This window comes from Ranitomeya imitator, chromosome 5 (assembly GCF_032444005.1).
Source record: "Ranitomeya imitator isolate aRanImi1 chromosome 5, aRanImi1.pri, whole genome shotgun sequence".
Classification (NCBI taxonomy): domain Eukaryota; kingdom Metazoa; phylum Chordata; class Amphibia; order Anura; family Dendrobatidae; genus Ranitomeya; species Ranitomeya imitator.
In genome coordinates, this window is record NC_091286.1 from 21,491,217 (window position 1) to 21,630,484 (window position 139,268).

Sequence of the window (139,268 nt, forward strand, 5' to 3'; positions counted from 1 at the left end):
GCTCGGATTGCTTTACGATGAGCCTAATTCAGTGGATCAGGCTGAGAAAAATCTGCTGGCTTTATGCCAGGGTCAGGATGATGTAGAAGTATATTGTCAGAAATTTAGGAAATGGTCAGTACTCACTCTGTGGAATGAATCTGCACTAGCGGCTTTGTTCAGAAAGGGTCTCTCTGAAGCTCTTAAGGATGTAATGGTGGGATTTCCTATGCCTGCTGGTTTGAATGAGTCTATGTCCTTGGCCATTCAGATCGGTCGTCGCTTGCGCGAGCGTAAATCTGTGCACCATCTGGCGGTACTGCCTGAGAGTAAACCTGAGCCTATGCAGTGCGACAGGACTATGACTAAAGTAGAACGGCAAGAACACAGACGTCTGAACAGACTGTGTTTCTATTGTGGTGATTCTACTCATGCTATTTCTAATTGTCCTAAACGCACTAGGCGGTTCGATAGCTCTGCCGTTATTGGTACTGTACAGTCCAAATTCCTTTTGTCCATTACCTTAATGTGCTCTTTGTCATCGTATTCTGTCATGGCGTTTGTGGATTCAGGCGCTGCCCTGAATCTGATGGATTTGGATTATGCTAAACGTTGTGGATTTTTCTTGGAGCCTTTGCGGTGTCCTATTCCGTTGAGAGGAATTGATGCTACACCTTTGGCCAAGAATAAGCCTCAGTACTGGGCCCAGCTGACCATGTGCATGGCTCCTGCACATCAGGAAGTTATTCGCTTTCTGGTACTGCATAATTTGCATGATGTGGTCGTGTTGGGGTTGCCATGGCTACAAACCCATAATCCAGTATTGGATTGGAACTCTATGTCGGTAACCAGCTGGGGTTGTCAGGGAGTACATGGTGATGTTCCATTTTTGTCTATTTCGTCATCCATTCCTTCTGACATCCCAGAGTTCTTGTCGGACTTTCAGGATGTATTTGAAGAGTCCAAGTCTGATGCCCTACCTCCGCATAGGAATTGTGATTGTGCTATCGATTTGATTCCTGGTAGTAAATTCCCTAAGGGTCGTTTATTTAATTTGTCCGTACCTGAACACACCGCTATGCGCAGTTATGTGAAGGAGTCCCTGGAGAAGGGACATATTCGCCCATCGTCGTCACCATTGGGAGCAGGGTTCTTTTTTGTAGCCAAGAAGGATGGTTCGCTAAGACCGTGTATTGATTACCGCCTTCTTAATAAGATCACTGTTAAGTTTCAGTATCCCTTGCCATTGATTTCTGACTTGTTTGCTCGGATTAAGGGGGCTAGTTGGTTTACTAAGATTGATCTTCGTGGTGCGTATAATCTGGTGAGAATCAGGCAGGGAGATGAATGGAAAACGGCATTTAATACGCCCGAGGGTCATTTTGAGTATCTGGTGATGCCGTTCGGACTTGCCAATGCTCCATCTGTTTTTCAGTCTTTTATGCATGACATTTTCCGTGAGTATCTGGATAAATTCTTGATTGTTTACTTGGATGACATTTTGATCTTCTCAGATGATTGGGAGTCTCATGTGAAGCAAGTCAGAATGGTTTTCCAGGTACTGCGTGCTAATTCCTTGTTCGTGAAGGGATCAAAGTGTCTCTTCGGTGTGCAGAAAGTTTCATTTTTGGGGTTCATCTTTTCCCCTTCTACTATCGAGATGGATCCGGTTAAGGTTCAGGCCATCCAGGATTGGACTCAGCCGACATCTCTAAAAAGTCTGCAGAAATTCCTGGGCTTTGCTAATTTTTATCGTCGCTTCATCTGTAATTTTTCTAGCATTGCCAGACCATTGACCGATTTGACCAAGAAGGGTGCTGATTTGGTTAATTGGTCTTCTGCTGCCGTGGAAGCTTTTCAGGAGTTGAAGCGTCGTTTTTGCTGTGCCCCTGTGTTGTGTCAACCTGATGTTTCTCTTCCGTTCCAGGTCGAGGTTGATGCTTCTGAGATTGGTGCAGGGGCGGTTTTGTCACAGAGAGGTTCTGGTTGCTCAGTGTTCAAACCATGTGCTTTCTTTTCCAGGAAATTTTCTGCTGCTGAGCGTAATTATGATGTGGGCAACCGAGAGTTGCTGGCCATGAAGTGGGCATTCGAGGAGTGGCGTCATTGGCTTGAGGGTGCTAAGCATCGCGTGGTGGTATTGACTGATCATAAGAACTTGACTTATCTCGAGTCTGCCAAGCGCTTGAATCCTAGACAGGCCCGTTGGTCGTTATTTTTTGCTCGTTTTGATTTTGTGATTTCATACCTTCCGGGCTCTAAAAATGTGAAGGCGGATGCTCTGTCTAGGAGTTTTGTGCCCGACTCTCCGGGGTTATCTGAGCCGGCGAGTATCCTCAAGGAAGGAGTCATTGTGTCTGCCATCTCCCCTGATTTGCGGAGAGTGTTGCAGAAATTTCAGGCTAATAAACCTGATCGTTGTCCGGCCGAGAAACTGTTCGTCCCTGATAGGTGGACTAGTAAAGTTATTTCTGAACTTCATTGTTCGGTGCTGGCCGGTCATCCAGGAATCTTTGGTACCAGGGAGTTGGTTGCTAGATCCTTCTGGTGGCCATCTCTGTCACGGGATGTACGTACTTTTGTGCAGTCCTGTGGGATTTGTGCTAGGGCTAAGCCCTGCTGTTCACGTGCCAGTGGGTTGCTTTTGCCCTTGCCGGTCCCGAAGAGGCCTTGGACACATATTTCGATGGATTTCATTTCTGACCTTCCCGTTTCTCAAAAAATGTCGGTCATTTGGGTGGTCTGTGATCGCTTTTCTAAAATGGTCCATCTGGTGCCCTTGGTTAAATTGCCTTCCTCCTCTGATTTGGTGCCTTTGTTCTTCCAGCATGTGGTTCGTTTACATGGCATTCCTGAGAATATTGTTTCTGACAGAGGTTCCCAGTTTGTCTCGAGGTTCTGGCGAGCCTTTTGTGGTAGGATGGGCATTGACCTATCTTTCTCCTCGGCCTTCCATCCTCAGACTAATGGCCAGACCGAACGAACCAATCAGACCTTGGAAACATATCTGAGATGTTTTGTTTCCGCTGACCAGGATGATTGGGTGTCATTTTTGCCGTTGGCTGAGTTCGCCCTTAATAATCGGGCCAGCTCGGCTACCTTGGTCTCTCCATTTTTCTGCAATTCTGGGTTCCATCCTCGTTTCTCTTCAGGACAGGTTGAGTCTTCGGACTGTCCTGGTGTGGATTCTGTGGTGGACAGGTTGCAGCAGATCTGGACTCAGGTAGTGGACAATTTGACCTTGTCCCAGGAGAAGGCTCAGCTTTTCGCTAATCGCAGACGCCGTGTGGGACCCCGACTTCGTGTTGGGGATTTGGTTTGGTTATCTTCTCGTCATATTCCTATGAAGGTTTCCTCTCCTAAATTTAAACCTCGTTTTATTGGTCCGTATAGGATTTCTGAGATTCTCAATCCGGTGTCTTTTCGTCTGACCCTCCCAGACTCCTTTTCCATACATAATGTATTCCATAGGTCGTTGTTGAGGAGATACGTGGCACCTATGGTTCCATCTGTGGAGCCTCCTGCCCCTGTTTTGGTGGAGGGGGAATTGGAGTATATTGTGGAGAAGATTTTGGATTCTCGTGTCTCTAGACGGAAACTCCAGTATCTGGTCAAATGGAAGGGTTATGCTCAGGAAGATAATTCCTGGGTTTTTGCCTCTGATGTCCATGCCCCAGATCTTGTTCGTGCCTTTCATGTGGCTCATCCTGGTCGGCCTGGGGGTTCTGGTGAGGGTTCGGTGACCCCTCCTCAAGGGGGGGGTACTGTTGTGAATTCTGTGGCTGAGTTCACTTCTGTGGTCACAAGTGGTATTGCAGTCTCTGGGCTTCCTCCCTCAGGTGTTTTGGTGAGCTCGTTGGCTGCCTTGCTATTTAGCTCCACCTGAGTCTGTCTTCCTTGCTCCTTGTCAATGTTCCAGTGTTGGATCTGAGCTACTGCATCTTTCCTTGGGCCTGCTGCTCTGCTAGATAAGTGCTTCTAGTTTGTTTTCTGTTTTTTTCTGTCCAGCTTGCTATTGTCTTTTGCTGGAAGCTCTGAGAAGCAGAGGGGTGCACCGCCGTGCTGTTAGTTCGGCACGGTGGGTCTTTTTGCCCCTTTGCGTGGTTTTCGTTTTAGGGTTTTTTGTAGACTGCATAGTTCTCTTGCTATCCTCGCTCTGTCTAGAATATCGGGCCTCACTTTGCTGAATCTATTTCATTCCTACGTTTGTCTTTTCATCTTGCTAACAGTCATTATATGTGGGGGGCTGCCTATTCCTTTGGGGTATTTCTCTGAGGTAAGTCAGGCTTGTATTTCTATCTTCAGGCTAGTCAGCTCCTCAGGCAGTGCCGAGTTGCATAGGTAGTTGTTAGGCGCAATCCACTGCTGCTTATAGTTGTGTGAGGATAGATCAGGTTCTGCAGTCTACAGAGATTCCACGTCTCAGAGCTCGTCCTATTGTTTTTGGTTATTGCCAGATCTCTGTATGTGCGCTGATTACTGCACGCTGTGTTGCCTGATTGCCAGCCATAACAATGCTGGCTGCAATATTGGATTGAAGTTTATTCTCTGTCCTCCATAGTACACGCCTGCACAAGGCAAGATTGCTTTGCGCAGGCATGTACTACGGAGGACAGAGAATGAACTTCAATCCAATATTGCAGCCAGCATGCAGCCAGCGGGTAAGGAAAGGGTGAATCAAACACCCAAAAACTCCGCCCATATGACCCAAAACCAGTCCCGCCAAATTCAGGTGACAGAGTCCCTTTAAATCGATCTGAGCCTGTGTGTGTTCAGTTTCTGCTCTCTTGTTTGAGTGACAGCTGCAGCTTGTACTTATCAGTGTGAGATTTCAGCAGTAGCGAGGAGGAGGGACCCTGAGGAGCTGTCAGTTAGGTGAGAGGAGACTGAATACACTAGGACTATCATTTACCATCAAGGGCAGTTTTCGGTTTTGCCTTCTTTGGGATTATGACCTTCACCTGGATATAAGATAAACGGGTTCTGTTTTATTTTTCTCATGTCTTTAATGTGGGATTCTTGCAGGAAAGTTCTGGCAAAACGACAAAGGGATTTGTAAAACCCACGTCAGTGTCAGTGACCGGTAAGATCGGCTTATAAATCTTATTTCACTCATCGGAGGGTCACAAAAATGTCTTCTTTGTGATTATTTTTAGTAACGTTCCTTCTCTTTTCCAATAATATTAAGGTGAACAAGGGCCTTGTAGAGGGGTGTGATCTGTAAAACCGGGTGTACATGAAAAAGGGGCATAATTTACCCAAATCTCTACAAGGGATTATATCATGGGACCTTTCCGTGTGTTATTTTCTTCCACGTCCATTTTACTTTATCATCTCAATAAAGCTAGGGCTACACGGCGACCTTGGCTGCGACATATGTTGCGCAGCCAAATATTGCTATGTGTATATGCTACATCGCAGCACGATACAAATGGTCAGTATCCCGTTGGACCTCTGGGTACAATTATTGCAATAAGCAAGTCGTAAAAAAATCCACCTGTGTCTGATTTTTCATAATTTGCTTATCGCGGCCGCGGTACCTTACGGGGCACAGTTCAACCCCATTTTGTTTGTATTGTGCCGTGATGCATAACTATTGTTTGCTACAAGTCCAGTGTTAAGGCCAAAGTCGCGTGTAGCTGTAGCCTGTAATGTGATTGTTTTATTTAGTAAAATATACAAGGTTTTGTTTCTTTTTCCAGTTGAAGACGGGATAAGAGGCTCTCGGGGATATCCCCATCTATATCCCCATCTCTCCTCATGTTATGAAGTAGAAGATGACAATATCATACAAGTCCCATCAATAACGACTGATGCATCGGCAGATCTTCATTGCAAAGGTATATTCTCTGACATCACTGATCACTGGATGCCTTCATCTGATCAATCGCTGATTGGCAAACAAAGAACTGGAGAGAGATGGAAACATTTTAAAAAAGAAATCTAATCTTACCTTGCCTCAGCGAACAATGACAGATGAGCGACAATTCCCCTGTTCAGAATGTGGGAAATGTTTCATCAAGGAATTTCAACTTAACAAACATCAAAAAACTCACACGGGAGAGATGCCGTATTCATGTCCCGAATGTGGGAGGCGTTATAGTGAGAAATCCCGTGCCATAGACCATCTAAGAGTACACACAGGGGAGAAGCCATTTTCATGCTCGGAATGTGGGAAATGTTTTAGCCGGAAATCGTATCTTGTGACTCATCTAAAAATCCACATCGGAGAGAAGCCGTTTTTATGTACAGAGTGTGGGAAACGTTTTATTCACAAATCACATATTTTGGTCCATCTCAGAAGTCACACGGGGGAGAAACCGTTTTCATGTCCTGAATGTGGGAAATGTTTTAGTAGTAGATCACATATTTTGGGACATCTAAGAAGTCACACAGGGGAGAAGCCATTCACGTGTTCAGAATGTGGGAAATGTTTCGCCAACAAGTTTAATCTTGATAGACGTAAGAGAACTCACAAATTGGAGAAACCATCTTAACCTCTTAGTGGCCTTCATTAAGGGGCCTTATTCCTCAATGCTGATTTTTATGCTAGTAATTAGTGTCCCGAGATGGGAGAAAATGCAGCGGGCATGAGTTGTATATTATAGCCGACACCCTGCTGCACCATCCACCATCAGTTTTAGCACCAATCATGGCTGTTTAGTTCACCAGATTCTGTTGCAATGACGACAGTGATATCTAGATGGTTAACAGAGGAAGAGGCCTTTTCTCTTTAACCCTATCAGGGCCCCATGATTGCGGGTCCCAATGGTTGTAATGACAACCCAAGGTGGAGTACTGGGCTCTGGGTAAGGTGGCAGGGTGAGACAGGCTGTGTCATTGTGAAACGGATAGGTCTCATGCACTGCAATTCAGAAGTACTGCAAAGTATTAGACATTCAAGGTGAAAAATATTCAAGTCCTGAAGTGGTACTAAATAATAATGTAAAAACAAGTTTTAATAACATTTGAAAAATTCAAAAAATACAATTAGTAAAAGAAAACATTTAAAAAAAAAACTTTTGCCTCCAAAATTTCCAGTTTAATTATCAAAATTTGAAAAATAGTACTGTAAACACCATAAAAAAAAATTAAAAACTCTCCAAAAATGTAACTTTTTCACTATACCGACCCAGAAAAAATGGAACGAGAAGCTTTTGTATGTTAAAAAAAAATCTGTAAAATGCAGGCTTCCTGTGGCTCTTTCAGCAATAAAATAAAAAGTTACAGTTCTCAGAATATGGAGATTATAGTTTGCAAAATATTGTTATTCGCGTGCAAAAGTAACAAAGGAGAAAAAACCTACAGTTAGGGACAGAAATATTTGGACAGTGACACAATTTTCGCGAGTTGGGCTCTGCATGCCACCACATTGGATTTGAAATGAAACCTCTACAACAGAATTCAAGTGCAGATTGTAACGTTTAATTTGAAGGGTTGAACAAAAATATCTGATAGAAAATGTAGGAATTGTACACATTTCTTTACAAACACTCCACATTTTAGGAGGTCAAAAGTAATTGGACAAATAAACATAACCCAAACAAAATATTTTTATTTTCAATATTTTGTTGCAAATCCTTTGGAGGCAATCACTGCCTTAAGTCTGGAACCCATGGACATCACCAAACGCTGGGTTTCCTCCTTCTTAATGCTTTGCCAGGCCTTTACAGCCGCAGCCTTCAGGTCTTGCTTGTTTGTGGGTCTTTCCGTCTTAAGTCTGGATTTGAGCACGTGAAATGCATGCTCAATTGGGTTTAGATCTGGAGATTGACTTGGCCATTGCAGAATGTTCCACTTTTTGGCACTCATGAACTCCTGGGTAGCTTTGGCTGTATGCTTGGGGTCATTGTCCATCTGTACTATGAAGCGCCGTCCAATCAACTTTGCAGCATTTGGCTGAATCTGGGCTGAAAGTATATCCCGGTACACTTCAGAATTCATCCGGCTACTCTTGTCTGCTCTTATGTCATCAATAAACACAAGTGACCCAGTGCCATTGAAATCCATGCATGCCCATGCCATCACGTTGCCTCCACCATGTTTTACAGAGGATGTGGTGTGCCTTGGATCATGTGCCGTTCCCTTTCTTCTCCAAACTTTTTTCTTCCCATCATTCTGGTACAGGTTGATCTTTGTCTCATCTGTCCATAGAATACTTTTCCAGAACTGAGCTGGCTTCTTGAGGTGTTTTTCTGCAAATTTAACTCTGGCCTGTCTATTTTTGGTATTGATGAATGGTTTGCATCTAGATGTGAACCCTTTGTATTTACTGTCATGGAGTCTTCTCTTTACTGTTGACTTAGAGACAGATACACCTACTTCACTGAGAGTGTTCTGGACTTCAGTTGATGTTGTGAACGGGTTCTTCTTCACCAAATTAAGTATGCGGCGATCATCCACCACTGTTGTCATCCGTGGACACCCAGGCCTTTTTGAGTTCCCAAGCTCACCAGTCAATTCCTTTTTTCTCAGAATGTACCCAACTGTTGATTTTGCTACTCCAAGCATGTCTGCTATCTCTCTGATGGATTTTTTCTTTTTTTTCAGCCTCAGGATGTTCTGCTTCACCTCAATTGAGAGTTCCTTTGACCGCATGTTGTCTGCTCACAGCAACAGCTTCCAAATGCAAAACCACACACCTGGAATCCACCCCTGACCTTTTAACTACTTCATTGATTACAGGTTAACGAGGGAGACGCCTTCAGAGTTAATTGCAGCCCTTAGAGTCCATTGTCCAATTACTTTTGGTCCCTTGAAAAAGAGGACGCTATGCATTACAGTGCTATGATTCCTAAACCCTTTCTCCGATTTGGATGTGGAAACTATCATATTGCAGCTGGGAGTGTGCACTTTCAGCTCATATTATATATATAATTGTATTTCTGAACATGTTTTTGTAAACAGCTAAAATAACAAAACTTGTGTCACTGTCCAAATATTTTTGGCCCTAACTGTATATGTGTGATATCGGGGTAATCGTGCTGACCTGAATAATAAAGCTGTCTTATCACATTTACTGCACAATGACCGGCATAAAAAAATTCTGGACATCGTTTTGACTCCAAAAAATGAAAAATGTAAATATAATATTATGTCCCCCAAAATGGTATGGATAAAAACTTTATCTAGTCCTGCAAAAAAAAAACCCAAGCCCTTATTCAATTATGTCAGGCAAAAAAAAGTTACAGCTCTTAGAATAGGGCAACAAAAAAAAATAATTTTATTTTGATAAAATTTCGTTTAGTGTGCAAAGGTAGCTAAACATAAAATAAATCCTTATAGAAATCTGTCATCGCTGTAATGTCGCTGACCTGAAGAGTGAAGCCGTCATCAGTCACTTATACCACAGGGTGAATGGGGGTAAATAGTTTTTCCCCAAATATCAGAATAAGGCTCGGTTCACATTCTGAGCTCTTATCTTAAAGTTTCTGCCTAAAGCCCCAAAAAATGCAACTCAGATTCATTATAACGAGGCAACAGTGGAGTAACTGTGAACTCTGTCTACTCTCTGATTAATTGGGGTTCATCAACGCGACGGACACAAGTGCGACCAACCATTGTGTACATGACTAAGAGGAAGGGACATCACTGGAACAGAAGACAAACGGGAGTCCAAGTGATTCGTTCGTCCCTCATTATAGTGAATGGTTGCATCGGGGGTTTAGTTTAGATCACTTTTTTTGGGGACTTGGAATGAAACCTCCGACGTAAGGGCTCAGCATAGAGCACAGGATAAATGTGATTCTAAAGAGATTAAAACATGTTTTGTACCACAAAATACAATAGTATCAACTGAAACTTCAACTCATGCCACAAAAAAACAATCCTTCACTCAGGTGCTGCATCTTTCAAAAGTAAAGTGCGGATTTCCGCATTATTGGAATCATAAGAGCTCTGGAAATGTGACATGCTCCCCCCCCCAAAAAAAAGAAAAAAAAGAAATTGTGCTAGTGAATCCAGCTGTCCCCATCCTTCTGTAACCCACAGTGTGCCAAAACCACAGCTATCTTCCATGTTTGCCATTACTGTAGCAGGAAGCACTTTACTAACTGATGGGGTGCGAGTCTCTAGAAGCACAAAATGGCCACTAGGCTGAGATATTTACAATTTTCACTCTGCATCATCCACTGGGTACTATGACAAAGTCACTGGCAAAGTGCGTGAGGAGAGATATGTGTCACTGCGGTTGTTGACTTCAGTGATACAAACCTAGGAAAACGCTCCAGCATACTAAGTACTGAGAGGGGTTAATCTGCCATGTTTAGGGCTAGGTTGAATGAACAGCTGTAGAGTAAAGAGGATAAATACTCAGACTTCTGGCTCATTCAGTATTAGATGTGTCAGGAGGTGCAGGCTCCAGAGCTGGGTCTTCATGATAAGGAGAGCTGAATTTTTTTTTGTTTGTCCCTGAGCGGGTGATTCCCCGCAGCAACACGGACTGTGCCATACATTATGTTTTTGTTTACCTGTTAGCCCAGGAAAGCAGCACTGGTTTATGTAGTACCTTTATTAAACCAGTGGGAGATTTAAGACCTTAATGACCGAGCAAAAGTTTTTTAAATCTGACCAGTGTCACTTTATGTCGTAATAACTCTGGAACGCTTCAACCTATCTCATTGAGTTTTTTCGTGACGTATTGTACTTTACGATAATGGTAAATTGATGTTAATATTTTCTGCGTTTATTTATAAAAAAATATCAGAAATTTTACAAAAATTAAAAAAAAAAAATCAATTTTCAAACTTTGAATGATTGTCCCTTTTATCCAGATAGTCATACCACACAAAAACATTGGTAAATAGCATTTCTGTCGAGATCCATTTTTAGATTTGTGACAGCTCTGGCTCTGCTTTAATTTAAACGTTGTTTTTTTTTGCTTTCGTGCCAGCAAGGGTTAATGAAAGTTTCCTTGCTCGCAGTTGCTGTGGGTGGTGACCACTCCCATCATCCTTTAAATTGTCACATGATGCATCAGCTGACTATTGGTAATAGTTTACTATGTAGGACAGCCGTGGAGTTGCGCACTCTGGTGTCAGTCCTGAACCTGCTACTTCTGTTGGGTTTAGGGTCCTGTTTCCATGTCCCCTGTGGTGTGGAACTTGGCTGCGGAGCCTGGAGCTAAGTTGCTTGTTTATTTACCTTGTCTGTCTCGCTCTTGTCACAATCCTCTGTGTTGGTATTATCTGCAGTGGTGAGGCTAGCCTCCTTGCCTGCCAGTGCACTAGCCAGGGTATAAGTGAGGTGACAGCTAGGAATCGAGGTACATGGCGGGGGGAAGGACCCGCAGAGGGCACTAGGGGAGCTTAAAGATAGGCACAGGTTGAGTTAGGACGTGCCCCATCCCTCATTCCCTACTATTAGGGCCTTCCTCCCCCTTATCCCATCCCGTTCTTGGTGTTTGTTGTGCTATCCGCTCAACTGACCCTTGTACAATGGGTAATAATGTCATGACCACGATTCTTCCGGTGAACCTATGATGCAAGCAGAGGCTTTGGCTCGCCTGAGCAGACTGTCACAGATGAGTTAACGTAGCTGTGGTCTCAGGTGGTACAGCAGCTTCAGCAGGTATCTGGGTTCATGGTCTCAGCTCAACCGGAACCCAAGATATCTCTCCATGACAGGTTCTCTGGAGGGAGAGATACATTTTCGGTCTTCAAGAAAGCCTGTAAGTTATATTTCAGGCTTCACCCTCATTCCTCAGGGAGTGAGGAATAGCGTGTGGGGATTATAGTCTCCCTTCTCAAGGGTAATCCCCAATCCTGTGCCTTCTCCATGCCGACCGATTCACCATCTTTGCGTTCGGTGGACGACTTTTTGCGGCATTGGCGTTGGTGTATGGGGCTCCTGATGGCGTCTCCCTGGCTGAGTTTCAACTACATAAGATCAAGCAGGGGGGGTCAGCCAGCTGAGTAGTACTGCTCAAAGTTTACGAGGTGGGCCACTGACACTCAGTGGAATAACCCTGCTCTTAGGAGCCATTTCTGTCAGGGTCTGTCAGCTAGGCCTTAGGATACTCTGGTGCAGTACGCTACTCCTGGGTGGTTGGAAGCCGCCATGTCCCTTGCTATCCAGGTGGATGGGCGCCTTGTGGAGAGACATACACCATATCTACCCATGTTGTTCTTTCTAGGGAGGAGGACATACTGGTGCAGATGGACGAACCCATGCAGATGGGAGGAGTCTCTTCTGAAACTAGGTTGCCTGTGGAAGGGGGCATGTTTCTACTGTGATCTTATGGGTCATTACATTAATGTCTGCCCATCTCGTGCCAAAGTTGGTACTTCTCACCAAAGCCGCATTCCCCTGGTTGTATAGAGGGAGGGAGGTGACCAGGGTGTGTACATTTCCTCCACCTTCGCGTCTCAGTTTTTCATTTCTGCTGAAGTGGTGGTTGGTGGTTAGACTGAGACGGAATCGGTTCTTGTGGATAGTGGATGCCCAAGTGCATGGTTACCCTGCCAGGGGAGGAAGACAATTCCATTGCCCAACTGCAGGGCAACCATGCACTTGGTCACTTTCCAAGCAGACCAACCTTAAAGCCTCTTATCATTGGGCTCATTGTGCTATATCTACCGCTCTACCATTAGATAGGAGCCCTTTGCTGTTTCACTGCAATTACCACAACACATATGGGTTACCTTCAACATTTCTGAGGTTGTGTTTGCTTGACTTGCTGTTTTAGCATTCTATTTGTATTGTGCTTGCTCAGTGCTTACATGTTAACAAAGTTCTACGCTTATCCTGTTCTGCTGTTCTTTTATTTAATTTACTTACAGCAGATATTGCCTTATGGTTACTGTTGTGAATTCTGTTGTCGAACTCCCTCCTGTGGTCGTGAATGGTACTTCGACGCGTTCTGTCTATGGGCTCCCTCTGGTGGCTATGAGTGAAGCTGCTGCTTCTGAGGTTCCTTACACAGGTGACGTGGTTTATCCTTTGGTTGGCTGCTCTATTTAACTCCTCTCAGATCGTTACTCCAGGCCAGCTGTCAATGTTTTTGCATTGGTTCAGTTCGCTCCTGGATCTCTCTGGTGACCTGCCTTCTCCTGCAGAAGCTAAGTTCCTGATAGTCATTATTTGTTCACTGTTTTCTTGTCCAGCTGGTTTTCATGATTTTGTCTTGCTAGCTGGAAGCTCTGGGATGCAGAGTGGCCCCTCCGCACCGTGAGTCGGTGCGGAGGTCTTTTTTGCACACACTGCGTGGTCTTTTGTAGGTTTTTGTGCTGATCGCAAAGTTACCTTTCCTATCCTCTGTCTATTTAGTAAGTCTGGCCTCCCTTTGCTGAAACCTGTTTCATTTCTGCGTTTGTGACTTTCATCTTTACTCACAGTCAATATATGTGGGGGGCTTCCTTTACCTTTGGGGAATTTCTCTGAGGCAAGGTAGGCTTTATTTTCTATCTCTAGGGCTAGATAGTTCTTAGGCTGTGACGAGGCGCCTAGGTCTGGTCAGGAGCGCTCCACGGCTATTTCTAGTGTGTGTGATAGGATTAGGGCTTGCGGTCATCAGAGCTCCCACATCCCAGAGCTCGTCCTGTATAAGGTTTAACTATCAGGTCATTCCGGGTGCTCCTAACCACCAGGTCATAACAGTACAGCTGGCCCAAAGTATTAATGCATCTCAATAGAGGGATAAGAGAACTTCTGAGACCATTTTTTTTTCTTTGCACTGTGTTTTGTCTTTCTTTTCCCCTAGACCTTTGGGTGGTTCAGGACACAGGTGTAGATATGGACATTCAAGGTCTGTCCTTTTGTGTGGATAATCTCACTGCAAGGGTACAAAACATTCAAGATTTTGTGGTTCAGAATCCTATGTTAGAGCCTAGAATTATTATTCCTGACTTATTTTCTGGGGATAGATCTAAGTTCTTGAATTTCAAAAATAATTGTAAACTCTTTCTAGCTTTGAAACCCCGCTCCTCTGGTGACCCCGTTCAACAGGTAAAAATCATTATTTCTTTGTTGCGTGGTGACCCTCAAGCCTGGGCATTTTCCCTTGCGCCAGGAGATCCTGCATTGCGTGATGTTGATGCGTTTTTTCTGGCGCTTGGATTGCTTTATGATGAACCAAACTCAGTGGATCAGGCAGAGAAAATCTTGCTGGCTTTGTGTCAGGGTCAGGATGAAGCGGAGGTGTACTGTCAGAAGTTTAGAAAGTGGTCTGTGCTTACTCAGTGGAATGAATGTGCCCTGGCGGCAATTTTCAGAAAGGGTCTTTCTGAAGCCCTTAAGGATGTCATGGTGGGATTTCCCACGCCTGCTGGTCTGAATGAGTCTATGTCTTTGGCCATTCAGATCGATCGGCGCATGCGTGAGCGCAAAGCTGTGCACCATCTGGCGGTATTCTCTGAGCATAGGCCTGAGCCTATGCAGTGTGATAGGACTTTGACCAGAGTTGAACGGCAAGAACACAGACGTCGGAATGGGCTGTGTTTTTACTGTGGTGAATCCACTCATGCTATCTCCGATTGTCCTAAGCGCACTAAGCGGTTCGCTAGGTCTGCCACCATTGGTACGGTACAGTCTAAATTTATTTTGTCCGTTACTCTGATTTGCTCTCTGTCGTCCTATTCTGTAATGGCATTTGTGGATTCAGGCGCTGCCCTGAATTTGATGGACTTGGAGTTTGCCAGGCGCTGTGGTTTTTTCTTGGAGCCCTTGCAGTATCCTATTCCATTGAGAGGAATTGATGCTACGCCTTTGGCCAAGAATAAGCCTCAGTACTGGACTCAATTGACCATGTGCATGGCTCCTGCACATCAGGAGGATATTCGCTTTTTGGTGTTGCATAATCTGCATGATGTGGTCGTTTTGGGGTTGCCATGGCTACAGGTCCATAATCCAGTGTTGGATTGGAAATCTATGTCTGTGTCCAGCTGGGGTTGTCAGGGGGTGCATGGTGATGTTCCATTGCTGTCAATTTCGCCTTCCACTCCTTCTGAAGTCCCTTAGTTTTTATCAGATTACCGGGATGTATTTGAAGAGCCCAAATCCGGTGCCCTACCTCCTCATAGGGATTGCGACTGTGCTATTAATTTGATTCCTGGTAGTAAGTTTCCTAAGGGCCGTCTGTTTAATTTATCTGTGCCAGAGCACGCCGCTATGCGGAGTTATATAAAGGAATCCTTGGAGAAGGGTCATATTCATCCGTCGTCGTCACCATTGGGAGCAGGGTTCTTTTTTGTGGCCAAGAAGGATGGTTCTTTGAGACCTTGTATTGATTACCGCCTTCTTAATAAGATCACAGTCAAATTTCAGCATCCTTTGCCGCTGCTGTCTGATTTATTTGCTCGGATTAAGGGGGCTAGTTGGTTCACCAAGATAGATCTTCGTGGTGCGTATAATCTTGTGCGAATTAAACAGGGTGATGAATGGAAAATGGCATTTAATACGCCCGAGGGCCATTTTGAGTACCTGGTTATGCCATTCGGGCTTTCTAATGCTCCATCTGTGTTTCAGTCCTTTATGCATGACATCTTCCGAGAGTACCTGGATAGATTCATGATTGTATATTTGGATGATATTTTGGTCTTTTCGGATGATTGGGAGTCTCATGTGAAGCAGGTCAGAATGGTGTTCCAGGTCCTTCGTGCGAATTCCTTGTTTGTGAAGGGGTCAAAGTGTCTCTTTAGAGTTCAGAAGGTTTCATTTTTGGGTTTCATTTTTTCCCCTTCTACTATCGAGATGGACCCTGTTAAAGTTCAGGCCATTTACGATTGGACTCAGCCGACATCTGTGAAGAGCTTGCAGAAGTTCCTGGGCTTTGCTAATTTTTATCGTCGCTTCATCGCTAATTTTTCCAGTATTGCTAAACCGTTGACGGATTTGACCAAGAAAGGTGCTGATGTGGTCAATTGGTCCTCTGCGGCTGTAGAGGCTTTTCAGGAGTTGAAGCGTCGTTTTGCTTCTGCCCCTGTGTTGTGCCAGCCAGATGTTTCGCTCCCTTTTCAGGTTGAGGTTGATGCTTCTGAAATTGGAGCAGGGGCTGTTTTGTCACAAAGAAGTTCTGATGGCTCGGTGATGAAACCCTGTGCCTTCTTTTCTAGAAAATTCTCGCCTGCTGAGCGCAATTATGATGTGGGCAATCGGGAGTTGTTGGCCATGAAGTGGGCATTCGAGGAGTGGCGACATTGGCTTGAAGGAGCTAAACATCGCGTGGTGGTCTTGACGGATCACAAGAATTTGACTTATCTCGAGTCTGCCAAATGGTTGAATCCTAGACAGGCTCGATGGTCGCTCTATTTCTCCCGTTTTGATTTTGTGGTTTCATACCTTCCGGGATCTAAGAATGTGAAGGCTGACGCCCTGTCAAGGAGTTTTGTGCCTGACTCTCCGGGTGTTCCGGAGCCGGCGGGTATTCTTAGAGAAGGGGTAATTTTGTCTGCCATTTCCCCTGATTTACGGCGTGTGCTGCAAAAGTTTCAGGCTGATAGACCTGACCATTGTCCTACGGAGAAACTGTTTGTCCCTGATAGATGGACTAGTAGAGTTATCTCTGAGATTCATTGTTCAGTGCTGGCTGGTCATCCTGGAATCTTTGGTACCAGAGATTGGGTGGCTAGATCCTTTTGGTGGCCTTCTTTGTCACGGGATGTGCGTTCTTTTGTGCAGTCCTGTGGGACTTGTGCTCGGGCTAAGCCCTGCTGTTCTCGTGCCAGTGGGTTGCTTTTGCCCTTGCCGATCCCGAAGAGGCCATGGACGCACATTTCCATGGATTTTATTTCTGATCTCCCTGTTTCTCAAAAGATGTCGGTCATTTGGGTGGTTTGTGATCGCTTCTCTAAGATGGTCCATTTGGTACCCTTATCTAAATTGCCTTCCTCCTCTGATTTGGTGCCATTGTTTTTCCAGCATGTGGTTCGTTTGCATGGCATTCCAGAGAACATCGTCTCGGACAGAGGTTCCCAGTTTGTTTCGAGGTTTTGGCGGTCCTTTTGCGCTAAGATGGGCATTGATTTGTCTTTTTCTTCGGCTTTCCATCCTCAAACTAATGGCCAAACCGAACGAACTAATCAGATTTTGGAGACATATCTGAGATGCTTTGATTCTGCTGATCAGGATGATTGGGTGTCCTTCTTGCCTTTGGCTGAGTTCGCCCTTAATAATCGGGCCAGCTCGGCTACTTTAGTTTCTCCTTTTTTCTGTAATTCTGGTTTCCATCCTCGTTTCTCTTCAGGGCAGGTTGAGCCTTTGGACTGTCCTGGTGTGGATGCGGTGGTGGACAGGTTGCAGCAGATTTGGACTCATGTGGTGGACAATTTGACATTGTCCCAGGAAAAGGCTCAACGTTTCGCTAACCGCCGGCGTTGTGTTGGTCCCCGACTTCGTGTTGGGGATTTGGTTTGGTTGTCATCTCGTCACGTTCCTATGAAGGTTTCCTCTCCTAAGTTTAAGCCTCGTTTCATTGGGCCATATAAGATTTCTGAAGTTCTTAATCCTGTGTCATTTCGTTTGGACCTTCCAGCTTCTTTTGCCATCCATAATGTGTTCCATAGGTCGTTGTTGCGGAGATACTTGGCGCCTATGGTTCCCTCCGTTGATCCTCCTGCCCCGGTGTTGGTCGAGGGGGAGTTGGAGTATGTGGTGGAGGAGATTTTGGATTCTCGTGTTTCGAGACGGAAACTCCAGTACCTGGTCAAGTGGAAGGGTTATGGTCAGGAGGATAATTCCTGGGTTTTTGCCTCTGATGTTCATGCTGCCGATCTTGTTCGTGCCTTTCATTTGGCTCATCCTGATCAGCCTGGGGGCTCTGGTGAGGGTTCGGTGACCCCTCCTCAAGGGGGGGGTACTGTTGTGAATTCTGTTGTCGAACTCCCTCCTGTGGTCGTGAATGGTACTTCGGCGAGTTCTGTCTATGGGCTCCCTCTGGTGGCTATGAGTGAAGCTGCTGCTTCTGAGGTTCCTTACACAGGTGACGTGGTTTATCCTTTGGTTGGCTGCTCTATTTAACTCCTCTCAGATCGTTACTCCAGGCCAGCTGTCAATGTTTTTGCATTGGTTCAGTTCGCTCCTGGATCTCTCTGGTGACCTGCCTTCTCCTGCAGAAGCTAAGTTCCTGATAGTCATTATTTGTTCACTGTTTTCTTGTCCAGCTGGTTTTCATGATTTTGTCTTGCTAGCTGGAAGCTCTGGGATGCAGAGTGGCCCCTCCGCACCGTGAGTCGGTGCGGAGGTCTTTTTTGCACACTCTGCGTGGTCTTTTGTAGGTTTTTGTGCTGATCGCAAAGTTACCTTTCCTATCCTCTGTCTATTTAGTAAGTCTGGCCTTCCTTTGCTGAAACCTGTTTCATTTCTGCGTTTGTGACTTTCATCTTTACTCACAGTCAATATATGTGGGGGGCTTCCTTTACCTTTGGGGAATTTCTCTGAGGCAAGGTAGGCTTTATTTTCTATCTCTAGGGCTAGATAGTTCTTAGGCTGTGATGAGGCGCCTAGGTCTGGTCAGGAGCGCTGCACGGCTATTTCTAGCGTGTGTGATAGGATTAGGGCTTGCGGTCATCAGAGCTCCCACATCCCAGAGCTCGTCCTGTATGAGGTTTAACTATCAGGTCATTCCGGGTGCTCCTAACCACCAGGTCATAACAGGTTACTACTTTATATATGAATGTGGGGATGCCCACATATATATATATTAGGTGTTTGCAGCCAGCTAACGCTCTGCACGCCCATTGCTATCTAATTAACGCTGCTGGTGATTAAACTAAAGTAAATAATGACAACATTCAATAGCGCTTACGCAGGTGGTAAATTAACGTGTGGTAATGTGTGGGGACGGAGACTCGTGGGGTAATGTGTGGGGACGGAGCCTCATATGGTAATGTGTGGGGACGGAGCCTCGTGTGGCAATGTGTGGGGACAGAGCCTCAAGTGGTAATGTGAGGACGGAGCCTCGTGTGGTAATTTGTGGGGACGGAGCCTCGTGTGGTAATGTGTGGGGAAGGAGCCTTGTGTGGTAATGTGTGGGGATGGAGCCTCATGTGGTAATGTGAGGACGGAGCCTCGTGTGGTAATGTGTGGGGACGGAGCCTCATGTGGTAATGCGTGAGGACGGAGCCTTGTGTGGTAACGTGTGAGGATGGAGCCTCATGTGGTAATATGTGGGGACGGAGCCTCGTGTGGTAATGTGTGAGGATGGAGCCTTGTGTGGTAATGTGTGGGGACGGAGCCTCGTGTGGTAATGTGTGGGGAAGGAGCCTTGTGTGGTAATGTGGTGGGGGGGCGATATTGTGTGTGGTAATGTGGTGGGCGGGCGGGATTATGTGTGGTAATGTGGTGGGCGGGCGGTATTGTGTGTGGTAATGTGACGGGGGTCGGGATTGTGTGGTAATGGGGCAAGATTGTGTGTGATAATGTGTTGGGGGGCGGGATTGTGTGTGGTAATGTGGCGGGGGGCGGGATTGTGTGTGGTAATGTGGTGGGGGGCGGGATTGTGTGTAGTAATGTGGTAGGGGCGGGATTGTGTGTGGTAATGTGGTGGGGGGCGGGATTGTGTGTGGCAATGTGGCGGGATTGTGTGTGATAATGTGGCGGGGGCGGGATTTTGTGGTAATGGGGCGGGATTGTGTGTGGTAATGTGGTGGGGGGCGGGATTGTGTGTGATAATGTGGTGGGGGGCGGGATTGTGTGTGGCAATGTGGCGGGATTGTGTGTGATAATGTGGCGGGGGCGGGATTGTGTGGTAATGGGGCGGGATTGTGTGTGGTAATGTGGTGGGGGGCGGGATTGTGTGTGATAATGTGGCGGGGGGCGGGATTGTGTGTGGTAATGTGACGGGGGTCTGGATTGTGTGGTAATGGGGCGGGATTGTGTGTGATAATGTGGTGGGGGGCGGGATTGTGTGTGGTAATGTGGCGGGGGGCGGGATTGTGTGTGGTAATGTGGTGGGGGGCGGGATTGTGTGTAGTAATGTAGTAATGTGGTAGGGGCGGGATTGTGTGTGGTAATGTGGTGGGGGGCGGGATTGTGTGTGGCAATGTGGTGGGGGCGGGATTGTGTGTGATAATGTGGCGGGGGCGGGATTGTGTGGTAATGGGGCGGGATTGTGTGTAATGTGGTGGGGGGCGGGATTGTGTGATAATGTGGTGGGGGCGGAATTGTGTGTGGTAATGTGGTGGGGGCGGGATTGTGTGTGGTGATGTGGTGGGGGCGGAGCTACTGTGCAGGGGGTGGGATTAGCGAGTAATCACAATGCCTCTTATATATATAGATATATATATAAAGTGGTTTTAATGGTCTGTCATTAGGTGTAATAAAGTTATATATCTTTTATACTTATATTTTCCAGGTGTGCGTGCCATATTGCATGGTCTTTTTTCTTCCTATTCTTTGAAAGGGTGGTACAGTTACGATCCACTTTTGGATTTGTGACAGTTCCAGCTCTGCTTTAATTTAAACGGTGTTTTTTGCTTTCGTGCCAGCAAGGGTTAATGTCAGTTTCCTTGCTGGCAGCTGCTGTGTTACTAGGTCAACTGATATGGGTGGTGACCACTCCCACCATTTTTTAAATAGTCACATGATGCATCAGCTGACTGTTGGTGATAGTTTGCCATGGAGACCAGCCGTGGAGTTGCAGCTCTCTGGTGTCAGCGCTGAATCTGCTAATTCTGGAGTTTGGAGTCCTGTTTCCGTATCCTCTGCGGTATGGAGTTTGGCAGTGGAGCCTACAGCTAAGTTGCTTGTTTATTTACATATTTGTCTGTCTCATGCTTGTCACAATCCCATGTGTTTGTACTATCTGCAGTGGTGAGGCTAGCGCCCTTGCCAGCCAGTGCACCAGCCAGGGTTTAGTGAGGTGACAGCTAGGAATTGAGGTACATGGCGGCGGAGGGGGGTGGACCCGCATAGGGCATTAGGGGAGCTTAGGGATAGGCACAGGTTGTTAGGAGGTGCCCCATCCTCGAACCTTACTATTAGGGCCTTCCTCCCCCTTTTTCAAATCCCGTTGTTGGTGTTTGTTGTGCCGTCCACTGGACCGTGACAATTTCCCTCATGTCTGCTTTACACCAGCACCATTTGTAAAATATGGTCTAATAATGTAGCAGTCATTTTTCAATTTTTCAAGGAAATTTACAAAACTTATTTTTTTAGGGACCTATTAAGTTTTGAAGTGACTTGGGGGGTCCTATGTTTTGGAAACCCCCAAAAGCGATACCATTTTAAAAACGACGCCCCTCGACATATTCAAAACTGCTAACAGGTGGTTTAATAACCCTTCAGGTGCTTTTCAGGAATTGATGCAAGTTGGCGTGACAGGAATGAAGAAACAGATTTTTGCCAACTAAATGTTGATATCCTCAGAACAAGTCACTGTAGCCGGCAAACTTTAAGGCCATTATTTGGCCATGAATTGCAATGGCAAACATCAGGACCACACGATCAAGATCTCAGGGTGCTGGTGTGGTTGAAGAGGGAGCTCCCCACACTCTGTTAACCATCTAGATGCTGTAGTCATTACTGACTGCAGCATTTAAGGGGTTAAATAGCTATAGTCTGTACAAACACAAATCATGGCAGATGCAGCAAGTTGTCAGCTATAGTGTACAGCCGACAGCTGCTGGATTGTCACCCGTAGGAGGATGCTAGTCTCTTATAACAGAGGTCAGTAAAAAGACGTATTGGTGGTCACTAAGGGGTTAAAGGTCTCTAAGGGGTTAAAGAGACAGCGTTCCTGTGTCTACCTCTATGTGCACCCAAGTAAGCCAATCTACCTCGGTATTTTTTTTTTTTCTAAAAAGCATCAAGGAAAAAGTTTCCAAAAAGGGGTCACTTTTGGGAATTTCTGCTCTTCTGGTACCTTAGGAGTTTTGTAAAAATGGAGTCCATAAACTATTCCAGCAAAATCTGAAATCTAAATCTTAATGTCACTGCTTAACTTCCAAGCCTTGCATTGTGCCCAGTCGTTTCCGACGACATATGAGGTATCTCCGCATTACGGAGAAATGGAGTACAAATTTGGTGTCAGTATTTCTCTTAGTACCCTTTGTGAAAATGGAAAATTTGTAGCTAATAGAACATGCATCACTCACTACAACCTTACATAAATTCCTTTAGTACGGTAGCTTCCAAAATGGGGTTTTTGCTGCTCTTGTCCCTCTGGGGCTCTGGAAATGGTGTCCACAACCTATTGAAATAAAATCTGGATTCCAAAAGCCAAATCGTACTATTTTTATTTATCACCCATGATAGCAACCACCGAGAGGATCCGACCTTTAAGGACAGGAAACCTACAGAACATGACAGCAACCACCAAGAGAGAGGATCCGACCTTTCAAGACAGGAAACCTACAGAACATGACAGCAACCACCAAGAGAGAGGATCCGACCTTTAAGGACAGGAAACCTACAGAACAAAAGGGTGGAGCCTCTCCAACACATCAGTTGGTTTCCTGTGCTTGGAGGAGGACACTCCACCCCAGAGTTCACCCAGGGGAATGATCGTCATGGGACATTGAAAACTACTTATCCAGGCCCTGTCCTCGTCACCATGGGAAGCGGTCTGGTACTGCAGTAGCCGGAGAAAGTGGGACTTGGGGGAAATTGGCTGTAGTGCAGAGGAATGGCGGGCGTCATGGTTAATTGATGTGCCCACCAGAAGTGATGAATCAATTTCTGGGTATTGCTAGAGAGGCGCCTGATTTAAAAAAGAACTGCTACACATTAGTGGGGTGTCGTACCACTTAGTAATAGTGGTGGTCAACCCAACAGAAGAGCAACTAGCCAGCAACCTGTGTAAGCCGTCTTGAGCAGCAGCGCCAGAAGGTGGTGGTCAGATCGTGTCATCAGGATGGATGAAACCACAGCCTCCAGCGGACATCATTCAAGAGAAATGATTCCTCCTGCTAATACAGTACCTAAACCCTTCCTAAGTGGTGAGTGACCTCCGTGAATGTACCCCTTGTAATACGGTTTTTCTTGTCATATTTCTTGTTTAGGAAAAAAACTAGGAAATGTACAGGGAATGTGACCTATGCAAGGGGAGGTTACAAGTTCATGAGAGAAGAGATTCAGTCAGTCTTGCATAGAAAAGATCTATGAGGAATCCCCAAACTTTTCTTCTGATATAAGATCTTTAATTAAAGCAGAAGTAAAATGTTGATGAAAGCTATTAGGTGTACTGTAAATGTAGAAGAACCCAAGGCCTCAAAATCCATTCAGGATATAATGTTTGATGGGTTGGAGCAACGTAAACTTTGAACTTTTCCTGTTAATGACCATGTGAAAAATGCCTCAAAGGAAAGGGTTCTTGCCGTTAAACTCAAAATGCAAATGTCCCTTTGAAGAAGCCTCCTCGTCTATACGAGATAAAGCTTCAAAAATTGTTGTGGCCATTTCAAAAGCATCTGGACACAGATTTCATCAAACAGCTGGTTCTCAGCATTATAGAATCAGGCCTAAGGTTCAAGGTTCTGGCTGTTCTCCTGCAGAATTTTGTAGTAACAAAGACCCGGAATTAGCCGAGGAAACAGCTGGCTCTGGAGGAAGAAGCCCTGGAGTTGGTAAAGAAAAAAATCCATCCTCAGAGAGGACCCAGGATAAGAGAGAGAACAGGGGGTCTACTTGCCCCTCTTTTTAATGCAAAAAAACAAATTAGACTTTTAGGACAATAATAATCCTGAAGAGGCTAAACAGATTCTTAAGAATCAGATCATTTGGATTTATATCTGATATCTATCGATTATTACTTAACCCATATGTAGAAGATCACCCGAATCCCCCATATATGAGTAAGTGGGAGAGATTTCTGGGGGAATCCTTACCACCTGGTACCTGCCAAGGAGTCTGGAGGAGTGCAGCTAAATCCTCCACATGTTTCACATATAGGGAAAATTAATATAAACTACTCAGAATTTGGTATCATATCCCCTCTCTATTACATAAACTTTACCCAAATAGATGAGTCATAAAACTTCTATTTCCAGATTGCTATATGGTAGTCTTGGATTCAAACGACACATATTACCTCATTCCAATTAATGTAGAACACCAAAAATTCCCGTGGGCAGCTCTCGGCATAAAGGGAGACATCAAATATTTTCAGTTTTGGGCCCTTCCCTTTGGGTTGTCAATGGGCAACCCAAGTCTTTACGAAGATTGATGATTGCTCAGTTGCAAGAGAAAAATGCACTGGTGATACCTCACATCGACAATTTCATAATTGTGGGTAGATCTGTTGAGCACTGCAGAACTAAGATGGCAGAAATCGAGCTACCTTGACACATTTAGGTTGACTATTCAATTTAAACAGATAAAGGTTAGAACCCAAGAGAGTACAGGTTTTCCTTGGTCTTCTCTTAGATTCAGTGAATCAGAGTTATCTCCCAGAGGACAAGAAGAAGGTGTCCTGCCAAATGTCAAAATTGATAGCGCAATCCAGTCACAACTCTAAAGAAGGCAATGTCGTTGTTAAGAACACTAACCTCCTGCATTCCGGCAGTAGCGTGGGCTCAGGTACATAATCGTGTGTTGGGATGTCCAGTCGAACATGTGTGCATTGAAAGGAATGTTAGATATAAAACTAGTAATGAGCGAACGTCCTTGTATAAGGTGCTATCCAAGCATGGTTGCTCGAAGTGAAGTTGAAGTCTCCGCACCTGCATGTCACAGACACATATTTTTTGAGCATGCCGAAGACACTCAGCACATGAGCATGCTCAACTTATCCGAGCACTTACTCTCATCACTAAAAATGTATTATCTTCAACAACAAGTCAGTCCCTCTTCTGGTGGTTGGATATACAATATACAAAAAAAGGTTGCACTCTATCGTGCCAAAACATGTCTAATAGGAAATTCATGAAATATGAATAGCAAAATGGCTTTTGAACATTAGGAAAAATATTTGAGAGATGCTTTGCACAGAATTTGATCAAATAGTGTGAGCCCATCAACCATCGTCAAGGTGGTCTCACTAATCTGATGGGTCCCTGACCTCCCTGTCCAAATGTGAACACTTACCGAAGGCTAATGTCTGTATGCCTGTCTCTCAAATATTTTTCCTAATGTTCAAAAGCCATTTTGCTATTCATATTTCATGTATTTCCTATTAGACATGCTTTGGCACGACAGAGTGCAACCTTTTTTTGTATATTGTATATGGAGGTAGCTGCTCCTGGTATGCACCTATTCACACTAGTTTGGATGTGCCAGTCGTTTTTCTGTCATTTCTGGTGGTTAGAGACAGAAAACCTGTTCAGGGGAGTTCCCTGGACAAATCAAATATTTTGGGTTATTTCAACAGACGCAAGCCCTCAGGGATGGGGTACACATCTGGGAGATCTCCTGGTCAAGGGTCAATGAACTAGGAAAGAAAAAAACACCTAAAAGATGCTCTTGGCAGTCAGTCAGTTACTAAGAAAGCACCTTCCATCCATAGAAGGTCACTGTGACGACACAGCATTTTATCTTAATTAACTAGATGTCTATTTTCAGAAAATCAGGAGGAATAGACTATTATCTATATGTTGACTTTTGAATTTATGCATTTTTTCTTCAGTTGGTCGAGAGTCTGAAATGTTGACTCTTCTTGTAAATTAGAATTATATTATTGAATGGCTAATGTTTGCGTCTAATATTAGCTCCTACAACTAACTGTCATGCAGGGTCATTGAACAATGATGTTTGCTAATGACACATTGTCCAGGCAAGCTAGTTTGTTGAGTTGCAAAACAGAGGAGGAACAACAATGCAAATTTATTACAGAATCAAACAATGCTAGTTGCTCTCATCACCACTCTTCCCCTTTACCTCTGAATGCTGGCTTGAAGGACATGTGTTAATTATAAAAAGGATAGATACCTCCATTCAGATATACCTCCAGATAGCCAAGAGATCCAAAGAGCCAGAGATTCTCTACAGAACAACATCCAAGACATCATGGCTCCAGCACGAGGGACACAGATTTGTCATTCTACAGAATAGCAGCTTAGGGTACCACGGCCCCGGCTGGAAGAATACAGAACGGCTCTATTGAACATCACTGAACCCATGGATATATATGGGGTAGTCAGGATATGGACCCACTGGTTACTTGAGCCCCTTGGATATGTTTGGGAAAGACGGGAATGGGACCCACCTGTCACCTAGCTCCATGCAGAGGTTCGAAGAAGTCAGGATGTAACCCTCCGGTCAACTGGCCTTGTACCTCAATGGACTGTCGTCTTCCTAAGCTTGTCTTTACCTCTTCTCTGTACGTGCCACAGCTGGGGATGTTGGCTCATAGAAGCTCTGAAGTCACAGCTGTATCCAGTTGAGTCAGCAGAAGGGTGAGACTCAGTAATTGTTCACCATCTTGGGTATCATACTGGGACTGTTTCAAATGTTATTTGACTGTCTTTATGGTTCAATAAAGTACTGCCGCACTGCATTCCCCTCACTCTGTGTTATCTGAGTAGTATTACGCCCACGGTAAAATGAATGTGGGCGTTTGACTGGATGATCTTTGGTCCATGCGGTTTCAGCTAGCGGACAAGAGCATCCTCTGACCCCCATAGGTGTCTCCACAGTTACCATGTCAGAGTCCTGTCAGACAACAAGGTAACTGTCGCTTACATAAACCATCAAAGGGGAACAAGGTCCAGGTGGGTTGGGTGGACTCTATCACAGATTGTTCAATCAGATTCTGGTCCTGTGGTGGCTCATCCCAGGCATAGATCTTTTTGCAGGCAGGCATTGATCTAAAGAAGATCATTGAAGATCAAGCAAGGGTATTAATTATTTCCCCATTTTGGCTCAAGTGGTCTTGGTTTTCGTGGATGAGAATGATGTCAGTAACCGAGCCGTGGGTCTTGCCAGAGACATCAGATCTGCTGTCTCAATGTCCAATTCTACATCCTCAATTGTCCAACCAACATTTCACAGCATGAAATTTGAAAGTAAGCTACTGGAAGATAGAGGATTTTTTCTAAATTTGATGACACTACTGCATCGTAGGAAAGCAGTAACAACAAGAAGCTACAGCAAGACATGGCAAAAATGTTTTGGTTAGCTCAGGGGCAGGTTTAGAGGGTGTAATATCGACCAAAGCTATTTTGAATTCCTCCAAAATGGACTAGAACAAGGAATTTTCACAAGTACTCTTAAGGTCCAAGTATCTCTGGGCAATCTATACAACTATGATCTGACAGTCACTGATGGATCTCTCGGTTCATAAAGTCAAGCTTTAGGTTGAGGCTGGTTACCAATCCAAAAATGCTATGTTGGGATCTGAACCTGGTACTTGCTGCTCTAACTATACCCTATTTTGTACCCATAGAGTCAACATTTATTAATGTCTTAACGCTAAAACTATCATTATGGTGGCTCTGTCTTTGGAATGTAGAGTTAGTGACATTGAAGCCTTCTCTATTAAAGGGGTGTTCAGAAGGCGAAAGTAAATTTTGTCTAAATCCCTATCTATCTGATGCCATAATCTAAGCTATTTTCTAATAAACATGCTTTAAAAATTCCCTATTTTCCCTAACTACACTAACTGTCCAGATTCACCTCAACTAAAAGTCTAGATGCTTAGATCAGGAACAGAACAGACCTTTATAGTACATTTTTATAACTTTCCAAAATTCTTATGAAAAAATATTCAGCATATCCTGCATTGAATTACAGTACACAATTTATCATATAATTTAGGAGTTGGAGTCAGTTCATTTTATGCCGATTCTGACGGCGACTCCACCAAAATGGACTCTGATTCCGAATGGATCCACCACTTCGACTCCACAGCACTGGTGCACAGTGACAGCGCCCGGTCTCTTGTCAGCTCAGATCTGCAGTAATAACTCGGCAACACAGAGGTGTTACAAAACGGGGCACGTAGGAGATTAGCACTGCCCTTGCAGGTGGCATCAGTGGTCTCTGCCGGATATTGTATCACTGCTATGTTGCCGGCTCATTACTGCAGATCTATGTCAACAAGAGAGCGGGCACTGTCACTGTGCACATAACACAGTGCAGGGACCAGCCCCACCCTGAAACTAGCATCACAGAACCAATTGAATCACCCTTATGTTCCCTTCCATCGCTGGTAATTGGTGGCCATTTCTTTTCTTTCATGGTAATGGATTCACATAGTGTTAAAAAAAATTGTGTTGATTGGGTATATACCGTAACTATTAGGGGTGTCCTCTCTGTAAACGATTTGATACATTGGAGAGTCTGAGGCCTTTTATTCTATTCTATTGCCAAGTTGGGATGAAGTTGCATAACAAATTGTGGGGTCCATTTTCTGCCACTACCCCATGTGAGAATGAAAAACTTCAGGTTAAAGTAACATTTTAACAGAAAAAAGACTAATTATTCATTCACATGCTCAAATCTCAACAAATTTTGTGCAGCACCGTGAGATAAAAGGTTCACTACACCCCTAGATGAATTCGCTGAAAGGATCACTTTTGAAAATAAGGTCATTTGTGAGGATTTTTTACTGTTTTGGCACTTATTCAGGAGTGCAGTATGGCGTCAGCAATGAATTACAGTGAAATTTGTGCTCCAAAAATTAAATAGAGCTATTTCCTTTCCTTGGCCTACTGTATATTAGTTTGTGACCACATGTGGAATGACGCATTGGGGGAAAAGTGTATAACAAAATTGTGGTCTTCATTTTCTCCTATTACTCCTTCCTCTTGTGAAAATGACAAATTTGAGGCTAAAACATTTTACTGGAAAAAAAATGACCAATTTTTTTGTATTCATGTTGCGATATAATACAATTCTGTGAAGCACCTGTTGGTTCTAAATGTTCTGGCTGATGGTATGATTGGGATATTAGGGGTAGTGGTCCAGTGGCTCTGGCTTACGGGATGATGTGCAATATTAGAGGTAGTAGTCCGGTGGCTCTGGCTGATGAGATGCTGTAGGATATTAGGGGTAGTAGTCCGGTGGCTCGAGCTGACAGGATGATGTGGGATATTAGGGGTAGTAGTCCGGTGGCTCTGGCTGACGGGATGATGTGGGATATTGGGGGTAGTAGTCCGGTGGCTCTGGCTGATGAGATGCTGTAGGATATTAGGAGTAGTAGTCCGGTGGCTCTGGCTGACGGGATGATGTGGGATATTAGGGGTAGTAGTCTGGTGGCTCTGGCTGACAGGATGATGTGGGATATTAGGGGTAGTAGTCCGGTGACTCTGGCTGACGAGATGCTGTAGGATATTAGGGGTAGTAGTCCGGTGGCTCTGGCTGACGGGATGATGTGGGATATTAGGGGTAGTAGTCCGGTGGCTCTGGCTGACGGGATGATGTGGGATATTGGGGGTAGTAGTCTTGTGGCTCTGGCTGATGGGATGATGTGGGATTTTAGAGTGAGTGTGGCTATGCGGCATGGGTGGGGCTATACACTCAGCTTTATATATATATATATATATATATATATATATATATATATAATCATTATAATTTGTTTTATCTGACCACACTTAATTTACTATTCCCGGGCAACTCCGGGCTCTTCAGCTGGTAATAAATAATAATAATCCATCATCTGCTGTAATCATTACAAACTGCTACCTAGAAACTGTTCTAAAATCTACATTCTGGTTCTACCATTTAACTCTTCGCCTGCTCTCCAGTGTATGCTACAGCCTTGGTTCTGTGGCTTCCGGTGTGTTCTACTCTGCATGGTTTGTTGACATCCTGCATAACCCGTTGTCCTGGTCATCGTTGATGTGCTATCGCCCTTGGTCTGTGTGTTTAACCTGGCCGGTGGCTTAACCCCGTAATGACCAGGGGTATTTCAGTTTTTCCGATTTCGTATTTTGCTCCCCTTCTTGCCAGAGCCATAACTTTTTGATTTTTCGGTCAATATGGTCATGTGAGGGCTTGTTTTTTGCGGGACAAGTTATACTTTTGACACCATTTGCTTTAACTTATCATGTATTGGAAAATGGGAAAAAAATCAAAGTGTGGTGAAATTGCAAAAAAAGTGCAATTCTAATTTTTTTTTACCATGTTCACTAAATGCTAAAAGTGACTTGCCATTATGATTCTCCATGTCATTGCTAGTTCATAGACACCAAACATGTCTAGGTTCTTATTTTCTCTAAGTGGTGAAAAAAATTCCAAAGTTTGTTTTAAAAAAATTGCGCCATATTTTTGATACCTGTAGCTTCTCCATTTTACGTGATTTTGGGATCAGATCACCTGTATGTGGCAGAATTGCCCACTTGCTATGAGTGCCGTCCACCGGGCGGCGCTCATAACAATCCGGTAGTGATAACCATAGAGGTCTACTGACCTCTGGTTGTCATGCCAATCCATCGGCGACCCGCAATCATGTGACACGGGCACCTATGGACGGGATTTCCGGCGCACTTGCCAGAAACCCATGTTAAATACCGTTGTCAGAGCTTGACTGCAGCATTTAACTAGTTAACAGCTGCTGGTGGATTGCGATTCTACTCACGGCTGTTAGAGGCATATGTCAGCTGTTCAAAACAGCTGACATGTGCCAGAAAAGATGTGGGCTCTGCGCCGGAGCCCATATCAACAGGAGGGATTCTGACATGGACGTACTATTACGCCCGATATCAGAAAGAGGATAATGACAAATGTCATGGATCTGCCATCAATGTCTATAGTTGGAAGAAAATCATAGCTGATCAGAATAGCTGTGTAATATTCATACAGATCAGTATAGAACCAAAAAACAGTAGCCCATGTGTTTTTTGGTTCTATAATTGTTCTCTTGTTTCTACAAGACTAGGGAGTCCACCACTCCTCTGTGGGCCATTTGCATAGAAGCTGTTCCACCCTGGATGTCCACATGGATATTTTCTCTCTGAACCCTGTTTATACAGGTACTATACAGATGATCAGGTTTTTAATACATCAGATAGGGATTATATACATGAGATAGGACTGCTCTATTATGGGTATACCTTGACGATTGGTGGAGCAGCTTAATATACATTTTTTTGCAAAAAAACGTATTAACTAAATACCCTGTATTTTTTTCATTTTTTGACTAGCACTTGCTCATTTACTGTGACTTCTTTTCAACAGAGTATTTTTTGACCTCGCTGTGCTCTTTTTGTGTCATACAGATCAGTATATAGATTAATTTTTAAGGTGTATACTGCATATAGAGAGCAAGAAACCTGCGAATTACAGCTGGGAACAAGCTTAGGTTAAATACTGTATATACATGGCCGTAATATAACACTATAATACTTCCCCCCTATATATACCCCCCGGGGTTCCTCACCTCCTGTACTAAAAATTCTGTGATTATACATAATAGACTCAGATACACGGCTGAGAAACATGGCTGAGATACATAGATGCTATACACGGCTCAGATACATGGCTGTGTTACACAACAAAGATACATAGATGCTATACATGGCTACAATACACGACACAGATACATAGATGCTATACACGGCTCAGACATACGACACAGTTACATAGCTGCTAGATATTAATTGAATTCTTTATTAGCTTCATACAAGATATCACATGTAGATGTTCCCACCATGATGATAATGATGGGTTCTGGACTCACAGAGAGTCGTCCGTCAGTGCTCAGGAGAGGAAAAAACCCCAGTGGAGGAAACCTCTAGGGAACCATGTCTGACAGACTGCCCTTCCCCAGGGCGGTGCTGGATCATAGACTCTACATGCCGTTTATAGACATGGAGTCACTTCCTGACCTTTCGTCATAGACTCTACCTGCCGTTTATAGACATGGAGTCACTTCCTGAAGTTAAACAAAAAGAAAAAATGAAGATCAGACACCACTAATAATGACAGCATGCCCCCCATCATATCTATGCAGTGACCATATTGAGGGTATAATGGAAAGTCCATGGTTACTTACTGGTGCAGACTGGTCTGTGGCCCCGGGTCGTGTCCGGTTGAAGGCCGGGGCGATCTCTTGGACTGTCATAGACTCTACCTGCCGTTTATAGACATGGAGTCAGTTCCTGACCTTTCGTCATAGACTCTACCTGCCGTTTATAGACATGGAGTCACTTCCTGACCTTAAGCAAAAAGTAAAAACAATGAAGATCAGATACCCCTAATAATGGTAGCACGCCCCCCCCCATCATATCTATACAGTCACCATATTGAGGGTATAAAGGAAAGTTCATGGTTACTTACTGGTGCAGACTGGTCTGTGGCGTCGAGTTGTGTCCAGTTGAAGGTTGGGGCGATCTCTTTACCATAGACTCTACCTGCCATTTATAGATATGGAGTCACTTCCGGACCTTTCGTCATAGACTCTACCTGACGTTTATAGACATGGAGTCACTTCCTGACCTTAAACAAAAAGTAACAACAATGAGGATACTATGACACTCACCGCCATGTCTGACAACATGACTTTTGGTGATATACATATATTATCAGATGAGAGGATGTTGTAGTAACTCTGTATCAAGGAACTTACGTGATTTAGAGTTTGAGGGCGTCCGATGCGATCCATCTCTGGGCCTGGATGTAACGGCCAGAGTTACTCGCTTCGTGCTCTTTCTGGAAAAATAAGTAAAAAAATGAATATTAGATGCTCCAATAATGGCAGCACACCCCCAATCATATTCATTGTGATGTCATCGATGAGATAGTGACACCAAAGTTCCATGTAGATTGTGACATCACAGCCATAACCTAGGGAAGAACAAAATGAGCGAATCCCCTGCAGGAAATAAATAGTAATAGTAATAGTACATGTTATCGAACCCAAGCAGGATGGACCCTAACATTTGTAATTCACCTCATTATACATCACAATTTCTCAAAATTGGTGACAGCAGAGCTGCACAGCCTAAATGGGGGGTGCCGCGTCATAACAATAAATAATAATAATAATAATAATAATGTATGTACATAGTACAAAAAAGTACAGCAAAACGAAAGAAATGAGCCGGAACACATGTTGGTATTTTTGCAATATGTAGGAGCACATTCTCACTGTGGCCATTTAACAGAAAAAAAACTAACACAAAAACAAAATGAGCAACTACTATCCAGTAGCTGAAGACGCCTTATAAACCCTTTAAAAATGGAACTTACATAATTTAGGGTTTGGTAAGGGCATCAAATGCGATCCATCTCTGTGGCCTGATGACCTCTGGATTTACTCGCTTTTTCTGAAACTAAAAGATAAAACAATGAAGATCAGACACCCCCAATAATGGCAGCTCACACCCATCATATTTATACATTCACTACATTAAGGATATTATGGAAATTCCATGGTTACTTACTGGTGCAGACTGGTCTGTGGCCGCGGGTCGTGTCTGGTTGAAGGTCGGGGCGATCTCTTGGACTGTCGTAGACTCTACCTGCCGTTTATGGACATGGAGTCACTTCTGGACCTTTCGTCATAGACTCCTCATGCCATTTATAGACATGGAGTCACTTCTGGACCTTTCGTCATAGACTCTACCTGCCGTTTATAGACATGGAGTCACTTCCTGACCTTAAACAAAAAGTAAAAACAATGAAGATCAGACACCCCCAATAATGGCAGCAGGCCCCCCATCATATTTATACATTCACTATATTGAGGGTATTATGGAAAGTCCATAGTTACTTACTGGTGCAGACTGGTATCTGGCCCCGGGTCGTGTCCGGTGAAGGTCGCGTCGATCTCTTGGACCGTCGTAGACTCTACATGCCGTTTATAGACATGGAGTCACTTCTTGACCTTTTTGGGAAATCCGCTGATCCTGCCGGTCTGCAGGCAGGATATTAGATGAGTCCTCATCTTCTCATGCTGGAACTCAGCTCTGGGTTCACCGCCTTCTGCCATAAGCTCAAAGGCAAACGCTATAGCATATAAGCCACAGTCGTAGTAGTTCTTCTGCTGATCGACATCGATGAACCTCAGATTTTTCAGGGGATTGTCGAACACTTCACCGTACATGTTGGTAATCTGCTGACGGATGGATGGAGACAGATTCCTGAAGCTGAAGCTGTCGGCCACAAAGATTTGGCCATTTTTATAGCAGGTTGTCAGCCAGTGCTCCCTCTCCTCATCATAGTGGATTTGTACAGCATTCTTCATTACACTGTACCCTGGTACCATAAGAGCGCAGGGGGGCTGCAGGCCATCAAAACCCTGAAACTGGCTCCGCAGCAGGTCCTGGGCCATGATGATAATATCGTCATCCAGGTAGCCTTCCTCCCCTTTGCTCTGCAGGATGGCTAAGAGCTTTGGACATAGTTTGTCCCTCTGGATCCCGATATCGGGCATCTCCACTTGTGGGGTCTCCATCTCCGGGGTTACTTCTCTAAGTATATCAGTAACATTTTCTGTAGCAGCTCTCTTGGCTGGTGGCAGCATCTCGGACTGACTGTCCTCGGATGTTGGTGCTTTTCTTTTTAGATTGTCTCGGGGTCTTGTTTGTGGCAGCCCCTCGGGTGCACCTTGTGCACATTCTGGATCGGCAAGATCCTGGGGTCTTGTTTGTGGCAGCCCCTCTCCACTTTCTGCAATGCTAGAAGTGGGCTCAGTATCACCTACTATGTAGGTTGGGCTCTTGTCACCGCTGTCTTGGCTGATGACGTGGTCTTTACGTCTTTTTATGGCAACTGACCTGACGCTCCTGACCGCTGGAATGGTGGCAGATTTGGCGGCCTGGAAGGAATCCTTCAGCAGAGTTCTCCTATTGCTTTGAGATTTCCTGAATCGGGTCAGAAGGCTAAAGCCAATTGACTTGCAGTAAGAGAGAGCCTTGACCAGCAGCCGCTGGCCATAACGGGGACGTCCATGAATCCTCATGATGGCGTCACTTTCTTTCTCCTTCGAATTCCTCCTGTAGCTTTGTGTATCCAGTAGGGAGTCACACAAATGACAGCCCCTGCTCTGCGCGCAGGCTTTATATAGGCCTTACTCCTTTGTTCCCATTGTGATGTCATACATTAGATGATGTCATCGAGTTCCACACTGTGACATCACTGCTTCAGGCCCAGCTGCTAAGGGCCCAACAGTAACATTGATGCTGACGCCATTCTACAGCTACGTGCAGTTATTATCTGACCCTTAGTCACAAAGTTCCAGCCACATTCTCCATAAAATGTTATGAGGAGGTTCCTCTATGTGTAGTTATATCTCCACTGAAGTATATGGAGACTGCAGTGTGGGGGGATTGATGGACCGCCATTCCCCCGATAGGTGGTGGCACCAGAGGGGGCATTTATGGCATTTGCAGTAACGGTTAAGTGCCCCTTAATGAGGCCTAAGCGATGACTTGCAATCAGTGGTTGGTGCAAGAGACGGAACTTTCTGTAATTCCAGATGTTACAGGGAATGAGACGCCACAATATCAGGAACGACAACTTGAGACTTTTCGTGATGTTGTGATCATAGTGAAGAGCCGACATTTTCATTTTATAAACAATCCAAATCGTTTTTGGAAACTTCCGTTTATAACATTTTTATGGAAATTATATAAAATATACAAAAATAACAACAAATATTGTTCACACTCATCATTGCTCGGATGTATTTTAATCAATCACATTAAAATTTATATTAAATAAAAAAAATTGAAATCTTAAAATTTTCACACTGGACACTGAGGATTTTTTCCAGTTGTTTCAAGAATTTAACATGTACATTAGCCACAATGATCAGGGTGTGACCTTATCTTTTGTATTGAGGCATCTAATGAGGGTGTGCAAAGGTCATTGTGGGGGGAAGGGAGAAGCTGTGACATCGCCCATTGTGATTGGTGTATACTGAGTTTTCAGCGGAGGCTTTATCAGTCACTGTAATCCTGCCTCTGATGATAAGGAGTCAGCTGAAAACTGTTCTTGAAAGGATAGGAAATAGGACTCCAAACTAACCTGAGTGACCAGTGTAAGAACGGAAAGTTTACTGTGTTTAATAAAGATCGTGATGTGAAAAAAAAATTACCAAGTTATTATTTTTTTTTTTTAAACGTAGTCATGTGAACACGGGTTGCAGAAATCGAGCGCATTTATGTAAAGAAAAACTGATCTTTTAGGTGCAGAGATTTTTGTAACAAATCTGTGCAAACAATTGTAGAAATAAAATTGTTGTTTTTCTCCATCAGTTTATGTTGATTTTTTTGACATAGAAAAAGAAATAAATGGAATTATTTTATGTTTAATTTGATTTTAGTATTTTTTATTACATTCTTTATGTTCCCTAAAAAGATCCGAAATTAAGATGGGAGGTGGAGGGAGGAATTTATTAATTTTATAGCTTTTCTTATCCTGTGACTGGAGCCGCCATCGCCCTGATCATGTGACTAGATTTTCCCCGATCTATTGGTCACATATCCGGCCTATCGGTGACCGCGCTTCACCTGCACCAATGGCGGCTGTTAGATTACCGCTCCCTGCACTGTATACACAGCATGAAGAGCCGTCAGCACAGGCGCAGTGTCACTGGACATTGTGTGGAGCTTTCATCCGCTTCTTCACTGCACAGATTTTACTGGTGAAACAAATAAAACAGCAGAAGAGAAAAAACGCACTGAAAAACTACAGAACTTCATAAGAAAACCACAGGCACAAAGACAAGACTAATATATGTGGTCAAGAGAATCTAATTTACCCAGAAATGACTCCGGTTATAGACTCACTGCCGGGTATACAGAAGATATCCGAGTAATAGATAGAGTTACTGGTTTATGTAACTGCAGAGTAATAATGGCGGCCGACTCCCAGACCAGGAATGTGCAACACATCCAATACAAAACCTGCACTGATCCGGAGTTACCTCCTGTATTATATTCCGGAGCTGCACTCACTATTCTGCTGGTGCAGTCACTGTGTACATACATTACTGATCCTGAGTTACATCCTGTATTATACTCCAGAGCTGCACTCACTATTCTGCTGGTGCAGTCACTGTGTACATACATTACATTACTGATCCTGAGTTACATCCTGTATTATACCCCAGAGCTGCACTCACTATTCTGCTGGTGCAGTCACTGTGTACATACATTACATTACTGATCCTGAGTTACATCCTGTATTATATTCCAGAGCTGCACTCACTATTCTGCTGGTGCAGTCACTGTGTACATACATTACATTACTGATCCTGAGTTACATCCTGTATTATACCCCAGAGCTGCACTCACTATTCTGCTGGTGCAGTCACTGTGTACATACATTACGTTACTGATCCTGAGTTACATCCTGTATTATACCCCAGAGCTGCACTCACTATTCTGCTGGTGCAGTCACTGTGTACATACATTACTGATCCTGAGTTACATCCTGTATTATATTCCGGAGCTGCACTCACTATTCTGCTGGTGCAGTCACTGTGTACATACATTACATTACTGATCCTGAGTTACATCCTGTATTATATTCCGGAGCTGCACTCACTATTCTGCTGGTGCAGTCACTGTGTACATACATTACATTACTGATCCTGAGTTACATCCTGTATTATACCCCAGAGCTGCACTCACTATTCTGCTGGTGCAGTCACTGTGTACATACATTACATTACTGATCCTGAGTTACATCCTGTATTATATTCCGGAGCTGCACTCACTATTCTGCTGGTGCAGTCACTGTGTACATACATTACATTACTGATCCTGAGTTACATCCTGTATTATACCCCAGAGCTGCACTCACTATTCTGCTGGTGCAGTCACTGTGTACATACATTACATTACTGATCCTGAGTTACATCCTGTATTATACCACAGAGCTGCACTCACTATTCTGCTGGTGCAGTCACTATGTACATACATTACATTACTGATCCTGATTTACATCCTGTATTATACCCCAGAGCTGCACTCACTATTCTGCTGGTGCAGTCACTGTGTACATACATTACGTTACTGATCCTGATCTACAGCCTGTATTATACCCCAGAGCTGCACTCACTATTCTGCTGGTGCAGTCACTGTGTACATACATTACATTACTGATCCTGAGTTACATCCTGTATTATACCCCAGAGCTGCACTCACTATTCTGCTGGTGCAGTCACTGTGTACATACATTACATTACTGATCCTGATCTACAGCCTGTATTATACTCCAGAGCAGCACTCACTATTCTGCTGGTGCAGTCACTGTGTACATACATTACATTACTGATCCTGAGTTACATCCTGTATTATACTCCAGAGCTGCACTTACTATTCTGCTGGTGCAGTCACTGTGTACATACATTACATTACTGATCCTGAGTTACATCCTGTATTATACCCCAGAGCTGCACTCACTATTCTGCTGGTGCAGTCACTGTGTACATACAGTCATGGCCAAAAGTATTCACACCCCTGCAATTCTGTCAGATAATACTCAGTTTCTTCCTGAAAATTATCGCAAACACAAATTCTTTGGTATTATTATCTTCATTTAATTTGTCTTAAATGAAAAAGCACAAAAGAGAATGAAGCAAAAAGCAAAACATTGATCATTTAACACAAAACTCCAAAAATGGGCCAGACAAAAGTATTGACACCCTCAGCCTAATACTTGGTTGCACAACCTTTAGCCAAAATAACTGCAACCAACCACTTCCGGTAACCATCAATGAGTTTCTTACAATGCTCTGCTGGAATTTTAGACCATTCTTCTTTGGCAAACTGCTCCAGGTCCCTGATATTTGAAGGGTGCCTTCTCCAAACTGCCATTTTTAGATCTCTCCACAGGTGTTCTATGGGATTCAGGTCTGGACTCATTGCTGGCCACCTTAGAAGCCTCCAGTGCTTTCTCTCAAACCATTTTCTAGTGCTTTTTGAAGTGTGTTTTGGGTCATTGTCCTGCTGGAAGACCCATGACCTCTGAGGGAGACCCAGCTTTCTCACACTGGGCCCTACATTATGCTGCAAAATTTGTTGGTAGTCTTCAGACTTCATAATGCCATGCACACGATCAAGCAGTCCAGTGCCAGAGGCAGCAAAGCAACCCCAAAACATCAGGGAACCTCCGCCATGTTTGACTGTAGGGACCGTGTTCTTTTCTTTGAATGCCTCTTTTTTTCTCCTGTAAACTCTATGTTGATGCCTTTGCCCCAAAAGCTCTACTTTTGTCTCATCTGACCAGAGAACATTCTTCCAAAACGTTTTAGGCTTTTTCAGGTAAGTTTTGGCAAACTCCAGCCTGGCTTTTTTATGTCTCGGGGTAAGAAGTGGGGTCTTCCTGGTTCTCCTACCATACAGTCCCTTTTCATTCAGACGCCGACGGATAGTACGGGTTGACACTGTTGTACCCTCGGACTGCAGGGCAGCTTGAACTTGTTTAGATGTTAGTCGAGGTTCTTTATCCAACATCCGCACAATCTTGCGTTGAAATCTCTTGTCAATTTTTCTTTTCCGTCCACATCTAGGGAGGTTAGCCACAGCGCCATGGGCTTTACACTTCTTGATGACACTGCGCACGGTAGACACAGGAACATTCAGGTCTTTGCACATGGACTTGTAGCCTTGAGATTGCTCATGCTTCCTCACAATTTGGTTTCTCAAGTCCTCAGACAGTTCTTTGGTCTTCTTTCTTTTCTCCATGCTCAACGTGGTACACACAAGGACACAGGACAGAGGTGGAGTCAACTTTAATCCATGTCAACTGGCTGCAAGTTATTGCCAACACCTGTTAGGTGCCACAGGTAAGTTACAGGTGCTGTTAATTACAGTAATTACAGAAGCATCACAGGATTTTTCAAAGGGTGCCAATACTTTTGTCCACCCCCTTTTTATGTTTGGTGTGGAATTATATCCAATTTGGCTTTAGGACAATTCTTTTTGTGTTTTTTTCATTTAAGACAAATTAAATGAAGATAATAATACCAAATAATTTGTGTTTGCAATCATTTTCAGGAAGAAACTGAGTATTATCTGACAGAATTGCAGGGGTGTGAATACTTTTGGCCATGACTGTACATTACATTACTGATCCTGATCTACAGCCTATATTATACCCCAGAGCTGCACTCACTATTCTGCTGGTGCAGTCACTGTGTACATACATTACATTACTGATCCTGAGTTACATCCTGTATTATTCTCCAGAGCTGCACTCACTATTCTGCTGGTGCAGTCACTGTGTACATACATTACATTACAGATCCTGAGTTACATCCTGTATTATACTCCAGAGCTGCACTCACTATTCTGCTGGTGCAGTCACTGTGTACATACATTATATTACTGATCCTGAGTTACATCCTGTATTATTCTCCAGAGCTGCACTCACTATTCTGCTGGTGCAGTCACTGTGTACATACATTACATTACTGATCCTGAGTCACATCCTGTATTATACTCAAGAGCTGCACTCACTATTCTGCTGGTGCAGTCACTGTGGAGCTGCGGCTCTGAGGGCATGCACAGCTCCTTCTCCTTCGTTCTCTGACAGGATCGCACCCCTGCCAGGGACCAACTAACTGAGCGGAGCGCAGCCGGCAACTGACTAACTCTCCCTACAGGCGACCAGTTTTACCTATGTGGGGAGTGACCTAATAAATAGGAGCAGAGCTCCCCCTGGTGGCCTGGAGTGTGAAATGTGTTGCATGTTTGTGATACCTGGATGCAGTTATCTTTCTTTGCCTCCAAACCTAGCATCACTCTACCAGAGAGGAAAGCAATACCACTGCGACGACCAGGACCCTGGGGCGCCGCACTTCCATGGGCCAAAAGCACTTCAGCCTCATTTGCATATCAATTCAAAGATCAAATTCTTGGTAGTGAAGAATTGGACCGACCATGTGAAGATATTGTTGGGCTTGTCTGAGCTACATACATATAGCAATAGTTTGTGGTGTGAAATCCTGCTGACAGGTTCCCTTTAAGTATAACGCGCTAGAGATGAGCAAACCTTTTACGGTTCAGTTACAATCGGCGACCTTCCTGATGTTTGCTGAACATATTCGCCAAACGTATGCGAACCCAATTGAATTGGGAGGCAAAACCAAATGCATAGACAATACCTTCAGGGGGGGGCTGAATAGATCGCGCGGCTGTTGAGGTGAATTGGGATGAGTTGCAGTACCAGGCACAGCCACTATACCTATGCGGCGCTGTGCTTGGTGTAGAATAAGTGGAACGTGCTGCTCACTGCGCTGCGCCCCTTACATTCAGCTGCTCCGCGGGGGCCCGGAGGGTGACTCCCATTAGTGACCTAAAAACAGGCAGGATCCTTATAAGTGAGATGTTATCATAACCATGTTATGTTATAAATTGTTTTGTTTTTTTCCTTTGAATGGACTATGCTTAGATGAGCTTTGACGGCATTGGTCTTTGAGCATGCCACTGCCTTGTTGTGTGTCACTGTTTTGTGCATACGTGGTTTTTATCCACGTTTATACATGGGTATTATATGTCCTATTTTTGAACTATAGCAGCAATTTGATTAAACTAGTCCTTGGACTGTTAAACACTTCCCTAACTAATGTCTGGAAGGTTTTGCAGTTGTCAAAGAACCGGCATCCATTATTTCTGGATGTTGGTTTATGTTATATTTTCTTATGAACATAATTAACGCATACCTGTTGGAAGTTATTAGGTGGGCTGTATCTGAACTGTCTATGACATACAGTTATATGAAAAAGTTTGGGCACCCCTATTAATCTTAATCTTAATGTTTTGTACAAATTGTTTTTTTTTTTGCAACAGCTATTTCAGTTTCATATATCTAATAACTGTTGGACACAGTAATGTTTCTGCCTTGAAATGAGGTTTATTGTACTAACAGAAAATGTGCAATCTGCATTCAGACAAAATTTGACAGGTGCATAAGTATGGGCACCTCAAGAGAAAAGTGACATTAATATTTAGTAGATCCTCCTTTTGCAAAAATAACAGCCTCTAGTCGCTTCCTGTAGCTTTTAATGAGTTCCTGGATCCTGGATGAAGGTATTTTTGACCATTCCTCTTTACAAAACAATTCCAGTTCAGTTAAGTTTGATGGTCGCCGAGCATGGACAGCCCTCTTCAAATGATCCCACAGATGTTCAATGATATTCAGGTCTGGGGACTGGGATGGCCATTCCAGAACAGTGTAATTGTTCCTCTGCATGAATGCCTGAGTAGATTTGGAGCGGTGTTTTGGATCATTGTCTTGCTGAAAGATCCATCCCCTAACTTCAACTTTGTCACTGATTCATGAACATTATTGTCAAGAATCTGCTGATACTGAGAGGAATCCATGCGTACCTCAACTTTAACAAGATTCCCGGTGCCGGCATTGGCCACACAGCCCCAAAGCATGATGGAACCTCCACCAAATTTTACTGTGGGTAGCAAGTGTTTTTCTTGGAATGCTGTGTTTTTTGGCCGCCATGCATAACGCCTTTTTGCATGACCAAACAACTCAATCTTGGTTTCATCAATCCACAGGACCTTCTTCCAAAAAGAAATTGGCTTCTCCAAATGTGCTTTTGCATACCTCAGCCGACTCTGTTTGTGGCGTGCTTGCAGAAACGGCTTCTTTCGCATCACTCTCCCATACAGCTTCTCCTTGTGCAAAGTGCGTTGTATCGTTGACCGATGCACAGTGACACCATCTGCAGCAAGTTGATGCTGCAGCTCTCTGGAGGTGGTCTGAGGATTGTCCTTGACTGATCTCACCATTCTTCTTCTCTGCCTTTCTGATGTTTTTCTTGGCCTGCCACTTCTGGCCTTAACAAGAACTGTACCTGTGTTCTTCCATTTCCTTACTATGTTCCTCACAGTGGAAATTGACAGGTTAAATCTCTGAGACAGCTTTTTGTATCCTTCCCCTGAACAACTATGTTGAATAATCTTTGTTTTCAGATTATTAGACAGTTGTTTTGAGGAGCCCATGATGCCACTCTTCAGAGGAGATTCAAACAGGAGAACAACTTGCAAGTGGCCACTTTAAGTAGCTTTTCTCATGATTGCATACACCTGGCTATGAAGATAAAGCTCAATGAGGTTAGAAAACCAAAAAAAGTGCTTTAGTAAGTCAGTAAAAAGTAGGTAGGAGTATTTAAAACAAGAAAATGATAAGGGTGCCCATACTTATGCACCTGTCAAATTTTGTTTGAATGCAGATTGCACATTTTCTGTTAGAACAATAAACCTCATTTCAAGGCAGAAACATTACTGTGTCCAACAGTTATTAGATATATGAAACTGAAATAGCTGTTGCCAAAAAAAAACAATTTTTATAAAACATTAAGATTAATAGGGGTGCCCAAACTTTTTCATATAACTGTATAATCGCACGAAACTGTGGCACATGTTAATCTTTACGCTCCACGCATATGACGCTTAAATGTTGAAAATTCATTCTGTTTGTGGAAAGGTCATGCTCTTTGGTAAGTAGGAGCTGCTCTACTGCTTCTTGACATACAAATTTTGGTGGCTTGTCAGTGTCTCCTTGCATATTTAAAGATCATGACTTTACTCATTTGTTATTATTTTACATTTTTTTATCTTTTTACTTGTTGTATATATCCGTATCTATTTATTGACTTCATCTGTGTTGGATAGGTGAGCACTAGATGATGTTGGGATTTTTTGGTGGTCCAGTTTTATGTGAGCATGGAAAGCATATATAATCACTACGCTGCCCCTGATGTAGCATTGCGCGTGCGCCGGTACACTTTTTCGTGCGCGTGCGCAGCTGAGACTACATTGATCAGCTACAAGCTGCACTTCTGATCTGGCGCATGCGCAGTAGCCATGTCACATAACTTTATTACATAGTCCGGGACTTGGACATTCACAAGATGGCCGCGGTTGCACGATGCTCCGTGTGCACGATCCCTGGAGGCTCCTCACACAGGTGAACGCTTTCAACTATTATGTGAGGTATATATGTTCATGAAGGACGCTTAACACAACATGCTATTCTTTTTCCTGAGGAAGCCGCGATTTGGGCGGCGATACGCGTGGGAGCCTATCCCACACTTTGTCTCCCCACTATCCTCCATTCAGCATTTTTGGACTGTTGGTATGAGGGTACATTGGCTTGGGGATTGGGTTCTTTTATTTTTCAGTCCCCTCTCCCCCTGTCCCTCTCCACATGTCTTGCACACTTTTTTCGTGTCTTTGATGCTCTGAATTGCTAAATATTTTTGCGCTAGAATTCTGCACCTTATTTTGGGTCTGTGTGTTATTGTGATATTGACATCATCATGCATATTGCATAATGTGGCTCTGATTATTTGCACTTTGTAGTAATATATTGACATCTCTACTGTGGGTGACATATGTTTTTAGTGGGTTGTCATTGCCCCCATGTTAGGGCATGACATGTGTATAGGTATTCTTTGCATATTTGCAATTTTTAAGTGTTTTTAAATATTTTTGTGTTTTGTTCTTCATATGCACTTTTTTTTGAAGTTTGCCAATAAAATATTGAAATTCCTATACGTGGAGGTGTTCCTATGTATGTGGGCATGACCCCTGTCTTGTTTTTTTTGTCATGTTATGTTATGTCATGCTACATAAAAAAGAAACAATCGACAGAACCCGTCACTGCACAAAATGTTTATATTTTGGAGAATTGCAGCATCGTGCTGATAATATTTACAGGTCAAAGGTCAGCGATAGTTGCCATGGATACCCAGACCCAGTGGGGGGGGGGAGGGGGGGTCTGGTAGGTGGAAGAGCGAACAGCAGAGAGAAAAGGCAGATCTGGCAGAATATCATCATCAAATATCAGGAGAGAGTCCAGAAATGAAGAATAAATGTAAGAGCGAAGAGGAAACACGTGACTGAGCACAAATCTACAGTGCCTTGAACAACTATTCATACCCCATGAGCTTTTCCCCATTCTTTCACTTTACACCCACAAAAGTAAACGTATTTTATTGGGACTTTATGTGATAATAACACTAAGTAACAATTATTTGCGGCATGTAAAGGAAATGGTACAGGGTTTGCTAATAATTTAAAAAATATGAATCTGAACTGAGGTGCATTAGTATTCGGCCCTCTGTAGTCTGATACCCCTAAATCAAATCCTGAGTGACCAGTTTCCTCCATTTCTTCTCAGTATAACTACAGCTGTTCTGTGAAGGCCTCAGAGGTTTGTGTGAGGACATTAGAGATCAAACATCATCATGAAAAGCAAGGAGCCCACCAGACAAGTCAGGGATAAAGTTGTGGAGAAGAGATAAGCAGGGTTAGGGAATAAAAAAATGGCTCAAGGTCTGAACCTCTCTCACGGAGCTCTGTTCAATCCATCATCTCACAATGGAAGGAGTATGGCAGAACTGCAAACCTACCAAGACATTGCCGTCCACCTACACTGACAAGGAGAGCACTAATGGATGGCACTGCACTAATTAAGGAAAGTACCACTGACTGCAGCGCCCCTCAACTATTTTAGGATGCTATGATGTCTCCCTTCCCACCCCTCTATTTTCTGGATGAGATGTATGTTCCCACTAATGTCGCTGATGAGAGCGGGAACTGCTAGTGCAGCCCCTTCCTCTTACTTAAATGTTCCCTCAAAGCCAGTTTCATCCTCTTCCCAGTTTGGGTCCTGAAGGTGTTCATTCTACAGCGCTGTCTCGTAGGAGAGATGTCTGGCCCCCTTATCCAAGCAGCACAGGAAGGAAAACATGGGCTATAGGCCCTTATTTCTGGGCTCAGCACCCACCTCCCTGCTCCTGCTGCGGCAATGTGCAGAGGCCGGTGATCCGGCATGCCTTAGCCCCAGCCCCCCGCTTCAGTAACTGCCGGCTGCTTAGATGCACGCCAAGCAGAGTTTAGCCCCACCCACATTTCCCCCCCACATGTCACATCCTTCTCAGAGCGTGGCGCCATTGGCCAACCGTCCGCTCTTGTCACCGCTCTGCTCCTTCGACAGCCAGCTTTTCAATTCTTCCATCAGTCTCTGCACTAATCTCACACATGCATCCCTACAGTCACCCTGTGTATCTGCACCAGAATAATTTTCCATGGCTGCCAGAAGTAGTAGCTCTGCTTCTGCAGAAGAAACCCCCCACAATGAAATTAACCCCCAGCAACCGATAAGTACATTGGCTAATCCAGCAGTTGCTTAGGTCAGTTCTGCTGAGGTGGACAGAGATTATTCTAACTCCAGCACTTCCATGCTCTAATGCTGGTGACCCTTACAGCTCCTGCTGATCCCTTGTTTAATGCTCCAGTGGCAGTTTCACCTATGGCCCCTACGCACAGAGTCGGATGTGGCAGGCGTAAAGGCCGTGGGTCCAGCTCATCTCCTGGTTCATCATACCATTGCCATGGACACCGGTTTTCAGGTTGGCGCAGCAAGTGCTCCACGCATTTGCGTTGGAGGTCCAAATCCTACAGGAGGTGTCCCAGATCCTGGTCCTCTAGATGGCACTCTCCATGCTCATTAAAGTTTTCCAGGGCATCAGTGAGTCCCGATTATCCTTGTGGCGAGAGATGTGAGCCAGTGGTGTTAGCCAGGGCTTCCAGCCTGGCCAAGCTAAAGGCTTCATCTAGGGCTTCCAGCCTGGACAAGCCAAAGGCTTCATCTAGGGCTTCCAGCCTGGCCAAGCCAAAGGCTTTATCCAGGGCTTCCAGCCTGGCCAAGCCAAAGGCTTCATCCAGGGCTTTGGCTTCATCCAAGGTTTTCAGCCTGGCCAAGCCAAAGGCTTCAAAGAGGGCTTCCAGCCTTGCCAAGCCAAAGGCCTCAAGGAGGGCTTTCAGCCTGGCTAAGCCAAAGGCTTCATCCAGGGCTTCCAGCCTTGCCAAGCCAATGGCTTCATCCAGAGCTTCCAGCCTGGCTAAGCCAAAGGCTTCAAAGAGGGCTTCCAGCCTGGCCAACGCAAAGGCTTCATCCAGGGCTTCCAGCCTGGCCAAGCCAAAGGCTTCATGCATGGCTTTCAGCCTGTCCCTCCCACACATGGCCGTCGTTCCTGGTGCCACTACTCCAACTTCAGACGTGGGTGAGTGAAACTTCTCAGGAAAGTGGGCAAGTGATTATTCCAGTTATTTTCCTGCCCTTAAGGCTTTAATGGAGCAATTTTCAGCTCCGACTTGCACTGTAATCCCTGAAGGTAAAGTTGTACGTCCTTTAGCTAGAATATATAAAGATTCCTTTTTTTGTGGAACTAGTCCCTAGGGTCTCATCTAGATGGCGAGATCAGGAATACATTTTGGAAAAATAAATAGATTAACATTTGGTCATTAGTATCAATGGATTAACACACGGTCAATAAGGATAGGAGACCAGCTGATAGACCTTTCGATAGAAGCAACCGAAAGTCCGCGAAAACTATTACTAACTGGTTACAGATTTTCTCTGTTTTACACTGCATTATAGGACAGAAGCTCCTGGAACGAAGTTCTGAGTTATTTCAAATTATTCCAATTCCAAATTATTATGCAAATTATATTTTTTTCGGATTTTCCTAAATGGTCGGTGCAAATGACAGTCAGTCTAAAAAAAGTCATCACCCGTTAGATTACAAATCGAATTTTATTGAAGAAACCTCCCAATGATAACAGTATAATCTCCAAAATAAATAAAACCTCACAATGCGCTGTTCCAAATTATTAGGCACAGTAGAATTTCTATACATTTTACATGTTTTAAAGAACTGAAAATGCTCATTTGTGGAATTTGCAGCATTAGGAGGTCACATTCACTGAACAAAAAAAGCTATTTAACTCCAAAACCTCCTAACAGGCCAAGTTACATGGTAACATAGGAACCTTCTTTGATATCACCTTCACAATTCTTGCATCCATTGAACTTGTGAGTTTTTGGAGAGTTTCTGCTTGTGTTTCTTTGCCTCCCAGAGCTGCTGTTTTGATGTGATCGGCCTCCCACCCTCATAGATCTTTTGCTTGATGATACTCCAAAGGTTCTCTATAGGGTTGAGGTCAGGGGAAGATGGTGGCCGCACCATGAGTTTATCTCCTATTATGCCCATAGCAGCCAATGACTCAGAGGTATTATTTGCAGCATGAGATGGGGCATTGTCGGCATGAAGATGATTTTGCTCCTGAAGGCATGTTTCTGCTTTTTAGACCATGGAAGAAAGTTGTCAGTCAGAAACTCTAAATACTTTGCAGAGGTCATTTTCACACATTCAGGAAACTTAAAGCGTCCTACCAGCTGTTTCCCCGTGATTCTGGCCCAAAATGTGACTCCTCCACCTCCTTGCTGACGTCGCAGCCTTGTTGGGACATGGTGGCAATCCACCAACCATCCACTACTCCATCCATCTGGACCATCCAGGGTTGCTTGACACTCATCAGTAAACAAGACTATTTGGAAATTAGTGTTCATGTATGTCTGGGCCCACTTTAAACATTTCTGCTTCTGAACACTGTTTAAGGTGGCTGAATATTAGGTTTATGCACCACAGCAAGCCTTTGAAGGATCCTACACCTTGAGGTTCGAGGGACTCCAGAGGCACCAGCAGCTTCAAATAACTGTTTGCTGCTTTGTAATGGTATTTTGGCAGCTGCTCTCTTAATCCCATGAATTTGTCTGGCAGAAACCTTCCTCATTATGCCTTTATCTGCATGAACTCTGTCTGTGCTCTGTTTCAGTCACAAATCTCTTCACAGTATGATGACCACTCTTAAGTTTTTGTGAAATATCTAATGTTTTCATACCTTGTCCAAGGCATTGCACTATTTGATGCTTTTCAGCAGCAGAGAGATCCTTTTTAGTTCCCATATTACTTGAAACCTGTGGCCTGCTTAATAATGTGGAACATAATTTTTAAGTGGTTTTCCTTTAATTAGAATCACCTGGAAAACTAATTATCACATGTGTTTAAGATTGATTTCAGTGATCCATTGAGCCCTGAGACACAATACCATCCACGAGTTTATTTGAAAAACAAAACAATTAAATCTTTATGACACTTAAATCCAATTTGCATAATAATTTGGAACACAGTGTATATGAAGATTAGAGATGAGCGAGTATACTCGTTGCTCTTGTTTTCCTGCGCACGCTCGGGTGTCCTCCGAGCATTTTTAGTGCTCCGAGTTTTAGTTTTTATTGCCGCAGCTGAATGATTTACATCTGTTAGCAAGCTTGATTACATGTGGGGATTCCCTAGCAACCAGGCAACTCCCACATGTACTTATGCTGGCTAACAGATCATTCAGCTGTGGCAATAAAAACTAAATTTCCGAGCACTAAAAAATACTCGGAGGTCACCCGAGCATACTCGGAAAGTCTCGAGTAACGAGTATATTCACTCATCACTAATGAAGATATGATATATAATTCTTATAAAGCGCATGGCAGTGCCGCTTGTTGGCGCTATGTCGAGGTGTTCCGGAGGCGGCTGGCTTTGCAACCTGAAATGGTTTGGGGGGACAAAGAAACTGATATTTGGCTCAGATTCATGTTATTTTAAAAGCAGCCCTCCTTTTCAGCAGCGGCCATAAGTCATTCCTCAGGAGCAGGTCACCGCTCAGTGGTTGTCTGTAGACCTGGAGCCTTCTGGTTATTTTATGAAGGACACTGCCATTTTCCGGGTTATGTAAATAGAAATACGAGTGCTCCTCTTGTGTGGTAGCTCGTACAATAGGGCATTGCTATTGTCCATCAGGTAAATTACCAGCTAAACCCTCACTAAGAACTTAAGGACTCACGATGAGCACATCCATGATGGGCTTGTGGTTAGACTAACATCCTAACAAAGATGCCGCGGGATTTGGTTTTATTTCCTTTTTTTTCATCATGTTTAAATTTAATGGGATTTCGTATTTCACTTGTAATTTAAAATCAGCCAGAGAGCACCCTGAGATTTCACCCTGAGAATACCACGTGATCCTCCATAAGTTGCTCTAAGAAAGATTGTTGGACCTTTTCAATTCCCTTAGTTAGAAAAAAAACGGCCATATTCCGAATTATACACCATCTATTTCACCCAACGGGTGATTGTTTTAATGATGGGATCTCGTTGGAAGACGCCTTGAGCTCCTTTATCTTCTTGGCTGGAGCCGGGGCTCTTCTAGCAAAATCCGATATCTCAGTGGGTTGTTCCATTTCATGTCACTATTTTGAACTTTTTAGATGCTTCCTGGATTGAGTTGTTGGATTCGAAATTGATAACAGGTGCGGTACCCTTTATTTGGATGATTTCCTATTCATGGGTTTAAAGGATTCAGAATCATGCCAACGGTTATTAGAGTGTTGAAAAATTTACACTCAACGTTTGGGTGTTCCTTCATCAGCAAAAAAAAAAAATAATATTTAAAAAATTACACTCCAACTAATGCAATCTGACCGCTGATGTTAGGGTTTTGGTACAATCTTTGGTGTTCAGTGGATTGCAAACGAGAGGCCCGATTCTCAGATGGACCAAGGATTTTTGAAAATCTTGCTTTGCATGAACTTTTGTAGTGGCAACCGTAGTGTTTGTTCATTGCATAAATTTCTCATCTTCAATCTTCTCTCCTGGTACTTAGCCTTCTTCGAACCAAAATTTCTGGTTTAGGGCTTTTCATGCCCCAGGAATATTTGTACTGCTGATGCATTATTTCGTTTTAACTGGCAGGTTTTCAGAGAGCTGATGCCTTTAGTTCGATCTCACGTTGCACCCTCAACATGGCAATCTTATGGTAAAGCTTGGGAAGAGTGGTGCCTCTTAATTAAGGGAAGACCAGTTCTCAATTGCTGCCAGTCTTTACTTGAAGTAACAATCGAGTTTATTTGCCACTCCATAAGGGGCTTTGGCATTGGTTTGTCTTTTTATTTTCAATTAATAGGATGGTCGGACATTATTAAGTCCTTTTTTCATTAGACAGGCTTTTAAAGAGAATAAGAGGTCTCATCTCAGCACAGAATGTACATGCCCGATTCCTCCCTTCTTCTGGCTCCTACAATTTCTCTTATGCCTTTGGTTCATTGTGTCCACATTGAGTCATCTCTTTTTTTGTCAGCTGCATTTGCGATTTCAATTTTGGCGCCTTGCGCATTAGTGAATTGATTCCAACTTCAAAACCCGGTCAATGGGTGTCTTACCATTTGATGACACGGCTGTTGGGGATAATACATTTTCGTAGATGTGTAGAGGTTGTGGGAGTTCAGCCAGGGGATTACGGGACACAATCTTGTCAAATTTGGGTTACTACTGAGGCCGCCAAGGAGGGTTTATCCAAGGCAGAAATTCAAAGGATTTGGAGATGGTGTTCGGCTTGTTTGGTAAGATATATCAGATTTGATTGAACAATTTAATTTTTCTTCATTTGGGATTTTCAGGTTCCATTGAGCCATCCGTGTGGTGGTTAGGTTATTCTTGCATATTCTGAAAGTCGGCCAGGCTGTCGAAACCTGGGTTTTCGGGGCATTGAAGTGAAATAGTGAGCCATCAGAGGTTTGCAATGGCCTTAAGAGTTGCCTGAGGTCGGCGATATTGGGAGAGATGTTACTGGTTATTGGTTTTACATGTGGGTGGTAACGATCTTTGTTCCTACAAAGTGACCGAATTGATAATGATGAAGAGATCAGACCATGATCATTTCCTCCCTGAACTTCTCCTGGTTTCGTCCTGCTGTATGGCAGGAGGCTGAGGATGGTATGGTGGTGGAGTGGATCCAGCATACCATAAATGCTCATATGTCCAAGTTTGTTCATGATAACCTTGGTGTCGTGGCAAGACATCTGCAGCTTGAAGATGGAGCGCCCCCAGACACAGGGCCACAGGTTACTCGGTACCGGTCCTCTCTGTCTCAGTTCTGGGGTTGTCACGGTGGCTGGACCCAGTCCCTGACCCTGCTAAGGGGCGTCCAATGAAAAGTGATGAAAGTCAGCTAAGGCTTCGTGACGCCACCTGTGGTATTCGGCCAGGGAGACCGACGCTGCATGGGGTCCACTGGGGTGATGTGATGGCAGCTAGATGGTATACCTTCCCACAGGTGAAGTATGTCCCCAGGGCTTCCCGATAATGTAGATGGCGATGGTGTGAGGTGCAGTCAATAACGAGGACACAGGGTTGCAGTCTCTTTACCTCTTTACTGAAGGCTTCAGGATCCTCAATCCAGAGCACTGTCAACAGGGCTGTCTGAGACATCCAGAGTTCCCTTTGCAGGTGGAAATCGTTGCCTACCACTAGCGCCTGTGTGCTGTAGTGCTTCCCTGCTGAGCATTCGGGATATTCCTCACAACTTCTGTTCTCGTTCTTTCTAGTTCTTTCTCGTTCTTTCTATTCTCCGTCCCCCAGGTTTGCTATGGCTAGGACGCACCCGTTTGACGGGTAGGCTCGGAGCTATTCTGGGACCCTAGAGACGCCCCTCTCCACGGTTGCCTCCTATGTCTGCTTAGGTGATGTAAGGTAGACAGCCAACCTATAATTAACTGTCCTGCGGTATTTGAAGTAAGGCATAAAGTCAGTTACTTCCTCGATGTTCCGGTCACCGACTACGCACCTCAGTAGGATGTTGACGTTCTCGGGGCACGACTCCTACTGGCTCTCCTTTGTGCTTTGATCTCGTTTCTCACTGTCCACAATATCCTTTGCTTCGTGTCCTTTCTTTAGATGCCGCCGCAAGGTAGTGCAGGCGCGGCTCTGTAACGATCTGTCCTTGCTGCTAGGTGCCTAGGAAATCCCCTTTCTCAAGCACGCAATTTTCTCTTCCTTCCTTAGCCCATTACTTGCCAAATTAAAATTTGTACGGATTTTTCAGAAAAGGGCGTCCCCAAAATACAATTAAAAATGACAATGACATGATTTCCTATTTTGAAAACATTCATTTTACAAACACAACACAAAAAATTGGACCTAGTTATAAAAATTACAAAATCTTAGTTGCTAGAAGCTAAAGATTAGACGTCCCCCCAAAAAGGACATTGGTGGATAATGGGTTAAAACAACACTCACTGCGTGACACCCTGTACCAATGCTATGCTATAAACAGGTATTTTTAAAATACATAAAACCATTTATTTTGCTACAATCAAATAACATTTTAATGATCTACAATTGTATGTGGTCTCACATCTCATTTGTTGCGCTTCTATTTACACAGATGCAGTACAAAGCGCATCATAAATACTTGATTCCATAGAAAAACACTACAATTACATTTTTCATTCTTCCCTTTCGGAGAATATCAAGTTTACTGTTCATCTCTTTGTAGTAATTTTCTTTGACTCTGTTTTGCATCATCCATAATTAACTCCTCCAACATAATCTATTTTAACTCTTGCACCCTCTGCCTACAGTTACATAAATTGGGAAATCCCATTGGATTTAATAAAATATGTTCTATCCGACAGCAGCCATCTATGATGATGGGAATAACTCTTTAAGGAAGTTGTCGCTTTTTCAGAAACAGCGCCACCCCTGTTCAGAGGCGGTGTGTGGTATAGCATTTATCTACATTGACTTTAATGGTGGCGAGCTGCAATACCAGACACAACCTGTGACAGTTGTGGCGCTATACTGTGATACAGTAGATGTCTTTTGAGCGTCCATAGCAAACCCTGTAAGAAAATATAATTAAAAGTCATTAAAGGAGATAATCGCATTCAACATTTCTATCCATTTTGGGGCTTATTCAGATGAGACCGATCACCTTCACAATAGATTTCTATCTTTCCGTTAATGAGCTGGTAAATCCGACTGCAGAGTCCACAAAGAAAGGAGATGGTAAATGGCGGAATAATAGGGAGAGAAGTGGCGCCATTCTGCAATATGAGCAATTTGTAATCTTCAGCCATTGAATTGTCATAGTGTTATTCTGCATGAAGAGAAGAGATTCTCCCGCTGATAAGTGGCACATCATTCACCATTGTACAATGGAAACCAAGGCACAAGGTCTGATGTGCTCTTCACACCAAGAAGCTCTCAGAGACTCCACAGGGTCCTTCAGGCTTCATTACCCTCCATACAGTAGCTTCATTAACTCTGTCCCTGCCATTCCCTAGAGCCTCGCTCTGGGAATAAAGGCAGAAGCAAGTCAATGCTAAGCAACTAAAGAGGTCCCGGGCCTTTAAGGAATGTGATAAGATTTGTCTCTGATGAAAAAAAGATGAACGTTTGGAACACTTTGTAACCAGACGAAAAGCGTGACAGCATCGCAGAGTATTTCAGGAGAGAAGTGTGCTGGTCTTGTTGGGGGCTGTGATGCTGGTATCAGTGCTGATGTTAGTAAGGACATGGCTGCACCTGTGAGGATATTCGATGCTGGTTCCTCAACAGCACAGAGTATTTCAGGAGAGGAGTGTGCTGGTCTTGTTGGGGGCTGTGATGCTGATATCAGTGCTGATGTTAGTAAGGACATGGCTGCACCTGTGAGGATATTCGATGCTGGTTCCTCAACAGCACAGAGTATTTCAGGAGAGGAGTGTGCTGGACTTGTTGGGGGCAGTGATGCTGGTATCAGTGCTGATGTTAGTAAGGATGAGACCAGGTTACGCGATGTGAGGGAGAATAGGGCTGATTGTGGCAGGGGCAACGTCATGATCTGAGGAAGGGAAAAAAGCAAGTGGGAGGTCACAGACTGATAGGTGCAACATTAAAGTGGAGTCCTCAAGCAGCACAGAGTATTTCAAGAAAATAATGTAAAGATAGGGCTGCATGTAATGGTAGAAGTGCCATGATATGCCTCTGTTCCCTATCTAACCTCTGTAACTCATCTCTCCCCCTGTCTGTCCACAACCTACTCATATTCTCTTGCCTCTCCAAGTGCACAATTCCCATTCCACAAACTTGCACACTCTCGCAGAAATCTCAAACACCTTGATCCACACTCCCTTCTCCCTCTTGCATAGGTTCCTTACACAATGCGGATGCCGCTGCCGCTTTATATAACACCACAATAGCTGCAGCTCTGGAATCGGTCACCCCTCTCAAACATACCAAAGCTCACACAATCAACAGGCAACCCTGACACACCAGCATGACCAAAGAACTGAGATGGGCTACCAGGGTTGCTGAGCGGTGAGTGAAAACTCCAACGAGCACTTCATCGCATTCATACAGTCCCTCACTACTTTCAAGTCCACACTCACTGCAGAAAAACAAACCTTCTCATCTCTCATATCCTCCCTGTCTCACAATCCTAAACTGCTATTCAACACCTTCAATTCTCTCCTCCGTCCCCCAGCACCCTCTCCCTCTCCACTCATCTCAGCCGAATACTTTGCCTCATTCTTCAAGCAGAAGATTGATAACATCAGAGAAAGCTTTGGCCTACAGTCCATACAGCCCCTCCTCACAACTACTCAACCCTCCTCCAAAAACCAGATTCTTCGCCATTAAGGAAGATCAATTTTCCTCCCTAATTTCCAGATCACATCTCACCACCTGTGCACTTGACCCGATCCCGTCTCACCTCATCCAGATCTCAACACAGTATTCCACACAACCATTATCCATCTCTTCAACCTGTCACAACTGGTGTTTTCCCTTCTTGCTTCAAGCATGTCTCGATCACACCCAGCCTCAAAAAGTCCTCCTTTGAACCATCCTCTGTATCCAGTTATCACCCTATATCCCTTCTCCCCTATGCCTCAAAACTACTGGAACAACACGTCCATCTTGAACTGTCCTCCCACCTCTCCTCTTGCTTTCTCTTTGACCACTTACAATCTGGATTCCGACCCCATCACTCCAATGAAACTGCCCAGACTAAAGTCACCAATGACCTACTAATCGCCAAAGCCAAGCGACACTACTCTGTCCTCCTGCTCCTGGACCTGTCCTCTGCCTTTGACACAGTGGACCATTCCCTGTTATTACAGACCCTCTCATCCCTTGGCATCATAGACTTGGCCCTATCCTGGATCTCATCATACCTAACAGACCGGACATTCAGCGTCTCCCACTCACACACCACCTCCTCACCTCGCCCCCTATCTGTCAGAGTCCCACAAGGTTCAGTCCTTGGGCTCCTGCTCTTCTCCATTTACACCTTTGGCCTGGGACAGCTCATAGAATCTCACGGCTTTCAGTATCATCTCTATGCTGATGACACACAGATCTACATCTCTGGACCAGATATCACCTCCCTACTAACCAGAATCCCTCAATGTCTATCCGCTATTTCATCCTTCTTCTCCGATAGATTTCTAAAACTTAATATGGACAAAACAGAATTCATCATCTTTCCCCCATCTCACTCGACCCCCCCAACAAACCTACCCATTTAAGTAAATGGCTGCCCACTCTCCCCAGTCCCACAAGCTCGCTGCCTCGGGGTAATCCTTGACACTGATCTCTCCTTCAAAAGACATATCCAAGCCCTCTCCACATGCTGCCGACTTCAACTCAAAAATATTTCCTGGATCCGTACATTTCTCAACCAAGAATCTGAAAAAACCCTTGTGCATGCCCTTGTAAGGGGTATACCGGGACCGTGAGATACTCTATTCCCTCCCTCTATGTAAATGTTACCTTTAAGTAATTGTTTATGAATCTCAATTCTGCTAACAAATAATAATAAACATAGGGGAAGTGTAGCACCTTGTTCGACCAACTAGAAGGGGCCCATTACGCCTTATTATAATAAGAAGTGTAGATAGTTAACTGTAGGAGGGGTTTACTGGAATAAGGCAGGAAGAGTTCCCTAGTTAGAGCAGAGGGGCTAGGGAGCCCATACAGTTCGGGTGGGCTTTGAGCCTGAGCCATCCAGCAACCCTATAATGTTAAAGGGGAGAACCCAGCCATCCAGGGCTCGGTGGAAAGAAGTTCAGCAGTGGTGAAGCAGAAGCAGCAGCGGGTCCATAGCAGTATGGGGACGCAGGTCGCTCGATATGTGGCAGATCATCGCATGGGCTGATGCCCTCAAATCCAGGCGAAACGGATGAGGGAACCCCCAAGCACAGAGAATCTGGACAAGGAGGATGCTGCGTCACCGCAAGAGGCAGTACGACCCGGGCACGTACTGAAGGATCAAGAGAAGAGTGCAAGGAAAGTGGAAACCTGTTGTGAATTCTGCTCTTGGGTTCCCTCCAGTGGTTGTAGGTGGGAATGCAGTTGTCTCTGAGTCGCAGTCCTGGCCAGGTGTATCTGCTGATTACAATTCTGGCTGGGATATTTAGATGTGCAGGATTCATTAGCCCTTGCCAGTTGTCAATGTTCCTTGTGAAGTGTTGGATCACTTTCTGGCTTCTCCTGCTGGCTGCCAAATTCAGCAAAGATAAGTGTTTTTTTTTGTGTCTGTGGCACACTGCTGTGTGCTTGTTTTTGTTTGTATTCCTGCTCTGATAGTAGGATTCGCTGGAGTTGCAGATATACGCTCCTACATCTTTAGTTAGATGTAGGAAGTTTTTGTATTTCCTGCTGTGGATATTTGTTGAAGGGTTTTAATACTGACCGCACAGAACTCTGTCCTATCCTGTCCTATTTAGCTAGAGTGGCCTCCTGTGCTAAATCCTGTTTTTCTGCCTGTGTATGTTTTTTCCTCTCCAACTCACCGCCAATATTTGTGGGGGGCTGTCTATCCTTTGGGGATCTGCTCTGAGGCAAGATAGTATTCCTATTTCCATCTTTAGGGGTATTTAGTCCTCCGGCTGTGACGAGGTGTCTAGGATTGTTAGGTACACTCCACGGCTACTTCTAGTTGCGGTGTTAAGTTCAGGATTGCGGTCAGTATAGTGACCAACTTCTCCAGTGAAAGTTCTCATGCTGCTCCAAGGTCACCAGATCATAACAGAAACCCTGTGTAAATACTGTGTCTGTTAAGGATGAGCTGTGCAACGAAGAAAGTAAAGTTTTATGTTTCAATTTGCAACTGGACTGTGTCTCTGCTTGTCCGCAAACGACTGGAGAGGACCTTAGGCAACGGAGAGAAGGCCCAGATGGTGAAAACAATAAAGAGGCAAGTACATTGACCATGGGACGTTATGTGCATGTGACGGGAGACCAAGGAGTGCAAGACCTGCTACTCTCAGCTACGACTATGGCCCTGGTACTCCCTCACTCCCTCATCATCTCCTGCCTTGACTACTGCAACCTCCTGCTCTGTGGCCTTCTCTCTAACACTTTTGCACCCCTCCAATCTATTCTAAACTCTGCTGCCCGACTAATCCACCTCTCCCCCCGTTATTCCCCGGCTTCTCCCCTCTGTCAATCCCTGCACTGGCTCCCCATTACCCATTATGCCATGGTTAGGGTTTTGTACTGCAGGTACAAAACCCTAACCATGGCATACAAAGCCATCCACAACCTGTCTCTACCATACATCTGGGACCTCGTCTCCCGGTACTTTCCTGCACGCAACCTCCGATCCTCACAAGATCTCCTTCTCTACTCCCCTCTTATCTCCTCTTCCCACAATCGCATACAAGATTTCTCTCGCGTATCCCCCCTACTCTGGAACTCTCTACCACAACACATCAGACTCTCACCTACCATTGAAACCTTCAAAAGGAACCTGAAGACCCACCTCTTCCGACAAGCCTATAGCCTGCAGTAACCACCGATCGACCAAACCGCTGCATGACCAGCCCTATCATCACCTACTGTGTCCTCACCCATCCCTTGTAGATTGTGAGCCCTCGCGGGCAGGGTCCTCTCTCCTCCTGTATCCTCACCCATCCCTTGTAGATTGTGAGCCCTCGTGGGCAGGGTCCTCTCTCCTCCTGTATCCTCACCCATCCCTTGTAGATTGTGAGCCCTCGCGGGCAGGGTCCTCTCTCCTCCTGTATCCTCACCCATCCCTTGTAAATTGCGAGCCCTCGTGGGCAGGGTCCTCTCTCCTCCTGTATCCTCACCCATCCCTTGTAGATTGCGAGCCCTCGTGGGCAGGGTCCTCTCTCCTCCTGTATCCTCACCCATCCCTTGTAGATTGTGAGCCCTCGCGGGTAGGGTCCTCTCTCCTCCTGTATCCTCACCCATCCCTTGTAGATTGTGAGCCCTCGCGGGCAGGGTCCTCTCTCCTCCTGTATCCTCACCCATCCCTTGTAGATTGTGAGCCCTCGCGGGCAAGGTCCTCTCTCCTCCTGTATCCTCACCCATCCCTTGTAAATTGCGAGCCCTCGTGGGCAGGGTCCTCTCTCCTCCTGTATCCTCACCCATCCCTTGTAGATTGTGAGCCCTCGCGGGTAGGGTCCTCTCTCCTTCTGTATCCTCACCCATCCCTTGTAGATTGTGAGCCCTCGTGGGCAGGGTCCTCTCTCCTCCTGTATCCTCACCCATCCCTTGTAGATTGTGAGCCCTCGCGGGTAGGGTCCTCTCTCCTCCTGTATCCTCACCCATCCCTTGTAGATTGTGAGCCCTTGCGGGCAGGGTACTCTCTCCTCCTGTATCCTCACCCATCCCTTGTAAATTGCGAGCCCTCGTGGGCAGGGTCCTCTCTCCTCCTGTATCCTCACCCATCCCTTGTAAATTGCGAGCCCTCGTGGGCAGGGTCCTCTCTCCTCCTGTATCCTCACCCATCCCTTGTAGATTGTGAGCCCTCGCGGGTAGGATCCTCTCTCCTCCTGTATCCTCACCCATCCCTTGTAGATTGTGAGCCCTCGTGGGCAGGGTCCTCTCTCCTCCTGTATCCTCACCCATCCCTTGTAGATTGTGAGCCCTCGCGGGTAGGGTCCTCTCTCCTCCTGTATCCTCAGCCATCCCTTGTAGATTGTGAGCCCTCGCGGGCAGGGTCCTCTCTCCTCCTGTATTCTCAGCCATCCCTTGTAGATTGTGAGCCTTCGCGGGCAGGGTCCTCTCTCCTCCTGTATCCTCACCCATCCCTTGTAGATTGTGAGCCCTCGCGGGCAGGGTCCTCTCTCCTCCTGTATTCTCAGCCATCCCTTGTAGATTGCGAGCCCTCGTGGGCAGGGTCCTCTCTCCTCCTGTATCTTCACCCATCCCTTGTAGATTGTGGGCCCTCGCGGGCAGGGTCCTCTCTCCTCCTGTATCCTCACCCATCCCTTGTAGATTGCGAGCCCTCGTGGGCAGTGTCCTCTCTCCTCCTGTATCTTCACCCATCCCTTGTAGATTGTGAGCCCTCTCGGGCAGGGTCCTCTCTGATCCTGTATCCTCACCCATCCCATGTAGATTGTGAGCCCTCGCGGGCAGGGTCCTCTCTCCTCCTGTATCCTCACCCATCCCTTGTAGATTGTAAGCCCTCGCGGGCAGGGTCCTCTCTCCTCCTGTATCCTCACCCATCCCATGTAGATTGTGAGCCTTCACGGGCAGGGTCCTCTCTCCTCCTGTATCCTCACCCATCCCATGTAGATTGTGAGCCCTTGCGGGCAGGGTCCTCTCTCCTCCTGTATCCTCACCCATCTCTTATGGATTGTGATCCCTCGCGGGCAGGGTCCTCTCTCCTCCTGTATCCTCACCCATCCCTTATAGATTGTGAGCCTTCGCGGGCAGGATCCTCTCTCCTCCTGTATCCTCACCCATCCCTTGTAGATTGTGAGCCCTCGCGGGCAGGGTCCTCTCTCCTCCTGTATCCTCACCCATCACTTGTAGATTGTGAGCCCTCGCGGGCAGGGTCCTCTCTCCTCCTGTATCCTCACCCATCCCTTATAGATTGTGAGCCCTCGCGGGCAGGGTCCTCTCTCCTCCTGTATCCTCACCCATCCCTTGTAGATTGTGAGCCCCCGCGGGCAGGGTCCTCTCTCCTCCTGTACCAGTTATGACTTGTATTGTAAGATTATTGTACTTGTTTTTATTATGTATACCCCTCCTCACATGTAAAGCGCCATGGAATAAATGTCGCTATAATAATAATAATAATATGAGGATGATCTGACAATATTGCCCAGCATCACAGAGTATTTTAGAAGTGGAGAGTGGAGTGCGCTGACCTTGTGGGTGGCAGTGACCTGTATTCTCATATGACGTGGTAGGGAAGTAGAGACAAGAGGGAGGCCACAGAGGAAGAGTCACATGGTGAAAGAAGTACAGAGTATTTGAGGAGGGACTGAGCATTTCATAGCAAAAAGAGCAGAATCAACAGCAGCACAGAGTATGTAAGGCGACACTGCGACTGATCGTATGGGAGATGGGCAGTGACGTCCTCTCATGCGATGTTAGTGAAGACAGGAATATATGTCACGGGTAGAGAATAACGGCAAGTGGGAGATGAAAGTAACATAGTGCAGCACAGAGTATTTCAGGAGAGGAGCGTTCAGCTCTGATACAATGATCTGTCTTTACATAATGTGAAGATCAAAGATAATAATATCTCACAAAGCAGAACTGAGCGACCTGGAGAGACCATCAGAGCGCACGGCGATGAGGAGATAATACAGAAGAGGAAACATTTCATGAAAATATTTATTTAATAAAAAAATCACCTCATAATGATCAGAGATACAATGTAATCATGTAAAAAAAACCTGGACAGCAAATACATAAAATAAAAAAATAACTTAAATAAATAACATAAAATACATTGTAACAAAATATTAATAAATAGAATATAAAGGCAGCGACGCTGACCGGCAGCGTCATCGGGGGTTAACGTAACAGTTATATTGTATCAATATATTTACAGCTCTTATAGAGTCAGTGATTGCAGGAAATGCTCCAGATTACCAACACGTGGCAGATTAAAGGAATTGCTGGATTATTTGGAGGGCAGATTATACAGGGAGCGTTCAAGTATAACTGGATAATGTGATTGTATCTGTTTCCATCCTGATTCAGAGCAGCTCGCAAGTGTCATGGCGTCACCTGCACCCCAACATCAGCGCGGAGTCACCTGTGTACAAGAAAGAAAAACGAATAAGAAACCCCAGCTCTGCTCAACCACAGAAAGTCTGCAGCATCCACAACCGAGCCTGCACCCAAATGTGTATGTACCCGAGTGTCAGCGTCATTATCCTGTACCCCGAGTGTCAGCGTCATTATCCTGTACCCCGAGTGTCAGCGTCATTATCCTGTACCCCGAGTGTCAGTGTCATTATCCTGTACCCCGAGTGTCAGCGTCATTATCCTGTACCCCGAGTGTCAGCGTCATTATCCTGTACCCCGAGTGTCAGCGTCATTATCCTGTACCCCGAGTGTCAGTGTCATTATCCTGTACCCCGAGTGTCAGCGTCATTATCCTGTACCCCGAGTGTCAGCGTCATTATCCTGTACCCCGAGTGTCAGCGTCATTATCCTGTACCCCGAGTGTCAGCGTCATTATCCTGTACCCCGAGTGTCAGCGTCATTATCCTGTACCCCGAGTGTCAGCGTCATTATCCTGTACCCCGAGTGTCAGTGTCATTATCCTGTACCCCGAGTGTCAGCGTCATTATACTGTACCCCCAGTGTCAGCGTCATTATCCTGTACCCCGAGTGTCAGCGTCATTATACTGTACCCCCAGTGTCAGTGTCATTATCCTGTACCCCGTCTGTCAGCGTCATTATCCCGTACCCCGAGTGTCAGCGTCATTATCCTGTACCCCCAGTGTCAGCGTCATTATCCTGTACCCCGAGTGTCAGTGTCATTATCCTGTACCCCGAGTGTCAGTGTCATTATCCTGTACCCCGAGTGTCAGCGTCATTATCCTGTACCCCGAGTGTCAGCGTCATTATCCTGTACCCCGAGTGTCAGCGTCCTTATCCTGTACCCCGAGTGTCAGTGTCATTATCCTGTACCCCGAGTGTCAGTGTCATTATCTTGTACCCCGAGTGTCAGTGTCATTATCCTGTACCCGAGTGTCAGCGTCATTATCCTGTACCCCGAGTGTCAGCGTCATTATCCTGTACCCCGAGTGTCAGCGTCATTATCCTGTACCCCGTCTGTCAGCGTCATTATACTGTACCCCCAGTGTCAGCGTCATTATCCTGTACCCCCAGTGTCAGCGTCATTATCCTGTACCCCGAGTGTCAGTGTCATTATCCTGTACCCCGAGTGTCATTATCCCGTACCCCGAGTGTCAGCGTCATTATCTTGTACCCCGAGTGTCAGTGTCATTATCCTGTACCCCGAGTGTCAGTGTCATTATCTTGTACCCCGAGTGTCAGTGTCATTATCCTGTACCCGAGTGTCAGCGTCATTATCTTGTACCCCGAGTGTCAGTGTCATTATCCTGTACCCCGAGTGTCAGCGTCCTTATCCTGTACCCCGAGTGTCAGTGTCATTATCCTGTACCCCGAGTGTCAGTGTCATTATCCTGTACCCCGAGTGTCAGTGTCATTATCCTGTACCCGAGTGTCAGCGTCATTATCCTGTACCCCGAGTGTCAGCGTCATTATCCTGTACCCCGAGTGTCAGCGTCATTATCCTGTACCCCGAGTGTCAGCGTCATTATCCTGTACCCCGTCTGTCAGCGTCATTATACTGTACCCCGAGTGTCAGCATCATTATCCTGTACCCCGAGTGTCAGTGTCATTATCCTGTACCCCGAGTGTCATTATCCCGTACCCCGAGTGTCAGTGTCATTATCCTGTACCCCGAGTGTCATTATCCTGTACCCCGAGTGTCTGTGTCATTATCCTGTACCCCGAGTGTCATTATCCTGTACCCCGAGTGTCTGTGTCATTATCCTGTACCCCGAGTGTCATTATCCTGTACCCCGAGTGTCATTATCCTGTACCCCGAGTGTCAGTGTCATTATCCTGTACCCCGAGTGTCAGTGTCATTATCCTGTACCCCGAGTGTCATTATCTTGTACCCCGAGTGTCAGTATCATTATCCTGTACCCCGAGTGTCAGTGTCATTATCCTGTACCCCGAGTGTCATTATCCTGTACCCCGAGTGTCATTATCTTGTACCCCGAGTGTCAATGTCATTATCCTGTACCCAGAGTGTCAGCGTCATTATCCTGTACCCCGAGTGTCAGTGTCATTGTCTTGTACCCCGAGTGTCAGCGTCATTATCCTGTACCCCGAGTGTCAGTGTCATTGTCTTGTACCCCGAGTGTCAGCGTCATTATCCTGTACCCCGAGTGTCAGCGTCATTATCTCGTACCGAGTGTCAGGGTCATTATCCTGTACCCCGAGTGTCAATGTCATTATCCTGTACCCCGAGTGTCAGCGTCATTATCCTGTACCCCGAGTGTCAGTGTCATTGTCTTGTACCCCGAGTGTCAGTGCCATTATCCTGTACCCCGAGTGTCAGCGTCATTATCCTGTACCCCGAGTGTCAGTGCCATTGCTTGGCTTACGTTCTTTCAGTACATTCCTGATGTATTACCTTTCATACATTATCAGCACCTATAGATCACAATGTGCAGAGTTTTCTGAGAACAGCGCCCCCTAGGTGTGAATATTTCATGCTTTCGCTGTCCTCATTACTAATATGTGCCACTGGAGGAGACCCCCGAGCCCACCGGTAACCCGTCATCTGCCACCTCCTTGGCTGCTTCCCCGGATGATGCCCATTAAAGGGACATAATAATAGATGAACTCGCGTCGCCCGCTTCCTCCTGACATCGCTCTCATCTCTGTGCATCCCCTGTAATAACCCAGATATGAGGCTGTAATAACCCGAGATATTACGGCTCTGGCAGCGTCGTCCGGGTCCGCGGATAATGTGTTAATTCCACCCAGGTAGACTGTTGATGGAAAACACTACGCCGTCGCCACGCTGATTAACAATAAACAAGTCAGATGTTATTAGTAGAAGCATCGTCAGGCTAATTGTCGGATATAATGGAAAGTGCGGCGCGCGCCTCGCTAAACGCCACCAGCCGCCCACACGCAGCAAAATGTGAGCTCGCAGTCCATTACTGCTCGATTGCTTTTCATGTCTGAGTGCAGAAGGGAAAGAGCGGACGCGGTAACACCGGCTCCTACAACAGGTCCGTAAATTAAGATTTCGTCTCATCTTAAAGGGGAACTGTCACCATTTTCTAACCCAAAAGGAATTGTACAGAATAATAATAAATAATAAAAAAAATCCTGATCTAAAAAAAAATCTTCCTGCTGCAGACAATTATCTTTTTATTTTCTCAATTTCTTCCAAGAGTCATAACTTTTTTCCCCCCATTAATATTAAACTTCACATGTAATACCCATCTCCGGTCACTAGGTGTCACTGTTCTGCTTTCATTAACCATTCGTAGTATTGACAACAGTGTCCCCTGCTGGCAGAAAAATGCAATAACGAGTCGACCAATAATATGTAAAAAATAATGTCCAAAGATACAAGAGACAACCCTTACCTTAATAATCACAAGGATCGCCTGGTCAGAATTGAATTAAAAAATATAAAATAAATAGTGGAAAAAAATAAATAAATATGCAGTAGAAAAAATTACAAAATAATGTGCAAAAATATAAATTGTGATTCGGAAATGTCTAAAGACTTGAGTGTAAATTGATCTTGATTATTGCATAACATAATTTAAAAAAAAAATCTATTAAAAATGAATTGCGGAAAATCAGTGCAAATATCCATAAAAAAAGGATTTTCTTTGTGTCCTCAGGCGTAAAGAGTCAGCATCATCCACTGTAGAAAAGAATACAGTCAGTATTAGGAATGCAGAAATGTATTCATGATACAAACATTGTAGAATTCTAGGATTAGTCACTGACTAAATTATATAAAGGAAACGGCTCAATAGTGACACCTAAAGGAAAAATGCTGTAATTACATCTGAAAGAAAAATACCGCCACAGCCTGCACCTGAACTATGTTTAATAAGGAGAAGGCGAGGAAGAGGCTTCTGACTGTCAAAGCTATGCTGACCCCGAGATTAAACGAGTCACACTGATGTCTGACTTCATTAAAATGTGATCAGCGTCATCCAGTGCTCCACAGAACGGGAGAAAATCAATAAATACAAAACATCTTCACTGATACAAGAAAAACATTACAGGGATCAAAGGACAAATATGTATTATATAACGCGGTCATTAGTGAGAGGGAGACGGCATTATAGTATCTCACAAAGGACGGGTCAGAGACAACAGGAAGAATTATATCAGATACCTCGTCAATATTCCTGCACATAGGAGCAGTATTATAGCAGTTATATTATTGTACATAGGGGCAGTATTATAGCAGTTATATTATTGTACATAGGAGCAGTATTATAGTAGTTATATTCTTGTACATAGGGGCAGTATTATAGTAGTTATATTCTTGTACATAGGGGCAGTATTATAGTAGTTATATTCTTGTACATAGGGGCAGTATTATAGTAGTTATATTCTTGTACATAGGAGCAGTATTATAGTAGTTATATTCTTGTACATAGGAGCAGTATTATAGGAGTTATATTCTTGTACATAGAGGGCAGTATTATAGGAGTTATATTATTGTACTTAGGGGCAGTATTATAGTAGTTATATTCTTGTACATAGGAGCAGTATTATAGTAGTTATATTCTTGTACATAGAGGGCAGTATTATAGGAGTTATATTATTGTACTTAGGGGCAGTATTATAGTAGTTATATTCTTGTACATAGGAGCAGTATTATAGTAGTTATATTCTTGTACATAGGGGCAGTATTATAGTAGTTATATTCTTGTACATAGGGGCAGTATTATAGTAGTTATATTCTTGTACATAGGAGCAGTATTATAGTAGTTATATTCTTGTACATAGGGGCAGTATTATAGTAGTTATATTCTTGTACATAAAAGCAGTATTATAGTAGTTATATTCTTGTACATAGGGGGCAGTATGATAGTAGTTATATTCTTGTACATAGAGGGCAGTATTATAGGAGTTATATTCCTGTACATAGGAGCAGTATTATAGTAGTTATATTCTTGTACATAAAAGCAGTATTATAGTAGTTATATTCTTGTACATAGGGGGCAGTATGATAGTAGTTATATTCTTGTACATAGAGGGCAGTATTATAGGAGTTATATTCCTGTACATAGGAGCAGTATTATAGTAGTTATATTCTTGTACATAGGAGCAGTATTATAGTAGTTATATTCTTGTACATAGGGGCAGTATTATAGTAGTTATATTCTTGTACATAGGAGCAGTATTATAGTAGTTATATTCTTGTATATGTAAAGTTGCAGTTTTATTAGTAAGAGATTATCACCAGTGAACTACATCTATATAGTTCTTCATATTCATGAGCTCTGTGTAACTGCACTGATTGGCAGCTTTCTGCCTATGCACAGCGTACACAGAAAGCTTCCAATCAGTGGTGTGGGTGGGGATATACACAGCTCAGCATGTAGAAAACTGGTAAATCTGCAGCAAATGAAGCCGTGATTTTATCAAAACTGCAGCATTCAGCCCAGTAAGTGGCACATCACTGGAGTCAGGGTCTCAGCCCCTACACAACGCTGCTTTCAGAGGTGACAGAAAAAAAATAGTGACAGATTCATTTTAAAAACCTTGAGGAGAGAATTATATCGCTATTCTACGTACCTCGGCCTCTTTTAAATAGATTCCTTTTCCATCTTTGCTCAGATTATGAAAGACCTCTGGAATGGAGAGAAAGAGACATCAGTAGGAGCGGATGATAAAGGAGGATTGTAGCAGCAGGCGGCGCGCTGGCTTCTCGGGGACAGCTCGGGTTTGCATTATTCTCCCAGCTCCACGTACAGGAGCCTCCTGGGGACCTCGCTGAACCTCACAAAGCTTTAATCCATGAGGTTCAGCCGTCTGACAACCTTGTTTCCCCAAGTCTGACAACCAGCGGGAGCAACAATGGTGCCTCAGATATAATCAGTGGTGCTGGGAGATTGATGCAAACGTTGCAAAGCAATAGATGATAATACATGATCCTCCATCACCAACCCATGCAAAGCGTGCGTCTGATCATTAATAATGGGGGCACAAAGCAATACGTGTAAGTGTGTGCCCCCCATAATGCCGCCAGGTAATATAATGGTTAGTTACTGCGCATATTATGGGGGCACTAATATTACTGGTCACAGGTATAAAAGTTTGTACACCTTGATAGCACAGGATGTGAGAATATATTGGAGGAGAGCTGTTTCTCTCTGTTATCAGCCGCGCTGGACAGTGAAACTTTTACTTTTATATCTGTGACTATTGTCGGACATTTTATTTCGGATTTGCACGTATGATTGGTGGTTGTGCTCATGTATGTATCCTTACATATACATGTCCACGCGTGTAGTGTAGCGCAGAGGCAGATAACGCATTCAGCTCTGCTACATCGCTATGCAGCCGCTTATCTTCGCCCATCTGTACCCTGCACCAACTGTACCATGAACGTCCCTTCCCCACGTCCTACCTGTACCGCTGACTGGCGGTGACGATGGTATAAAATGGGGAAGGGACGGGTTGAACCTGGAGCGGATGAGGCTGGTGGAGCCGGAGGCAGCGATATTGTACGGCGGAGCCTAGGAGGCGCTAGAGGGAGGAGGAGCACAGCGCGCATTAGTGGAAAATGCAGGACTGCAAACAAGAGGAAGTACTACTACTCCCAGCTGTCTCCAGAGCCGGCCTGCAGAACGAAGCCGACCCATTGGGTCATCATCACTCATCAGGACCTCCTAGAACTGAACTCTGGGAAGAGATTTTATTAGGCGACTGTCTCTTTAAGAAGAAAACAGATAAATTAGTCAAAAAGATACATGAATGGTTCCTGTTCCAAAAGAACAAGCAGAAAGGGTTAATAAAAAAGATACATTGTATCCAGGGAAGGTGAGTGAGAGTGGGTGAGTCCGCCATCACTGATGTATGGAAATCACATGACTTCCCAGCGGGTGAGCGGAGGCCGCCATCCACGGGCAATCGATGGCCCCTCTGCGGCGTTACGCCATGCACAGGTGGCGCGGTGACGTACCTTCATTGATCTCCATCCGCAGCATGAGGCAGACGAAATTCTCAAAATTGATTTTCAGAGACGAGTCGCCGTATCGCAGCGCCATTAGGCTGGAAAACTGACGGCTTAATGTGATTCCTACAGGCGTTAAATAGTGAGAGAGACGGAGCGTGAGGAAAGAGAGGGTGAGAGACAGTCAGGAGGAGGGCGAGAGAGTCAGGAGGAGGGCAAGAGAGTCAGGAGGAGAGAGAGACAGTCAGGAGGAGGGAGAGACAATCAGGAGGAGGGAGAGACCGTCAGGAGGAGGGCAAGAGAGTCAGGAGGAGAGAGAGACAGTCAGGAGGAGGGAGAGACAATCAGGAGGAGGGAGAGACCGTCAGGAGGAGGGAGAGACAGTCAGGAGGAGGGAGAGACAATCAGGAGGAGGGAGAGACAATCAGGAGGAGGGAGAGAGACAGTCAGGAGGAGGGAGAGAGACAGTCAGGAGGAGGGAGAGACAGTCAGGAGGAGGGAGAGACAATCAGGAGGAGGGAGAGACAATCAGGAGGAGGGAGAGAGACAGTCAGGAGGAGGGAGAGACAGTCAGGCGGAGGGCGAGAGAGTCAGGAGGAGGAAGAGACAGTCAGGAGGAGGGAGAGACAGTCAAGAGGAGGGAGAGAGACAGGAGGAGGGAGAGACAGTCAGGAGGAGGGAGAGACAGTCAGGAGGAGGGAGAGACAGTCAGGAGGAGGGAGAGAGACAGTCAGGAGGAGGGAGAGACAGTCAGGAGGAGGGAGAGACAGTCAGGAGGAGGGAGAGACAATCAGGAGGAGGGAGAGACAATCAGGAGGAGGGAGAGAGACAATCAGGAGGAGGGAGAGACAGTCAGGAGGAGGGAGAGACAATCAGGAGGAGGGAGAGAGACAATCAGGAGGAGGGAAAGACAGTCAGGAGGAGGGAGAGACAGTCAGGAGGAGGGAGATACAGGACAAGGGCGAGAGACAAGAGGAGGGAGAGACAGGAGGAGGGCGAGAGACGGTCAGGAAGAGGGAGAGACAATAAGAGGAGAGAGACAGAGAGTAAGGAATGAGATGGAGAAGACGGGGGAGAGGGAGTGAGGGGAAGAGAGAGATGGAGAGTAAGCAAAAAGAGTAAGAGTCAAACGGTGAGAGTATGAGAAGATGAGAGAGATGATGGAGGTTAGAAAGACAGAGAAAGTACCAAAGACAGAAAGAGACCGAGAGTGAGAGAGAAAAGGTGGAGAAGTGAAGAGAAGAAAGAGCCAAGAAAAGAGAACCCAAAGAGGAGAGCGTCAAGAAAAGAGAAATCCATGAGAAGAAAGAGTAAAAATGGAAGAGTCCATAATAGAGACAGGAGAGTGAAGTTTTGGGAAAAGTTTGAGCAGGTACAAGGTTAATGGTTGTGAGAAAGGAGAAAAAGAGACAGAGTTCAAGAGAGTGAGAGTCAAGAGAAAAGAGGAGAGCGCAAGAAAGAGAAGGTGTGAGATACAGGGGAGAGGAGAAAGGGAGAGCCAGAGAGAGAGAGAGAACACGCGGTGAGTGGACATATTAGAGGGTCGCACAGTAGACATATTAGAGAGTCGCACCTGTCTCTGTCTCCCTGTTCTCATCTGTTATGTCAGACACCTGACTGATGATGTGCGGCTCTGCTGGGGAGATGGTGAGACCGGCGGTATCATTTATACACACGCAGGTGTATACACCTCCTGCCAACCGAGATGCAGCAGAGCTGGGCTTGTTGTGTCCATTCCATGCTGTGGTCTTATGTTATATTTGTGGTTTTACATGGGACTGCTGGTAAACCTATATCATCACACTGTGCAAAGGATGCAGCCCCAAAATGCTAAATGACAAACTCACCTCTGCTATATCATTACAGATGTTGCACAGATAAAATAATTCTTCTTTACAAAGCCCTTATAGAAGTGATTCCTAAACTCTTCTTGTTTACATAGGACTGCAGGTCAACTTTTACATTAAGCGATTCTGGACTTTAAATTACAAACTCAGCTCTGCTGCATCGTTCCTGAACAAAGAGGTATAGCTCAGTTCTCCTCAGAGTTCCCCTACAAACAATTATTCAACTATTTTACATAGGACTGCAAGAAAGCTTTTACATTATGACAATGCACACCGGATTCAGATTATATTGGACAGACTGAGCTCTGCTACATCATGACCAAGCCAGTGCAGATACGATGGTTCTTCTTCAGAGAGTTATTCCTTTTACATAGGACTGCAGCTAAACTTTTCCATTATATCGATACGCGCTGGATTCAGGTGTTTAGACGACAACCTCAGCTCTGCTACATCTTTCCAGAAGTAGCAGATTTGAGGCGTCTCTGGCCCTTTCCGCTGACTTTGCGGCTGGTGACGGGGACATTTCTCATCTTTTACCTTTCTCCTGTACCGCGGCCTGCAGGTCATTCAGCTCCAAATATCCCGATTTATCAATGTCTCTCCTCTGGAAAATCTCCTATGGAAACAATGAGATTACACGGTGAGATTTCGCTCCGCGGCTCCACGGAATACAAACGCCGCGCGCATAAATCTCAATTTCACTCCGAGCAAACGGAACATTATATAAAGCGTCTGGGAAGATTAGCGGGAAGCGACCTCTGTGTGTAGAACAAGGGTAAAGCCTGCGATTCCGGACGATCCGCCGGGCGCCACTCGTCTCCTGTAATCTGCCACGTAATAACATTATATCACACCGGTGACGCTGAGAGATATAAAGTGCGACTGACACCCGGAATAATCGTCTGAGGGGGACGCGGCAGAAATCATAATGTGTGACCCCACCGGAGACACAGGTCCCCCGAAATACACCACCCAGGGGTCCTGACAACTCGCAGGGATCTATGTCTGTCTGCGATGAAAGCTGTTAGATAGATAATACATAGATGATAGATACAAGGGCTTCTCACAAAATTAGAATATCATCAAAAAGTGAATCTCCTATATTCTATAGAGTCATCACACACAGAGTGATCTATTTCACGTGTTTATTTCTGTTAATGTTGATGATTATGGCTTACAGCCAATGAAAACCCCAAAGTCATTATCTCAGTAAATTACCGTAGAATACTTTATAACACCAGCTTGAAAAATGATTTTAAAATCCGAAATGTCGTCCTACTGAAATGTATGATCAGTAAATGCGATCAATACTTGGTCACGGTTCCTTTTGCATCAATTACTGCATCAATGCAGCGTGACATGGAGGCGATCAGCCTGTGGCACTGCTGAGGGGTTATGGAAGCCCAGGTTGCTTTGATAGCAGCCCTCAGCTCGTCTGCATTGTTGGATCTGGTGTCTCATCTTCCTCTTGGAACCGTTATAATAGATGAAATGTGGATTACATCCGCGCTGCTGCGACAAATAATAGATCCAGATATACTTGTAAGATGTTCGGGTGGTTTATTCAACGCGTTTCAAAGCTCATGGCTTCTTCTTCAGGAAGTTTCCACACAGAGATATCTATTATTTGTCGCAGCAGCGCGGATGTAATCCACATTTCATCTATTATAACGGTTCTGAGAGGTCGCAGCGCCGACCTGTGGATCTGCAGCAGCTGACAAACTACACGCTTGTACTGTGTACCACCAGGTGAGCAGTTCTCTCACAATTGATCAGAAACAATCCTGGGGATAAGACCCTATTTGCGCTTTTTTTGTCTCCTATCTTTCAATACTAGTATCTTCCTCTTGACAATACTCCGTAGATTCTCTATGGGGTTAAGGTCAGACGAGTTTGCTGCCAATCAAGCCCAGTGATACTGTTGTTTTTACACCAGGTATTGGTACTTTTGGCCGTGTGGACCGGGGCCAAGTCCTGCTGGAGAATGACATTTCCATCTCCAAAAAGCTTGTCAGCAGAGGGAAGCATGAAGTGCTCTAAAATTTCCTTGTAGACGGCTGCGCTGACTTTGATAGAACACAGTGGACCTACACCAGCAGATGACATGGCCCCCAAACCATCACTGATTGTGGAGACTTCACACTAGACCTCCAGCAGCTTGGATTGTGGCCTCCACTCTTCCTCCAGACTCTGGGACCTGGATTTCCAAATGAAATGTAAAATTTACTTTCATCTGAACACAACACCTTGGACCACTGACAACAGTCCGGTTCTGTTTCTCCTTGGCCCAGGTAAGACGCTTCTGGCATTGTCTATTGGTCATGAGCGGCCGGACACAAGGAATGTGACACTTGTAGCCCATGTCCTGGAGACATCTGTGTGTGGTGAAGCAATGACTCCAGCAGCGTCCGCTCCTTGTGAATCTCCCCCACATTATTGAATGGCCTTTTCTTAACAATCCTTTCCAGGCTGCGGTTATCCCGGTTCCTTGTGCGCCTTTTTCTACCACACTTTTTCCTTCCGCTCCACTTTCCATTAATATTCTTGGATACAGCACTCTGTGAACAGCCGGCTTCTTTAGCAATGGCCTTTTGTGTCTTCCCCTCCTTGTGGAGTGTGTCAGTGACGCCTTCTGGACATCTGTCAGGGCAGCAGTCTTCCCCATGATTGTGGAGCCTACTGAAACAGACTAAGGAACCTTTATAAACGCTTAGGAGCCTTTGCAGGTGGTTTTTGTTAATTATTCCAATTTACTGAGATAATGACTTTTGGGTTTCCATTGGCTGTAAGCCAATGGCTTCTTTACCAGAAATAAACACGTGAAATAGATCACTCTGTGTGTAATGACTATAGAATGTATCAGATTTACGTTTTGTATTGAAGAACTGAAATAAATTAACTTTTTGATGATATTCTAATTTTGTAAGAAGCATCAGTAGAGAGATAGATAATATACAATAGATAGATAGATAATAGTTAGATAGGTAGATGATAGAGAGATAGATAATAGATAGATAATATATCATAGATAGATAGATAGAAAGATAGATAGATAGATAGATAGATAGATAGGTAGATAGATAGATAGATAGATAGATAGATAGATAGATAGATAGATAGATAATAGATAGATAGATAGATAGATAGATAGATAGATAGATAGATAGATAGATAGATAATAGATAGATAGATAGATAGATAGGTAGATAGATAGATAGATAGATAGATAGATAGATAGATAGATGGATGGATGGATGGATGGATGGATGGATGGATGTGCTCACCTGGTAGGAGATCAGACGCTGCCATAGGCTGTAGAACTCGATCATGTTCAATGTGCCGGACGCACTCACCTGTAATGTGATTAAGGCTGATAACAATGTGATGTCACTGGTATCTTACATGTCATATCCTCTAGTCACAGCCAGAGCTGCATTCAAAATTCCACAGTTGTTGTGCTCGGATAAGGTGATATCCCAGTATCTCGGCTGTGCTCAGATATTATGTCCGAGTCCCTGCGGCTGCATGATTTGCGGCTGTTAGACAGTCACAGCACATCTAGGGATGACCTAACAAACAGGCGATCCTCCATGTGCTACGGATGTGTAACAGCCATGAATCCTGCAGCCTGAATATTGGGATAACACCGTATCCGAGCACGCTCGCTCATCACTAGTTGTTATCTCTATGGTATGCCCATCCTGGGCATTCTGTGTACAGCGCCGGGGTATAGGCTGGTGCCATAGAATCAATAGTTAATGCCAATGCAGCTGACAAAGGGTTAACACAGAGTAGGTTTTATGGGCTCGGGCTCAGCTGACTGTACGGGATATGATGTCCTGCCGTAATGAAAAGCGACGAGCAATTTGCTGGAAGTGATTGGGGGTGATGGCTGAGCGCCCCGGGCATCGCAGGAAGGGCACAAATCAAAGGATTTTTGCAACACGAGAAGGATACGTCCAACTGAGCCATAATGACTTTACAGTCGTCCAGGCTGAACTTGACCGGAGCGTTCCTGGCACCTGCGAGAGACGAGCGGCGTTATCACACACGGGCGAGACACCCCTCGAGGGTTAATGTCATCCCAGGGGTTAATGCATAGTAATCATTGAATTAGAACCGTGCCCAAACCCAACACGTTCTACCAAGATGGCGGTTATATGATGCGGGCACCATAATGAACGGCGTCTCACGCTATTCTCCTCCTTTGTGCATCGATCCATCACCATTTTCAGCATCTCTGCTTGCTGTCAGCACATGTATATTTTTATCCATTTATTGACAGCAAGCGGAGATATTGAACGTGGAAACCCCCTTTAAACCTCCCGACATTTCTCTACGGGTCTGATCAGGACGTGCGACTTACCGGACCACGATCCTTTATTCAGCAGCATCTGCAGCTCGGAGACATTGATTTCAGGATGCTGCGATATAATTTATAGAATTAATACATGTCCTGACATATAGAAGAGGCAAAGATACAAATTAGGCCCCTATAAGCAGATCTTTTTAGAGGGCCCCTGGGGTCCCATTGACTATGAGAGCATTATGGGACCTTTGCATTCAGGATATTCAAGTGGCAAAATGCCACCACTAGAGGGCGCTGACCGCATCCACTTATACACAGAGCAAATGATGCCGTCAGGTTCTTAGCTCCCTCTAGTGGTGGCTGCAACCGGCAGAACTAGTCAGCGCCGCTACATAGCAGCAAAACTTCCATCACTATAAATATATTAAGAAACTAATAAGCTAAAGATGTTGGCCCTAAATAGATTGAAAAAAAACTGCATTTGTTCAAATGACTAAATTAAAAATGTTATTCATTTTAAGTCACTGATTGTAAATTCTCTTATCATATAATCCATATAATCTGCCATTTATGTATTTAATAACATTTTATACTGTTTATATTACAGTTGTTGTTGAAAAACTGCTTACCTTCTCAAAATATCTGATGATGACATTTTCTTGTTCATCTTTTTTGTCAGCAATTTTCTGATGAAAAACAAGGCATGTCCAAATTGTCAGACTCTAATACAAACACACATTGGTCACTATAATACTGCCCCCTATATACTATATTATAACTAATACTGCCCCTATGTACAAGAATATAACTACTATAATACTGCTCCTATGTACAAGAATATAACTACTATAATACTGCTCCTATGTACAAGAATATAACTACTATAATACTGCTCCTATGTACAAGAATATAACTACTATAATACTGCACCTATGTACAAGAATATAACTACTATAATACTGCCCCTATGTACACGAATATAACTACTATAATACTGCCCCTATGTACAAGAATATAACTACTATAATACTGCTCCTATGTACAAGAATATAACTACTATAATACTACCCTTATGTACAAGAATATAACTACTATAATACTGCTCCTATGTACAAGAATATAACTACTATAATACTGCCCCTATGTACAAGAATATAACTACTATAATACTGCCCCTATGTACAAGAATATAACTACTATAATACTGCCCCTATGTACAAGAATATAACTACTATAATACTGCCCCTATGTACAAGAATATAACTACTATAATACTGCTCCTATGTACAAGAATATAACTACTATATTACTACCCCTATGTACAAGAATATAACTACTATAATACTGCCCCTATGTACAAGAATATAACTACTATAATACTGCTCCTATGTACAAGAATATAACTACTATAATACTACCCCTATGTACAAGAATATAACTACTATAATACTGCCCCTATGTACAAGAATATAACTACTATAATACTGCTCCTATGTACAAGAATATAACTACTATAATACTACCCCTATGTACAAGAATATAACTACTATAATACTGCCCCTATGTACAAGAATATAACTACTATAATACTGCTCCTATGTACACGAATATAACTACTATAATACTGCCCCTATGTACAAGAATATAACTACTATAATACTGCCCCTATGTACAAGAATATAACTACTATAATACTGCCCCTATGTACACGAATATAACTACTATAATACTGCCCCTATGTACAAGAATATAACTACTATAATACTGCTCCTATGTACAAGAATATAACTACTATAATACTGCCCCTATGTACAAGAATATAACTACTATAATACTGCCCCTATGTACAAGAATATAACTACTATAATACTGCTCCTATGTACAAGAATATAACTACTATAATACTGCCCCTATGTACAAGAATATAACTAGTATAATACTGCCCCTATGTACAAGAATATAACTACTATAATACTGCCCCTATGTACAAGAATATAACTACTATAATACTGCCCCTATGTACAAGAATATAACTACTATAATACTGCTCCTATGTACAAGAATATAACTACTATAATACTGCCCCTATGTACAAGAATATAACTACTATAATACTGCCCCTATGTACACGAATATATCTACTATAATACTGCCCCCTATGTACACGAATATAACTACTATAATACTGCTCCTATATACAAGAATATAACTACTATAATACTGCTCCTATGTACAAGAATATAATTACTATAATACTGCTCCTATATACAAGAATATAACTACTATAATACTGCCCCCTATGTACAAGAATATAACTACTATAATACTGCCCCTATGTACAAGAATATAATTACTATAATACTGCCCCTATGTACAAGAATATAACTACTATAATACTGCCCCCTATGTACAAGAATATAACTACTATAATACTGCCCCTATGTACAAGAATATAATTACTATAATACTGCCCCTATGTACAAGAATATAACTACTATAATACTGCCCCTATGTACAAGAATATAACTACTATAATACTGCTCCTATGTACAAGAATATAACTACTATAATACTGCCCCAATGTACAAGAATATAACTACTATAATACTGCTCCTATGTACAAGAATATAACTACTATAATACTGCTCCTATATACAAGAATATAACTACTATAATACTGCCCCCTATGTACAAGAATATAACTACTATAATACTGCCCCTATGTACAAGAATATAATTACTATAATACTGCCCCTATGTACAAGAATATAACTACTATAATACTGCTCCTATGTACAAGAATATAACTACTATAATACTGCCCCTATGTACAAGAATATAACTACTATAATACTGCTCCTATGTACAAGAATATAACTACTATAATACTGCTCCTATGTACAAGAATATAACTACTATAATACTGCTCCTATGTACAAGAATATAACTACTATAATACTGCTCCTATGTACAAGAATATAACTACTATAATACTGCTCCTATGTACAAGAATATAACTACTATAATACTGCCCCTATGTACAAGAATATAACTACTATAATACTGCTCCTATGTACAAGAATATAACTACTATAATACTGCTCCTATGTACAAGAATATAACTACTATAATACTGCTCCTATGTACAAGAATATAACTACTATAATACTGCTCCTATGTACAAGAATATAACTACTATAATACTGCTCCTATGTACAAGAATATAACTACTATAATACTGCTCCTATGTACAAGAATATAACTACTATAATACTGCTCCTATGTACAAGAATATAACTACTATAATACTGCCCCTATGTACAAGAATATAACTACTATAATACTGCTCCTATGTACAAGAATATAACTACTATAATACTGCCCCTATGTACAAGAATATAACTACTATAATGCTGTCAGTATATATGAGGAAATCTTCTGCTTTGCCTTTTTTTTTACCTTGCAGCACAGAACCAGGTTTGGACTCTCTCCTTGCGCCCTGACATGAATAAATATAAAGTACACTGTTAGTAAATCTTCTGTCGGTTGGATGTAGGATTTGGATATGCTGAGAGTTGTAGTCAGCACTTACTCCAGGAGATGTTTTCTGGAGAACACGCGGAGGATGAATTCACATTCTTGTCGTGGTTCCGCAGTGGCAGGGACAATGACGTAGGAGCCGGGCTGCAGGTGGAAGTCTTGGGTCACTTCTCGCTCATTGATGAACACGCACCTGTTGTTGACCGGACGGTTGTTCGCGAAGAAATCTTGCGGCAGCCTGGTCCTTATAGCCTGGTACTGTACACGGGGAGATGTACACACAGTAGTATAACTATCAGAACTAATAACTGTCTATCCATTCATCCATCTTTCCGTTCATCAATTTATCCATTCATTCATCCATCCTTCCACCCATCCATTCATCCATCCATCCTTCCACCCATCCATTCATCCATCCATCCTTCCACCCATCCATTCATCCATCCATCCTTCCACCCATCCATTCATCCATCCATCCTTCCACCCATCCATTCATCCATCCATCCTTCCACCCATCCATTCATCCATCCATCCTTCCACCCATCCATTCATCCTTCCACCCATCCATTCATCCATCCATCCTTCCACCCATCCATTCATCCATCCTTCCACCCATCCATTCATCCTTCCACCCATCCATTCATCCATCCATCCTTCCACCCATCCATTCATCCATCCATCCTTCCACCCATCCATTCATCCTTCCACCCATCCATTCATCCATCCATCCTTCCACCCATCCATTCATCCATCCATCCTTCCACCCATCCATTCATCCTTCCACCCATCCATTCATCCATCCATCCTTCCACCCATCCATTCATCCATCCATCCTTCCACCCATCCATTCATCCTTCCACCCATCCATTCATCCATCCATCCTTCCACCCATCCATTCATCCATCCATCCATCCACCCATCCATTCATCCTTCCACCCATCGATTCATCCATCCATCCTTCCACCCATCCATTCATCCATCCATCCTTCCACCCATCCATTCATCCATCCATCCTTCCACCCATGCATTCATCCATCCATCCTTCCACCCATCCATTCATCCTTCCACCCATCCATTCATCCATCCATCCTTCCACCCATCCATTCATCCATCCATCCTTCCACCCATCCATTCATCCATCCATCCTTCCACCCATCCATTCATCCATCCATCCTTCCACCCATCCATTCATCCTTCCACCCATCCATTCATCCATCCATCCTTCCACCCATCCATTCATCCATCCATCCTTCCACCCATCCATTCATCCTTCCACCCATCCATTCATCCATCCATACTTCCACCCATCCATTCATCCATCCATCCTTCCACCCATCCATTCATCCATCCATCCTTCCACCCATCCATTCATCCATCCATCCTTCCACCCATCCATTCATTCATCCATCCTTCCACCCATCCATTCATCCATCCATCCTTCCACCCATCCATTCATCCATCCATCCTTCCACCCATCCATTCATCTATCCATCCATCCATTTATCCATCCATCTCTCCGTCCGCCCATCATCCATTCTTCCATCCATCCATTTATCCATCCATCCTTCCATCCATCCATTTATTTATTCATCCGTCCGTCCATCCCTCGCCCCACGATTTCTCGTCTATCTTGCGCTTTCTCAGATTTCTCCTTGCCCCGGCTTGTAGAATAAATAAATCCATGGCTGGGGGCCCCGGTCGATACCTAGATTTATTATGCTTCGGAGCCCTGGAAGCGGCGGCGGCTCCACAACCTGCGATATTAATCTTCCCGTTCAATAAAACCTGCATTTGACCTCCTGGCTCACGGTGGTTTCTGTAGTTCGGACCCTCGGCCCCGCTCCTCCCCTCCCCCATTACTCCACTTTTATCCAAGCGTGCAATTACAGATAATAATTATCATTACTGAATTATGACAAAGTGTTATACCCGTGTTCTATTACCAGCGGCTCTCTACGACTCCTCCCGCCCACAGCGGAAAGCAGCCTTCATTTTTCTGTTTTTTAATATTTCTTATTCTTTGACATTAGTCTTAAAGGGGCGGGATGTCAATAAGGGGCAGGATTTATCGCCCACATACTGCACCTTATGCTACATTGTCCAAACTGAAACATTGTTGCAACTCACCTCCAATGGCACCTAAAAGACAGAAAGAAACATTGTCAGGAGATGTAGAGAAATACATTTACCAAGATGCTCTGCTGCAGGAAGAAATCATGGGGTTATGCATAGGAACACTGCCCCTGCAGGTTGTAGGAAGTCATAGCATCTCACTAGGAGATACTTTATGTAAAGGTGTAAACAGAGACCAAAACCCCCAATATTCTACCTCTGAGCATGCAATTCCATTATGCCATACTCTAGTCACAGCCAAAGCTGCATTCACAGTTCTGACGCTTTCCTGCTACCTCTCAGGAGACTTGCTGGGGGTTGCAGACCACCAGTAATCCACATTTATGAAAAACCCATCCTATCCTCACCTTGAAAATGGAGATCCCGATGTAGAGCGGAGGGGACTGATTCCTGTGCTTGTGGTTTTGCTTTTGAAGAAGCGACACCAGAACGTTGCAGGAATTTGTGTATTTCTCCATGTTGTCTCCAACCAGGATCTTCAGCCGGTACTGGGGATTCTTCCAGTAGGACTCTACATATATATAGATACAATGTATCACTGAGTGGTCACAGAAGGATCACACCAACCACCGGCCATGATGGTGGAGGACAATACCTGTGTAGGTCATCCTGCCGCCCGCTGTGCTGCCGTCCACCCATTTTCCTATTTGCATTGATAGCGTCCATTCCTTGCCGTTCTCGTGACTCATCAAATCTGGCGTCAGCTTGCAGATGACCAGCTCTACAAAATGAGCCTCAAAGTCTTCAATGGACATCCTGTGCCAAAATATGCATACAATGTATCAAATTTAATAATAACACTGTGTATATGGAGCTCCCCCTAGTGGTGACTGCAGGCAGGATCTTATGTATCTCTGTATATAGGGAGCTCCCCCTAGTGGTGACTGCAGACAGAATCTTATCATGTATCTCTGTATACAGGGAGCTCCCCCTAGTGGTGACTGCAGACAGAATCTTATCATGTATCTCTGTATACAGGGAGCTCCCCCTAGTGGTGACTGCAGACAGAATCTTATCATGTATCTCTGTACACAGGGAGCTCCCCCTAGTGGTGGCTGCAGGCAGGATCTTATCATGTATCTCTGTATACAGGGAGCTCCCCCAAGTGGTGACTGCAGACAGAATCTTATCATGTATCTCTGTACACAGGGAGCTCCCCCTAGTGGTGGCTGCAGGCAGGATCTTATCATGTATCTCTGTATACAGGGAGCTCCCCCTAGTGGTGGCTGCAGACAGAATCTTATCATGTATCTCTGTATACAGAGAGCTCCCCCTAGTGGTGGCTGCAGACAGGATCTTATCATGTATCTCTGTATACAGGGAGCTCCCCCTAGTGGTGGCTGCAGACAGGATCTTATCATGTATCTCTGTATACAGGGAGCTCCCCCTAGTGGTGGCTGCAGGCAGGATCTTATCATGTATCTCTGTATACAGGGAGCTCCCCCTAGTGGTGGCTGCAGACAGGATCTTATCATGTATCTCTGTATACAGGGAGCTCCCCCTAGTGGTGGCTGCAGACAGAATCTTATGTGTCTCTGTATACAGGGAGCTCCCCCTAGTGGTGACTGCAGACAGGATCTTATCATGTATCTCTGTATACAGGGAGCTCCCCCTAGTGGTGGCTGCAGACAGGATCTTATCATGTATCTCTGTATACAGGGAGCTCCCCTTAGTGGTGGCTGCAGACAGAATCTTATCATGTATCTCTGTATACAGGGAGCTCCCCCTAGTGGTGGCTGCAGACAGAATCTTATCATGTATCTCTGTATACAGGGAGCTCCCCTTAGTGGTGGCTGCAGACAGGATCTTATCATGTATCTCTGTATACAGGGAGCTCCCCCTAGTGGTGGCTGCAGACAGGATCTTATCATGTATCTCTGTATACAGGGAGCTCCCCCTAGTGGTGACTGCAGACAGGATCTTATCATGTATCTCTGTATACAGGGAGCTCCCCCTAGTGGTGACTGCAGACAGAATCTTATCATGTATCTCTGTATAGAGGGAGCTCCCCCTAGTGGTGGCTGCAGACAGGATCTTATCATGTATCTCTGTATACAGGGAGCTCCCCCTAGTGGTGGCTGCAGACAGAATCTTATCATGTATCTCTGTATACAGGGAGCTCCCCCTAGTGGTGACTGCAGACAGGATCTTATCATGTATCTCTGTATACAGGGAGCTCCCCCTAGTTGTGGCTGCAGACAGGATCTTATCATGTATCTCTGTATACAGGGAGCTCCCCCTAGTGGTGGCTGCAGACAGGATCTTATCATGTATCTCTGTATACAGGGAGCTCCCCCTAGTGGTGGCTGCAGACAGGATCTTATCATGTATCTCTGTATACAGGGAGCTCCCCCTAGTGGTGGCTGCAGACAGGATCTTATCATGTATCTCTGTATACAGGGAGCTCCCCCTAGTGGTGGCTGCAGACAGGATCTTATCATGTATCTCTGTATACAGGGAGCTCCCCCTAGTGGTGGCTGCAGACAGGATCTTATCATGTATCTCTGTATACAGGGAGCTCCACCTAGTGGTGACTGCAGACAGGATCTTATCATGTATCTCTGTATACAGGAAGCTCCCCCTAGTGGTGGCTGCAGACAGAATCTTATCATGTATCTCTGTATACAGGGAGCTCCCCCTAGTGGTGACTGCAGACAGGATCTTATCATGTATCTCTGTATTCAGGGAGCTCCCCCTAGTAGTGGCTGCAGACAGGATCTTATCATGTATCTCTGTATACAGGGAGCTCCCCCTAGTGGTGGCTGCAGACAGGATCTTATCATGTATCTCTGTATACAGGAAGCTCCCCCTAGTGGTGGCTGCAGACAGGATCTTATCATGTATCTCTGTATACAGGAAGCTCCCCCTAGTGGTGGCTGCAGACAGGATCTTATCATGTATCTCTGTATACAGGGAGCTCCCCCTAGTGGTGACTGCAGACAGGATCTTATCATGTATCTCTGTATTCAGGGAGCTCCCCCTAGTAGTGGCTGCAGACAGGATCTTATCATGTATCTCTGTATACAGGGAGCTCCCCCTAGTGGTGGCTGCAGACAGGATCTTATCATGTATCTCTGTATACAGGAAGCTCCCCCTAGTGGTGGCTGCAGACAGGATCTTATCATGTATCTCTGTATACAGGAAGCTCCCCCTAGTGGTGGCTGCAGACAGGATCTTATCATGTATCTCTGTATACAGGGAGCTCCCCCTAGTGGTGACTGCAGACAGGATCTTATCATGTATCTCTGTATACAGGGAGCTCCCCCTAGTGGTGGCTGCAGACAGGATCTTATCATGTATCTCAGTATACAGGGAGCTCCCCCTAGTGGTGACTGCAGACAGCATCTTATCATGTATCTCTGTATACAGGGAGCTCCCCCTAGTGGTGACTGCAGACAGGATCTTATCATATATCTCAGTATACAGGGAGCTCCCCTAGTGGTGGCTGCAGACAGGATCTTATCATGTATCTCTGTATACAGGGAGCTCCCCCTAGTGGTGGCTGCAGACAGGATCTTATCATGTATCTCTGTATACAGGGAGCTCCCCCTAGTGGTGGCTGCAGACAGGATCTTATCATATATCTGTATACAGGGAGCTCCCCCTAGTGGTGGCTGCAGACAGGGTCTTATCATGTATCTCTGTATACAGGGAGCTCCCCTTAGTGGTGGCTGCAGACAGGATCTTATCATATATCTCAGTATACAGGGAGCTCCCCTAGTGGTGGCTGCAGACAGGATCTTATCATATATCTCAGTATACAGGGAGCTCCCCTAGTGGTGGCTGCAGACAGGATCTTATCATGTATCTCTGTATACAGGGAGCTCCCCCTAGTGGTGACTACAGACAGAATCTTATCATGTATCTCCGTATACAGGGAGCTCCCCCTAGTGGTGGCTGCAGGCAGGATCTTATCATGTATCTCTGTATACAGGGAGCTCCCCCTAGTGGTGGCTGCAGACAGGATCTTATCATGTATCTCTGTATACAGGGAGCTCCCCCTAGTGGTGGCTGCAGACAGAATCTTATGTGTCTCTGTATACAGGGAGCTCCCCCTAGTGGTGACTGCAGACAGGATCTTATCATGTATCTCTGTATACAGGGAGCTCCCCCTAGTGGTGGCTGCAGACAGGATCTTATCATGTATCTCTGTATACAGGGAGCTCCCCTTAGTGGTGGCTGCAGACAGAATCTTATCATGTATCTCTGTATACAGGGAGCTCCCCCTAGTGGTGGCTGCAGACAGAATCTTATCATGTATCTCTGTATACAGGGAGCTCCCCTTAGTGGTGGCTGCAGACAGGATCTTATCATGTATCTCTGTATACAGGGAGCTCCCCCTAGTGGTGGCTGCAGACAGGATCTTATCATGTATCTCTGTATACAGGGAGCTCCCCCTAGTGGTGACTGCAGACAGGATCTTATCATGTATCTCTGTATACAGGGAGCTCCCCCTAGTGGTGACTGCAGACAGAATCTTATCATGTATCTCTGTATAGAGGGAGCTCCCCCTAGTGGTGGCTGCAGACAGGATCTTATCATGTATCTCTGTATACAGGGAGCTCCCCCTAGTGGTGGCTGCAGACAGAATCTTATCATGTATCTCTGTATACAGGGAGCTCCCCCTAGTGGTGACTGCAGACAGGATCTTATCATGTATCTCTGTATACAGGGAGCTCCCCCTAGTTGTGGCTGCAGACAGGATCTTATCATGTATCTCTGTATACAGGGAGCTCCCCCTAGTGGTGGCTGCAGACAGAATCTTATCATGTATCTCTGTATACAGGGAGCTCCCCCTAGTGGTGGCTGCAGACAGGATCTTATCATGTATCTCTGTATACAGGGAGCTCCCCCTAGTGGTGGCTGCAGACAGGATCTTATCATGTATCTCTGTATACAGGGAGCTCCCCCTAGTGGTGGCTGCAGACAGGATCTTATCATGTATCTCTGTATACAGGGAGCTCCCCCTAGTGGTGGCTGCAGACAGGATCTTATCATGTATCTCTGTATACAGGGAGCTCCACCTAGTGGTGACTGCAGACAGGATCTTATCATGTATCTCTGTATACAGGAAGCTCCCCCTAGTGGTGGCTGCAGACAGAATCTTATCATGTATCTCTGTATACAGGGAGCTCCCCCTAGTGGTGACTGCAGACAGGATCTTATCATGTATCTCTGTATTCAGGGAGCTCCCCCTAGTAGTGGCTGCAGACAGGATCTTATCATGTATCTCTGTATACAGGGAGCTCCCCCTAGTGGTGGCTGCAGACAGGATCTTATCATGTATTATTCACATGTAAAGCGCCATGGAATAAATGGCGCTATAAAAATGTATAATAATAATAATAATAATAATAATAATAATAATAATAATCTCTGTATACAGGGAGCTCCCCCTAGTGGTGGCTGCAAGACGTCAGTAATTTGTCATGGATCTCTATATCTGTGCAGGGGTTTTGGACCTTTGAATTAATAAACTGATCAAATGGTGAAAATTTAGAATCATTTTTTTTAACTCTTTTCTCACCAGAATTCTCCGTCTTCTCTTGTCTTCCGCAGCATTAGTCTTTCCTTGAAGCTGAGTTGGTCCCATTTTGAGGAACTGGTTAAAAGCAAAAAAAAAACAAAAAAAAACACAAATGCATGAAAAAAGAAAACAGACGCATAAATCCATCACACAAATTATAGCAAAGACAAGCATGAAAAATGGATCCCGTGCTTCGCTTGCCTAAAATTCGTTTCAAGCTGTGATCTTATTTTAGAGTCACAAAAAAAAAACAATAAACACAAAACAAAATGATATTTTATTTTAGTCACAGATGGGTAATGTGATAATTCTAGGCCATGCTTTATTAATTAAATAAAACATAAATATAAAAAAAATGGAAAGATTTTTTCAGATTTTTTTTTTTTAAATCTGCAGCTTTATATTTAGTTCTTTTTGTTGTAGTACAGAAGACAATCATTGTAATATAAAGTATAAAATTTGTATATTTTTTATACTTTTTTTTTGTCATGCTGTAATGTCAGTTTTGTCCACTAGAGGGCGGTATAGTATTGTGAGATATAATATACATATATTTTTTTTTTTGTAATTTCTTTCTTTTATTTACCTGTCACTCCAATGTCCTTTCCATTCGATCTTTCCCCATGGGTTTCTCAGCCTGACTAAATTCTCTGTTCCAGATTTGCAGGTCACCTGGAGAGAGACGATGGAGGAATTTGCTCATTTACGCATCACAAACAGAAAAGGTCGCTCCGTGGTGGAGGAGACGGCGGCGAGATGCTTCTAATCTTACCGGTCGGATCCCGGTCACGGTGTACGCGTGTCCCGCCACTAACCCGTTATCCAGGACCCTTTCAGGCTAAAACACAATGAAAGTCAGAAATATTTACTTCTACTGAAAATGGTGAAAATTTTATTAAATTTCTAAAATAAAAACCTCAAACGTGTTTTATATCCAAAATAACGTATTTCCAGCACTTACGGCTCAATATTTGGTGAAGGTTGTTAAACCTCATGAATATTAATCAAGCGTTGTGAATAGGAAATAGACATAATTTATATAGGGCATGCCTCATGAATATTCAACAGGCCTCATGAATATTAAACAGGCCTCATGAATATTAATCAGGCTCCGTGAATATTAAACAGGCACCATGAATATTGATCAGGACTCATTGATGCCGGGTGAATATTATTCGTACGCCATGGATATTGTTACGGCCTGAATTATATTAATGAGCATGTCATTTCATTCCCAGAAATATTAGTCAAGCCTAGGTACTATTGGTCAGGCCTAACATGTATTAGTCAGGCTTAATAAATGTTGGCCAGAATTATGAATATGGGTTAAGTCTAATGAATATTGCTCAAATCTAAAAACTATTGGTTAGTTGTAATAAATATTGGTCACGTCTAATGATTGAGGCCTAATGGTTCTGGTCTGGTCTATTAAATATTGGTCAGGCTTAATGCATATTGGTCAGAATTATTAATATTGGTGAGATCTAAAGAAAAAAGAAATATTAGTCAAGCTTAATAATTATACGCCAAGTCAAATAAATATTGGTGCGGCCTAATTATTGTTAGTCAGACCTTAAAAATATTAGTCAGGTCTAATGATTATTGGTCAGGTCTAATGATTATTGGTCAGGCCTAATGATTATTGGTCAGGTCTAATAAATATTGGTCAGGTCTAATGATTATTGGTCAGGCCTAATGATTATTGGTCAGGTCTAATAAATATTGGTCAGGTCTAATGATTATTGGTCAGGTCTAATGATTATTGGTCAGGCCTAATGATTATTGGTCAGATCTAATAAATATTGGTCAGGTCTAATGATTATTGGTCAGGCCTAATGATTATTGGTCAGGTCTAATAAATATTGGTCAGGTCTAATGATTATTGGTCAGGTCTAATAAACATTGGTCAGGCCTAATGATTATTGGTCAGGCCTAATGATTATTGGTCAGGCCTAATGATTATTGGTCAGGCCTAATGATTATTGGTCAGGTCTAATAAATATTGGTTAGGTCTAATGATTATTGGTCAAGCCTAATGATTATTGGTCAGGTCTAATAAATATTGGTCAGGCCTAATGATTATTGGTCAGGCCTAATGATTATTGGTCAGGCCTAATGATTATTGGTCAGGTCTAATAAATATTGGTTAGGTCTAATGATTATTGGTCAAGCCTAATGATTATTGGTCAGGTCTAATAAATATTGGTCAGGCCTAATGATTATTGGTGAGGCCTAATGATTATTGGTCAGGCCTAATGATTATTGGTCAGGCCTAATGATTATTGGTCAGGTCTAATAAATATTGGTTAGGTCTAATGATTATTGGTCAGGTCTAATGATTATTGGTCAGGTCTAATAAATATTGGTCAGGCCTAATGATTTTAGGTCGAGCCTAAGAAATATTGGCCTAATGAATATTAATCAGGCCTAGTAATTACCGGTCAGGTTTAGTAACTATTGGTCAAGCTGATAAATGCTAATAAGGCCTCATGAATATTGATCAGGCCTAATTAATATTGATCACGTCTGGTGACGATAAGTAGATTGATCAGGCCTAATAAATATTAATCAGGCCTAGTGATTGCTGATCAGATCTAGTAAATATTGATCGAGCTTATGAATGTTCATGAATATGTTTAGGCTAATGTATGAAATATAGATCTGATATACGTATATAATGTAATAGTATCTTGGAGCAGATGGACTTACCCCCGATCGAGTCTGACACCCCATCAGACAGCCGCTGTACGCAGCTCTCAGCATGATCTGCCATAGATCTGGAGGAGCCTGCTCTAATTTGATGGTCATGTTGACGCCGCCGGTGAAATCTACCAAAGCTTCCGACACTTGTCCAATCTGTAAATCTTCATAGGAACCGCAAAGCCTAAAAAACGAAGAATGTCATAAGCAAATCTGACCAGCAGGGGTCATCAGAGAGCAAATGCCAATAAAGGCTCATAAAGAGGGACTGCAATGCTTAGCGTAGGGTCTTGGGGTCCTGAAGGGTTGTCATGTTCCCCATTCACCCCTTTGACTATTTTTATAGCGCCAATTTTAATTGTTTAATTATTATTTTTTATTTCCAAATTGTGACATATGAAAAACCTCCTGGAGGAGCCCAATCACAATAATAGGGGTCATTAAATAAGAGAGAACTAAAAAAAAAACATTAGTAATGGGATTGTGGCAGTTCATGGTGTCGGCATTTACAGATTGTGTGTCCTTTCTTCAGAAGGGCTCCTGATTGGAATACAATAACATGCCAATATCCGTCTACTGACGCTTAAAGGGACTCTGTCACCTGAATTTGGCAGGACTGGTTTTGGGTCATATGGGCGGAGTTTTCGGGTGTTTGATTCACCCTTTCCTTACCCGCTGGCTGCAATATTGGATTGAAGTTCATTCTCTGTCCTCCATAGTACATGCCTGCGCAAAGCAACCTTGCCTTGTGCAGGCGTGTACTATGGAGGACAGAGAATGAACTTCAATCCAATATTGCAGCCAGCGGGTAAGGAAAGGGTGAATCAAACACCCCAAAACTCCGCCCATATGACCCAAAACCAGTCCCGCCAAATTCAGGTGACAGGTTCCCTTTAAGGGTAAATTATGAGAACACTGTAAATGAAGGATTTCAGGTCAGACAGACAATCTCTGCTTTTCTTTCACAGGCATATCTCCAGTTAGGTTTTGCAGGTTACATTTAACCCTCCAAAAACTGAACTTTTTAGCCATGGGCATCTGAAAGCAATAGAAATGGTATTACACCACTGCCCTCTGGTGGCCAAATACTGGTATTGCAGCTCACTTGGTGCTACCTTTCCTATTTTTTTTCCCAAAGCCTTGATATAACTTTATAAGAAACATCCCTATCACCTTAAAATGACATTGAAACTTTTTTTTTTTTACTATATTATATTTTTTCCGTCAATTAGATTATTTATCCCTACAAATCGCTTACTTTGCCGATAAAGTAAAGTTTTTCCCGCAGTCAGACACCCTCAGTTGCTTATATGTTTACAACCTCTGTACGCCGTATACAGTCTCTACCACCACTTTGGAATTCTGTTCATGAACCAGGAGGCTCTGGATTAACTGACTTAAATGGGTTGTTGAAAGCATGTGCACCTTTGTCCAATAACAGCGCACAAGTTGTGTCCGGTGTTAGAGCTCATTGGAGTGAACGGTGCAGAGCTGCAATACCCGTCACAGTCTGTATACACGGGTGGCGCTGTTTTTAGCAGAAAGCAGCCATGGTTTCCTAATTCGCGACTGCCCCTTTAAGGTGTCCACATTCCCCATCCACTGCTCAGGATCTAATGACTATGCATCTTCTTAAAACCCTTCCATCTTGTAGAACTTGTTCTCCGGTTTATGATGCCTTAGAGGCACGGTAGGAATCCATGTCCACCTACATGCCGCTGCTAATAATGTCAGATGGTTCTCACACTAAAAAAACCCCCAAAGGTATGAACTAGGACATAAATTGGTGTGCATGCAGCGGGTAAGCTTGGAAAACTGTTTCAATTCATGTCTATGGGAAATCCACTTTGCTGTTCATATGTTTTTGAGCTGTAATATTAGTTTTCCTGAAGAAGTTTTTTTTTTTAAACCTCCTGATGAAAAAAAAAAAAGTGCATTTCACTTCTGTGAAGCAAATCCTGGCAGAAACCTGTGCAATTTAAATGCTAAAAAAAAAAAAACCTTTCCACAACTCTTCAAAAACAAGTCAGGAAACCAAAAACTCCTCCAAAATCTTCACAAAACAGGAGTTTCCTGAAGGGGTTTCTGCTTAAAAAAATTACTCTTGGTTTTTAAAGTCCTCAGTGTGAAAATAGCCTTTGGGGGAGTTGAGGCTTCATTTTTTAATGAGTTTTTGGAGCAGAAACTGATCGGAAGCCCTCAACATCTTTCTGGAAAAAGTCCAAAACTCTTCCAAAACTTGTAGTTTCCACTCCCAAAAAAATCAGCAAAAATACTCAGTGTGAACAACCCCCAGCGGAAGCCCACCGCATCTTTCTGAAAAACTCCAAAACTTGTAGTTTCCACTCCCAAAAAAATCAGCAAAAATACTCAGTGTGAACAACCCCCAGCGGAAGCCCACCGCATCTTTCTGAAAAACTCCAAAACTTGTAGTTTCCGCTCCAAAAAAAATCAGCAAAAATACTCAGTGTGAACAACCCCCTAAAAACAGTTTTACCTGAAAAGAAGAAATTATCATCGTAAAAATACAATTCTTGTTCACGCTGAGTTTTTTTTAATGAGTTTTTGGAGCAGAAACTGAACTGAAGCCCACCACATCTTCCTTTAAAAAAAGACTCCAAACGCATCAAAAACTCAGAAAAAAAAGGCTTAGCGTGAACAACACCCTAAAAGAATTTTACCTGCAGTCCTATGCAAAAAAAAAAAAAAGCTCTGCTACATCATGAAAAATGCAATTCTTACTTGGCATAGGCTTTCTCCAGAAGAGCCCCCCAGAACAGATCCTTCCTCGCAGATGAGACGAACAGGAGCTTGCCATCTTTATCCACGGGCAGGCGATCGTCCACCACCACGTCCACCCATTCTCCGAAGCGCCAGAACTGGAGGGGTTAATCATTCACACTATCAGAATATTTACAAATAACCTATATAGTGATACATTTTTTATTTTTGAGGTCTCCCTTCCTCCTGAAGTCGAGTGACTTCTGTATAATTCTGCACTTAGACTTTAACATCCCAGAAAAAATAAAAGAAAAGTGTGAAATGATGATCTGCATCCCTGGAAAACAAATGCTGCTCCATCAGTAGTGTCATGGGTGACGGAGTCTGCTGATATCGGCCGTATTATTTACTGTAATGAAATGTTGTATCCTCAGAGCTGGGAGTTAGTGGAGCGGAGCCGCCGCCACCGCCGAGCCTCGCGCCTCCGCAGAGCGCCATTAGTGCCCTGATAATGAACGCTTATTACAGTTTATAGTCCGTCTGCTCGTGGCCATTAACAGGTAGAGGCTGGAGCTGAGTAATACACGGAGTAATGATGAGCAGTAAATAAATATTAACATTACTGCACGCCAAGAGATTGCAATGGGATGGCGCATAGAGGATCGGGAACTGACGGGGCCATAAAGCCAAGCTTTACGAGGAGATTATGATGATCTCTCTGCTCGGTCACTAGTAGAATCTGCAGGGATGCAGAAAAAAAAAATCCTAATAAAACAAGCAATAAGCAATGGCAACAAAACAAGAGAATAAACAGAAAGGAGACTCCTACAGCAAACAACCAGATGTCCGCGCTACGATCTGCTCGGTAACAGACTGTCTCTAAATGTGTACATGAGCCTAAATGAGGCAAAAAAGGGTAAAAAAAGATCTTGCAACCCCCAAAAATAAAAAGTAAAACACACAATAAACATTGGCAACAAAACAAGAGAATAAACGGAAAGGAGACTCCTACAGCAAACAATCAGATGTCTGCGCTACGATCTGCTCTATAACAGGCTGCCTCTCTATGCGTACATGTGCTCTGAGGCAAAAAAGGGTAAAAAAAAGATCTTGCAACCCCCAAAAATAATAAGTAAAATACACAATAAACATTGGCAAGAAAACAAAAGAATAAAAACAAGGGAAACTCCTACAGCAAACAACCAGATGTCCGCGCTACGATCTGCTCTATAACTGGCTGCCTCTATATGCGTAGATGAGCTCTAACTGAGGCAAAAAAGGGTAAAAAAAATATCCTGCAACCCCCCAAAATAAAAAGTAAAATACACATAAAACATTGGCAAGAAAACAAAAGAATAAACGGAAAGGAGACTCCTACAGCAAACAATCAGATGTCTGCGCTACGATCTGCTCTATAACAGGCTGCCTCTCTATGCGTACATGTGCTCTGAGGCAAAAAAGGGTAAAAAAAAAGATCTTGCAACCCCCAAAAATAATAAGTAAAATACACAATAAACATTGGCAAGAAAACAAAAGAATAAAAACAAGGGAAACTCCTACAGCAAACAACCAGATGTCCGCGCTACGATCTGCTCTATAACTGGCTGCCTCTATATGCGTAGATGAGCTCTAACTGAGGCAAAAAAGGGTAAAAAAATATCCTGCAACCCCCAAAAATAAAAAGTAAAATACACATAAAACATTGGCAAGAAAACAAAAGAATAAACGGAAAGGAGACTCCTACAGCAAACAATCAGATGTCTGCGCTACGATCTGCTCTATAACAGGCTGCCTCTCTATGCGTACATGTGCTCTGAGGCAAAAAAGGGTAAAAAAAAGATCTTGCAACCCCCAAAAATAAAAAGTAAAATACACAATAAACATTGGCAAGAAAACAAAAAAATAAAAACAAGGGAAACTCCTACAGCAAACAACCAGATGTCCGCGCTACGATCTGCTCTATAACAGGCTGCCTCTCTATGCATACATGAGCTCTAACTGAGGCAAAAAAGGGTAAAAAAAAAAATATCCTGCAACCCCCAAAAATAAAAAGTAAAATACACAATAAGCATTGGCAAGAAAACAAAAGAATGAAAACAAAGGAAACTCTTACAGCAAACAACCTGACGTCCGCGCTACGATCTGCTCTATAACAGACTGCCTCTATATGTGTACATGAGCTCTAACTGAGGCAAAAAAGGGTAAAAAAAGATCCTGCAACCCCCAAAAATAAAAAGTAAAATACACAATAAGCATTGGCAAGAAAACAAAAGAATAAACACAAAGGAAACTCCTACAGCAAACAATCTGATGTCTGTGCTATGATCTGCTCTATTACAGACTACATGTGTACATGAGCTTGTTCCCACGGAGGTAAAAAAAAAAAAAGATCTTGCAACCCTAAAAATAAAACACACAATAAACATTGGCAAGAAAACAAAAGAATAAACACAAAGTAGATGCCTACAGCAAACAACCAGATGTCTGCTCTGCTATCTGTTCAATAGCAGACTGCCTCTACATTTGTATATGAACTTGTTCTAAATCGCTGCCACTGAGGCAAAAAAAAGTAAAGAAAAATTATCCTGCGATCCCCATAAATAAAAAATAAAACACACTATTTTATGCTGCTGTATAACAGACTGCCTCTACATGTGCAGAAGGGGTTGTTTCAAATCGCTCTGACAAAGGCAAAACAGGGTGAAAAAAAATTGTCTTGCAGCCCCAATAATAAAAAAGAAAACACACAATAAATATAAGCAAGAAAACAAGAGAATAAACACTCCTACAGCAAACAACCTGATGTCAACGCTACGATCTGCTCTATAACAGACTGCCTCTACATGTGTACATGGGTTTGTTTCAAATCGCTCCCACTGATCCAAAAAAAGTAAAGAAAATTACCATATTCTGCAGCCCCCAAAATAAAGAAAAAAAATTATTTATTAACAAAATGATCTTGCTCCTGTTTTAGTTCTAATATTTGCTCTACATGAGACTACCTCTTCATGACAAAAAGTTATTCTAGATCATTCCTGATCAGACTCCTGGGACAGGGGAAAAATACAAGCATCCCAGCGGGTATCAGTAGACTTGACATCAACTCTCGATGGGGCTATTGGTTAAGCAAGATTAAAGGATAAGTCAGGAAAAATCTCAAGCAAGATAAAGGTGGAAATGTACAGATACATCAACATTGGAATTATTAAATTATTACTATAGGATTAGTATCTGCTGCTGTACAGTATACTGCCTCTCTATACTCTGGTGTGTTCTTCATTCATCTTATTTAGTTAAATAGGTATCTTATGGGTTAATCAAAACTGATCAAGATAAAGAATAAAATGTGAAGGCAGAAGATTGTAATATATTATAATATTGGTTCAGATTAAGTATCTGCTGTACAATGTCCTGCTTCTCCGTGTTGCACAGGCTTTTTCAAGATCTTTCCCAGTCAGCAAAAAAAAGAAAACAAATCGGAGAGGAGCTAAAAATACAAGCAAGACCGATAAAGTAGGAAACTTACAGACATAAAGCAAGTTGTAAGTTAAATTATTACTTTAGTTTTAGCATCTGTTGTACAATGTACTGATTCCCCATGCTGCACAGACTTGTTTAAGATTTCTCTTAATAGCAAGCAGAGAACATAGAGGTGAGGGCTTTTACAGAAAAGGTGAAGAATGAAACATGCAAACACTAGAAAGATACTTTAGGTTTAGTGTTTGTTGTACAATATACTGCCTCTCCATGATGCACAGGCTTGTTTAAGATTTTTCCTTCTTAGCTAATAGAATAGGCATTTATTAGCTAAAGACCTATGAAAACAAGCCAGATAAATAATGACACATACCTATTCTAAGAGACTTGCTTTTAGATTTCCACTACCCAGCCATTAAGAAGCATGAGAACAGCAAAACAACCAAGAACTAGAGATGTCAGAACTTCTAATGCTTCTTTTATTTTAGTATCTGCTGCACAGAGGACTACCTCACCGTGCTGCACAGTCTTGTTTTAAAATCTTGGAAAAAAGAAACCTTAAAGGAATAACACCTAGGTAAAACATACACGGTGTTAAACAAGAGCTGAGGTGGGGAGGACATGACTTGCGGCACTATTTCTGAATCACTGACTCAAGCCCTGCCCCCGAGGTGCGGTCAGAAGACTGATACTCACTCGGAAGTGAAAGATTCCAGCGTAGTTCTTGTCAAAGCTCTGATTGCGAGGGACCACATTGGTCAGCAAGTTTTTGTGAAAAGTGACGGAGGCGAGAGCGGCAAGGAACCAGCAGTTTTCTAGAAAACATTCAAAATGTTAAAGTGATGCAACCGTCTGGGAAAACATGTTACATTTTGATTGGACGATCATAAGATGTTCTACGATCTAACCCCCCAAAAATACCCTTAGTGCAAAATCAAACAACAGTTTGAAGAGACTAGCACAAATCTGGACTAAAAGCTAGAAGGATAAAACAGAACTTATAATATATGAGATTACACTGGGATCTAGCCAATAGGAGTACATGTTTCACAGCCCCGCCCCCGCGGAACATAAATATTTTTTTAATTCACTTTATGCCTCTTTTTCCAGTCATAATCATGGCTGCATTCATAATACCAGGAGTAAGTTATAGCCCTTGAGGGTTGATGGCTTTGAAATGGCATCTGGATTGTGAAAGCAGCTTTGGATGTAACTAGAGTACAGCACATAAAATGATAATTAATGGCTCTTCAATAGACTCAGTATGACATTACCGGTGAGTCCCTGGTGTAAATCAAAGCGGCTGGCGTTTTCGGCGAGGAACTGCGGATTCTTCACCAGCTCCTGTGAATATAAGCATATTACAGTTCAGTCTTTCATTTTTCTCATTATCTTTTTCGCCTTGTGCAGTTTTTATTACAGACAGCCATTTTTTACTTTGCAGTAATAATTACAGTCAGTTCCATCCCTTAATTAAGTAGAGGTGCAAAAGAACACAAAAATTAAAGCCATAAATATCAAACAATGCGCCGGCGGCGGGTGCATACAACTTATTCCCTGCGGGGCCGTGGGAGACATTTACCGTATATAGAATATTTAACTATGAGACCAAAAAATAGTTATTGGAACTTTCTTTAAAAAGTACAATCGCTAAAATAGCAATTCCATAATCTGGAAAGGGAGTTATCTAGGGTTGTGCGCCGACACAAAACTATTGTAAATTGTTTAAATAGCAAATACACAACAAACTTGTATTATCGGGCTGCTACTTATACATTCAGGGCTTTATTGATATATTATTATTATTATTGATATATTAGTAATTGCTTAACTGGCAGTTCCTCAATGTACCTGTATTATGAAAACTGCTGGAATTATAAACAGCAATTAACATATGTCAAAGTTACAAGACCCCGGGTATGAGTTTAAAGAAGTTTTTAAAGTTGTAAAGTTTTGCAAAGTTTCTAATACAACATACCAAAAATGCACAAAAGCATCACATGGCCCAGCATTTCATAACAGCAAACTTTTCTAAATATGTAGACATATGTCGTCAAAAATACGTCACCCATTTGCCCGCCTATCTAAAAGACACGGGGCACACGATACAGATTTTAGAACCAATCAAATGGAAGAATAACTATATTCTAGGGACTCTCAACATCAACTCCCTCTATACAATAATTAACCAAGAAAGAGGTTGTGAGGCAGCGGGCCATTTTTTACGTTCATAAAGCACTTATGTGGAAACTCAAATCGACTTCATCCTAGAAAGCATATGATACATCTTACACATAATTACTTCACATACAATCAGCAGTTCTGCTTACAAACATGGGGGACCGCTATGGGGACTAAATATGCACCCAGCTACGCAAAATTATACGTACCAAATGAGAGGGGTCATGCATTTTTTATAACGGAAAATGGGTTAATTCTCCGGCGTCAAGAAGGGTCTCGGGATTACCTCAAACTATGTTTAACAGAAGTAAACAAGAATGATTATGGCCTTGAATTTACCCCCACTACCAGCAGAACAAGTGTAAACTTTTTAGCTCTAACTATCCATTTGTACCAGAATCATCTTGCTAGTATTATCGGAAAGACGTGGATTTCAACAGTTTTTTCCACATTACCAGCTGTTATCTACCCGCTTGGCTCACCAATATCCCTAAAGGTCAGTTTACAGGTATTCGCCGTAAAACACCAACTTGGTTGACTACACCACAGAAACAGAATATGTCAAGCATCAGTTTATGAGTAAAGGGTATAGAGAAACACGTCTGGAAAAATCCGGAAGGAAAGTAGCATATTGATGCCTATTCCCCAGCCAGCGCACTCCAATCCTCTAACTAGAGCCACAAAATCCTCAGGGATTTATTTGCCACTTTGTATGTTTTTATGATATTTTACAGCATTTATTCATACTGAGTATTTAATTCCCCTCTTCCGCCCCATTCCCTCCCTTTTCTTTTTACTGTGTTGTTATTTTCCATTCTTAAATCAAAAGTATCAAATTCCATGATACTTCGTGACAATGAATAGGTGGAGAAAGTTAGAACTTGATGGACCTGAGTCTTTTTTTTTTAACCTTTGTGCTGCTGAAATAGAATATTTCACTCACCTGCGGCCTCCTCCATTCCACACTCGGAGGAAGTTTTCGTAAAAGTTCTCCGCAGCCGATGGAGCTGATTTTAGCTGGGAAGTTCTCATCTTCAAAAAGCTGCTTCTTCCTCAAACACTTCTCCAGTAAGGTGTGGTAGTCTTGACTCTGTAGCCTCCGAGGCTTCCGTAACGTCCCGGTACGTAGGACCTGTTTGGCCTTCTTCACCCCAGTGATGAAGGAAAAGCGAGGCATGGTGAAGAGCTTGGTCGAGGTCTTCTGCCTCTCTGACCCAATAGGTTGGGAGATTCCTAAAGTTGACTTTCCAAGATGATAATCCTCAGGATCCCCAAAATAATTCTAAATAATAAAACAAATGTTATTAATAATAATAATAATAATAATAATAATTGTTGTTGTTGTTCTTCATAATAATAATCATAATAATAAATAATTAAAAATGGAGATAAAAAAATAAAATAGATATTTACAATATGTTTATAATTAAAGGGACACTACAGATAAAACTGATACCTGGTGATATACGAAGTGCTGGGGCTGTCCGAGGACATAAATGTAAAATTAAACTATTAAATGAGCAGAATTCTGTATACATGAGGCTGATGGATACACTAAGGAGCTGCCAGAAAAGTTGAGGACAGGTGTTATGTTGGATGAGTCAGAGCAGGCTGTGAATACAGAAGACGCCAATCCTGTTAGTCACTATTCTCCGGAATACAGAAAGTTCATGCACGTGTACCCGGCAGCGGTGACAGTGCCAGCGCGGTCACATGAGATGGCAGAACAGTTTTACCCCTATAACCAAACACATCAATGTGACGTCACCATCTAATCCAGCAGAAAGTAAGGGCAGCAAAATAAATGACTAATCAGATGTTAACGAAGGTCACAGCGGCAAAAATAGTACCGCCAACTTGTGTAATGTATTTATTTTGCCCAGTGACTGATAGGAATTACATTACATATTATTGTATATACTATACTAGATGGTGGCCCGATTCTAATGCATCGGGTATTCTAGAATATGTATGCATGTATGTATATAGCAGCCACATAGTATATAGCACAGGCCACGTAGTATATAGGAGCCATGTAGTATATAGCAGACACGTAGTATATAACACAGCCACGTAGTATATAACACAGCCCATGTAATATATAACAGCCCACGCAGTATATAACACAGCCCACGCAGTATATAACACAGCCCACGCAGTATATAGCAGCCACGCAGTATATAACACAGCCCATGTAATATATAGCACAGCCCACGCAGTATATAACACAGCCCACATAATATATAGCACAGACCATGCAGTATATAACACAGCCCACATAGTATATAACACAGCCCACGCAGTATATAACACTGGCCACGTGGTATATAGCAGCCACGCAGTATATAACACAGCCCACGTAGTATATAGCAGTGTGGGCACCATATCCCTGTTTAAAAAAAATAATTAAAATAAAAAATAGTTATATACTCACCCGCTGGCGTCCAGCGAAGCTGTCCCGATGCGTGCGGTGCTGCCGCCAGCTTCCGTTCCCAGAGATCCATTGTGAAATTACCCAGAAGACTTAGCGGTCTCGCGAGACCGCTAAGTCTTCTGGGTAATTTCGCAATGCATCTCTGGGAACGGAAGCTGGCGGCAGCCGCGCGCGCATCGGTGGACGACGGAAGGTGAGAATAGCAGGTTTTTTGCTTTTTTATTATTTTCAACATTAGATCTTTTTACTATTGATGCTGCATAAGCAGCATCAATAGTAAAAAGTTGGTCACACAGGGTGTGACTATAATACTATACTATACTATAATACTGCTCCTATGTACAAGAATATAACTACTATAATGCTGCTCCTATATACAGGAATATAACTCCTATAATACTGCCCCTATGTACAAGAATATAACTACTATAATACTGCCCCTATGTACAAGAATATAACTACTATAATACTGCCCCCTATATACAGGAATATAACTACTATAATACTGCCCCTATGTACAAGAATATAACTACTATAATGCTGCCCCCTATGTACAAGAATATAACTACTATAATACTGCTCCTATGTACAAGAATATAACTACTATAATACTGCTCCTATGTACAAGAATATAACTACTATAATACTGCTCCTATGTACAAGAATATAACTACTATAATACTGCTCCTATGTACAAGAATATAACTACTATAATACTGCTCCTATGTACAAGAATATAACTACTATAATGCTGCCCCCTATGTACAAGAATATAACTACTATAATACTGCCCCTATGTACAAGAATATAACTACTATAATACTGCTCCTATGTACAAGAATATAACTACTATAATACTGCTCCTATGTACAAGAATATAACTACTATAATACTGCTCCTATGTACAAGAATATAACTACTATAATACTGCTCCTATGTACAAGAATATAACTACTATAATGCTGCTCCTATATACAGGAATATAACTCCTATAATACTGCCCCTATGTACAAGAATATAACTACTATAATACTGCCCCTATGTACAAGAATATAACTACTATACTACAGCCCTATGTACAAGAATATAACTACTATAATACTGCTCCTATATACAAGAATATAACTACTATAATGCTGCTCCTATATACAGGAATATAACTACTATAATACTGCTCCTATGTACAAGAATATAACTACTATAATACTGCCCCTATGTACAAGAATATAACTACTATAATACTGCTCCTATGTACAAGAATATAACTACTATAATACTGCTCCTATGTACAAGAATATAACTACTATAATACTGCTCCTATGTACAAGAATATAACTACTATAATACTGCCCCTATGTACAAGAATATAACTACTATAATACTGCTCCTATGTACAAGAATATAACTACTATAATACTGCTCCTATGTACAAGAATATAACTACTATAATACTGCTCCTATGTACAAGAATATAACTACTATAATACTGCTCCTATGTACAAGAATATAACTACTATAATGCTGCTCCTATATACAGGAATATAACTCCTATAATACTGCCCCTATGTACAAGAATATAACTACTATAATACTGCCCCTATGTACAAGAATATAACTACTATACTACAGCCCTATGTACAAGAATATAACTACTATAATACTGCTCCTATATACAAGAATATAACTACTATAATGCTGCTCCTATATACAGGGATATAACTACTATAATACTGCTCCTATGTACAAGAATATAACTACTATAATGCTGCTCCTATATACAGGAATATAACTACTATAATACTGCCCCTATGTACAAGAATATAACTACTATAATACTGCTCCTATATACAAGAATATAACTACTATAATACTGCCCCTATGTACAAGAATATAACTACTATAATACTGCCCCTATGTACAAGAATATAACTACTATAATACTGCCCCCTATATACAGGAATATAACTACTATAATACTGCCCCTATGTACAAGAATATAACTACTATAATGCTGCCCCCTATGTACAAGAATATAACTACTATAATACTGCTCCTATGTACACGAATATAACTACTATAATACTGCCCCTATGTACAAGAATATAACTACTATAATACTGCTTCTATGTACAAGAATATAACTACTATATTACTGCTCCTATGTACAAGAATATAACTACTATAATACTGCCCCTATATACAAGAATATAACTACTATAATACTGCCCCCGATGTACAAGAATATAACTACTATAATACTGCCCCTATATACAAGAATATAACTACTATAATACTGCCTCTATGTACAAGAACATAACTACTATAATACTGCTCCCTATGTACAAGAATATAACTACTATAATACTGCTTCTATGTACAAGAATATAACTACTTGGCAGACATATGTGATCTGTATTAGTATTCTGAATTTACAGTAAATTCCACCAGTAAATAAATGTTCATGTTGCTCCTCAGACATTTTTCTGATCTTCCTGCGCCTCCCATGAGCGGCCCGTGTGAGGTCACTTACCAGCCATTGGGGCATAATGTGCCTCCCACAGTGGTGAGATCACAGGATTGCTGCCACCATTACACGGACCTCATGGTTATTATGGAAGTTACTTTTGGGCATTTGGGGTAAATCCAAATTAATAACAAAACTGGACTTTGTGCCATTAAGTTGTTTGGTGAGTGTCACATGAAGATATAAAATAAATCACAAATTAATAAAAAAAATCACACACCCTTTACAATGAGGCTGTGTTAGTGTTGGGACAAACATGGCGCCCTAATGGCACTGACTCAATATACGTCTTTGTGTGATCTACTTGGAGCGCTGCCCTGTGGCAAGATGTCAAGAGAAAAGGTGAGGCTCCATGATAATTGTGTCGTCTCAGGAGATCATCTCCAAGAACTACAAGTCCCAGGATACAGTCATAGTTACACCCTTAGTCTGACCCAAACCACTTTATAATGCTACAATATTCCAAAATGTGCAATTCACACAATGTAATGCTGGTGCCTGTAGTTCTACACCCTGTATCACAGAATGCTGTATATAGTGTTACATCTACGTTATATAATACAGTTCTTCATAACAGCCAGCAGATGGTGCTGCGGAGAATAAAGTAATGGACATGGCCCCTTTAAGGGACTTTTTTTTTTTTAACTTAACTACATGTATTTTGGGCTATAAAAGAAGAAACATTTCTTCAATTGGATTTCATTAAAAAATGTTGCACCGTTTCGCTTTTTATAAATTGTTTCCCTGCGCATTGATAGTTGCAGAATGAGTTAACTAAGAATCAGTCAGCGAGCTTGTTCTAGTTGTGAGTTTCTAACTCTTTCATCTGTCATTTTCGGCGCTGAGCTCGATTTAAATGTGGTTTACGGTCTTAGAACGGCGCAGAAAAGTTCAGAAAAGACATTCCATGAGAGCAAGCTCACTGATGGATCCTCAGTTGGCTCCTTCTGCAGTCAACAAGACACATTGCTTATGAAACCCAATAGCAAAAATGATGTATAGCCCAAAATGCAAATAAAATAATAAAAATCAAAGACCCCTAGACCCCAAAGCAAAAGTAACTTCTCCTGCCGCCCCCCCCCCCCCCCTAATCAGGGACCAGGATCTGGATGGTAACACTACCTCTGCACCCCTAACACCTGCTCCTATTTCTAGCTAAGGGAGCAGTCCATAATTTTGTTAAACCGCTCATACATTATCAGTTTGTCTGTAGCTTTATCTTTTTGGAGGGTTTGAATGCGTAAAAGTGACACAAAAAAAAAGAAAAAAAAAATTTTATATATATATATATATATATATGTAATGAATATGAAAACTAAACAGTAGTAAATAATCTAAAAACAATAAAAAATAAAATAATAACAATGGTAATCTATATATTGTTACTAAGTGTTAAGAAAGAAAAACAAAAAACAAACAAGAATAGTAACGATCATTAAACAATAAGTTATAACACTAATAAAGTATAATAAAATGATATGTATTATTAAATAAAATATTAATAATATAATAAAATAATAATAAAATATAATAAAAATAATATGTATAATTAAAAAAAATAATATAATAATAATAATAATAAAATATTATAAAATGATATGTATTGTTAAATAAAATATTAATAGAATAATAATAATAGTAATATAGTAATAGATACATATTATTAAATAAAATATTGTAATATAATAAAATATAATAAAATTGTACACATTAAATAAAATATTAATAATATAATAATATGAAACTATAATACAATTATACATATGATTAATTAAAATATTAATAATATAATAATTAAGAATGAAAAAAAAAAAAAAAAAACTTCAGCTAACAATGTAACAAAGTGGATATATGACACAACAAGTAATCTAATAATGGTAATAATTCCCGATCTGTAGTATGGGATCTTGTAGTACAGCGGATCTACCCTAGGACAGACCTGATGTATGGAGTCGCTTGCGTCCTCGCACCGCTGCTATCTCCTTGTGTCTCTTGCAGTAAATTGCTCTCTAATTCCTGATTCACAATTTATAAGACGCCGTGACGAGCGGTGGCTCCACCTCTGCTGCCTGTCAGTGTCAGCGGCTCAGAATGCTGCTTCCTGCCTGTCAGTGAGACACCGGTACAGCACCTGCCTCCTGGAGCTCACAGGCCGCCCTGTTCTGCGGCGTGCTCCAACCTGCGGGACACTCAGTGCTCACGAGATCGCTGTCAGCGAACATACCAGCTGGATGATTGTATCAGCTCGCATTTAACATTTGTCTCTAGCCTCAACATTACTGTCTATATTCCTCATATCTCGGTCATTTCTGGTTTATGTAATAACTAGTTGGCCCGTGTGAAATTTTCGCACATTAGTTGTCGGTGGCGCAGGCAATTTCAGGAAAATCAAGCTGGTCAAATGTTAATGTATTTAATGAGATGATGAACACAGAGAGGTATTTATATATGTAGATTGGTAATACAATAAATTGGTTTGATAAGTAGAGGCTAAAAAAAATGTCTTGAGATTGTGGTGCCACCTGTAGGTTATTGTTTTTTTTCTGCAGGTTTCTGAAAATGAATCTTTAAACTGTATTTATTGATCAAATCGTGAATGTGTGGTTTGTTTGTGTCTTTTCTTGCTGAAGGTGGCAAGTCTACCTTTCAAGTGGTGGATTATTTGTGTGAGGGGCGAAGTAATCACTGAAAAAGCAGTGCATGTTTACAAATGTGTTAGCATATGTGACTCACCATTTGTGTGTGCGGGGCGAAGTAATCACTGAAAAAGCAGTGCATGTTTACAAATGTGTTAGCATATGTGACTCACCATTTGTGTGTGCGGGGCGAAGTAATCACTGAAAAAGCAGTGCATGTTTACAAATGTGTTAGCATATGTGACTCACCATTTGTGTGTGCGGGGCGAAGTAATCACTAAAAAAGCAGTGCATGTTTACAAATGTGTTAGCATATGTGACTCACCATTTGTGTGTGCGGGGCGAAGTAATCACTGAAAAAGCAGTGCATGTTTACAAATGTGTTAGCATATGTGACTCACCATTTGTGTGTGCGGGGCGAAGTAATCACTGAAAAAGCAGTGCATGTTTACAAATGTGTTAGCATATGTGACTCACCATTTGTGTGTGCGGGGCGAAGTAATCACTAAAAAGGCAGTGCATGTTTACAAATGTGTTAGCATATGTGACTCACCATTTGTGTGTGCGGGGCGAAGTAATCACTAAAAAAGCAGTGCATGTTTACAAATGTGTTAGCATATGTGACTCACCATTTGTGTGTGCGGGGCGAAGTAATCACTGAAAAAGCAGTGCATGTTTACAAATGTGTTAGCATATGTGACTCACCATTTGTGTGTGCGGGGCGAAGTAATCACTAAAAAAGCAGTGCATGTTTACAAATGTGTTAGCATATGTGACTCACCATTTGTGTGTGCGGGGCGAAGTAATCACTGAAAAAGCAGTGCATGTTTACAAATGTGTTAGCATATGTGACTCACCATTTGTGTGTGCGGGGCGAAGTAATCACTAAAAAGGCAGTGCATGTTTACAAATGTGTTTGCATAATGTTTGTGACTCACCATTTGTGTGTGTGAGGCGAAGTAATCACTAAAAAAGCAGTGCATGTTTACAAATGTGTTTGCATAATGTTTGTGACTCACCATTTGTGTGTGTTGGGCGAAGTAATCACTGAAAAAAACTGGTCAGGACCCGTTGAAGTGCCGTGCGCACGAAACGGTCGTCGTCCATTTGTTTCCACATCCCTCCCTGCCGCAATATTGTATGTCCGAATAAAAGTATGACACTTCAACTCCGGTGAGTGCGCTCCACTTTTTTACTCTTTTTTTCATACTGTTGTGGATCTCTTTTTTGGATGCAGCACCCAAGAGGTACATGGGGAAAAATTATTACGGCTAACACAGCGATGAAGGGTTAGAGGCACTGGGGTCTAAGAGATTGCAGCATTGCGGAGGTGTTTCGTTTCTTGTTTTGTTTCATGTTTACAAATGTGTTAGCATATGTGACTCACCATTTGTGTGTGTGGGGCGAAGTAATCACTGAAAAAGCAGTGCATGTTTACAAATGTGTTAGCATACATGACTCACCTGCAGTGAAGTGTGCAATCTTTGAATTTGCCAGAAATAGGCTGGGCAAGCACTTCGGCAAGCTGGAAAGACCCCAAGTCAAATGCCACCTGCAGGTAATTTGACCTTTGAAATGGTGTATCATTTGTGTGTGTCGGTGGAGTATAAACGGAGCAAGTGTGCAATTGAATAGGCAGTGCATGTTTACAAATGTGTTTGCATATGTGACTCACCTGCAGTGAAGTGTGCAATCCTCCAATGTGCCTGAAATCGGCTGGGCAAGGAGTTCTGCAAGCTGGAAAGCCCCCAAGGCAAATGTTATTTGTTTGTGATGTCTGTAAGCAGCTTTGCGGTATTGTGCTTTGGGGCAGTGTGGTGTCACCTGCAGGTCATTTTTCCTTACTGCAGGTTTATGAAAATTAATGTTTAAACTGTATTTTGTACATTCACTGATACAGAGCTCCAAAACCCCTGCAATATCATAGATATAAATGATAAAATTCTGTCCGCCTGCAGTCACCACTAGAGGGAGCACATTGCATATTGTTTTACTATTGACTTCTATGTATCAGTATGCAGTAAGCTCCTGAGCTCCCTCTAGTGGTGGCTGCAGAGAAGACAGAATTGTATCATTTCTTTCTATGTCTTTGCGGAAGATTTGGGGCATTGTATCATTTCTATTTACATTTAAGAATTAAAATGGTACTTAAGCTGGAAATCTCCATTTTGTGTAGATATGACATAAAGACTGTGCAGTTTTAGCGTTTAATAAAAATAAATATCGCCTTTATCAATAGATACATCTCATTAATCAATGCATCTGTGCTAGCTTAGGGGGACAAGGAATACTTAAAGGGGTAGTCCAGGATTAGAAATATAGTGCCTGATTATTTCTGGGAGACTATTAGTGTTGTTCATGTATTTGGTATTCACTTAAATGGGGATGAACTGCAATACAAGATACAACTCTTGTAGACGAAGGGCGCTGTTTCTGAAAATATTCCTTTATTCCATGCAGTTCTACTTCAAGTTTAGGTTACTCTTCTCTTACGTTAATAATTTTTATTAGATATGTTTGTAGTCACTCCACTTTAAGGCACACACTTCTTGTTGGAGATGATTGTTATGGGCCACAATGACAACACATCGACACTAGAGGGCAGCATCATTCACTATGCCCAATGGCTTTTCCTACTTCTATGTGTCTAGCCACCGAGCTATATCTATATAGTCACGAAACACATGACCAAAAATCTGTGCCCCCCCTATAATTAGCCAATTCATGCTCCCGGAAGTGAGAGCAGGTTCCTAAATATTTATGAGCAGCACAGAAGTTTCTATTGAATTCGGCCAACAGGGCAGACATGCCGAAAATCAGTTTTTGGAACGTATTTATCTGCTTTCGGCACAAAAAAAGTGGATTTCATGAGAAAAGTGGTTTATTAATGCAGAAGTTGAGAGAAGTTTTAACTAACAAGAATGGCGTGCCATCATTACCTTAAGATGGATAAATATAATCGTGGCCAAAAGTTTTGAGACTGACACAAACTTTGGTTTTCAGAGTCAATGGGATGAGATCTGAAGAGTTTTCGTCCATGGAACCAAAGTGTTAATGTTTTTTTTCATCAAGCCACTTAGTTATCACTTTTCCCTTGTGACCTGGTCTCCATCATGGAGATAAAGCATCATCACAACCTTGCCCTGGATGATGGGAGTAGTTACTCTTGGAGGAGGTTTAGGTCTTAGTCTTTATTCATGGCCGTGTTGAGGTATAAGGCCGGCGTCACACTTGCGAGTTTTACGGACGTAAGAGCGCAGAAACTACGTCCGTAAAACTCGCAAAAAATACGGCACAATTACTCTCTATGCCCCTGCTCCTATCTGCCGTATTAAACTGATCAGTATTATACGGCTTTCTACGGCTGTAGAAAATCGCAGCATGCTGCGTTTGTCACCGTATTGCGCAAATAAAACGCCAATGAAAGTCTATGGAAGCCCCAAAAATACGGATTACACACGGACCAGCAGTGTGACTTGCGAGGAATACGCAGCGGTGTTAGAGAGAAAAGCCGGTAATTCATTGCGGTGTACAGTAAAATCACACTGACAGCTGACATTAGAATAGGTAGAATAAATATGTACACATAGAATAGGTATATATATATATATATGTCAGTGAGACACATATATGTATATATATTCTTACTTCATACAGCCGCGATATAGCAAAAAGCCGGTAATTCAATTACCGGCTTTTTCTTTCTCCTTCCTAAAACCCGACATGATTTGAGACATGGTTTACATACAGTAAACCATGTCTTCTCTCCTTTTTTTTTGCAGATTCCACACTACTAATGTTAGTAGTGTGTATCTGCAAAATTTGGCCGTTCTAGCTCTTAAAATAAAGGGTTAAATGGCGGAAAAAATTGGCGTGAGCTCCCGCGCAATTTTCTCCGCCAGAGTAGTAAAGCCAGTGACTGAGGGCAGATATTAATAGCCTGGAGAGGGTCCACGGTTATTGGCCCCCCCCTGGCTAAAAATATCTGCCCCCAGCCACCCCAGAAAAGGCACATCTGTAAGATGCGCCTGTTCTGGCACTTGGCCACTCTCTTCCCATTCCCGTGTAGCGGTGGGATATGGGGTAATGAAGGGTTAATGCCACCTTGCTATTGTAAGGTGACATTAAGCCTAATTAATAATGGAGAGGCGTCAATTATGACACCTATCCATTATTAATCCAATTGAATGAAAGGGTTAAATAAAACACAAACACATTATTTAAAATTATTTTAATGAAATAAAAACAATGGTTGTTGGAGTATTTTATTCTACGCCCAATCCAGTCACTGAAGACCCTCGTTCTGTAAGAAAAAAAACATAATAAACCAACAATATCCTTACCCTCCGCAGATCTGTAACGTCCAACGATGTAAATCCTTCTGAAGGGGTTAAAACATTTTGCAGCAAGGAGTTCCGCTAATGCAGGCTGCTCCTTGCTGCAAAACCCCGGGGAATGAAGCTAAATATAGATCAATGATCTATATTTAGCTTCATTTGCGGTGAGGCGCCCTCTGCTGGATGTTCATAGATCGTGGGAACTTTCCTAGAAAGCCTGGGAGCTTTCTAGGTAAGTTCCCACGATCTATGACTACAATTGGATTAATAATGGATAGGTGTCATAATTGACGCCTCTCCATTATTAATTAGGCTTAATGTCACCTTACAATAGCAAGGTGGCATTAACCCTTCATTACCCCATATCCCACCGCTACACGGGAATGGGAAGAGAGTAGCCAAGTGCCAGAATAGGCGCATCTTCCAGATGTGCCTTTTCTGGGGTGGCTGGGGGCAGATATTTTTAGCCGGGGGGGGGCCAATAACCGTGGACCCTCTCCAGGCTATTAATATCTGCCCTCAGTCACTGGCTTTACTACTCTAAAGGAAGATGAACAGCGCTCCAGCCGGGTGTCGTGGTATCAAAAAAGAAAACTTTATTGGTCCATGTAAAAGCAACGTTTCGACCAGTATCCTGGTCTTTTTCAAGCATGTAGCACAGTACAAAGTGTCGACTTAAATGGTGTGGATACCACACAGGGCACCAATCACCAACCAGCCACTAATTACATATACAAATACAAAAAGTAACATCAATCAAACTATATATAATACATTAAAATAGATACATACAATATCTGCAGCGTTAGAAACAAAGAAAATCAAATCTCAAAAGCATATAACATAATATTGCTGCAATGTTTATATTCCGTCCAGCCAATTAGGTTCCGGCATATCCGTAGTCACGGCTACAAATTTCCAATGAAACAGTCCTTGCAGCGATCCTCCTGTCCAATCCGGATCAATTCTGCGGTGGGCGCCAAAATTCAACCAGCCTATCAAACCCCATCATGCTTCCAAGCCAGTCCCCGGTAACCAATCAGGCAAACACTTATATCATATACCATGACTACATCACAACCCTGCGACTCACTACGGCAAGCCACCTGGCCGCAGAGGACTCAGAAGCACCCTGATAGGTGTAGCTGTGCGTCATGACAACAGCCCGCCCACCTCACGTGATCACACAACCGGGTCCGCCCCACAGTGACGCAACCATCCATCCCCCACGCACAGGGGAAGCCGCGGATGCGCGCAGACTCAGTACCGCCGGAAACCGCCGCATCGTAAGCCACGATACAGGCAGATCCAGCGGCACAGTGAGATGCCACGCCCCCCGCCAACCCACATGCAAAGAGGACGCCGGCGCGTCACAAACAGGACGTCCCAGATGCGACGTCACAGAGTCAGCTAGCCAGATGCCAATACACAGGCGCCTATAACCATTGGATCTGTGCAGCCACGGCCACAACGGGTTGCCAAGGGAACCTAAATAAATATAAATAGATATAATTAGCCATCTATAAGGTGTAACTCAAGATAAAACATGGAAAAAGCCATTTTGATCAGATAGATCAATAGAGTGACACTACCTAGGGACGGAAAAGGATATTGTATAATCAATCGCTAAAAACAATAAAAAACTACAAAAACACTATAAAAACAATATACCGATGAATAATGCCATAACCAAGAGGAGAGAGAACAATAAACCAGGGGAGAGAAAATATTACCTAGGAATGCAGACCTGTAAATTAAAGTCTAAATTAAGGCCTCCAGGTTGTAAGGTCCCTAATGAGTAAATCCATCTCATTTCTTTCTTCCTAAGCAACGATAATCTATCCCCACCTCTCCTCAAAACCGGAACACTATCTATTACCCTAAAGCGTAATTGGTTGACAGAATGTTTATTGTCCAGAAAATGTTTGGGGATCGGCAAATCTGTAAGTCCTGTACGTATCGTGCTTTTATGCTTACTGATTCGCGCCCGCACCTCCATCGTGGTCTCCCCCACATAAGCTAACCCGCACGGGCACGTAATCATGTAAACAACAAAGCTCGAAGAACAAGTGTAACGTTCCTTCAGATAAATCTTCTTCCCCGTATGAGGGTGATAGAAAAATTCCCCTTTAAGCATGTTGTTACAGCTCGCACACCCCAGACATGGAAAATTTCCAAGTCTGGGTGTGCTTAGAGTCGATTGGACTAGGGAGCTCTTAGATGATCCAATATCCGATCTCACCAAACTATCACCCAGATTGCGACCCCTTCTGTATGACATCATTGGATAGTTTTTAAACGCTGGTATAGATGGTAAACCGCGCTGCAAACCCATCCAATGTTTTTTCAAAATCCTGTCAATTTGACCACTAGCTGAAGTGTATGTAGATACAAAAGGGATACGTTCCCCGGGCTGCTTCAAGGACCCTGATTTACGAGTGGACTCCCGTGATATATTCCGAGCCTTATGACTAAATCTGCAAAGCTCCTTCTTGGGATAACCCCTGTTGGAGAACTTCAGACACATTTCATCCAGCCTCCGATCAACCACAGTGTCATCCGACACTATTCTCTGCACCCTCAAGAGTTGGCTCCATGGTAAGGAGTTAACCATTCTCCGAGGATGGTTGCTATCAAATAGCAACAGGCCATTTCTATCGGTCTCCTTCACAAAAATGTCTGTCTTCAATTTATCTCCTTCTTTATAAACAAGGGTATCCAAAAACTGGAGCTGAGAAGTAGAAGAGGTCAAAGTAAACTGTAATTCCACGTATACTCCATTAAGATAATGGTGAAACTCATTAAGTTCTGTCACATTACCATCCCAAATCAAAAAAATATCATCAATGTAACGCCACCAGGCCCTGACGTGGCGCCAGAGGCTGGAACAGTACACAAACCTGTCCTCGAATACCGCCATATAGATGTTTGCATAAGTGGGGGCCACATTGGACCCCATGGCGGTACCCCTCAACTGTAAAAAGAACTCATCCCCAAAGAGAAAATAATTCCTCCTGAGGATGAGCTCTAACAGTGTGAGGACAAGTCGTGCACTCTCCGGGGCCACGTCAGAGCCCGATAGCGCACAAGAAACTGCGTCGAGCCCCTTGTCATGCTCGATCGACGTGTATAAAGATACAACGTCAAACGATGCAAGCAAGGTGGTCTCAGACACAGTGATGCCTTCAAGTTTGTCAAGGAAATCATTCGTGTCACGAATGTAAGATCTAGCTGATATAGCATAGGTACGCAATACTTTATCTAAGAAAATCGCTGTCTTATTAAATAGAGAGCCCCTCCCCGAGACAATAGGCCTTCCGGGGGGGTTTTCCAAATCCTTATGAATTTTCGGTAGTATATATATCACCGGTATCACTGGTGCATCAACGATCAAAAATTCTGACAACTTGTGGTCAATGAGTCCCATGGCTAGGGAGTCACTGACCACAAGTTGTAATTCCTTCTGAAAACGAGTAGTGGGATTACTTGGTAGTTTCTCATAGACACATCGATCTCCCAGTTGCCGTAAGATTTCTGCTTTGTATTTTACACTGTCCATAACGACAACCGCCCCGCCTTTATCGGCCTAACGATCAAAAATTCTGACAACTTGTGGTCAATGAGTCCCATGGCTAGGGAGTCACTGACCACAAGTTGTAATTCCTTCTGAAAACGAGTAGTGGGATTACTTGGTAGTTTCTCATAGACACATCGATCTCCCAGTTGCCGTAAGATTTCTGCTTTGTATTTTACACTGTCCATAACGACAACCGCCCCGCCTTTATTCATCGGTATATTGTTTTTATAGTGTTTTTGTCGTTTTTTATTGTTTTTAGCGATTGATTATACAATATCCTTTTCCGTCCCTAGGTAGTGTCACTCTATTGATCTATCTGATCAAAATGGCTTTTTCCATGTTTTATCTTGAGTTACACCTTATAGATGGCTAATTATATCTATTTATATTTATTTAGGTTCCCTTGGCAACCCGTTGTGGCCGTGGCTGCACAGATCCAATGGTTATAGGCGCCTGTGTATTGGCATCTGGCTAGCTGACTCTGTGACGTCGCATCTGGGACGTCCTGTTTGTGACGCGCCGGCGTCCTCTTTGCATGTGGGTTGGCGGGGGGCGTGGCATCTCACTGTGCCGCTGGATCTGCCTGTATCGTGGCTTACGATGCGGCGGTTTCCGGCGGTACTGAGTCTGCGCGCATCCGAGGCTTCCCCTGTGCGTGGGGGATGGATGGTTGCGTCACTGTGGGGCGGACCCGGTTGTGTGATCACGTGAGGTGGGCGGGCTGTTGTCATGACGCACAGCTACACCTATCAGGGTGCTTCTGAGTCCTCTGCGGCCAGGTGGCTTGCCGTAGTGAGTCGCAGGGTTGTGATGTAGTCATGGTATATGATATAAGTGTTTGCCTGATTGGTTACCGGGGACTGGCTTGGAAGCATGATGGGGTTTGATAGGCTGGTTGAATTTTGGCGCCCACCGCAGAATTGATCCGGATTGGACAGGAGGATCGCTGCAAGGACTGTTTCATTGGAAATTTGTAGCCGTGACTACGGATATGCCGGAACCTAATTGGCTGGACGGAATATAAACATTGCAGCAATATTATGTTATATGCTTTTGAGATTTGATTTTCTTTGTTTCTAACGCTGCAGATATTGTATGTATCTATTTTAATGTATTATATATAGTTTGATTGATGTTACTTTTTGTATTTGTATATGTAATTAGTGGCTGGTTGGTGATTGGTGCCCTGTGTGGTATCCACACCATTTAAGTCGACACTTTGTACTGTGCTACATGCTTGAAAAAGACCAGGATACTGGTCGAAACGTTGCTTTTACATGGACCAATAAAGTTTTCTTTTTTGATACCACGACACCCGGCTGGAGCGCTGTTCATCTTCCTTTGGACTATTGTACATATCCAGGTTGGTTCCCTGGACAAGGAACGAGCGCCCGTTTGTGTGAGTGCTGTCAGCCCGATCTTTTTTCTACTACATGGACTGAACCTGGACTGATGTGCACCCCAACCATAAATATGGATGTGAATACCAATCTAGAGGTGGGTGGCCTAGATAATGCCATGATTTTTTCGTATACTGACGATGATGCCAGACGGATACTTTCTGGCTCTAATGCGGATATGTCATTCTTGAGTAAACCCACGGCAGATATGCTTAAAAAGAAGTGGGAGAATGACAGAAGGAGATACATTTCCCTGGAACTCCATGTGGTGACTCTGATGGAATATTTCAGAGCGAGGAGAATTCCACGTGGGCTACGGCCACATCTTAGACCCACCCTTTTACCAGATAATGAACAATTTTGCTCTAAGTTCGAGTCAATTACTAATAAATTTGCATTTGACATCATGTTATTGAACATTGAATTTCTAAAGAAGGAGATGGAGGTGCTGAAGAAAGGTACTTTAGAACTGGAGGAACAACTGAAATCGCAGCTGACAGCACAGGACTGGGGCTCCCTACAAAATAAAATCGAGGTAAATTTGGGGAAGTTCCGGGCAGACATTGAATCCACTAAACGGGTAAAGTGGTTCCGTGACGTGGAAGACTATAAGGCGGGCCGGGTTTTCTCATGGCATATGGGACCTAATCATCTCCCCTATAAGGGTAGGGGTAAGCCCGGGGTGCCTAAAAAGCGCAGGAGGCAACAGGTGAAGAATCATTCGAATTTTGGCTTCACCTCAGCTGAATCTGATTCCACAGAGGATTCTAATATGGAGGGCGCTAGGCGTTTGCCTTTTTTAGAGAGAGAAAATATGGACAAAACAGATCCAGGAGGAGGGGCCGGAGAGGCGGCCGGAAACACAGAAAATCGGAGTATGCACAGAGAACAACGTCCAACGAGGAAGAACACGATGAAAATGAGGAACACGAAGGACAGTTAAATGATAATAGGAGCTTGGTGGTAAATATTTCTTCTGTCACTCTCTCTGAAATTGAACTCAAAGTATTGTCTAAAGGCCTTTCATTTTGCCCGTCTAGTAACCCTGATTGGTTTTCGTTAGAAGTTGACCTGCATGCCTTTTTTAGGAGGTTAAGACTATCTTCATTTTTTGCTGATAAATGTAATGATGAGTCGTTTAGTACGAATGTACCATCACGGGGTTTTACTCTGCGGGAGTTGGGGTTATATACCAAAAGTGATTTTCAGCCACCCAATAGGGATCATTTTGTAGAATCCTATATTGTATTGGTTCAGAGGGATATCGATAGATTAAAAAAGACATTTAAACCTCCGAGCAATTGTAATATGACAGTGGCTGATAAGAAAGTTTTGAGGGCCTTGGCAGATAATTCTTTGTTAACCATTAAACAGGCCGATAAAGGCGGGGCGGTTGTCGTTATGGACAGTGTAAAATACAAAGCAGAAATCTTACGGCAACTGGGAGATCGATGTGTCTATGAGAAACTACCAAGTAATCCCACTACTCGTTTTCAGAAGGAATTACAACTTGTGGTCAGTGACTCCCTAGCCATGGGACTCATTGACCACAAGTTGTCAGAATTTTTGATCGTTGATGCACCAGTGATACCGGTGATATATATACTACCGAAAATTCATAAGGATTTGGAAAACCCCCCCGGAAGGCCTATTGTCTCGGGGAGGGGCTCTCTATTTAATAAGACAGCGATTTTCTTAGATAAAGTATTGCGTACCTATGCTATATCAGCTAGATCTTACATTCGTGACACGAATGATTTCCTTGACAAACTTGAAGGCATCACTGTGTCTGAGACCACCTTGCTTGCATCGTTTGACGTTGTATCTTTATACACGTCGATCGAGCATGACAAGGGGCTCGACGCAGTTTCTTGTGCGCTATCGGGCTCTGACGTGGCCCCGGAGAGTGCACGACTTGTCCTCACACTGTTAGAGCTCATCCTCAGGAGGAATTATTTTCTCTTTGGGGATGAGTTCTTTTTACAGTTGAGGGGTACCGCCATGGGGTCCAATGTGGCCCCCACTTATGCAAACATCTATATGGCGGTATTCGAGGACAGGTTTGTGTACTGTTCCAGCCTCTGGCGCCACGTCAGGGCCTGGTGGCGTTACATTGATGATATTTTTTTGATTTGGGATGGTAATGTGACAGAACTTAATGAGTTTCACCATTATCTTAATGGAGTATACGTGGAATTACAGTTTACTTTGACCTCTTCTACTTCTCAGCTCCAGTTTTTGGATACCCTTGTTTATAAAGAAGGAGATAAATTGAAGACAGACATTTTTGTGAAGGAGACCGATAGAAATGGCCTGTTGCTATTTGATAGCAACCATCCTCGGAGAATGGTTAACTCCTTACCATGGAGCCAACTCTTGAGGGTGCGGAGAATAGTGTCGGATGACACTGTGGTTGATCGGAGGCTGGATGAAATGTGTCTGAAGTTCTCCAACAGGGGTTATCCCAAGAAGGAGCTTTGCAGATTTAGTCATAAGGCTCGGAATATATCACGGGAGTCCACTCGTAAATCAGGGTCCTTGAAGCAGCCCGGGGAACGTATCCCTTTTGTATCTACATACACTTCAGCTAGTGGTCAAATTGACAGGATTTTGAAAAAACATTGGATGGGTTTGCAGCGCGGTTTACCATCTATACCAGCGTTTAAAAACTATCCAATGATGTCATACAGAAGGGGTCGCAATCTGGGTGATAGTTTGGTGAGATCGGATATTGGATCATCTAAGAGCTCCCTAGTCCAATCGACTCTAAGCACACCCAGACTTGGAAATTTTCCATGTCTGGGGTGTGCGAGCTGTAACAACATGCTTAAAGGGGAATTTTTCTATCACCCTCATACGGGGAAGAAGATTTATCTGAAGGAACGATACACTTGTTCTTATAGTGTTTTTATAGTGTTTTTGTCGTTTTTTATTGTTTTTAGCGATTGATTATACAATATCCTTTTCCGTCCCTAGGTAGTGTCACTCTATTGATCTATCTGATCAAAATGGCTTTTTCCATGTTTTATCTTGAGTTACACCTTATAGATGGCTAATTATATCTATTTATATTTATTTAGGTTCCCTTGGCAACCCGTTGTGGCCGTGGCTGCACAGATCCAATGGTTATAGGCGCCTGTGTATTGGCATCTGGCTAGCTGACTCTGTGACGTCGCATCTGGGACGTCCTGTTTGTGACGCGCCGGCGTCCTCTTTGCATGTGGGTTGGCGGGGGGCGTGGCATCTCACTGTGCCGCTGGATCTGCCTGTATCGTGGCTTACGATGCGGCGGTTTCCGGCGGTACTGAGTCTGCGCGCATCCGCGGCTTCCCCTGTGCGTGGGGGATGGATGGTTGCGTCACTGTGGGGCGGACCCGGTTGTGTGATCACGTGAGGTGGGCGGGCTGTTGTCATGACGCACAGCTACACCTATCAGGGTGCTTCTGAGTCCTCTGCGGCCAGGTGGCTTGCCGTAGTGAGTCGCAGGGTTGTGATGTAGTCATGGTATATGATATAAGTGTTTGCCTGATTGGTTACCGGGGACTGGCTTGGAAGCATGATGGGGTTTGATAGGCTGGTTGAATTTTGGCGCCCACCGCAGAATTGATCCGGATTGGACAGGAGGATCGCTGCAAGGACTGTTTCATTGGAAATTTGTAGCCGTGACTACGGATATGCCGGAACCTAATTGGCTGGACGGAATATAAACATTGCAGCAATATTATGTTATATGCTTTTGAGATTTGATTTTCTTTGTTTCTAACGCTGCAGATATTGTATGTATCTATTTTAATGTATTATATATAGTTTGATTGATGTTACTTTTTGTATTTGTATATGTAATTAGTGGCTGGTTGGTGATTGGTGCCCTGTGTGGTATCCACACCATTTAAGTCGACACTTTGTACTGTGCTACATGCTTGAAAAAGACCAGGATACTGGTCGAAACGTTGCTTTTACATGGACCAATAAAGTTTTCTTTTTTGATACCACGACACCCGGCTGGAGCGCTGTTCATCTTCCTTTGGACTATTGTACATATCCAGGTTGGTTCCCTGGACAAGGAACGAGCGCCCGTTTGTGTGAGTGCTGTCAGCCCGATCTTTTTTCTACTACATGGCTTTACTACTCTGGCGGAGAAAATTGCGCGGGAGCTCACGCCAATTTTTTCCGCCATTTAACCCTTTATTTTAAGAGCTAGAACGGCCAAATTTTGCAGATACACACTACTGACATTAGTAGTGTGGAATCTGCAAAAAAAAAGGAGAAAAGACATGGTTTACTGTATGTAAACCATGTCTCAAATCATGTCGGGTTTTAGGAAGGAGAAAGAAAAAGCCGGCAATTGAATTACCGGCTTTCAAGCTGTATAGCGCTGGAAAAAATATTAATATATATACATATATGTGTCTACTGACATATATATATATATATATATATAGACAGTATATATATATTTTTTTTTATTTTTGGGACCCATGGATCACTTCTATAGCGGTATGTTGGTTTTGCAAGCCTGCGAGAAAACCACGCAGTACGGATGCCATACGGATTACATACGGAGGATGCCATGCGCAAAAAACGCTGACACACCCTGCCTACGGAGGAGCTACGGACCACTATTTTCGGGACTTTTCAGCGTATTACGGCCGTAATATACGGACCGTATTGTTTTACGCTGTGTGTGACGCCGGCCTAATTGTGAGTGAGCCCCCTCCACTGATGAGAAGCCCCCACAGATGAGAGGTCTCTGGTCTCTTTATTGCTGGCAGACACAGGACTTATGGCAGTGTCACCTTTTCTTCTCCGGACAATCACTCTTCCAGATATCCCAAACAGTTTGTAGGGGCCTTCATCAGAGAAAATATCGCACCTGTCACCTCCATAATTCCATGACTTTTCCTGCAATTTTAATGTTGAGGGTTATATTCCCCCCTTTACACTGGTAGCAAGTCAGAGCGTAACATGAGACCCCCTGTTCTCCAAAACTTGTAGATCACTGGGGGTCCAAACACTTTGATCAATAGAAAAATGGGCCTCCAAAAAAACCTTTGATACAGTGGCCTCACATGTGCTCCATTTATTAGCTACGGGTCTGTCATCCATAGCAGTCCTATAGACGATGAGTGGAGCAATAACACCTATGTGCAGCCATGGCTTCATCCCACAAGTAGTAGCTCAGAAACCTTTCTGTCTTGATGAGACAACCCCTGTTATAGTGACCATAGCTGGGACAAGTCACTTTATTGTTAGTTTGCGTTTTTCTAGCTGCTGCGTTTTAATTTTAAAGTGATTTTCCCACAAATAATACAATGGCTGAACCAGATATGTGTTACCCCTATTGATAGAAAAGGAGATAAATTACTGACCCCCCCAAATACTGGGACCAGGGCTGCTCTGAATGAGCCGGAGGATGACTGGCGCAGCTCCGATCCATTCATTCTCTGTGCGACTGACGAAAATTGTCCAGTGCACAACTCAGTTATTTCCAAGTGGTCTAATATAAAAACAGCGTGGAGACGAATATGCAAGACCACCGATCGATTCAGATCGAGCAGAGACATTACTCAGATACACAGCTCACATACATGGCTCAGACTCCAAAGCTCAGATTCACAGCTCACATACATGGCTCAGACACACAGCTCAAACACACGGTTCAGACACATGGTTCAGATACACGGCTCAGGTACAATGGCTCAGACACATGGCTCAGACTCACTGCTCAGATACACGGCTCAGACACAGGGCTCAGATTCACTGCTCAGATGCACGGCTCACATACACGGCTCAGATACATGGCTCAAATACACGGCTCACACGGCTCAGACGCACGGCTCAGATACACGACTGCTTGATAATAATTTAATTCTTTATTAACTTCATACAAGATATCACATATAGAAGTTCCCACCATGATGATAATGATGATGGGTCCTGGACTCACGGAGAGTCGTCCGTCAACGCTCAGGAGAGGAGAAACCCCCAGTGGAGGAAACCTCTAGGGAACCCTGTCTGACGTGCCCTTCCCCAGGATGGTGCTGGATCATGGCAGCATGTTCCATAGATCGGGGCGGATGCAGCAGAAGATTCACTGATCCTGTGATCACATCTGACTGCAGAAAGTAATGAGGACAGAGACCGAGCCCGGAATCTGCCTTGTCCTGAGGTGCGGCTGATCTGCTCCTGACATGGCGGCCGCCACATCATTGACTTGTCACCACCGTCATCTCTAGCTGTACCCCATCTTCATTTTGGGGGTACAAAGAGACCCCGGCTCTGAAACAGTGATCTGCAGATAAATAAAATAAACCTGATCATGGAGCAGCCGAATATTACATTTCAAAGACGTCACTGACAATCATTGCACTCCTCTTACCTGGATTATATTTTGTCCATGGTGATGACAGAAACACTGACACTTGTTATAGCCATGACTTGGGGTCATTCCTGTTCTGGTTCACACTTCTGTGTACAAAATAACAGAAAACACTTTATAATCCTGCGATAATTAATCTCTTAATACATCTTTATGCGGGCTGGAGCTAAGTTCATCTGATACACAGCTCCGCATCCTCTGCTGTCTGTCACTAGTTATAAATCTGGGTACCACTAGGGGGAGAAGTGGAGCCTGTACATTGTGGTGAGTGGGAGCTCCCCCTAGTGGTGACTGCAGGCAGTCAGGATGTGACCACAGTTGTGTACATGGTTCTGGATCATTTCACAGTAATGGTCACTTCTCCCCTCGTCTTCATCCATAAACTATTCCATGTCCTCACAATATGGCGTCATGGCTGCTGCTATTATCACCTACTGCCATTACATTACGCGCTCGCACTCTTGTAATAATAATCTCACCTTATGTAAGGTGTTGTGGAGCTTATGCTGGTATAAGTGCAATATGCAGCAGCACGTTCACACGTTTAACAGAAAAAAAAAACCTAACACAAAAACAAAAAGAGGAACTACTATCCAGTAGCTGGAGACGTCTTATAAACTCTTTAAACAATGAACTTACATGATTTAGGGTTTGAGGGCGTCCGATGCGATCCATCTCTGGGCCTGGATGTGACGGCCGGATTTACTCGCTTCATGCTCTTTCTGAAATAAGAAGTAAAAAAATGTATATTACACTCCCCAAATAATGGCAGCACACCCCCATCATATTTATATATTCACTATATTGAGACTATTATGGAAAGTCCATGGTTACTTACTGGTGCAGACTGGTCTCTGGCCTCGGGTCATGTCCAGTGAAGATCGGGGCGATCTCTTGGAACGTCTTATACTCTTCCTGCCGTTTATAGACATGGAGTCACTTCCTGACCTTAAGAAAAAATAAAAACAATGAAGATCAGACGCCGCCAGTAATGACAGCATGTCCCCCATCATATTTATACATGCACCATATTGAGGGTATTATGGAAAGTCCATGGTTACTTACTGGTGCAGACTGGTCTGTGACCCCGGGTCATGTCCGGTGAAGGTTGGGGCGATTTCTCAGACCGTCATAGTCTCTACATGCCGTTTATAGACATGGAGTCCCTTCTGGACCTTTTTGGGAAATCGCTGATCCTGCTGTTCTGATACTGGAACTCAGCTCTGGGTTCATAAATATTGTGAGATGGAAAGAAACAGAACATCAGGATACAATGAGGATACAATGACACTCACCACCATGTCTGACAACATGACTTTTGGTGATATACATATATTATCACCTGAGAAGACGTAGTAACTCTGTAACAAGGAACTTACGTGATTTAGGGCTTTGAGGGCGTCCGATGCGATCCATCTCTGGCCTGGATGTGACGGCCGGAGTTTCTTGCTTGTGTTCTTTCTGGAATAAGTAAAAGAATGAATATTAGACACCCCCAATAATGGCAGCACACCCCCATTTATACATTCACTATATTGAGGGTATTATGGAAAGTATATGGTTACTTACTGGTCTCAGGTCGTGTCCGGTGAAGGCCGGGGCGATCGCTTCATCATAGACGCTACATGCCGTTTATAGACATGGAGTCACTGCTTGACCTTTTTGGGAAATCCGCTGATCCTGCCGGTCTGCAGGCAGGATATTAGATGAGTCCTCATCTTCTGATGCTGGAACTCAGCTCTGGGTTCACCGCCTTCTGCCATAAGCTCAAAGGCAATCGCTATAGCATATAAGCCACAGTCGTAGCAGTTCGATAAACCTCAGATGTTTCAGGGGATTGTCGACCACTTCACCGTACATGTTGGTAATCTGCTGACGGATGGATGGAGACAGATTACTGAAGCTGAAGCTGTCGGCCACAAAGATTTGGCCATTTTTATAGCAGGTTGTCAGCCAGTGCTCCCTCTCTTGATCATAGTGGATTTGTACAGCATTCTTCCTTACGCTGTACCCTGGTACCATAAGAGCGCAGGGGGGCTGCAGGCCATCAAAACCCTTTGAAACTGGCTCCGCAGCAGGTCCTGGGCCATAATGATGATCTCGTCATCCAGGTAGCCTTCCTCCCCTTTGCTCTGCAGGATGGTTAAGAGCTCTGGACGTAGTTTGTCCTCCTGGTTCCCGATATCGGGCATCTCCACTTGTGGGGTCTCCATCTCTGGGGTTACTCTAAGTATAACAGTAATGTCTTCTGTAGCAGCTCTCTTGGCTGGTGGCAGCATCTCGGACTGACTGCCCTCGGAGGTTAATGCTTTCCTTTTCAGATTGTCTCAGGGTCCTGTTTGTGGCAGCCCCTCGGGTGCACCTTGTGCACATTCTGGATTGGCAAAATCCTGGGGTCTTGTTTGTGGGTGCACCTTGAGTAAATTCAAGATCGGCAAGATCCTCTCCACTTTCTGCAATGTTAGAAGTGGGCTCAGTATTACCTACTATGTAGGTTGGGCTCTTGTCACCGCTGTCTTGGCTGATGGGCATCTCCACTTGTGGGGTCTCCATCTCCGGGGTTACTTCTCTAAGTATATCATTTTCTGTAGCAGCTCTCTTGGCTGGTGGCAGCATCTCAGGCTGACTGTCCTCGGAGGTTGGTGCTTTCCTTTTTAGATTGTCTCGGGGTCCTGTTTGTGGCAGCCCCTCGGGTGCACCTTGTGCACATTCTGGATCGGTAAGATCCTCTCCACTTTCTGCAATGCTAGAAGTGGGCTCAGTATCACCTACTAGGTAGGTTGGGCTCTTCTCACCGCTGTCTTGGCTGATGATGTGGTCTTTACACCTTTTTATAGCAACTGACCTGAAGCTCCTTTTTTTCTTCTGTAGCCAAAACCTGATGTTTTGGCAGCAAAAAAGCTGCAGACAAAAAAACATCTTTTGCTGGCCATTGTTCTGCTTTTCTTGCTGCGTTTTGATCCCAAAATTCACCTTTGCTTCCACCGTACAAGCATGAACAATGCGTGGTGTTCGGCCAATGATGCAAGACGTATGTGAAGCCATAAAACAATTTGATAAAATTATTTAGAAAGATTTTTATGTCTGAAAAAATAGTGACTATTCTGAGCAAAAAAGTTGATATGAGTTCATGAAAAAAAACACATTTTTGCAAATGTAAATTCAGCTGGGGGAGTTGGATTGGTCAGGCATAGTTTACCTAAGACATTGGCAGTGATCACGCATTGGTCAGGTATTGTTTACTGTTACACATATCACTAATTTGATTAAACTGTACTAATGTAACCACCATTCTTAGGTGAGGACATCAAGATATTTTGGTTTAATTTTGGAAAAAATGCAGAAATAAATGTGTTTCACATTCTGCTGTCCCTGCTTTTTTAATTAACCCCTTTCTGACCTTAGACGTACTATCCCGTCGAGGTGCCCTGGGCCTATCTGACCCTCGACGGGATAGTACGTCATATGCGATCGGCAGCGCTCACGGGGGGAGCGCTGCCGATCGCGGCCGGGTGTCAGCTGCCTATCGCAGCTGACATCCGGCACTATGTGCCAGGAGCGGTCACGGACCGCTCCCGGCACATTAACCCCCGGCACACCGCGATCAAACATGATCGCGATGTGCCGGCGGTATAGGGAAGCATCGCGCAGGGAGGGGGCTCCCTGCGAGCTTCCCTGAGCCCCCCGCAGCAACATGATGTGATCGCGTTGCTGCGAGGGTCTCCTACCTCCTTACTCGCTGCAGGCCCCGGATCCAAGATGGCCGCGGCATCCGGGTCCTGCAGGGAGGGAGGTGGCTTCACAGAGCCTGCTCAGAGCAGGCACTGTGAAGCCTGCAGTGCTGCAAGTCAGATCGGTGATCTGACAGTGTGCTGTGCAAACTGTCAGATCACCGATCTGTGATGTCCCCCCCTGGGACAAAGTAAAAAAGTAAAAAAAAAAAATGTTTCAAAATGTCTAAAAAAAAAAATAAAAAAAAATATTCCTAAATAATAAAAAAAATATATATATTATTCCCATAAATACATTTCTTTATCTAAATAATAAAAAAAAAAACAATAAAAGTACATATATTTAGTATCGCCACGTCCGTAACAACCCGACCTATAAAACTGGCCCACTAGTTAACCCCTTCAGTAAAAACCGTAAGAAAAAAAAAAAACAGGCAAAAAACAACGCTTTATTATCATACTGCCGAACGAAAAGTGGAATAACACGCGATCAAAAAGACAGATATAAATAATCATGATACCGCTGAAAACGTCATCTTGTCCCGCAAAAAACGAGCTGCTATACAGTATCATAAGCGAAAAAATAAAAAAGTTATAGTCCTGAGAATAAAGCGATGCAAAAATAATTATTTTTTCTATAAAATAGTTTTTATCGTATAAAAGCGGCAAAACATAAAAAAATGATATAAATGAGGTATCGCTGTAATCATACTGACCCGAAGAATAAAACTGCTTTATCAATTTTACCAAACGCGGAACGGTATAAACGCCTCCCCCAAAAGAAATTCATGAATAGCTGGTTTTTGGTCATTCTGCCTCACAAAAATCTTAATAAAATGCGATCAAAAAATGTCACGTGCCCGAAAATGTTACCAATAAAAATGTCAACTCGTCCCGCAAAAAAACAAGACCTCACATGACTCTGTGGACCAAAATATGGAAAAATTATAGCTCTCAAAATGTGGTAACGCAAAAAATATTTTTTGCAATAAAAAGCGTCTTTCAGTGTGTGACGGCTGCCAATCATAAAAATCCGATAAAAAACCCACTATAAAAGTAAATCAATTTCCCCTTCATCACCCCCTTAGTTAGGGAAAAATAATTTTTTTTTATTTATTTCCATTTTCCCATTAGGGCTAGGGTTAGGGTTACGGTTAGGGCTAGGGTTAGGGCTGTTATGACCTGGTGGTCAGGACAATAATGGACCTGGTGGTTAAGAGCACACGGAATGACCTGATAGTTACTGATAATAAGGACGAGCTCTGGGACGTGGGAACTCTGCTGACCGCAATCCCTAAACCTATCAACCACACTAGAAATAGCCGTGGATTGCGCCTAACGCTCCCTATGCAACTCGGCACAGCCTAAGAAACTAGCTAGCCCTGAAGATAGAAAAATAAAGCCTACCTTGCCTCAGAGAAATTCCCCAAAGGAAAAGGCAACCCCCCACATATAATGACTGTGAGTAAAGATGAAAATACAAACACAGAGATGAAATAGATAAAGCAAAGTGAGGCCCGACTTACTGAACAGACCGAGGATAGGAAAGGTTACTTTGCGGTCAGCACAAAAACCTACAAAAGATCACGCAGAGGGCGCATAAAGACCCTCCTCACCGACTCACGGTGCGGAGGCGCTCCCTCTGCGTCCCAGAGCTTCCAGCAAGCAAGACAACAAATTAAATAGCAAGCTGGACAGAAAAATAGCAAACCAAAGAAATACAAGCTGGAACTTAGCTTCTGATGGGAAGACAGGTCACAAGAACGATCCAGGATTGAACTAGACCAATACTGGAACATTGACAGGTGGCATGGAGCAAAGATCTAAGTGGAGTTAAATAGAGCAGCAGCTAACGAATTAACCTCGTCACCTGTAAAAGGAAACTCAGAAACACCCACCAGAGGAAGTCCATGGACAGAACCAGCCGAAGTACCATTCATGACCACAGGAGGGAGCCCGACAACAGAATTCACAACAGTACCCTCCCCCTTGAGGAGGAGTCACCGAACCCTCACCAGAGCCCCCAGGCCGACCAGGATGAGCCAAATGAAAGGCACGAACCAGATCGGCAGCATGAACATCAGAGGCAAAAACCCAGGAATTATCTTCCTGACCATAACCCTTCCACTTAACCAGGTACTGGAGTTTCCGTCTCGAAACACGAGAATCCAAAATCTTCTCCACCACATACTCCAACTCCCCCTCAACTAACACCGGGGCAGGAGGATCAACGGATGGAACCACAGGCGCCACGTATCTCCGCAATAACGAACTATGGAATACATTATGGATGGCAAAAGAAGCAGGAAGGGCCAAACGAAATGACACAGGATTGATAACCTCAGAAATCTTATACGGACCAATGAAACGAGGCTTAAACTTAGGAGAGGAAACCTTCATAGGAACATAACGAGACGAGAACTAAACCAAATCCCCAACACGAAGTCGGGGACCCACACAGCGCCGGCGGTTAGCGAAACGTTGAGCCTTCTCCTGGGACAATGTCAAATTGTTCACCACATGAGTCCAAATCTGCTGCAACCTATCCACCACAGTATCTACACCAGGACAGTCTGAAGACTCAACCTGCCCTGAAGAGAAACGAGGATGGAAACCAGAATTGCAGAAAAACGGCGAAACCAAAGTAGCCGAGCTGGCCCGATTATTAAGGGCGAACTCAGCCAACGGCAAAAAGGACACCCAGTCATCCTGATCAGCAGAAACAAAGCATCTCAGATATGTTTCCAAAGTTTGATTAGTTCGTTCGGTTTGGCCATTTGTCTGAGGATGGAAAGCCGAGGAAAAAGACAAATCAATGCCCATCCTAGCACAAAAGGATCGCCAAAACCTTGAAACAAACTGGGAACCTCTGTCAGAAACGATGTTCTCCGGGATACCATGTAAACGAACCACATGCTGGAAAAATAATGGCACCAAATCAGAGGAGGAAGGCAATTTAGACAAAGGTACCAAATGGACCATCTTAGAAAAGCGATCACAAACCACCCAAATGACCGACATCTTTTGAGAGACAGGGAGATCCGAAATAAAATCCATAGAAATATGCGTCCAGGGCCTCTTCGGGACCGGCAAGGGCAAAAGCAACCCACTGGCACGAGAACAGCAGGGCTTAGCCCGAGCACAAGTCCCACAGGACTGCACAAAAGAACGCACATCCCGCGACAAAGACGGCCACCAGAAGGATCTAGCCACCAAATCTCTGGTACCAAAGATTCCAGGATGCCCAGCCAACACTGAACAATGAATCTCAGAGATAACTCTACTAGTCCATCTATCAGGGACAAACAGTTTCTCCGCTGGGCAACGGTCAGGTCTATCAGCCTGAAATTTTTGCAGCACCCGCCGCAAATCAGGGGAGATGGCAGACAAAATTACCCCCTCTTTGAGAATACCCGCCGGCTCAGGAACACCCGGAGAGTCAGGCACAAAACTCCTTGACAGGGCATCAGCCTTCACATTCTTAGAGCCCGGAAGGTACGAAACCACAAAATCAAAACGGGAGAAAAATAACGACCATCGAGCCTGTCTAGGATTCAACCGTTTGGCAGACTCAAGATAAGTCAAATTCTTGTGATCTGTCAAGACCACCACGCGATGCTTGGCTCCTTCCAGCCAATGACGCCACTCCTCGAATGCCCACTTTATGGCCAACAATTCACGATTACCAACATCATAGTTACGCTCAGCAGCCGAAAACTTTCTAGAAAAGAAAGCACATGGCTTCATCACCGAGCCATCAGAGCTTCTTTGCGACAAAACAGCCCCTGCTCCAATCTCAGAAGCATCAACCTCAACCTGAAACGGAAGCAAAACATCTGGCTGGCACAACACAGGGGCAGAAGAAAAACGACGCTTCAACTCCTGAAAAGCCTCTACAGCTGCAGAAGACCAATTGACCACATCAGCACCCTTCTTGGTCAAATCAGTCAACGGTTTGACAACAGTAGAAAAATTAGCGATGAAGCGCCGATAAAAATTAGCAAAGCCCAGGAACTTTTGCAGGCTCTTCACAGATGTCGGCTGAGTCCAATCGTAAATGGCCTGGACTTTAACAGGGTCTATCTCGATAGTAGAAGGGGAAAAAATGAACCCCAAAAATGAAACCTTCTGAACTCCAAAGAGACACTTTGACCCCTTCACAAACAAGGAATTCGCACGAAGGACCTGGAACACCATTCTGACCTGCGTCACATGAGACTCCCAATTATCTGAAAAGACCAAAATATCATCCAAATACACAATCAGGAATTTATCCAGGTACTCTCGGAAGATGTCATGCATAAAGGACTGAAATACTGATGGAGCATTGGAAAGCCCGAATGGCATAACCAGGTACTCAAAATGGCCCTCGGGCGTATTAAATGCTGTTTTCCATTCATCGCCTTGTTTAATACGCACAAGATTATACGCCCCTCGAAGATCTATCTTGGTGAACCAACTAGCCCCTTTAATACGAGCAAACAAATCAGACAGCAACGGCAAAGGATACTGAAATTTGACTGTAATTTTATTAAGAAGGCAGTAATCAATACAAGGTCTCAAAGAACCATCCTTCTTGGCCACAAAAAAGAACCCTGCTCCTAACGGTGATGACGACGGGCGAATATGGCCTTTCTCCACGGATTCCTTTATATAACTCCGCATAGCGGCGTGTTCTGGCACAGATAAATTGAACAATCGGCCCTTAGGAAACTTACTACCAGGAATCAAATTAATTGCACAATCACAATCCCTATGAGGAGGTAGGGCACTGGCTTTGGGCTCATCAAATACATCCCGATAATCCGACAAAAACTCTGGAACTTCAGAAGGAGTGGAAGACGAAATAGACAAAAATGGAACATCACCATGTACCCCCTGGCAACCCCAGCTGGACACAGACATAGATTTCCAGTCCAATACTGGATTATGAACCTGTAGCCATGGCAACCCCAAAACGACCACATCATGCAGATTATGCAACACCAGAAAGCGGATATCCTCCTGATGTGCAGGAGCCATGCACATGGTCAATTGGGTCCAATACTGAGGCTTATTCTTGGCCAAAGGCGTAGCATCAATTCCTCTCAATGGAATAGGATACTGCAAGGGCTCCAAGAAAAAACCACAGCGCCTAGCATACTCCAAGTCCATCAAATTCAGGGCAGCGCCTGAATCCACAAATGCCATAACAGAATAGGATGACAAAGAGCAAATCAGAGTAACAGACAATAGAAATTTAGACTGTACCGTACCAATGGTGGCAGACCTAGCGAACCGCTTAGTGCGCTTAGGACAATCGGAGATAGCATGAGTGGAATCACCACAGTAAAAACATAGCCCATTCCGACGTCTGTGTTCTTGCCGTTCAGCTCTGGTCAAAGTCCTATCACATTGCATAGGCTCAGGCCCATGCTCAGATAGTACCGCCAAATGGTGCACAGCTTTACGCTCTCACAAGAGCGTTGATCGATCTGAATGGCCAAGAACATAGACTCATTCAGACCAGCAGGCATGGGAAACCCCACCATGACATCCTTAAGGGCTTCAGAGAGACCCTTTCTGAAGATTGCTGCCAGGGCACATTCATTCCACTGAGTGAGCACAGACCACTTTCTAAACTTCTGACAATATATCTCTACCTCATCCTGACCCTGACACAGAGCCAGCAAGATTTTCTCTGCCTGATCCACTGAATTAGGTTCGTCATAAAGCAATCCAAGCGCCAGGAAAAACGCATCAACATCACGCAATGCCGGATCTCCTGGCGCAAGGGAAAATGCCCAGTCTTGAGGGTCACCACGTAACAAAGAAATAATGATCTTTACTTGTTGAACAGGGTCACCTGAGGAGCGAGGTTTCAAGGCAAGAAACAATTTACAATTATTTTTGAAATTCAAGAACTTAGATCTATCACCAAAGAACAAATCAGGAATAGGAATCCTAGGCTCTGACATCGGATTCTGAACCACAAAATCTTGAATGTTTTGTATCCTTGTAGTAAGATTATCCATCCAAGAGGACAGACCTTGAATGTCCATGTTTATACCAGTGTCCTGAACCACCCAGAGGTAAAGGGGAAAATTGAGACAAAACACACTGCAAAGAAAAAAAAAAAGGTCTCAGAACTTCTCTTATCCCTCTATTGAGATGCATTAGTACTTTGGGCCACCTGTACTGTTATGACCTGGTGGTCAGGACAATAATGGACCTGGTGGTTAAGAGCACACGGAATGACCTGATAGTTACTGATAATAAGGACGAGCTCTGGGACGTGGGAACTCTGCTGACCGCAATCCCTAAACCTATCAACCACACTAGAAATAGCCGTGGATTGCGCCTAACGCCCCCTATGCAACTCGGCACAGCCTAAGAAACTAGCTAGCCCTGAAGATAGAAAAATAAAGCCTACCTTGCCTCAGAGAAATTCCCCAAAGGAAAAGGCAGCCCCCCACATATAATGACTGTGAGTAAAGATGAAAATACAAACACAGAGATGAAATAGATAAAGCAAAGTGAGGCCCGACTTACTGAACAGACCGAGGATAGGAAAGGTTACTTTGCGGTCAGCACAAAAACCTACAAAAGACCACGCAGAGGGCGCAAAAAGACCCTCCTCACCGACTCACGGTGCGGAGGCGCTCCCTCTGCGTCCCAGAGCTTCCAGCAAGCAAGACAACAAATTAAATAGCAAGCTGGACAGAAAAATAGCAAACCAAAGAAATACAAGCTGGAACTTAGCTTCTGATGGGAAGACAGGTCACAAGAACGATCCAGGATTGAACTAGACCAATACTGGAACATTGACAGGTGGCATGGAGCAAAGATCTAAGTGGAGTTAAATAGAGCAGCAGCTAACGAATTAACCTCGTCACCTGTGAAAGGAAACTCAGAAACACCCACCAGAGGAAGTCCATGGACAGAACCAGCCGAAGTACCATTCATGACCACAGGAGGGAGCCCGACAACAGAATTCACAACATAGGGCTAGGGTTAGGGCTAGGGTTAGGGCTAGGGTTAGGGCTAGGGTTAGGGTTAGGGTTGGGGCTACAGTTAGGGTTGGGGCTAAAGTTAGGGTTAGGGTTGGGGCTAAAGTTACGGTTAGGGTTTAGATTACATTTACAGTTGGGAATAGGGTTGGGATTAGGGTTAGGGGTGTGTCAGGGTTAGAGGTGTGGTTAGGGTTACCGTTGGGATTTGGGTTAGGGGTGTGTTTGGATTAGGGTTTCAGTTATAATTGGGGGGTTTCCACTGTTTAGGCACATCAGGGGCTCTCCAAATGCGACATGGCGTCCGATCTCAATTCCAGCCAATTCTGCGTTGAAAAAGTAAAACAGTGCTCCTTCCCTTCCGAGCTCTTCCGTGTGCCCAAACAGTGGTTCCCCCCCCCCACATATGGGGTATCAGCGCACTCAGGACAAATTGGACAACAACTTTTGGGGTCCAATTTCTCCTGTTACCCTCGGGAAAATACAAAACTGGGGGCTAAAAAATAATTTTTGTGGGAAAAAATGTTTGTTTTATTTTTACGGCTCTGCATTATAAACTTCTGCGAAGCCCTTGGTGGGTCAAAGCGCTCAAAACACATCTAGATAAATTCCTTAGGGGGTCTACTTTCCAAAATGGTGTCACTTGTGGGGGGTTTCAATGTTTAGGCACATCAGTGGCTCTCCAAACGCAACATGGCGTCCCATCTCAATTCCTGTCAATTTTGCATTGAAAAGTCAAATGGCGCTCCTTCCCTTCCAAGCTCTCTCATGCGCCCAAACAGTGGTTTACCCCCACATATGGGGTATCCGCGTACTCAGGACAAATTGTACAACAACTTTTGGGGTCCAATTTCTTCTCTTACCCTTGGGCAAATAAAAAATTGGGGGCGAAAAGATAATTTTTGTGAAAAAATATGATTTTTTATTTTTACGGTTTTGCATTATAAACTTCTGTGAAGCACTTGGTGGGTCAAAGTGCTCACCACACCTCTAGATAAGTTCCTTAGGGGGTCTACTTTCCAAAATGGTGTCACTTGTGGGGGGTTTCAATGTTTAGGCACATCAGTGGCTCTTCAAACGCAACATGGTGTCCCATCTCAATTCCTGTCAATTTTGCATTGAAAAGTCAAATGGCGCTCCTCCCCTTCCGAGCTCTCCCATTAGCCCAAACAGTGGTTTACCCCCACATATGGGGTATCAGCGTACTCAGGACAAATTGTACAACAACTTTTGGGGTCCATTTTCTCCTGTTACCCTTGGTAAATTAAAACAAATTGGAGCTGAAGTAAATTTTTCGTGAAAAAAAGTTAAATGTTCATTTTTATTTAAACATTCCAAAAATTCCTGTGAAGCACCAGAAGGGTTAATAAACTTATTGAATATGGTTTTGAGCACCTTGAGGGGTGCAGTTTTTAGAATGGTGTCACACTTGGGTATTTTCTATCATATAGACCCCTCAAAATGACTTCAAATGAGATGTGGTCCCTAAAAAAAAATGGTGTTGTAAAAATGAAAAATGGCTGGTCAACTTTTAACCCTTATAACTCCCTAACGAAAAAAAATTTTGGTTCCAAAATTGTGCTGATGTAAGGTAAACATGTGGGAAATGTTACTTATTAAGTATTTTGTGTGACATATCTCTGTGATTTAATTGCATAAAAATTCAAAGTTGGAAAATTGCGAAATTTTCATAATTTTCACCAAATTTCCGTTTTTTTCACAAACAAACGCAGGTACTATCAAAGAATTTTTACCACTATCATGAAGTACAATATGTCCCGAGAAAACAATGTCAGAATCACTGGGATCCGTTGAAGCTTTCCAGAGTTATAACCTCATAAAGGGACAGTGGTTAGAATTGTAAAAATTGGCCTGGTCATTAACGTGCAAACCACCCTTGGGGGTAAAGGGGTTAATAACACTGCAAAAACTGATGGCGCTTTTTGCTGCTTTTTTTAATTTACCCATTGCTTTCAATGGGGGGAAAAATGCTGAAAGGAGTGACATGACGGAGTTTTCAAAAAAGCAGACGTTTTCCAATTCAGTCAGGAAAAAATATCAAGCATCAGTATGAGATTTCTGAAATCCCACAATTTATGCTGGTACTGTAAAAATCAGCTTTTAATTTGCATAAAAAGGCTGCAAAAATGCAACTTGTGAACATAGCCTGAGGCTGCTTTCACATGCTGCTATTTTACATGCACCCTTTTGCTGTGATTTTTTTATTTTATTTTCTTAGGAACATTGCCGTGAATTTCACCTCTACATGTGAACGAACACTAAAAGGGCTATTCCCATCTCCAACATCCTATCCCAATATGTAGTAGGTGTAATAATAATAATAATAATACCAAATACCTCCAATTAGAAATGTAGAATAGTTTTTCTGATTTGCTATTGTCTATTTCGTCATGTGCAGGCATTGCAGAACCTTATGTATCCATGGTTACAACCACTGATAAAGTGACAGCTAGATGCCAGTGGTTGTAACCATGGATACGTAAGGTCCTGTACATGGGATACGTAAGGTCCTGCACATGAGGAAATAGACATAGATATTGCTAATGTAATTATTATTACACCTACTAGATATTGGGATAGGATCTTGGAGATGGGAATACTCCTTCAAGAATACAACTTGTGTAGAAAACTATAACTCCGAGCAGGTCCAGAAGGTCTGTGTCTTTCAGGGTTACGTTGGGAGTTTTAGTTCCCCGTGGAAGAAAAAGTGATGTGAAAAAATGTGAAAATCAATTTGTTTTTATTACCTCATAGCAAAGGAAACTCCCATTTCTCGGTATTAGCTGCTGCTTTGCCCTCGTCTCAGAGGGTCCCTCCTGATACCGGCCATTGCCTTAGAGCAGGGACTCTCTTAGTTCTATGAGGCGGTGATACGGTCACAAAGCGGGAGCCCCCGAGACCCCGCAGCCTGTCTGTATGGAGGGCATCCAAGCCCTGGTCATGTAGGGTGTGGGGGGCTGGGTGCGCAGTGCAGAAGAGGGGTCCACCGGGGGATCGTCCTGTTCTTCTCTCCGATCCGGCATAGAACATTCCATGTAGACTGTGACATCCGCTCCGGATTTATCCGGTAACATCACAATTTTCTCCCAAGATGGGGACACCGAATAATTGTTCTTCTATTTTTAAGGATTTCAGTGTTTTTTCCTTTTTTTATTGTGACACCGTGGACTTTGTATTTACAGGATTTATAGATTTTACCAAATTGTCATCTAAAAAAATAAAAATAACAGATCTGTACATCTATATATATATATATATATATATATGTATATATATATATATATATATATATATATCTGTATATATTCTGCACAAATGTGTGTTCAAAAGAAGGTTTGAAGCAGCTGAGGTGTATTATGAGGTTCTGCAGCAGCTGAGGTGTGTATTATGAGGTTCTGCAGTAGCTGAGGTGTATATTATGACGTTCTGCGGCAGCTGAGGTGTATTGTGAGGTTCTGCAGCAGCTGAGGTGTATTGTGAGGTTCTGCAGCTGCTGAGGTGTATTATGAGGTTCTGCAGCAGCTGAGATGTGTATATTATGAGGTTCTGCAGCAGCTGAGGTGTATTTTCAGGTTCTGCAGCAGCTTACGTGCATATTGTGATGTCTACCTTACTACATACAGTAGAAATGTATGCACACTGCAGCTGCTGAAGGGCCTCTTTTTTGAACCCTTGATTTGCAAAAGTTCCACTAAAAAGAACTATTTTATATGAACCTTTAGGAAAACTCAATCTTTACATTAGTTTTGTATAATAAAGTCATTCTTGGATCCTGGTTCCGATACATTATTTCCCATTGTGATTATGAAGCTTTCCTAGATCTTCATTGATTATTATTTTTACGTCCTATTTTATTTGGGTCCCGTCCTGCACTCCAGCCATGGAAATGTGCCAACACGCGTCCGTGCCGTTTTGGGGCCGTCTGCACCATTTTTTTCGCAGCACATTAATCCGTAAACCGCACAGCGTTATTGAGAAATCTTCCCCATTGGAATGGCAAGGAGACTGCTCAGTCTTATGGAGGATGAGCTTTGTCCCCCAGACTGGAGGACCGTGGGGTGGACTTAGTGCATTGACCTCTTCTCTATATACCAGCACCTTATAGGATCTATCTGACAATACGTCCCGCCATGCATCGGACATTCTTCACACTCTTCATTGCTCCGATGTCGACATTTCGGCTCATGGTTATAAGTCGCCTCAGTTCACCGTAAAGTTTTACTTCCTGCAACAAACAAAAGTGACTGACTCACAGGTTAGATGTAAGAAGGTGGATAATCAGGAGGCGTTACACAACACAACTTTACTGGAAGGAATATACTCACTGACAGCAACATTTCATCACAGGATGTGCAGTCACAACATTCATTATCGTATTGTAACACTCTGCACTAATGGGAATTATGGGAACTTCCCCTTTAAACATTGGACCCGATTACCTTTACGCACTGCGATGACGGATCGGACGCACTGCATTAATGGACATAGCTACATATACAAGCAGAAAGATATTGCTCCCTATAAAAAAACACATTTTACTTACAGGATGTAGACTCTTTTTTTTTTTTTACTTAAGCGCATGTATTTTGTGCTAAAAATCACTTTTGCAATTGGTTTTCATTAAAAAATTTGCACCGCTTCCCTTCTATATTCTCTTACTACTGCTGCTTGGAGAATCGGAGAATCTGTAAGTGAGGTCTTTCTAAACTTGAAACTCTTCTGTTGTTCCTCTCAACTGATTTATGACCACATAAAAGTGCAGATCAACTTTTATGAAGTCATAAATCAGCACAGTTAAAAGACAGATAACGTATAACTTTCTCTGTTAGAATGAGCTCACTGACAGATTCTCAGTTAACTTATTCAAAATACAAGTATTTAAGTAAAAAAATCCTTTAAAGTGTGCATGGAGTTTCAAGTGAGTTTTAAAATAAGCTGGTCTGTATGTTGTAAGGTTGCAGCCGGACTGTCATGGGTTTATTGCAACAGAGAGGAGCCAGAAGACCACAGTGTCTGATTTCTCCTACTCCTGTACTGATTGGAAGATCTTCACCTTCATATTAAATGGTTCAGGTTTATTTTAGTAGTGCAGGGGTTAAGCTGCTCAGTTGAGAGCTCCTGGAAGCTTTCCTGTATTAAGGCTCTCAGCTGTTCATTGCTAGCCACTCCCATCTCCTATATAATCTGGGTCCTGGCTAGCACTCATTGTCAGAGTTAGCTTATGCTGTATGGCTGGAGGTTGTTGGTGATTGTTATTTGAGAAGGCGCTTGATGGATTTATTTGTGACCATTGCTAGGTTTAGGTGTGTGCTAATTCCCCTTCTTCTCTTTGGTTTTACTCCATCCTCCAAACCCCAATGTAGATTTCTGTTATATGTGTGTGTATATTTGTATGATTGGTATTTTTCTTTACCCCTGTTCATATTACCTTGTTAGTCTGGTGTATTACAGTACACTACTATTCCCCTCTTCCCTGGGTGGGGGAAGGGTACAGACTGAGTGCGGATTCAGGAGCTAAGATAATGTACATGGCCCCGGCGTCTTCACCATCAGAAGTAATCCAGGGAACAGGATGAGCTACGGGGCCCCTAGCATCAAGGACAGGGAAGGAGTCCATTGTTCCAGGACACCCGACAACAGAATCGTGACATGGACAAGCTTTGGATGGAAGGAATGCGTCAACGAAGTGGCTAGCATCATTGATGTAGGATCCGGAGAAGCAGGTTCCAGCATATTAATTGCTGAGAATTTTTTTTTAATGGGCCTGCATATTGGTTCTGGGTTTTAGGAATGGTCAGAAGAGCTGGGTGGGACTGGCAGTTCTGATACCTCCAGTTCCAGGACTTCTAACAGCCTATTTAAGACAGTTCAGCTCTAGGTCTATGTGTGGAGGTGGAAAAGACCTTGTATACAGTATGTTACTCGCCTCTGCCAGAGGCTGTGAGAGCAGGACTGGTATCTGAACGTGCGAGCCAAACCCACGCGACTATATGGACTATTTATTTTCTGTTTTATTATACCTTTTCTGCCAAAGATCATTTGTTATCTTTGGAAGATTTATGGACTTAAATAAATCTTCCTGCCTGATTTACAAACTTGCTGTCTGTTTATACCTCAACCGCTGCCAGAGATACTGAACCCCTACAATGTGTACAGGTCCTTCTCAAAAAATTAGCATATAGTGTTAAATTTCATTATTTACCATAATGTAATGATTACAATTAAACTTTCATATATTATAGATTCATTATCCACCAACTGAAATTTGTCAGGTCTTTTATTGTTTTAATACTGATGATTTTGGCATACAACTCCTGATAACCCAAAAAACCTGTCTCAATAAATTAGCATATTTCACCCATCCAATCAAATAAAAGTGTTTTTTAATAACAAACAAAAAAACCATCAAATAATAATGTTCAGTTATGCACTCAATACTTGGTCGGGAATCCTTTGGCAGAAATGACTGCTTCAATGCGGCGTGGCATGGAGGCAATCAGCCTGTGACACTGCTGAGATGTTATGGAGGCCCAGGATGCTTCAATAGCGGCCTTAAGCTCATCCAGAGTGTTGGGTCTTGCGTCTCTCAACTTTCTCTTCACAATATCCCACAGATTCTCTATGGGGTTCAGGTCAGGAGAGTTGGCAGGCCAATTGAGCACAGTAATAACATGGTCAGTAAACCATTTACCAGTGGTTTTGGCACTGTGAGCAGGTGCCAGGTCGTGCTGAAAAATGAAATCTTCATCTCCATAAAGCATTTCAGCCGATGGAAGCATGAAGTGCTCCAAAATCTCCTGATAGCTAGCTGCATTGACCCTGCCCTTGATGAAACACAGTGGACCAACACCAGCAGCTGACATGGCACCCCACACCATCACTGACTATGGGTACTTGACACTGGACTTCAGGCATTTTGGCATTTCCTTCTCCCCAGTCTTCCTCCAGACTCTGGCACCTTGATTTCCGAATGACATGCAAAATTTGCTTTCATCAGAAAAAAGTACTTGGGACCACTTAGCAACAGTCCAGTGCTGCTTCTCTGTAGCCCAGGTCAGGCACCTCTGCCGCTGTTTATGGTTCAAAAGTGGCTTTACCTGGGGAATGCGGCACCTGTAGCCCATTTCCTGCACACGCCTGTGCACGGTGGCTCTGGATGTTTCCACACCAGACTCAGTCCACTGCTTCCTCAGGTTCCCCAAGGTCTGGAATCGGTCCTTCTCCACAATCTTCCTCAGGGTCCGGTCTCCTCTTCTCGTTGTACAGCGTTTTCTGCCACATTGTTTCCTTCCAACAGACTTACCATTGAGGTGCCTTGATACAGCACTCTGGGAACAGCCTATTTGTTGAGAAATTTCTTTCTGGGTCTTACCCTCTTGCTTGAGGGTGTCAATGATGGCCTTCTTGACATCTGTCAGGTCGCTAGTCTTACCCATGATGGGGGTTTTGAGTAATGAACCAGGCAGGGAGTTTATAAAAGCCTCAGGTATCTTTTGCATGTGTTTAGAGTTAATTAGTTGATTCAGAAGATTAGGGTAATAGGTCGTTTAGAGAACCTTTTCTTGATATGCTAATTTATTGAGACAGGTTTTTTGGGTTATCAGGAGTTGTATGCCAAAATCATCAGTATTAAAACAATAAAAGACCTGACAAATTTCAGTTGGTGGATAATGAATCTATAATATATGAAAGTTTAATTGTAATTATTACATTATGGTAAATAATGAAATTTAACACTATATGCTAATTTTTTGAGAAGGACCTGTACATTCAGAATAACACTATTTCTGGCCATTATATGACTTACATTCTGTATTTTTCACCAGTTTTCCCTTTTTTTGTGGGCTCTCTGTGCTGGTGGGCGTAGAGCAGCTGCTGTGAAGTTTACAGTACTCATACACTTGCAAGATTCCTGCTCCCCTGTCTCTATGTAGAATAGGACGGGGGTCAGGGAGCTGGCAACATAGAAGATCAATCCACATAACTGAGTTCCATCAATAGCAGGTGGGTGGCGATCCCGCTGGTAAGCACAGCCAAAAGTAAAACAAGGGGAAAGGATTATCTCCGGCACACCGACCCATAAAATCGAAAAGCTTTATTCGGCATGTCAAGCCATGATTAAAAGGAATAAAAGAACCTGACGCGTTTCTGGCGCAGTACTGTTGCCCTTAGTCATAGTACCGCGCCAGAAATGCATCAGGTTCTTTCATTCCTTTTAATCATGGCTTGACATGCCGAATAAAGATTTTCGATTTTATGGGTCGGTGTGCCGGAGATAATCCTTTTTCCTTGTTTTACTCTTGTCTCTATGTAGCGAATGTTCAGAAGAAGCAGTAGCAGAATGGAGGACATTATACAGAAGTACTGAGCAGTGAAGCCACTGGGGTGAACTAT

At 43.4% G+C, this 139,268-nt stretch overlaps 2 protein-coding genes and 1 long non-coding RNA gene across 4 annotated transcripts; 1 reads left to right on the forward strand and 2 right to left on the reverse strand.

Annotated features, from left to right (window-relative positions):
* Positions 1-5,948: 5,948 nt before the first annotated feature.
* LOC138637647 (gastrula zinc finger protein XlCGF8.2DB-like) lies at positions 5,949-6,476 on the forward strand. Its single transcript, XM_069726483.1, has one exon. The coding sequence runs from the start codon at positions 5,949-5,951 to the stop codon at positions 6,474-6,476; it is 528 nt and encodes a 175-aa protein (XP_069582584.1).
* A 54,537-nt stretch (positions 6,477-61,013) lies between these two features.
* Positions 61,014-103,990, reverse strand: CAPN14 (calpain 14). Of its 2 annotated transcripts, XM_069768380.1 has the most exons (23): positions 103,744-103,880; positions 97,790-98,128; positions 95,940-96,009; positions 95,362-95,480; positions 91,210-91,346; positions 88,477-88,651; positions 86,540-86,605; positions 86,354-86,439; positions 85,768-85,842; positions 80,836-80,996; positions 80,573-80,751; positions 78,160-78,365; positions 78,027-78,066; positions 75,197-75,253; positions 74,625-74,682; positions 74,216-74,280; positions 73,543-73,611; positions 70,796-70,874; positions 68,421-68,537; positions 67,866-67,984; positions 67,031-67,086; positions 64,849-65,135; positions 61,014-61,454 (listed from the first exon to the last, which is right to left on the reverse strand). In XM_069768380.1, exons 2-21 carry the CDS (start codon positions 98,021-98,023, stop codon positions 67,069-67,071), a joined length of 2,130 nt encoding a protein of 709 aa, XP_069624481.1. In that variant the 5' UTR covers positions 98,024-98,128; positions 103,744-103,880; the 3' UTR covers positions 61,014-61,454; positions 64,849-65,135; positions 67,031-67,068. The 2 variants fall into 2 exon arrangements, with proteins under 2 accessions (XP_069624481.1, XP_069624482.1); XM_069768381.1 differs by lacking the exon at positions 67,866-67,984 and having other exon boundaries at positions 103,744-103,990.
* A 15,925-nt stretch (positions 103,991-119,915) lies between these two features.
* Positions 119,916-121,295, reverse strand: LOC138680511 (uncharacterized). Its single transcript, XR_011321627.1, has 5 exons — positions 121,199-121,295; positions 120,972-121,081; positions 120,773-120,855; positions 120,134-120,222; positions 119,916-120,046 (listed from the first exon to the last, which is right to left on the reverse strand). It is a non-coding gene; the product is annotated as an uncharacterized lncRNA (long non-coding RNA).
* Positions 121,296-139,268: the final 17,973 nt, after the last annotated feature.

Bases quoted from the DNA above. Each gene is read 5' to 3' on its own strand.
- LOC138637647 (XM_069726483.1), top strand. From the start codon at position 5,949: ATGACAGATGAGCGACAATTCCCCTGTTCAGAATGTGGGAAATGTTTC.
- CAPN14 (XM_069768380.1), bottom strand. From the start codon at position 98,023: ATGCCTCGCTTTTCCTTCATCACTGGGGTGAAGAAGGCCAAACAGGTC. The intron at 96,010-97,789 runs GTGAGTGAAATA...TTATATTCACAG, and splicing joins TGGAATGGAGGAGGCCGCAG to GAGCTGGTGAAGAATCCGCA. The intron at 75,254-78,026 runs GTAAAAAAAAAG...GTTTTTCATCAG, and splicing joins ACCTGGTTCTGTGCTGCAAG to AAAATTGCTGACAAAAAAGA.